Source organism: Primulina tabacum, chromosome 9 (assembly GCF_025594145.1).
Source record: "Primulina tabacum isolate GXHZ01 chromosome 9, ASM2559414v2, whole genome shotgun sequence".
Classification (NCBI taxonomy): domain Eukaryota; kingdom Viridiplantae; phylum Streptophyta; class Magnoliopsida; order Lamiales; family Gesneriaceae; genus Primulina; species Primulina tabacum.
Genome location: NC_134558.1, coordinates 27,248,344 through 27,392,522, shown reverse-complemented (window position 1 = coordinate 27,392,522; position 144,179 = coordinate 27,248,344). Strand labels below are relative to the sequence as shown.

At 35.5% G+C, this 144,179-nt stretch overlaps 6 protein-coding genes and 1 long non-coding RNA gene across 11 annotated transcripts; 3 read left to right on the top strand and 4 right to left on the bottom strand.

The window, feature by feature from the left end:
• Positions 1–26,085: 26,085 nt before the first annotated feature.
• Positions 26,086–29,559, bottom strand: LOC142504345 (uncharacterized). Its single transcript, XM_075617223.1, has 6 exons — positions 29,403–29,559; positions 28,410–28,869; positions 28,175–28,350; positions 27,450–27,656; positions 27,071–27,344; positions 26,086–26,515 (listed from the first exon to the last, which is right to left on the bottom strand). The coding sequence occupies exons 1-6, from the start codon at positions 29,557–29,559 to the stop codon at positions 26,086–26,088; spliced, it is 1,704 nt and encodes a 567-aa protein (XP_075473338.1).
• A 12,565-nt stretch (positions 29,560–42,124) lies between these two features.
• On the top strand, positions 42,125–57,003 carry LOC142555069 (putative 3-beta-hydroxysteroid-Delta(8),Delta(7)-isomerase). Of its 5 annotated transcripts, none has more exons than XM_075665728.1 (6): positions 42,140–42,281; positions 50,298–50,639; positions 51,992–52,147; positions 55,666–55,812; positions 55,899–56,007; positions 56,522–57,003. In XM_075665728.1, the coding sequence occupies exons 3-6, from the start codon at positions 52,003–52,005 to the stop codon at positions 56,784–56,786; spliced, it is 666 nt and encodes a 221-aa protein (XP_075521843.1). In that variant the 5' UTR covers positions 42,140–42,281; positions 50,298–50,639; positions 51,992–52,002; the 3' UTR covers positions 56,787–57,003. The 5 variants fall into 5 exon arrangements, with proteins under 5 accessions (XP_075521842.1, XP_075521843.1, XP_075521844.1 ...); XM_075665729.1 differs by having other exon boundaries at positions 42,160–42,281; positions 50,294–50,639; XM_075665727.1 differs by lacking the exon at positions 50,298–50,639 and having other exon boundaries at positions 42,125–42,281.
• LOC142555070 (uncharacterized) lies at positions 51,698–52,084 on the bottom strand. Its single transcript, XR_012822319.1, has 2 exons — positions 51,943–52,084; positions 51,698–51,911 (listed from the first exon to the last, which is right to left on the bottom strand). It is a non-coding gene; the product is annotated as an uncharacterized LOC142555070 (long non-coding RNA).
• A 15,853-nt stretch (positions 57,004–72,856) lies between the features above and the next one.
• Positions 72,857–89,765, top strand: LOC142555071 (uncharacterized). Its single transcript, XM_075665730.1, has 10 exons — positions 72,857–73,291; positions 86,831–86,916; positions 87,409–87,475; positions 87,941–88,083; positions 88,234–88,282; positions 88,369–88,506; positions 88,644–88,724; positions 88,815–88,991; positions 89,203–89,289; positions 89,370–89,765. The coding sequence occupies exons 1-10, from the start codon at positions 72,980–72,982 to the stop codon at positions 89,430–89,432; spliced, it is 1,203 nt and encodes a 400-aa protein (XP_075521845.1). The 5' UTR covers positions 72,857–72,979; the 3' UTR covers positions 89,433–89,765.
• LOC142555072 (uncharacterized) lies at positions 89,410–132,326 on the bottom strand. Its single transcript, XM_075665731.1, has 14 exons — positions 132,323–132,326; positions 94,464–94,604; positions 94,313–94,367; positions 94,167–94,222; positions 93,743–93,846; positions 93,543–93,612; positions 92,659–92,728; positions 92,260–92,316; positions 92,084–92,151; positions 91,907–91,987; positions 91,699–91,776; positions 91,418–91,573; positions 90,251–90,403; positions 89,410–90,016 (listed from the first exon to the last, which is right to left on the bottom strand). Exons 2-14 carry the CDS (start codon positions 94,593–94,595, stop codon positions 89,933–89,935), a joined length of 1,164 nt encoding a protein of 387 aa, XP_075521846.1. The 5' UTR covers positions 94,596–94,604; positions 132,323–132,326; the 3' UTR covers positions 89,410–89,932.
• On the top strand, positions 118,495–120,970 carry LOC142555068 (photosystem I reaction center subunit XI, chloroplastic-like). Its single transcript, XM_075665723.1, has 2 exons — positions 118,495–118,714; positions 120,298–120,970. The coding sequence occupies exons 1-2, from the start codon at positions 118,568–118,570 to the stop codon at positions 120,787–120,789; spliced, it is 639 nt and encodes a 212-aa protein (XP_075521838.1). The 5' UTR covers positions 118,495–118,567; the 3' UTR covers positions 120,790–120,970.
• A 5,144-nt stretch (positions 132,327–137,470) lies between the features above and the next one.
• Positions 137,471–141,095, bottom strand: LOC142504344 (uncharacterized). Its single transcript, XM_075617222.1, has 4 exons — positions 140,392–141,095; positions 140,032–140,275; positions 138,773–139,582; positions 137,471–137,803 (listed from the first exon to the last, which is right to left on the bottom strand). Exons 1-4 carry the CDS (start codon positions 141,093–141,095, stop codon positions 137,471–137,473), a joined length of 2,091 nt encoding a protein of 696 aa, XP_075473337.1.
• Between the last annotated feature and the right edge of the window lie 3,084 nt (positions 141,096–144,179).

The window sequence follows — 144,179 nt, the reverse complement described above, 5'->3', positions numbered from 1 at the left end:
GGATGTAGTTCAAAAACCCGCATAGGCATGAGACGCCGGTTGTTGTTTCACCATCGAATTGATTGTTTAGTACTCATATTTGGTGTCTTATTTTATGTCTTAGTTGAGGTGTGTGACCTATTTTGCTTTAGGACAAGAAAAAGGTCAGTATAAGGGGGTTGATAGGTGTTATTTTTACGTGTTTTATTGCATTAATTTTGTGTGTGTTTGCATTTTGTGTGTGTGCATTTCATATACATTTTGTTCGTTTTAGAATTAGCAATTACATATGATCGTGTCTAACTCGTACATGAGGAATTTGCAGGTGAAGTGACCGGAGAACTGAAATAGGGACAGAAATAGGCAAGCCACAATAACACTTGGCAAAAAGATTGGTGCAAGAGCGGTAGAATCTTACCGCTTGAGCGCAATGATGGATTTCCAGAAGCCTTGGACAGAAGATTTGGCGCCTCGGACGGTAGAATATTACCACTCGGGTGCGAGATGTGCATTTCAAAGAGTGAAGTACATAAAACTAGGCGCTCAGACGGTAGAATCTTACCGCTCGAGCGCGAGTGTCGCACCTCAAAGCAGAATTACAGAGGAGTTGGCGCTCGGGCGGTAGAATCTTACCGCCCGAGTGGTACTAAATTTGGAAAAAATATGGAAGATTATTTCTTGCCTTCCAGGAGAAGTTTCCAAGTGTGGCTGCACAAAAACAACCCTAGGCACGATTTTCAGATATTATTCAGCATCCAAGGAGCTTGGGAAAAAGAGAAAAAGATGGGATCAAGGCTTGGAGTGAAGAACTGAAGATTTCTGGGCACCGTTCTTCGCATTTTCTTCACGACTCCTATTTCTGTTTTAATTTCTTCTTGTTTAAACATTGTTTGCTTATAATCATGACATCGAGTAGCTAATTTTATTATTTGTTGAGATTTAAGGGGATCCTACCTCGAAACCGAGTTTAGTTGATTCATCTATCGACTTTTGAGTTATTCTTCATTGTGCTATTATTTTCATTGTGTTGTTGAAGCGTAGCTAACTTTAATAACGATATCATATTGCGAGTGAGTTCGAGAGAATAGCCCATGATAGGAACGAGTAGTATAATCCGTGGATTTAAAATTTATATAGAAATATGAAGTCGGATACACGTCGATAGTCATAGTCCGATAGGGCAATAGCTAGGGGATTTCATAGAACGACATGCAATTCACCTTTGAAAAATAATTAAATAGATTTAATTACTTCACATAGTAGAATTAGTTTGGCATAGCTCGAGAGAGCGTGTTCAATTGAATAAGAAATATCGTCGAAAGCATATATCATTGTCGAACGAATTAAGTAGATTAACGAGGGGTAGGTGAACCGAGATTCCCAACAAATTCATTTCTCATTGAACTTTAATCAGTCATTCTAGCTTATTTATTTAATCATTTAATCCTTGAACCATTTCAGTGAGTTTTTATTTAATCATTACAGTAGTAAACAATCATCCAAATTATCGTTGCTAAAATTTTAATAACTGAGAATAACTATTGCGAAATACGGTATCTAGAGGAACAATACTCGTACTCTCATACACTATATTATTAATTGACATAGTGCACTTGCGATTATTTCGAGCTTGAATTTTATAAATTTTTACTAGGGATTTTACAGTGCAAGTTTTGCTCGATCATACATCTTTGAAATGTTGTTGGGGCATTGCATAAACCAATAACATATTTCTAAATGCAAATGTACCAAAAGGACATGTGAAAGTGGTTTTTCTTGATCTTCAAGTGCAATGAGAATTTGATAATAGCTTGAATATTCATCTAGAAAACGGTATTAGGGATGACCTGCTACTCTTTCTAAAATTTGATCCAAAAATGGTAAAAGAAAATGATATTTTTTAGTGGCATCAATACACATACGCCAACTAGAAAGGACTTGACTTGTTAACAATTCTCCCTTGTCATTTTTTATCACTGTAACGCTAGATATTTTTGGAACTACTTGTGTTGGCCTTACCACTTACTATCATAAATATGGTAGATAATTCCAACATCAAGTAGTTTGAGAATTTCAGTTTTCACATCTTTCATATGTGAGTTTAGTCTTCTTTGTGATTGTTGGGATGTCTTAGCATTTTCTTCTAAATGAATTTTGTGAGTGTAAATAGTGGGTTAATGACCTTGATATCTTTTAGTGTCCAACCAATATCATTTTTATGCCTTGTAAGCATATCGACTAATTTACCTTCTTGATCACTTGCAAGTTTAGAAGAAATTATCACTGGATATGTTTCATCTTCTCCAAGAAATGCATACTTCAATTCTCTTGACAAGGGACTTAACTTCAATATGGGTTGTTCATCTTTTTCTCATCTCTTACCTCCACTTCTTTCTCTGATCCTAAAAATGAGTGATTCATGTTAAAATCATCAAAATTAATTTCAATATTTTGTTTAAGAGTATCAACTGAAAAAATATTCAATCGATCACGAGTACTCCCTTCCTTTAGTGTTTTCTTCTACAAGAGTTTCAATAAGATTTTCTCTTCACTTTCATCTTCTTTGTCACGTGGTTGCTTACAAAGATTAAAAACATTAAGCTCCAAAGTCATGTTTCCAAATGATAACTTCATTATTCTGTTACTGTAATTTATCAAAGAATCATAATTTGCTAAAAATAGACGACCCAAAATTACAGGAATTGTATTACAGGCTTCGATAGGTTGTCTATCCAAAACTATGAAATCAATAAGGTATACAAATTTATCAACTTGGATCTACACATTTTCTACCATACCTCGTGGCACTTTAATAGATCTATCAGCAAGTAAAAGTGTTATCGAAGTAGGTTTTAACTCGTCTAGATCGAGTTCTTGATAAACTAAACATCGAAGTAAATTCACGCTAGCTCCAAGATCAAATAAGGATTTTAATATTTCTTTCTCCAATAATACACGAAATAATAGGACAACCTGGGCCTTTATATTTCAAAATATTATTATTTTGAATGATTGCATTTATTTTTTTGCCTAAAAATTCTTTCTTCTTCACATTCAATTTTATTTTCACGGTGTCTTTCAAAAATTTGGCATAAGATGGTACCTATTTTAATTGCATCTAATAATGGAATATAACTTTTTACTTGTTTAAAAATCCCATATATATCAGAATTCAAATTTGATTTTTTTTGTATTTTTCAATGCATGAGGAAATGGTGGTGTCACTGTCTGTTGAACTTCCTCTTTGCAAGGTATGAGATGAGTTCCACTACCTTATATTTTGTATTAGATTTATCATCATCATATTCACAAATTTCAAGAATGGATTTTCAACAACCTTACGACTGCGAAAAATAATAACATATTTTACCTGATCCATCGATTGAGTTCCAGAATTTCCACTTTGTGAAATATCCCTTGGGATTAGGTTGTTGTTGTGAAGGAAATTTACCTTTTTCATGAACATTAAGTGCAGATGCAAATTTAGTAAGGGTATCTTTTAAATCTATCATGGTTTGAGCAAGTTTGAGTATTGATAGAATCTTGCTTTACAATGAAAGAATGCAATGTATCTTTAAAAAAAATTTAAACGGAGGAACAAAATGTGCATTACTTTGAAATTTTTGTTGATTTTGGAAATGTGGTTGTGAAAAGTGTGAAGCATTATCATTATTCGAACTAAAATTTGGGTGATTTCGCCAACTTGGATTATAATGTTGAGAGTATTGTTCAATTTTGACTTTTTGAAAGTGTTCAAAACATTTGCTTGATCATGAACACATTCTTTGAAAGAGGGCAAAGTCGGACATTTTTTTGTAGAATGATCACTTATATCACATATGTGACAAGAAAGTTATTGGACATATTTTAATTTATCACACTTTTTCATTTCAAGTGCCTCTACTTTCTTGCCAAATATGCAAATCTAGCTTGGAGATCATGTTCATCTTTCAGTGTGTACATACCCCCAGCAGATGTGGGAGATTGAATCTTGTTTGATGGTTCAATTGTTCCTATAATGTCCTAATTTTGAGCATTTTCACCTAATGAATCGCGATACTCAATTGCCTCAGTTGGCTCTTTTTTTTCAAATGTTTCATTACACATAAATTCAACGATTTGTCTATCTTTAGGTGTTAGACCTTCATAAAACTGAGAAATAACTCTCCAAGTTTCAAAACCATGATGTGGACAAAGATTAAGTAATTCTTTATATCTATCTCAACACTGTTAAAACGTTTCCCCTTGTTTTTGAGTGAAAGGTGATGATTTGACTTTTGAAAGAATTTGTTATATGAGATGGAAAAAAATTTAAAAAATTGTTGTTGCAAATCATCACAAGTTCGAATGGATCCCGAGATCATTTTGTAGCCAAGTTTTAGCTTTTTCATTTTTATTATCTTTTAAAGAAAAAAGAAAAAGTTTAAGTCAAATAATATTAATGTTACAATTAAGATCATTATATGTGTTGCACACTTCTTCAAACTCTCGTAAATGCATGTATGGATTTTCATAATCTAAACCATGAAAGTTGGGTAAAAGTTGAATAATGTCAGACTTAAAATTAAAATGAGATGCATCAGGGGGAATACTAAACATGAAGGTGCACTAGTTCGTGTAGGATTCATGTGATCTCTAAGTTTTCTTCGTCTGTCATGATCATGTTGATTCATCACTATTTACTTCATATTCCAATTGGTCGGTTGGCTTCTCCATGTTTTGTAAAAATAGAGGGTTGTCTCTAATCAGTCTACCACTAGGTGAACGTGACCAACTGCTCATGCAAATGCAAAAGAAGAAAGAAAAAACAATAAAATTCAAAGAAATAAAAATAAAAATTATAAACAAAATTAAATAGACTTGAAATTAAAATATAATTCCCTGGCAACGGAGCGAAAAACTTGTCATAACTTTGATTGTTGCACTCGCAAGAGCAGGTTGTCCACAAATAGTATAATTTAGTGAGTTTGAATGTTGTATACACATGGAAGCTAAGGTAATTACAAGTCAACTATAATACTTTTTGTTTTTATTTTTAATTATTTTAACCTTAGACGATGATTTTTATATGTTTAAATTAAATAGTCAATATAAGAGGATTCTCTCTTGTTATATAAATAAAGTTAAACTATGAACATAATTAGAATCCACTTAATGAAATAGTTCTAATATATTAAATAATCATTATTTATATTGTTGTTATATATTATTCTCTTATTCATTATTATATACACTAAAACTTATTAATGTTGTCAAGTATTTATTGAGTTATATGTTTGTAAACACCAAATCAAGATTATCACTTTAAATGATTGGTAATATCAAACTAACATTTAAATAGTACCAAGAATTCAATATTATGATAATATTCATATATAGTAAATCAATGTAACCACTTTAAAATGTTGGTAATAGTAAACTAATATTTAAGTGGTACCAAGAATTTGGTGTAACATATTGCATCAATAAATAAAAAACTATCAGTTATAATTAGGGAATAAAAATGCTTAAATAAAATAAACTAATTATAACATAAATAATAAATAATGATTAAATAATTAAATATTATTACTTTATTATCATACCAAGAGTATTACCTTTTCATCTCGACTTTGGAAGATTAGCTACTCATGAATGAAATGAAGAACTTGAAATATATAATTAGCATGATAATAATATTAAAAAGAGAAAAATTATGAACTCAAAGTTTTGTTCATAAAATATTAGATGATTTCTTTCATCACAATGCACTTCTATTTATAAGCCAATTGGGGAGACAAAATAAAATAAAATAAAGTATTATTTTCTACATATAATTGGTGCAATTTTTTCTTCATGAATGGTTCAAGTCTTTGTTGCATCTTGCATTCCATATTTGACAATCTTGCCGACAGATTTGATTCTCCCACGTAAAACAAATATTGTTCATAATTGAGGTTTCTGAATTTGGTAAATTTTCATATTTTTTTACCAAGTATTTTGACATATATGACAAAAATACTCAAGCTTGGTAAAACTGTAATTCCATTAATACCAATTTCACTTGTTGCTCAATTTGACCTCAATTGCGAGAAGAATTTTATCTCAACTTTTTCATCAATATTATGGAATTGAAATCAATTTTATACAAATTTAAGTATCATATCATTCTCATTTTTTTATCCAAAGTTGTTCTTGTTTTTCTGAACCTGGCAAAAATAACAAAAACAATACAATTATACAACACATTTATTTTTTTTATACAAGTTATTATAAAACTTAAATATTTAATACATTTTAAACTATAAACTATTATACAAAACATTAATAAATAAACAATTTTTATATTAATCAATATTCTTTCTCAGGTTTAGAGTTCTGTCGGGAAGCCACTTTTGTCATCATGTTCTTCTTTTAAAAGGAAATGCACTTCATTGGAAAACGTTGTCTCTGGAAAGTGCAGTGGCTCCTCTAGCCGCAGCCTCTGTTCAAAATGAAAGAAATTGAAACTAAAGAAGGTGATAAGGATTTCGACGACCGATATGAAAATATTTGAGGCTAGGGCTTTTGGTTTGTGAAGGATCTGTTTTAACACCTTTGAAGGTACTTTGAACAAAATATTCTCCATAAGCAGCAATACCTTGTGTTCTAAGAACAAATATACCGATTAATAAATCGAGTTTGGTTTTCAAACCAAGCGGAATATACTAAAAATAATACTTCATTAAGAAAACTGAATAATTTAAAACTTTTATCTGGTGTAAACTGAATTAATGAAACAAGATCAGTTCAGGCTTGTATCAGTCCAGTTATGGGAAGAACTGAATTTATGTCAGCTGAACTGATCAAGTCAATTGAAAACCAATAATTAAGCAGTTAAAGACACAAGATATGTTTATGGATGTTCGAGGACTTCAACAGCTCCTACGTCACCCCTTCTACCACCTCGGGTAGGTTCCACTAGAAGACTTTGATTTATACAATACTTTGTACAAACCCACTCCAGAAGGGCAGCACCTAACTAAAACTTATAGCAATCAAGATTGCAGGAAGCACCTTGCAATCTTTATAATGTTTAACATCTCTTATTCCAAGACTACAAACACAATGTTTAATGTCTTTGTGTGAAGACTCACTCAGCTAAAAAATAAGCTCAACTGTATATGTGAGTGATTGTGTGTGAATGTGTGAGAACAACTTGGCTGATTTATTCTAGTAAGCTGATATGAGATGAGCCTGCCCTCTGTTTTCTTCACACACTAGTATTTTGTTGTTATTCCGCTACTTCTTCAATGGTCTTGATCTGGTATTTATAGTCGCTTAGTTGTCATACATGAAGACTCAATAATCATGTTTGTTGTATTTGCATGTGCTTCTTTATGATATGTCTCTTCATTCTGACAACTGTTCTGGAAGCTTTCCTCTTTTAGCTCTGCTGCAACGTCCGTTATTGTACATTCGTCTGTGAAGTAGCTTGTATCTTGTATATTCGTGCTTAGCTGGATTCTATTTGATAGTCTTGTCGTGATATGCGAATTGATCAGTTACAATTGATGCTCTGAACTGGTCTGGTGAACTGGTTCTCTGAACTGGTCTGGTGAAATCAGTCTGTATCAGTTGTTTTGTTCAACTGGGTTCTATATCAGTTGGACTCTTCATCAGCTGGCTGGGTTTCTGAAAGTCTTTTGTTGAACCACCTATCAGCTGCACAACCAGTTGCACTGGTTCAGTTGGCAATCAGTTGACTCTTTTCAGTTGGCATCTCGACAGCTTCAGTTTTGGCTCGAATACTGATCTGATCGGGACCTGGTCAGTTTCTGCTTTCTACGCACTAGATAAGCTTGTTAGAAACAAAATAACAAGTTCTGTTAACATCAAAATCAAGATTGTGACATAAAAATGTTCCAATAGTTTGGGAATGGGATGTTTGGATGAGAAAGCAAGGATAAGCTTTGTGCAGGGGCTCCTTACAAAAGAATGAAAAGAAGATTATTGAAAACAGATGAGCGAGAATTGTCTTCTTTTGATTTAAAGTTCAATTGGGGATTTGATTTGGGCTACTCAGGCCAAAACAAATGATCCAGCTCCGAAATATTATTTGGGCCTCAAAGTAGCTAATGATAAAGCAATATATTACATTACCTATATAAAGGCATTTTGGCTCATGAGCAAATGCCTGCATAGGGTATTTGTTTGCACCAAAACAAAAATTAAGCCCAATATTTGAAGAGCTCATAACCTAGAAAATGTCTGTCAAAAAAATACACAAGGAGATCCTAATAGTTATTTCAGACTATTTTGAATTAACCTAGCAATTTTGTAGAGCAAAATGTGACACAAGATCGTGTATCAGATCGTTTGGAAGATGCAGATAGTGTGGATTTAGGCTTTGTAAACGACATATTCAGATAAAAGAAGAAGATAAGCATCAATAGAGAGAAAACAACTGAAACGTCCCTCACCTCACTCTTACTTTAATGAAATAATACTCGGAAAAAAAACTTCACTCACGAAAATAATTCTAACCGAAGCTCGACCATTTTCCCTCTTGTTCCACCCCTCTTTTAATTTACAAGGGACTCCCTTTCAGACTTCCAAACATCATCTCTCTTCCCTTTAATGGCAGCGAGTCCCTAGGAATCATAGCACGACTCAAACAAGCATTAAAACTTCAAAACTTTAAGATAGATCATTCAAAACGTAATAAAACTTGATCATCACGTTTTTCATTCAAAAGATCATAAACATGCATAATATAACTTGAATGGTGCAAAAGAAGGGCTTAAAGAAATGTCTTTGCGTTTATAACACTCGAAAATCAATTATTGGCGCGAGGAGGAGAGAAGGAACGATCGAGGGATGTCTTGGCCTTGCTTCTTGTTCTCAAGATTTTCAAAAATTCCTAGTCTCGGGGCAGCAAGGTGCACGACTGTTGTTACACTCGCAGCCATAATTTTTTTGTCTAGTGTTTTCGAAAAAGTGGCTTAGGAACTAGGGTTTTAGGTGTTTTATGGTTATGCAACAGTTAGGTCCATTAATCCTAGTTAAATAGGCCTAATTAGGCTCATTAAATCCTGCACAAAAAGTTTATTTAGGAAGGTTTTAAAAAAAATGAGTTTACGAGTCCTCAAAAGTACCTCGTTTAACGAAAATCGGTTTATAAAATAAAAATAAGACTCGACTCGTAAAATAATTTGAATCCTAGCATGTTTAGAAAATTTAAATCCTATTTATGAATATTTTCGAGTCCTTAAAATAATTATATAAAAAAAATTTATCTCAATCGTCCCTGGTCTCTTTTCATCTGCCTAACATCAAATATTCGCTTGAAAATCCTTATTTATGAAATCAAACAAACTACATCATTAAATATTTAGTCCATTCAAAATATATCATTTATACATTAAAAAGCATTCAATTAAAATAAATTAACAATTTCAAATTTTTCATGTTTGCGGTTTACGTATACGGATTTTTTAACTTTACAACAACTCAACTTAGCAAAAAACTGCAAATACTCTATACAAATCTTAAGTCTTCAAGCATATTAGGTTTTCAGTCATTCAAGTAGATTTTCTAGAATTCTAGGTCTTTTCATTCTAGATTTCAGCAACCTTATTTGTTATATTTTTATGTTATGTAAATTCCAGCAGTTTATTGAAAATATAAATCATGTCTAGAGTATATCTATTAATTTATAGTAGTTTTTCTTTATTTGTCTTTGTTTATGGAGTTATGTTCGCTTAGGAGATTAGAACAAACGATCAAGTTAGGAATCTATTCTCATTCAAATTTTAGAAGTTATATTTTTCATTAAATTGTGCATCTTCGCACCTGACAGGCTCGCATTCTCAAGTAATTGTGCAAACACAAACCCACCCAAGATTTGCGAGCACGAAGCAGACAAAATAACATCAGCGTCAAGTAAAGTGAAAACAAATAATTCAGGTTGGAAGGTGTGTCCCTAGATTGTCAAGGGTGATTGTTGTATGGTTCCTTCTGTGATCAAACGATCCCTAGTGCCTATTACTACCACAAAAGCAGATGTAAATATTATAGGTATTTGCAGATGTTTAGCTGCTCGGGTTGGAACAAAAGAATGAGTACTTCCCTGTCAATCAATACTTGAACTAGAAACCCCTCCAATATCCCAGAAACTCCAAATGTGGTATAAGAAGTGACAGGATCGGTTAAAGGTGGAAAAATATTTAGAAAGGAGGTTGAATAAACACTTACAGTTTTCAATACCTTTTCGATTGATGAGTCAGTTTAGTGATAAAATGATACTCGGGAATCTCGAAAGTCAATATCAATCAATTAACAAATAATGTGCGGAAATAAATTGACTGATAGAAAGAATAATAACTGAAATAAGAAGACACGAGATTTTATGGATGTTCGGAGATTTCAAACACTCCTACGTCACCCCTTCTATCTCAAGGATAGGAAATACACTAAAGACTTTGATCGATACAAATAGTTGTACATACACACTTCAGTTTTGGACTTAACAATGCCAAACTGAAACTCTTTTTTACAAAATTGTTTACTGTACTCAATAGAACTGAAGTAATCTAACACAACTGATCTCTTCAAGATCGAGTATTACAGTTTGTGTTGAAAGCTCGAAGTAAATCGATAGCTGTTCAGAGTTCAAAGATTCAAAGGTTCAAGAGTTGTTCTTCAGCTGCTCTTCTCTGCTATTTATAGTCTTCCCTCCAACGGTAATATTAAATACAATTTGAAACTTTATATCCGTTTCATGCCACGTCAACAATCTTCTGACGGTCAGTACACTGCAGCTTTTCTGAAATGCGGCGATCCCATTACTTCTTGCAGTCAGCTTTTGTCGGTTGAATGTCTTTATCCTTAAATGATTACGTGTATAGCTGAGGGATCAGCTGATTGAATGTAGTTGATAAGCTCACGAATGTTTATAGTAACTGATCAGTTCCAACTGATCATTCAGTTGTCTGCGTAGTTCAGTTGCTGGTTCAGTTGCCTTCGAAAATCTGCGTATTATCCTTCAATTATTGGTAATCGATAGTTTGCATATTTTAGATCAGTTAGTTTGTCAAACATCCGAAATTTAGTTTCCAAAAGGAAGGATGGCCAACGAGAACATAAATGAAATAGCTGAATGAATGGGCGTATATTGAGATATGAGTTCAGCTGGTGGAGAGGTGTCTCGAGTGGTGGGGCATCCTCCACATCAAAGAAGAAAAGATGGGGATTAGGCTTGAATTTGTGAGAATACAACCATTTTTCATCACAACTAAAAAAAGACCCTATTGGCATTAAATTTGGACTTCTAAAGGAAAATAAGCGACGAACATAATAAGAAGAATTTAGTGTAGTGGAAGAAATTACCAAAGGAGTATTAGAGGTTAAAACTGCAGAAGGAATTTTTTGGGGAAAGAAATTTGTTGTGACGGAAGTGGGCGCTGGGTAAGAGTTATTCACCCGATTGCTAGATCCGCCATCGAGAAGCTTTGCTTCTTGAAGACAAGCAAGGTTGATAGCTTGTGCCAAATATGTGGGTTGAAATGCTTTGACCTCGTGTCGAAGATCAGAACGAAGGCCATAAATGAAAAAACTAGTAGGAAATGAAGCATACACGACTTAAATACGATTGGCATATGAAACAAAACGTTGGCGATATTCTGCCACCGTGGAAGTTTGAGTCAGTTTGGCCAATGTTTTTTGATGATCTTCATATGCTGATGGGCCAAAATTTGTCACCATAATCTGGGTAAAATCTTCCATGATTGAAATTGGTAAGTTTCCTGTTGCCATTGAAACCAAGGCAAAGCCAAACCATCTATGTGAATTGATGCCAAAAGAAGATTCTAGTACGGTGGCACCTGTTAGAAGTCAAAATAACGTTCAGCTTTATAAATCCAATCCAAGGGCCATGTACCATCAAATCAGGGAAAATCTATATGTGCAGAACAAGAAGATTCGGTGAATGGTTAAAGCCATCCTCCACTGAATATAGCATCAGGTCCTTAGATTCATCATGTTATCTCCATTTTTGTAATTGCTCGTCTGTGGTCTGCGTGGGTCGAATTTTGTTTCGCAAAGTAGACTGTACCGTCAAAGTAGATAGATTAGGAGCCTTGCCTCTAGCATACATCTCGAGCTCGAACCTCTGAATATCTGTCTGAAGAGGTCTCCGTACTGATTATCGAGCCAAGGATGTCATTTTTCTGCTCAATGCATCAGCAACTACATTAGCTTTCTCGGGATGATAGCTAATATCACAGTCGTAATCCTTCACGAGCTCTAACCACCTTCTTTGCCTCATATTTAGCTCATTTTGGGTGAAGAAATACTTGAGACTCTTGTGATCCGTAAAAATTTTGCATTTCTCGTTGTTAAGTAATGTCTCCAAATCTTCAACGCAACTGAGTCAGTTAATTCTTCTCATTCACTTTCAACTGTCTAGATGCATATGGGATGACTCAATCGTGTTGCGTGAGAACTGTGCCCAAACCTAGTTTCAAAGCATCTGTATATAGCACATAACGTCCTTGCCTTGATGGCATGGCTAAAACTGGTGTCGTAGTAAGAGCTTGCTTCAATTGATCAAAGCTTTCCTGACAATCAGCTTCCATATGAACCTGGAATTCTTCTTTGTCAGAGCTGTCAAGGGCACTGCTATAGAAGAAAAGCCCTTGAAGAATTTTCTATAATAACCGGCTAAGCCTAAGAAACTGCATATCTCAGTTGCGTTTCTAGGCACGGACCATTCCTTGACTGCCTCGACTTTAGTTGGATTGACCTCCAATCCATCACTAGAGATAATGTGGTTTAAGAATGCCACATTCTCTAGCCAAATTCGCATTTGCTGAACTTTGCATATAATTTTCGGTCCTGCAGTATCTGTAATGCTATTTTCAGGTGCTGACTATGCTCTCTCTGCTCCTTGAATATATCAAAATATCTTCTGTTAATATGGTAATGAACTGATCAAGATACGGCTGAAAAATGCGAGTCATGATATCCATGAAGATCGCTGGATATTTGTCAACCCGAAAGGAATCACCAAGAATTCATAATGCCCATAATGTGTCCGGAAAGCCATCTTATACACATCTGCCACCTTGACTCTCAGCTGATGATATCCTGATCGAATATCTATCTTCGAGAATACTGAAGCTCCTTGCAATTGATCAAATAAATCCTCGATCCTGGGCAAGGGATATTTGTTCTTCACTGTCACCCCATTCAGCTCTCGATAATCGATGCAGAGTCTCATGCTCCCATCCTTTTTCTTCACGAATAACAATGATGCACCCCATGGAGAGAAACTAGGGCGAATAAATCCATTGTCTAACAACTCCTGAATATGATCTTTCAGCTCCATCATCATCGCAGGTGCTAAACGATATGGTTCCTTAAAGATCATCACTGTACCCGTCATCAACTCAGTAGAAAACTCAACCTCTCTCTCGGGTGGAATGCCAGAAACATCATCAGGGAATACGTCCGGAAAGTCCCTAAAAACCTCCACGTATTCAATCGATCGACTGACAGTGTCAGGCACGAAAATAATACAGCAAGAAAACCCTGGCAGTCTCTTCGTATAAGCTTCTTCACACGAATACAGGAAATGATATGCGACATCTTTCTGTTCTATACAGTACCAAAGATAAATGATTTTCCGTTGGGTGGTCTAATAGACACAGACCTCTATCGGAAATCAATAAAAGCTTCGTTCAGTGTTAAACAATCCATTCCCAAGATAATATCGAATTCAGACATCGGCAACACAATAAGATTTGCTCGAACGACATTCTTCTGGAATTTAAGCTCCACATCCTTCACCATGATGGTAGATATAATATATTCACTTGAAGGCATTGTAACTCTGAATCTCGATTCCGAATCCACCGGTAAGATTCCCAACCATTTCATGAAATATTCAGATATGAATGAATGTGTAGCTACAGAATCTAGCAAAGCGTAGGTGGCTACACTCGCTATAAATATCCTGATTGCGTGAACAACCGTACCATATGCAAATCAAGGCCATGAAATTCAAAAATTTCCTATATCCTTGGAATTTGGTTTCATCCATATCCTAGGATACTTTCCTGCTACATCAACTCGGATTTTGGCTGGATTGATACCTATTCTTGTTTTCAATTTCTCTCAATTCTGTTAATATACCTAAAATAGAGAAACTATAAGCTTATTAGTACCAACCTTATATTTTTCCTTGTCAGTTTTAGGTCTAAGTTTGACCTCTCCCTCTTCAATCCCCGAGGTGAAGGGCCTTGAAGGCACGAGATAAGGATCTGGAGCTTCAATTCTTGTTTTGGCCGACTTGTATAAAGATGATCCCGACTTAGCACTTGTTCTAAGTGTACTTGAATCCCTTGATCCAGGTATAGATCCATGTACTCGAAAACTCTTTATTTGGGAAACAAGCAGCTTCTCAATAGCATGGAGGATTAGCTCCTGCAATACAGACCATATCATAGTATAAGCCTGTAAACAACCTACTATTCGATCAAGACAGTACTCTTATCAACTTGTTGTAGTCTACCCACAAATTTTGCATTTCGGGCAAGCTTCTAGAACTCGGTTTGAAGCATTTCAATGTGTTCTCTCAAATGCCTCTGCATTTTTATGATGAAATCGCTATTAGCGATGTCTATCTCTTGTTAAGAAATCTGCAAGAATATTTTCATGAGATTTAATAATAACAATATAAAAATTATAATTTTGACACAAAGCATGTCATCTCAATAATCTAGACTTTTCGGGTTTATATTCAATTCTATTTTTCAAGAAAGCTTTTACTGGACATTATCAACCTTTGAGGTAAATTTCTTTGAAAGTAAAAACAATGGTCATTTTTCCAAAGCTCTTTTTACTTCATAAAATTTCTTTTCGTCGATATGCCATCTTACGACTTCTGCATCTGAGAATAGTCCAATGCAATATCTGCATGGTTGTTTTTCTTCAAGTGTGAGCTTTGTAAAAAACGCTATCCACCAATGATCACTGACATATGTATATAATACCATATCATCTTTATCTTGAGGATTAGCCATTTTCGAGAGATTTTTTCAAATCTCTTTTAATTAGCTTAATCCTTTTGTGTGTTCTTCAGTCCATAAGAATCTTGCATCCTTCTTTAGTAATGGGCTAAAAATCTTCCTTTGTTTTGCCCGAGTTTTTATGAACATTCCAATTAAGTTAAAAACTCCTAAAAATTTTGAAGTTGTTTATTTTCTTTGAGTTTTTTAGGAAAAATTTGCACCTTTTCCACAATGTGTTATTGCATAATTATTCCTGACTCGTCTATTTCTATTCTAAGATTTTCAATTTTCCGATAAGACTAGTCTTTTTTTTATATATCTTAGAGAAAATATCTAAATGTTTAATATGTTCATCCATATTTTTAGATGCTATTAAAACATCATCAATATAAACAAACATAAATCTAAAATAATCTCTAAATAGATCATTCATCTTTCTTTGAAATATCTGGGGTGAATTAGTAATTCCATTGGTAATACTTTCCAAATATAGAGAATTTATGGTGTGGAGAAAGCTGTGAATTTCTTGTTTTTTTTCTTCATTTGAATATGATAGAATCTGGACTTATAATCGAATTTAGAGAATATTTTTGCGTTTTGTATAAAATTGATTAAATGTTCTCTACTAGGTATAAAATACCCATCAAACTCCATATTATTTATTTCTTGATAAAAAATTACTAATCTGAGTTTATTCTTTTTAATTTTACCATGATTTTTTACTAGAAAACATGGACTCTTACATGGTTAAATTCATGATTTGATTCAACCATAGTTTAAATGTTCTTTGATAATAATCTACATATCCTTTTGATCTACGATGTTCATTGGGATAGGCTTACATCTGACGAACTCATATTCCTTTTCTTCCTTAATTTTAAGGATGACTTGGGTTTGGTTTTTGTCACACCATGACAATGGATATTCATTGTAGTTTTCTTTGATCATTTTTTTGACATCTTTTATAGATACTTTTGATTCGAACTCGACATCCTTCTGGTATAAAATTATTTTGAGGAATTCTAATTATTTTTGTTGGAGATTTTGATATGGTCTTAATTGAAACATTGTTTCTCCAAATCGTCTAGAATCCTTCATTTTTGGGTTCTGAATTTATTATTCATCACCACCTTACTGTGCAACAGATTGAAAATTTTCTCTAAAATGTCTCTCTTAGTCTCTGGACTATAACTTTATGACCACATGGTATTGTGTATACTAATCTTCTAGTCTCATTTTCTTGTTTATAGGATTTAAACATTTGCAAAAAAATATTTCCTGGCAGAATGCCTACTCATATATCATTAAAATAAATCGGTGGTGTTTTCACTTTGTACCACCAACAATCTGAGGTAATTCTTCTTTCAATTCTTTTTGGAGCACTTCTCTTTTTGATATATAGATTCCCGCTCTGGAATCAATATAAACAGCAAAATATTATGCATATGTTGTTCATATAACATCCCTATTGGGATGTATATCAAGAATGTACTCGTGATAATTGGATTTTACACATTATATCCTCTGCCATGAATTACATTTCATTCTCTAGACATTTCAAAGGTTTGTGTTCCTTGATAAACTCTAGCCCAAGAACCAATTGATCTGGTTCTTTTCCGAGATTCCTTTGATATGAACTTCCAATTCACCAATATTGATCATTCCTTGATGAGTTCCTCTCATGATATTCAAAATAGTATATCGTATCACAAGGAAATTGATTTCTTTGTATTGTATTATCAAATACTATTTCAGCTTCTCTCCATTGTTCTGGACATCTAAGCTTTTCCTACTGTCGAAAAGCTTTTTAGTACCGGTTGCGCTTCTTAGAAAAGTATTTTTTCCCACCCGTGACTTATTATTCCACTTAAAAGATATTATTCTTTATTCCAGTCTAAGACTTTGATTATTTGTAGAATTGGTTTGTCTTGGATATGAATATCTGTTTTCTGTATTAAAGAAAACTCGATTCTTGCTGGATAAATTTCTTGAGCAACTTTTCCAAATATTTTTTTATTTCAGTAAACTGATTTCTAATAAACAATTCTGAGTGATATGTATTAGATAGAGCATATGAAATTTGATAGGTAATAGATAATGGTCTATTACCATATTTCATCAGCCTCTTTTATTTGAAATTTTGATGTAATGTTAAGTTTGGCTGAAATTCGATCAAGCAGATTGTAAGCAATTCTTGGGTGAATTACTATGGCAATTTTCCTGCTACAGTATTGAATCTTGAAGATTATCCATTTATTTATAGCTTATAGTAATGTCAATAAGTGAATATAATCCTTCTTTAAAATTCGTTTTTATCATAATCTGGATTGCTCCGATATGAATCCGGGACATGGTTCGTGATATATCTATCTTGAATTTGTGCAGTTTCTCCTTAATTCTTTCAGAAGAAATTAATTTCATCTTCATCTGATTTCCCTGTAAGTTCCATTGGGTTTGTCAGGTCCATTCTGGAAACTTTATAGATTAAATGGTTCATTCTATTTCTTAGGCCAAAATTTCCTAAGAACCTTTTTACATATCCTGCAGAGAATCATTGATATCTTTGTAGGCTAGTATTTTCTCTCATGCTTTTTTGAACCATGTTATGAGATATTATTGTCAGACTAAAGTAACCAGATAAGTCTTCATGTTTTTCGTGTCGAAACACCTCGTCTTCAATTAGATTTTGATTTTGTTCTCTCAAATTCTTTATGACTCAAGATTTTTTCTTCTTCATGTATACTATCGTCTGAATGAATATCTTTAAACTGATATACTTGCACTAGATCTTGGTAATAAACTGCTTTTTCAATATCCAGAGTTGGTTCGAAGCATTTTATTCATTTTTTAGATATTTGATCAAAATATGATGTCGTCTCCACATGTACAACAACTACAATTTTTAAAACTTTCACTAGCTTGGGTTTGTGCTCTTCTGAAATTTTTCTTTGTTGGTGACGTATTTCGAAATGATTTTGATGTTTGGGATGGCATCTTACTTCTTGATGGTCTATTTCTTTGCCCAAATTCGTAAGATCTGACTTTTGTCTTGACCATATTGTTCTTGGTTTTCAAGAACTATTTCCACTTATTCCCTTTCTCTTATTCCCTTGAAAAGTGACGACTATTATGTTCTTGCTACGTAAGAGAGACCGACATGCAAGTTATTACAGCTAGCCTCCACCACTTTCAGTTGAGATGCAATATCAGTTTCAACCAGATATGGACCGAACTATCTCATGCACAGTGCCTAGTATCCATCGTTTACGGCTAGGACTACTATCTCCACTATAAAAGTAAAAAAAATACCGAATACAATCTAATCTAAATGGGCAAATTAAATTGAAATCTGATTTTACCTTTATTTTACTATCTGTAATAGCACCTTTTGATGAGAGATATGAAGAAGAAGCTTCGTCGCAGATTTTTGGTCCATCACGTCCATTTCGAAGTTCATAGCTGAGCTCATTGAACGTCGGTTGTAGCGATTGATGCTCCAATTAATCCAAAATTCCTTGTAGGAGCAGATGGGATTTTCTGTGGAGCAGTGAGAGGGATTCAACAGATCCCTATACCTAAGTCTGGCATAAGGATGAGATTTAAGCCCTTCTTTTTGTGTCTTTGTGGCTTACTTCCAATTATTGTTAGAATATTAATTTTTTTTACAACATAAAGGAGTATATTTATTAATATCCCTTAATAGTTTGTAATTGTTTTGTAACGTTGTCATCTGATATCATTATATCAATTTTCCTTTGAGAAAAGAAGTTCTTCGTGCCAAAGTATCTGGATTATCATATACATATTCCATAATAGCATTTTTCTCCAGGGATTTGATATTTTGGTGAAGAAAAGTTGCATTGCTATATTTTATTCGACCCTAACTTCCATCTGTACTAAGTGAATAACATAATGTATTCATCAAAAAATTGATGTCATGTAATTCAAGATTATACAAAGTCTGAGTATATTTTTTTTTCTTCTCTGTGTCTTGACTGTTAAAATATTCTACCTCTATAAATTGGGCTTTAAATATGGTCGCCATTCTCTAAGCTATCTCGCTAAGATATTATCCAGCTAGGACTGACTCTTTGGTTTCTGCCGAAGTTATGTCCCAAGAGATTTTAACTGATCTGATCAGACTCATTTCTTAAATTTTAATGAATCCTTCTTTGTTGAGATCAAGTGCATGCTGCCATTCTCATAGACGATGTACAATCATCTATGAGATATTCTCTGTTTTTGAAATCCAATACTTCAAGGTTAAGCATAACTCTATAAGCATGTAATCTAAAACAGGCTTCCCATAGGGTGTTTGGTGCTATGAAATTTGATTTCTCCTGGACCTTGTTTTCACTGAGTGTGATTTTCAACCTACATGCAAATCTGTTTGGGGTCCTCTAATATTTGTAGTATAAGATCTCACACTTTTCCTTGGTGGTTCATGGAAGATGAACAAGTTATCGAGCAAGGTTTGCCTTTATTGTATTCGTCTTCAGATCTACGACCTTGAGATTCACAAAAGACTCTGCAAGATTTTGAAGATCTTTCAGGCAATTTTATATAGTTGTCATCAGCTTAATTTATTTTCTGAGACATTTTTAATCAGATTGATCATTTTTTCTTCGTCGGTTAAGGTTTTGGCATTATCTTCGCCTTCCTTCTTTGGTGTAATAAAGGTTCAGTATCAAAAGATTATGCCGAGATCCTTTTACTAGAACTTGGTTGTTGTTCTAGAGTTTGGATTCTTGTTTTAATATCCTTTAATGTTCTAAGAATTTTTTATTGTTTTCAAGAATTTCCTCGATTTTGTGTGGTACATAATATAGCTGATTGTCATATTTGTGCACCTTCTTTTGGATCTTTCTAAGATCTCGGGAGAGTTAAGAGGAATCTGGAATTATTTCTAATAACATATTACTTTGAACCATAAGGTTACCATAGGACTCTGATATTTCCTCTTTTCACCTGATGTCTAACTTCGGCTAGCTCTTCTAGTAAATATTCCAAACTATAGGAATAAATCATGTAAATATTTAATCTCTAACCTATGTTATGATACATGATTTTTTAGAAAATCTATTCCTCAAACATTTAATTACACAGTAATAATAACATTGTATGTTTGAAATAATTTTACCTCGTCTCTAATACTATTTATGGTCCAGTTATAACATCAAGGATATTTTTTATTTACTTTGTCAAATGGGGGAGTTCAAACTAAATTTTTATCCAAGGGAGTAAATCCTAGTTGAAACTTGAATTGAGCATTTTTTCCTAATTTACCCATAATTTAAATTGAATTTAAACAAAATATACTTAAAACTTAATTTATTCAAAACAATACAAAATCTACAAATTTTACCCAACCGTTAGTTTCTTCTCCTTCTTCGACTCCATCGCGTTCTAGCACCATTTGCGGGTTGTCTTCAACTTCATCAGTTCCATCATCGTTCTCCCTCAAAGGTGTTTTTTTTTAACAGAAAAACCATCTCTACAAAGCACCAATTTCAAGTCCACGACAAACTCATTGCATCTCGAATAATGAAGAGGAAATTTTTCGAGATTGGATTGGAAGAGAAGACAACGAGGGATCAAATTTGTACAACCTCAAAGCTTTCAATTTGTTGTTATTATTATAGTAGATATTTTTTTAAAAAAATTGGATAGTGTTCTAAAACTCTACTGCAAATAAAAATGAAATAAACGCAAAGAAAAAGGAAATAAACGCAATCTAACAACATCATCAGAAACTCCATTAAATTTAATAGTATCGCAAATTTCTAAGAAGTAGGCGATAGGAGTGTTTGGGTCATCTAGCGCAATTTCCCCAAACTGGACCATGTTCTGAATCATTTGAATAATGGCTGGTTTGATCTCAAATTGGCTCGCCCTGATGGTTGGTCGCACTATGCTTGGACGTGCTCCATAAAGTGAAGGTTGTGCATACTCCAGCATGGGTATGCACATTGGCTCTTCGACTCTTAGATCTTCATGATGCTCTTCCTGACGTTCGTTCTTGTTCATCATGTCTCTAAGCCTCTGTTGTTGTCTTCATCTGCGTAGGTTTCTTTCAATATCGGGATCGAATATCTCTAGTTCAGACTCTAGAGATCTTGGCATGCACCAAAAGAGATATAAGCAAAGAAATTGAAGGTGTCAAATCAAATAAAAAAATAAAGAATGCTAAAGTAAATAACTTAAAATAAAATTGTGAATTAACAGTCCCCGGCAACGGCGCCAAAAACTTGATCGAGCAAAACTTTCACTGTAAAATTCTTAGTAAATATTAATAATATTCAAGCTTGAAATAATCGCAAGTGCATGATGTCAAGTAATAATATAGTGTACGAGAGCACGAATATCGTTCCTCTAGAGACTGTATTTCGCAATTGTTATTCTCAGCTATTAAACCTTTAGCAACAATAATTGGATGATTGTTTACTACTACGATAATTAAATAAAGCTCAACGAAAATGATTCACAAATTAAATGATGAAATAAATCAGTTAAAATGATTGATTTAAGATTCAATGAGAAATGAATTTGTTGGGAATCTCGGTTCACCTATCACTCGCTAATTTACTTAATTATTTTGACAATAATCTATGCTTTGGATGGGATTTCCTATCCAATTGAATACGCCCTCTCGAGCTATACCAAACTAATTCAGCGCAGTGAAGTAATTAAATCTCTTTAATTATTTATCAAAGGTGAATTGCATGTCGTTCTACGAAATCTCTTAGCTTTCGACCCACTGAACTATGACTATCGACGTGTATCCAATTTCATATTTGTAAATTGTAAATCCACGGATTATGCTACTTATTCCTATCATGGTTATTCTCTCGAACTCACTCGCAATATGAAATCGTTATTAAAGTTAGCTACACTTCAACAACGCACTGAAAATAATAGCACAATAAAGAATAAATCAAAAGTCGATAGGCGAATTAATTAAACTCGTTTTCGGGGTAGGATCCCCTTAAATCCCAACAAATAATGAAAATTAGCTACTTGAATTCATGATCAAACTAAGCAAAACAATATTTAAACAAGAACAATTTAATTAGAAACACTAGACGTGACGAAAACGTGAAGAGCATTGCCCGGAAATCTTGAAATCTTCAACTCCAAGCTTTCACCAAGCCTTTTCTCTCTTCCCAACTTTGTGGCTGCTGAAAAGTGTTTCAATTTTTCGTCCCTAGGGTTCCTTTTGCAGCCACCACTTGGAAACCTCCCTCGAAAGGCAAGAAATCATCTTCAATATATTTTCCAAATTGAGTACATCTCGGGCGGTAAGATTTTACTGCCCGAGCGCCGACTCTTCTGTAATTCTGCTTCTAAGGTGTGGCACTCGTGCTTGATCAATAAGATTCTACCGCCCGAGTGTCGAGTCTTCTGTAATTCAGTCTTTGAAAGGCACATCTCGCGCCCGAGAGGTATTCTACCGCCCAAGTGCTCTCCAGTTTCTTGTGGCTTGCAGATTTCTGTCCCGATTTCAGTTCTCCGGTCATTTCACTTGCTAATTCATCACGTACAAGTTAGACACGATCATATGCATATGCTAATTCTAAAATGAACAAAATGTATATGAAATGCATGCAAACACAATGCAATTACACACGAAACTAATGCAATAAAATACGTAAAAATGACACACATCAACCTCTTTATACTGACATTTCGCTTGCCCTCAAGCAAAATAGGTCATAGTAAGACATAAAATAAAAGTACCAAACAGCAAACTCGATGGCGGAACAGCAAATTGGTATCTCATGCCTCTGTGGGTTTTTGAAACACACCTCATAAGTCACGTCACAACATACATTAACACCCCTTTTCCAGCACCACATAACATTTTATTTTGAATCGAAAATGTGTTTGTGTGTGTGTTGTGGATTCTACTAGTTTGTGTTTCAAATAGTTTTACTCACAAATAATGTGTGTCACCAAATCAACATTTCAACTCAAGTTTTCACTCTTCTGAGTTCTGTTTCTATTCGTGACCTACCAGTAAACACAACGTAGTAGAATTTCATGGTTTCACAACGATATTTAGGGGGTAATGTCAACATTTGCTCAAGTGGTCCAAAAATATTGGGAGTACACCGATCATTTTCATTATGCACTTGTCAGAATCTTCATCTGACATTCCTCAACGACGTACATCTCCATCGTTTCAGCCTAGGGATAGGATTTCATCCATTTTTGGCTCCTCCACACCTTACATCCCCTTTTATTTTTCAAATTTTTATTTTATTTTATTTTTTTGAATAAGTGCATAATTTTCTCATGCGTACTTCCTAGGCTCTGAATATAACGCATGTTCATTTATTTGGTCTAGGGACAAATTTTCAAGTTCTATGCATGATTGGGAAGAAGGTTATTCCAGGTTTACTAAGTTTTTCTACTCGAGTTCATGCTACTAGTCAGTCACTCCTTTCAACAGACATTCATTCAAGTTCTAGTCGCATCTCATGTCTCTCCAGTTTTCCCCACAAATTTTTAAAGTAGACTATCATTCACACAACTACCAAAACCCGCTATATGTTCATATAAAAATTCACAGTTCATGCTGAAGTGGTATTAATAACGAGTGACAATACTTAGAAACATGTAAGTCATCAAGCCCAAATCATCATCGGCTACCAACACACTTGCTTCACCATCAATTAACAACGCATGCCTTACACAAATGACCGACCCCCTCACACTAAGTGTGTGCAATGTCCCCATTGCACAAAAGACTAAAACACATAAACGAAACACAAATGCAAAACCAAAAAAAAAAACAAATGCAATGTAAATGACAGAATGCAACAATGATGATAACAAACTACACAAATGCAGCATAAAATAAAAATGAAAATAAGGGGAAACAATGAACTCCCTTGATCAATGCTCGTCCTCGTCGTGTTCCGATGGTGGTATCCCATGTGCATCCCCTGCTGTTGATAGTCATAATGAAAGTGGAATGGGAAAATGAATGGCGGAGGTGGTGGTATGGCCACTGGGTCATCGCCCCCTTGGATGAGCATGGTGCGCATCATGAACTCAACGTAGGCAAAGTGATCATTAAATTTCGCATTGACTTGGTCCTGATGTGCCATGAAGGCGAGCAACTCATCCATCTTATCGTTCTGAGACCGCCTCCGAGGTTGTGGCTGTAGACGGCGTGGGGCAGCAATGCTCGATCCACCTTCACCTCCCTCGTGAATGGGGAAGTCAATTTGTCGCTTAGCACTCTTCCTCTGTAGGTTCTCCACACAAATAGCCTTCATCGGCTGCAGCCACTCCTCATCATCATGCAACACAACCCCCGCCCTCGCACACAACTCCGATATGATGGTGGGAAAGAACAGAACGATGTGGCTGTTATGAACACTCGCCATGATTTGCGAATTGATGAGCTTTCCCACATTGATGTCGTAATCCTCGGACAAAGCAAACAGTAGCACTGCCCGCTCCTTTTGCACTTCACTCTTATGCGAGACCAGCGTCATCCTTCTGGCCACAAATAGATACCACAGGGCAATTTTGGCTTTCAAATATTTCTCATCAAAAAAACTTGGCGGCCCTTCCAACAGTTTCCAAGTCACGCCTGGATGGCACAGTGTCTCGAGTATCATAGTATAATCGGGGTTTGGGACCAATGCCTCGAATTGAGAGTCGTCAACCTCGGTCGTTTCTAATAGTGAATTAATTGTGACAGAATCAAATGGCACAACACTACCTCTAACAAAAGCCTTGCCATCCGTCTGCTCCGCTGCATTTTCATAAAATTCTCGCACAACAGATATAACAGCGACAGTGGGTTGATTTCCTAACTTTTCCCATCCCGCCTACTCAAACTCGTAATAGGCCCAAGATGACTATCCTCAAATTGCATACAAAATCCCCTCTCGGCTATCGGGTTTCTATGAATTTTAGCATTATTGTACCGTGCCCTAGCCGCCTCATTCACAAATCGAGTCCTATCAATTGAAGAAGATGAGGAAGAGTCGTGATTACCTTTCAATTTCTTGGGTGCCATGATAAAAGGTGTTGTATAAGGTGATCGGAGAGAGATGAGGCCTCTTAATTCCTTCCGAGGGGCAAGAACCACGTTGATTGAAGCCAGAATGAAGTGATGCCTGCTGAAAAAACGAACAAAGGTGTGAGTTTCAGAAGAAATTTTTGGGTGTGGGGGAATAGGGTTCGCGCAAATGAGAAAGGGAAAGGGGCGGCTACTATTTACTATCAATCGCACCCGGGCGGTAAGATATTACAGCCCAAGCGCGAACTGTTCTGTAAATTCTATGTTAGTAGAGGTTTTCACCCTCGAATGGTAGAATCCTACCGCTCAGTCTCGAACAAAAAATATTTTCGCCGAAAAATTATTTTTTTATTTTTATTTTTACAAACAATAAAAACACCAACATCTAGATTAAAAACTCAACTAAATAAAAGAAAGAAAGAAAAAGTAAAATGATTAGGAAGGGAAAGAAATTATTTTTCAATTTATAGTCGAGAGCTAGACTATAGGTTCCTTTCAGTTCGGGTTGTTTTGGAATCGAGCGACTCCAATTTGTTGCTCCACTGTGCCACCCAAATAATGCTTCAATCGTTGAGCATTGACTGTGAACGGCTCGTTCCTCCCATCTCTCAAATTCATGGCTCCTGAGGGGAACACCTTGGTAATCATGCAGGGGCCAATCCACCTTGACTTGAGCTTCACAGGAAAAAAGCGCGACTTGGAGTTGTACAGGAGCACCGCTTTGCCTTCTTTGAATTCCCTAGGTGTAATGCGTTTGTCGTGTGCTTGATTTGTACGCTCCTTGTAGGTCAAGGCTAGGTCATAGGCTTGACCCCTTAATTCTTCCAATTGGTCCAGCTGCAGCAACCTGTGTTCACCTGCAAGAGCAAAATCAAGATTCGGTGTTTTTGTTGCCCAATAAACTCTATGTTCTAACTCAATCGGTAAACGACACACTTTTCCAAAAATTAGCCTATACGGTGTCGTGCCTATAGGTGTTTTAAAAACAGTCATATACGCCCAAAGCGCGTCATCTAACTTCAACCACCACTCCTTTCAATTTATCCCCACAACCTTCTCCAGAATCCTCTTTATCTCGTGATTCGACACCTCCACTTGGCCACTTGTTTGGAGGTGATAGGGAGTGAGGATTTTATGAGTGACCACATATTTGCCCAAAAGTTTTTCAAAACGTTTATTACAAAAATGAGTGCTCCCATCACTAATGATTGCTCGTGGTGTTCCAAATCTATTGAAAATGTTTTTCTTTAAAAATTTTAGCACCACTGGAGCATCATTCGTGGCATATGATTCCGCCTCCACCCATTTGGAAACATATTCAACCGCAACCAAAATGTATTTTTTCGTGAAAGAAGTTTGAAACGGTCCCATGAAATATATCCCCCAAACATCAAAGACTTCGTACTCGATAATATTATTTAAAAGCTTCTCATGGCGATTAGAAATGTTACATGTGCCCTGGCATCTATCACAAGAGAGGACAAATGAACGTACATCTTTAAATAGAATTGGCTAATAAAAGCCACATTCGAGTACCTTGGATGTCGTTCATGTGGGTCCAAAATTACCACCTACCTCGCGGTCATGACAGTGGCTAAGAATCGATCTCATCTCTTCCTCCACTACACATCTCCTCATCATGGCATCTGCACAGATTTTGAAAAAGAAAGGTTCCTCCCAAAAATAATATTTCACGTCCGAAAAGAATTTCTTCCTTTGGTGAAATGTTAAATTTGGGTGGGGTGAGACTGTAACAAGAAAATTAGCAAAATCCGAAAACCATGGACATTTTTTCACCTCTAACAGCTGTTCATCTAGAAACCAACCATCTATCTCATCATTTTTACAATTTTTGCTAACATGCTCAAGCCTAGAAAGATGATCAGCTACAACGTTCTCTACACTTTTTTTATATTTTATTTTGAGGTCAAACTCTTGGAGAAGTAAGATCCACCTAAGCAATCATGGTTTAGCCTCTTTCTTAGCAAGCTAATATTTAAGTGCGGAGTGGTCAGTAAACACAATGGCGTTTGACAAAACAAGGTATGAATGGAATTTATCAAGTGCAAATACTACTGCAAGCAATTCTTTTTCAGTTGTTGCATAGTTTAATTGTGATTCATCTAAAGTCTTACTCGAATAGTATATAGTGTGAAATACCATGTTCCTCCTTTGGCCTAGAACAGCACCAACCGTCGTATCACTGGCATTCCACATTACCTCGAAGGGCATATCCCAATATGGTGCCACCAACGTAGGAGTTATCACCAAGCGCTCCTTTAGGTTCTCGTATGCTTGCAAACAGTTAGAATTGAAATCAAATGGCACATCATTCATGAGTAGGGAATATAGGGGCTTAGAAATTTTAGAAAAATCTCTAATGAAATGCCGTTAAAAACCGGCATGTCCTAGGAAAATTCTAAGTCCCTTCACTGATGTTGGTGGTGGTAGGTTTTTGATGACTTCCACTTTAGCTTTGTCCACCTCAATCCCTTGTTTAGAAATCTTGTGCCCTAACACAATCTCCTCCTGTACCATGAAATGGGACTTCTCCCAATTTAGCACTAGGTTTGTCTTCTCGCACTTTTCAACACTGCGTTCAGATTCTGCAAACACTCATCAAACGTTGCACCAAAGATAGAAAATTCATCAATAAATATTTCAAGAAAAGTTTCAATCATATCATGGAATATAGCAGTCATATATCGCTGAAAAGTAGCAGGGGCATTACAAAGACCAAAGGCATACGTCGGAAAGCAAATGTGCCATAAGGACAAGTGAAAGTGGTTTTCTCTTGGTCCTCAGGTGCAATAGTGATTTGGTTGTATCCCGAATACCCATCTAGAAAACAATAAAACTCATGTCCCGCTAGCTTTTCTAACATCTGACCAATAAAGAGGATGGGAAAGTGGTCCTTAGGGGTGGCATCATTCAACTTCCTATAATCAATACACACTCTCCACCCCGTCACAGTCCTAGTGGGAATAAGTTCATTATTTTCATTATTGATTACAGTAATCCCACATTTCTTAGGCACACACTGAACAGGACTTACCCATGCGCTATCGGAGATAGGATAGATAATACCTGCATCGAGAAGCTTGATAATTTCATCCTTCACTACCTCTTACATCTTTGGATTGAGTCGTCTCTGAGGTTCCATGAGGGGTGAATACTTCTCTTCCATCGGGATTTTGTGCATGCAGATTGATGGACTTAATTCTGTGATGTCTGCCACTTTCAGGGCAAACGCCTATTTGTGCTCTTTCAAAACTCGCATCAATTTTCCCTCCATAGCATCTGTCAAAGCATTCGAAATAATGACAAGTAGATTATTATTCTCACCTAAGTATACGTACTTTAGGTGCGGAGGAAGTGGCTTGAGCTCAAGCATTGGTGGTTCCTCCATGCTTGATTTCGGAGGGGTCAAGTCTCTTTGATCTCCCAAATCCTCCAATCTCATCCTTATTGGCTTCCTTAATAGATGGTTGGCATTAAAGTATGTCACTATTTTCTCTTTTTCTTTGTCCAAGTCACCCTCCTTTAATTCAGTTGTGAGGGTGGCTTCCAATGGGTCCTTCACAACGTCCTGCACAAAATTGCTCACAAGTGAATCCAAAGCATCGATTCTAAAACAGTTATCAGTGCGCAGTGTGTGCTTAAGAGCATTAAAAACATCAAAAGTAATTTCTTCCTCCTCCACTCTTAATCTCAACTTCCCTTCTTGCACATCAAGCAGGGCCTTGCCAGTTGCAATGAAGGGTCTCTCCAGAATTAAGGGCATTTCCATATCTTTCTCTATGTCTAGCACCACAAAATCTGCAGGGAATATAAATTTGTCCACCTTTACCAACATGTTTTCTATGACTCCTCGCGGATATTTGACAGATATGTCTGCTGGTTGCAAGGATATCTTTGTTGACTTAGGCTATCCTAATCCAAGTTTTTTGAATACAGATAAAGGCATAAGATTTACACTCGCGCCAAGATCACATAAAGTTTTATTAAAAACAACATCACCAATTCACGCAAGGAATAGAAAAACTCCATGGATCTTTTAGTTTTAGTGAGATCTTGTTTTGTACCAATGCAGAGCAATTTTCAGTTAATCTTACAGTCATGTGATTTTCTAACTTCCTCTTATTCGCTAATATGTCTTTTATAAATTTAGTATAGCTAGACATTTGAATCAAAGTATCAGCAAAGGGAATATTAATGTGCAATTTCTTGAATACTTCTAGGAGCTTACCGAATTGCGCATCCATTTTCTCCTTTTAATGATGTAGGAAAAGGTGGAGGGATAACAAATCTAGATTGTGTAGTGAGTGCGGGTGTAGAGTTAGAAGACTTACATGTGGACGTGTCAGCCGCTCCCTCTCTTGGCTCTCTTTTTTCCTTCCCTTCTTGTTCAAGTACTTTTCCATTCCTCAATGCTATGGCCTTCACTTGCTCTTTCGGATTAGTCTCAGTGTTGCTTGGCAAGGTGCCCGGATATCTACTAGCAATCATCTTAGCTAACTATCATATCTGATTTTCTAACCCATTTATCGGTGCATCCTGGTTCTGTAGTCTAGTTTCGGTGGATGAGCTAAATTTAGACATCATTTTATCCAAACTAGACTTCTCCTCTCTAGGCTCAGGTCTACACATCGGTTGCATACCATATTGTTGTCATCCCTGTGGCCGATTCTGGCTGTTTTGACCACCCCATGAGAAGTTGGGATGTTGTCTCCATCTAGGATTGTATGTGTTCGAATATGGATCATTCCTAGGACGATTTTGATTCCCACTTGATTTACTGGTTCCTCCTCTTGCACATAGAAAGGACCATTGTCTTGAAAATACTTAACATAATGTTCTCCTCCGCATTTATCAAAGATTATCTCTTGCAGGAGCATCACTGTCTCGTTTAATTCAAGCTGTCTATTTTCTTGTTAAGTGCTTTTAATTGTGCAGTGACAGCAGAAAATTTAGTTACCTGGTGAACTCCTGCACTCCTCCTCTGATTGTTCCTTTCAGATTGAGGGTGATAACTGCTAGCAGCCATCTCCTCCAGTAACTCATACCCTTCTTCGGCCGTTCTCCTCAGCAGATTCCCACAGGCCGCAGCATCTATCATGGTACAGTTAGACGAAATTAAATTTTAGTAAAAAGTTTGGACAACTAACCCAAGAGGCAACTCATGATGTGGGCATCTCCGCAGTAAGTCCTTGTAGCGCTCCCAAGCATCGTAGAGTGACTCCTGCTCAAATTGAGAGAAGATGGTTATGTCCGCTCATAGCTTCATGGTTTTTGATGGAGGAAAGTATTTCAAAAGGAACATTAAACAACCTCGAAATTTTTTTTTTCCTCTAATCTTAAATCGTAAATTCTAAATTACTAAATAAAGTAATTTAACATAATCATGAATCATAATAATTTAACAATTTAAATCTCAATTGCATAAAATAAAATCCTAAATCATCGACTAACCAAAATTCCTAAATCGACCTTTAAAAAGATCGACTAACAATAAAATTAAGCATAAAAATATCTCTAATAAAATTCATTAACATAATCTTTAAATCCTTAATCTATCTAGCTAGTGCGAAAACATAAAGGCCCTCGGGTGTGTACTGCTGCACTCGATCCACTCAATCATCACCGTCTCCCATAAAATCATCAAATCCTGCATCATACAAATCTAATGAGTCTAAAGACTCAGTACGTTCTAAACATGGATATCAAATAATACATATACATTCAAATGCATTAAAATCATATTTTTATTTAAAATATCCTTTGAACATAAATAAACAATTAAAATCATTTTAAAAATAGCTTTAATCATCATCATAAATCATATATCATAAAAATCATTTTAATCATAAGCTTTCAATCATATATCCTTTTGGGTGAAGTTTGATCCTTGAAAGTGACTAGCTTTTATCATTTGGTCGACTGCAGTCTTAGCTCCACATGGTCCATGGGGGTGTGCACTAGGCTCCACCGTGGAAATATGATCGTCGAGGTCCCTCTGGGATCCTTTTCCCATACACGGGGTCCCTCTGGGGCCTTGGCCCGTAAACGGGGTCCTCTGGGGCCTTGGCCCGTATATAGGCTCCCTCTAGGCCTTGGCCCTCACGTCATCCCCACAAAATCATATATCATATCTTTTGTCACAGTAAATTCACATCCCTCAAAAATATTTTTTCTTTTTCTTTAAAAATCATAAAATAAGACAACTTTCCAAAAATAGCATTTTATACAGTATAAATTGCACAGTTTTACCATAAATCATAAAAATACATATTATCATCAAAATCATCATTTTAAATCATATAATATCATTTAACATGTGTTATGATCCTTCGGGACACTGCCAAGATTTTTCGTATTTTCCTATGTGTAAAAAGATTGTTTTGCCCCTAAACGTAAAAATTCCCGAATTTATCTTTTTCTCACTTTTAATGACATGGGCTTACCTTAAATAATTATTTAAGCTTAAATATAATTTTTCATGATTTTATAAAACTTAAAACTAGGCTTTTCAATTAATTCTTTAATTAGCGTTCTGTGAGGCGATTAAATCTCGGATAATTCCAAAACTCATTATTTTGATCCCAAATTTTAAACATAACATTTTTATTATTTATTCTACCCTTCCAAATCATGAGTCACACCCGTGGACCCATGGTTCTAATTTTCATTTTTATTTTCGAAATAATGACCCTCACACGAACCACCCGAGCCATCTCCCAATTTACTCGACCACGCCCGAGCCACCTCGAGCCACGTCCGAACCACCTCAATCCAAACCCTAGACAACCCATATAGGCACCCTCCTGACCAAACCTGACCCATAGAACCTAGCCCTAGCTCGCTCAAACCCTGCTGGAACCGAACCCAAAATCTGTATGTGTGTGTGTGAGACTCCATGTACTTCTAGGATCCTAGCCAACCTAAGACACCTCTAGCCGAGCCACCACCGAGCCCACCTGACCTTGACCATCCTTGGACCACGCCCAGCCCCTACCAAGCCCAGCCCAGCCACTTGAACTCATGCACGAACCACCTGAAGTACACAGTAGCTACACGTATGGTTGCCACTCACGCTACAAGACTCCTAACCACCCTAGGACTCCTCTATCCACTTAACCAGCAATCACCTCCGACCCTCACCAACCCTGGACCATGCCCAAACCCAGCTTAAGCCTAGCCCAGCCCCTGAACCCAAGCAGTGAGCCCCTTGAAACTAGAACACGCTGCGCGCCTTCCTCCCGTGAGTTGCTGCTGTCAACTTTGCGTGGAGGCTTCTACCCAGGCCACCACCAAGCCCAGCCCTTCCTAGCCTCCCTGTACCATCCTTGGCCACCGTTCCGACCACCTATCACAACCCTCTCTCAAGCTTCCCTTTGAAAGCTCTCGGCCAAGCAGGAACAAGCTACGGGATGAGTCCTATCAACCGAGGACTCTCTTCCAGCCCTGCTGCGCAAGTTCTAGCCCTGCTAGGGATCCTCCTAGGACCTAACCATGCCCCATACGCACCCTAATCAAGACCTGGACGAGCCCCAAGTGATCATGCATAGCAACCAAGCCCCTTGAATTTGTACAACCTACCCAAACCCATGTTCCTTTCTTTATTAATTTCCATGGTTCCAGCTTGATATCCCCTTCAATTTTATCATGTTTTGTTCAGGTTTCAATCATATTTTATCATGTATTGGCAGCGTGTTCATTGGATTCAAAAATCATTTTCAAAACAAGCGTAAAATCGTTAAAATTTTGAAAATACGTAACGTACCGTAAAATAATCGAACACCGATATGTTTCATGCATAATTAATTAAAAGATGTTTGAAAGGGTTTAGAAAAACGTGCCTTTGCGTTTATAACACTCGAATTTTCAATCGTCGGCGAGGAAGGACGAACAGACGACGAAGAACACAAGCTTTTCTTTTCCTCCAAATTTTCGAAATTGTGGTGTGTGCTTTGAGGTGTGTTTCACGGCTGATTGGTGTGGAATAATGGTGATAAAAGACCTAAGAAACTTATTTATAATTTAATTAATAAGTTAAATGGGCTTTGATTTTGGGCTTGCATATAAGGGTAATTGGGCCTAATTAAATTAATTAAATTAGGCCCAATAATACTTAATTAATTAAATATAAAAGTTTATAAATTTAGTTTCCGTAAAATAATATTTTTGATCATTTAAAACTCCTTGTTTGCCCAAAATCGACTTCCTGAGAAAAATCGAGCTCGACTCATAAAATAATTCGAACTCCAATATTTTTAGGAAAATTAAATCATCATTTTTAATCATATTAGGAAGCTCTGCCATTATTTAAATAAAAATACATATTCTTGTCTTGGTCGTCCCTGGTCTCTTTTCCCCTGCCTATTATCGAATATTCGGGTAAAATCTTTAATTTCATGAAATCATGTCATATTATCATTTAATCATGCGATCATATCATATAATCATATAATAAATATCATGCTAGCATTAAAATCAATTAAAATAATTTTTCATGCATGTAGTTTACGTAGGTTGATTTTTCGGACGTTACAAAACGCCTTGGCCATATATTCCAAAGTTGTGATTGAACCTACAGGTAAGCAATTCAACCAGGCTTTAGCTTTGTCACGCAAATAAAAAGGAAATAAACGCAATCTAGCAGCATTATCAGAAACTCCATTAAATTTAAAAGTATCGCAAATTTCTAAGAAGTCGGCGATGTGAGTGTTTGGGTCATCTAGCGCATTTCCCCCAAATTGGACCGTGTTCTGAATCATTTGAATAATGGCTGGTTCGCCCTGATGGTTCGTCGCACTATGCTTGGACTTGCTCCATCAAGTAAAGGTTTTGTGTACTCCAGCATTGGTATGCGCCTTGGCTCTTCGACTCTTAGATCTTCATGTTGCTCTTCCTGACGTTTGTTCATGTTCATCACGTCTCTAATCTCTGTTGTTGTCTTCGTCTGCGTAGGGTTATTTCAATCTCGGGATCAAATATCTCTAGTTCAGACTCTAGAGATCTTGGCATGCACCAAAAGAGATATAAGCAAAGAAATTGAAGGTGTCAACTCAAATAAAACAAAATAAAGAACGCTAAAGTAAATAACTGGAAAAAAAATTATGGATTAACAGTCCCCGACAACGGACCCAAAAACTTGATCGAGCAAATATTGCACTGTAAAATCCCATGGTAAAAATTAATAATATTCAAGCTCGAAATAATCGCAAGTGCACGATGTCAAGTAATAATATAGTGTACGAGAGTACGAGTATCGCTCATCTAGAGACTGTAATTTGCAATTGTTATTCTCAGTTATTAAACATTTAGCAACGAAAATTGGATGATTGTTTACTACTACGGTGATTAAATTAAAGCTCAACGAAAATGATTCACAAATTAAATGATGAAATAAATAAGCTAAAATGATTTATTTAAGATTCAATGAGAAATGAATTTGTTGGGAATCTCGGTTGACCTAACCCTCGCTAATTTACTTAATTCGTTTGACAATAATCTACGCTTTGACAGAATTTCCTATCCAATTAAACACGCCCTCTCGAGCTATGCCAAACTAATGAAATCCTCTAGCTTTCGACCTACTGGACTATGACTATCGACGTGTATCCAATTTCATATTTCTATGTAAATTGTAAATCCACGGATTATGATACTCGTTTCTATCAGGGTTATTCTCTCGAACTCACTCACAATATGAAATTGTTATTAAAGTTAGCTACGCTTTAACAATACACTGAAAATAATAGCACTATCAAGATTAAATCAAAAGTCGATAGACAAATTAACTAAACTCGGTTTCGGGGTAGGATCCCCTTAAATCCCAACAAATAATGAAAATTAGCTACTTGAAGTAATGATCAAACTAAACAAAACAATATTTAAACAATAAAAATTTAATTAGAAATACTAGACATGACGAAAAAGCGAAGAACGTTGCCCGGAAATCTTGAAATCTTCAACTCCAAGCCTTTTCTCTTTTCCCAAATTTGTGGCTGCTGAAAAGTGTCTCAATTTTTCGTCCCTAGGGTTCTTTTTGCAGCCACCACTTGGCAACCTCCCCCGAAAAGCAAGAAATCATCTATATATTTTCCAAATTGAGTACCGCTCGGGAGGTAAGATTCTACCGCCCGAGCGCCGACTCTTCTGTAATTCTGCATCTAAGGTGCGGCACTCGTGCTCAAGCGGTAAGATTCTACAGTCCGAGCACCGAGTCTTCTGTAATTCAGTATTTGAAAGGCACATCTCGCAACCGAGCGGTAAGATTCTATCGCTCGGGCGCCAACTCCTTTGTCTGGAAATCCCTCCTCGCGCTCGAGCGGTAAGATTCTACTGCTCGAGCGCCGATCTTTCTGCCAAGTGCTCTCCAATTTCTTGTGGCTTGCATATTCTGTCCCGATTTCAGTTCTCCGGTCATTTCACCTGCAAAGTCATCACGTACGAGTTAGACATGATCATATGCATATGCTAATTCTAAAACGAACAAAATGTATATGAAATTCAAGCACACACAATGCAATTACACACGAAACTAATGCAATAAAATACGTAAAAATGACACACATCACAATATTTGGACGAACTTTGCACACTTCTTCAGATTATTGAATATTGAATTACCTTGCTCTTGAGTTTTCTCTCAAACAACGAAAAAGCTTCTTGCTTTGTATCAAAAATCAAACTTATCAAAGTTTATATTTTGTGGATCTTGTCGATCGTTTCTCACGCGGATTGTCAAAGGTGAGTTTTTTGAAGGTTCTTTCAAGCGTTGATTTTTTTCTTGTGATTATTTGTTACTAAGATTTTCATAGTTTAGAGTTTAATATCATGCAATACTTGATTCAAAAGATCGGGACATCATAACACGGATCCTTATTCGTTATTGAATTGAGGACGCGATTCCAAATAATCGTGTTTGCCTTTCTTTCGTAGGACGATTCATATCATTTGGTATCAGATTCTTGGCTCATTGAATTCAAGTAAGTATCTTGTTCTTAAATTTTTAGATCTGTTTTAGTCCTTCATTTTTTTCAGATCTGCTTTATTATATCGTCTCCTTCATCTTTTCATGAATCTGTGATTCTTGAAAAAAATTTGATTTTTTTTCTTGGGATTTTTTAGCACAGACATCCTTGTTCAAAGTCCAAAAAAAAAGTACGAAAATTCCGAAAATTTGCTACAAATTTGTTTTGGTATTTTGTTATATTAGCTTTTGTGAGTTATATTCAAGTGTCTCTCACAGTAAAAAAAATCAAATTTCTTGTTTACGCAATCCAAGTGAGTCGATTACAATTGTTCACGAGTTGAACTTGATTGTTTGATATATACAAATACAAAGAATAAGCACCTCTGAGGGGAACTCTCGAATTCGGGTGAAAATACTTGAGTACGAACGAATTTTCTTTGGAGCGACCGGTGAGTATTTGTAGTGAGAAAAAAAGAGGCGAGAAAATTTTCTTTGAAGTGACCGTGAGCATTCGAGTGGGTGAATATATTTTATTTCTACTAACGTTTTCTTGCAGGTACAATGTTCGAAAGAAAAATTGAGAAGGAGGTAGGAGATAGTTCGAACCAAGGGTTGTTTAAGGTTCAAATGGAGGCGTTGTTCGGATATTTCACTAGAATGATGAGGGTCGAGTTGGAGCCATTACATGACAGGATGATTAGGTTTGAAGTTAGTACTAGTGGAAATAAATCTAAGCCTAAAGATTTGGGTAGAGGAGAAGAAGAAGAGGAATATGATTTGGGAGGAGACGAGGATAGCCAAAAAAAATTGGGGTAGGAACGGACGAGGTAGAGGGTTTGGTAGAGGAAGAAAAGAAGACGTACCAGGTAGATATGATGATGGAAATAGGGAAGATGGTAACATGAGTAGTATTAAGATGAAGATTCTATCATTCCATGGGAAATCTGACCCGGAGGCATATTTAGAGTTGGAAAAGAGGCTAGAGTTTGTGTTTAAATGTCACCACTACTACGAACCAAAAAAGGTTAGGCTGGCGGTGGTTGAATTTCTAGACTACGCTCTCATTTGATGGGATCAACTAGTGACCACTAGGAGGAGATCTAATGAGAGGCCCGTTGAAACTTGGGATGAGATTAAGAGAGTCATGAGAAAGAGGTTTGTGCCCAACCACTACTATAGAGAGCTGTTTAAGAATTCTCAAAACTTGAAACAGGGTAGGAGGAGTGTCAAAGACTACTATAAGGAGTTGGAAGTAGTCATGATTAGGAAAAATATATAGGAAGATAGTGAGGTGACGATGGCATGTTTTTTTGTGGTTCGAACAGGGAAATACAATATCAAGTGGAGCTTAGGCGCTATTTGAATCTAGACAAGATGGTGCAAATAGTCATAAAGGTAGAGCAACAACTCAAGAGGCGAGGAGTTGGCCGCACCACCCAAGTGGGGAGTTCATCAATGTCTTGGCATTCCAATGTTTCTACACCTGAAAAAGGCAAGGGGATGGCCAATTCCAAAGCAGAAATTAAGCAAGAGGTGCCTAAACAAGGAGTTCAAGGTAAATCTGAAACTTTTATTAATCGTTCTAGAGATATCAAGTGTTTTAGGTGTCAAGGAGTTGGCCATGTCGCTAGCCAATGTCCTAACAAGAAGGTAATGATAATGAATTTTTATGGGGATTATGAATCTCAAAGTGATGGAGATAACGATGGTGATGATGATAATATGCCTGAGTTGGAAGATCCTGTTGAGGGATATGAGGCGGTTGTAGGTGAACCATTGGTGACTAGGTGTATCATGAGTGCCCAAGTCGAGGAGGAAGGAGAACAATAAGAGGGGAACTTGTTCCATACTAGGTACTTTGTAAACGAAAAGGTTTGCAATCTTATTATAGATGGAGGGAGTTGTACAAATGTAGCTAGTTGTGAGATGGTGGATAATTTGAATTTACCTACTTTAAAATATCCTCAACCATATAGACTACAATAGTTGAATGACTGTGCCGAGGTGAAAGTAAATAGGCAAGTTTTAGTTGCGTTTTCGATTGAGAAGTACGTGGATGAGGTGTTATGCGATGTTGTGCCAATGCATGCTTGTCATATCTTGTTGGGTAGACCTTGGCAATACGATAGGAAGGTAACACATGATGGTTTCAAGAATAGGTACTCATTTGTCCTAAACACAGAATCGATTGTATTGCTTCCCTTGCTCCCAAAGCAAGTGTTGGAGGGCCAATTGAAAAAGAAGAAAAGAGATGAGCCCGGAAGAAAAAGTGTTAAAAAAGTGAGATGGCATTATAAAAAGAAAAAGATATGGTCGAAAGAATGAATGAACAAAAGAGTGAGATGACCATAGAAATAAAAATAGAAGAAAAGGATGAGAGGAAAGAAAAAGAGAAATAAAAAGAGGCCAAAGAAAAAAAAAGGGAAAAATAATTTGATGACCCAAAAAAGTGAGTGAGTGAGTTGTTTATTTTTTCATAAGCCCTTTCATGTACTTTTGTACGAAGTGGTTTATTTTCATTGTGATGATATAGCCGGTTCAATCCCGAGCATTAATATTTCTCCTTTGTAGGATTTTGATGAAGTTGTGATGAGGAAGCGAGCAAATGTTTATGGTATAAAAATGCAATGGGTTGATCCATATGATGTTGAGAGAAATCATCGTGAGGTAAGAATAGTTGCCACCGCAACGACTATGAAATATGACCTTCTTCGTTAACTTAGTTCCTTGTGTTGTCGTTTTTCGAGGGTTTGGAGAACGTGTCGAACATGTGATATTTAGGAGGTATGATTGTGATTTATCATTTTTGCCTAAGTGTCATAGAATGAGGATGGTGATATATTGCCTGAATCAAATTCAATTGTTATTCATTTTGAGTTTTAAAAAATTGTCAAATTGATGTGACTTTGTCATGGAAATGAATTGAATGCGTTGGAATTAAACTCATGTGATGTGATAAATGATAGCTTGGATAGTACATTTAGTGTGTCATATTGCATGATTTATACTTGGTTGGCGATGGTTTTGAAAGGTGCATGATAGAATATGATAATTTCTTCATTCATGATGAATATATGTTTAAAGAAAATAAATTTTTCATTCTATATTCATTGCATGAGATAATTCTTATTCCTAGTGAACTACGATCGTACAAGTGTATGGATTTTATTTTTGTATTAACTAGGTCTAAGAAGGTGAGGAATCTGATATTTGTGATAGTTAATTATATTTTATCATTTGATTTCGTTTTTATTTGGTGTATGTTGAAGTTGGTGAGTTGATAGTGAAGACAACCATGAAGTTAGGGTTCAAAGCATTGATGGAGCACGGTGGCGATAGCACCTACAAACATGAGCTTATAGATAACCATGTTGATCATATAATCCTTGTTGTTACTAACTTGCTTCATTTTTGTTTAGGTAGGCAAAGATTTGAGTGCTTCATTTTTGTTTAGGTAGCAAAGATTTGAGGACAAATCATTTTCAAGAAGGGGAGGATGATGCGATCATGGTAGGTCAAGCTCTGAGGGAAGCGTGGGATACTTTAGAGTTGCCGGAAGGACCAATCACGAGGGGGTGGATGAATAGATCAAAGGAAGCATTGTGTGGATTCATTAGCAATCGAGAGGAGATTGAAAACAAAGTTCCAAGTCTCAAAGGAGTCGTGATGCATAGAAGTGATCTTGAAGCCAAATGAATGTTATTAAGTGCGGAGTAATGTGGGTGGACCAGCGCCACAGCGCCCGGGAAGAAGCGCCGCAAGCACTATGCAAAGATGCAGCTCTGGCTAGCGCCTAGGCGCTACATGGTGGGAAACTGTAGCGCCTAGGTGCTACAGAGAGGCGCCTAGGCGCTGCCTTCGCCGTGGGTTCAACGCCTAGGTGCTACTGGATCAGCGCCGCAACGCTCGACCTGCTGAAAAATAGAGATTTTTCTTATTTTGAGCATTAGATAATTTGGAAACTTGTCTTTTGATATATTTTGATTTTTTAAGAAATATTTGGACGAATTTTGCACATTTTCTCAGATTATTGAATATTGAATTACATTGTTCTTGAGTTTCAATCATATTTTTGTGAGTTTTTCTCTCAAATTCAAATCTTATATTTGTATACACTTTTGTATGTTTCTCAAACAAACTTATCAAAGTTTAACACTGTAGTGTTTGTCGATTGTTCTTCACTCAGATTGTCAAAGGCGAGTTCTTTGAAGGTTCATTCGAGTGTCGATTGTTTTCTTGTGATTATTGTTGCTAAGCTTTTCATAGTTTAGAGGTAAATATCACGCAATACTTGATTCAAAAGATCGAGACATCACAACACGGATCTTTATTCATTATTGAATTGAGGGCGCGATTCCAAATAATCGTATTTGCCTTTCTTTCGTACGAGGATTCATATCAACTTACATTTTAAGTTTGTTATAGCAAAAAGTGCTGCCAAATTCGTATGGTTGTGTGTGGGGTGGTCGAGTTGTCATGAATCTGGGTTGAGATTTCATGAATTTGGGTCGTGTTTTAGATTCATTAATACTTGACCTAGAGATTATAAATAAGTTGTTGGAAACGATTTTTGACTTTATACATTTTAATATCGGTTTTAGTGAAAGGCATCAACCAGAACGTACACACGACCCAGATTGAAAAACTCGACCCAAATTTTAAAAAAATTTCCCTTTTCATGCCAAATAAAAATTTATTTCTCCACCAAACTTGAAAGAAATCAGTTTTATGCATGCAAGCTGACATCAGGGTCTCACTACACTCAGTTGTTTGATAACACGTTAATTTTTTAATGAAATTGAGTTGAATCAGTTGGTCCTAACAAAATCAATTCGGTAATTTAATTTGATTTGCAAAATATTATATGAATTCGAATCACATTTTGTGGTTTTTAATGAGTATACATGCCTATAATAGCGAGAATGATGAATTTTGGATAGAGTATCGCAAGAGGTCTGTACGCTTTTTGTTGTTGGAGTATTGTTTGCTCACTGACCTCAATTGCTCTAAAATTTATCCCATAATACCCGAAGAATATGGATTTAGGGTTAGACCTTTTAGTAGGAGGTCGAAACTATGTCTTGGTGATTCGAAGGCTAAGATTCATGAATATGGAAATGGGAGAGGTGAAGAAGTGAATGTTTAAAAATTGAAACTGACCAGCCTTTATTTTATGACAGATGTATTTGGTCCTCATCGTAAAAGAAAGCATGATGCATTGGACCCGGAGTGGATAAGATTAGTTGATGATTTGGAGAGTTTTAATTACTGTCCATGGGGTATATTAGTTTTCAAGGAAGCAATTTATGAGTTGCAAAAAGACCTCGAAACAAAGTTTAGATGTAATAAAAATTTGGCCGAAAGACATAAGAATGCTCTGGCTTCAATGGGTTTGGTAGCTTTCATATTACTAGTTTTATTCATCTTTTGCAGGTAAATTAATATTGTATGTTTTTTTAATATTATTTATAATTTATCTCATGCTAATATACTCGTGTAACATGTTTTTGCTAGATTTTTACGTTTGAATGTTTTCCATTTGTTGGTGAAACATTTGTTGCTCTTAGAGAGGGTTCAAATGTCCCAATACCTTAGATGTGTCATTGGGTGACAAAAAATAGAATAAAGATCATTCACATTCGATGAATGATGTCACCAAATCATTCAGTAGTGTTCCAGACGAGGTAAATACGAAGAATAAAATTTATTTACTTATGAATTAGCTAATATATTATTTGTTAGCTAATGTTATAATGTAGGTTTTCGTCAGCATGCTTACTCTGATGTATTCCACTTTTTACCCGATGTCTAACTTGTAAATATTCCAAAATATTAGAATAAATTCTATAAATATTTAATCTCGTGTTAGGATTTTGATCACTTACAATATGTTTGGAAGCATGGATTTGATGGGATATGATGGGATTTGGATTTGTGAATCCAGTTTTTACCATTTGGTTTCATGGAATTTAAAAAAAGAATCGAATTTTGAAGAATTCCATGGGATTTGCTATGATTTTATTCTGTTGGCTCAAATCTCTTCAGATTTGAGAAGATTTGGTAGGAATTGGATTTCAAGCAAATACAACTCATTCAAATATTTATTTTCTCAACTTTATCCTTTCTATTTCTCTTTATGTCATTCATCATTTTTCTTCCATTCACATTCCTTCTTCAGCAACCACAACATTCATCTCACATCGTCAGCCACCAACAGCATTCAGGAGTCATTCTCTTACCTTAAACCAAGGTTCCTCTCTCTCTTTTATTTGAGTAAATGTTCAATATTTGTTTTGACAATAAATGTTTAACTGCATATACCTGTCATCAATGGGCTTTTTCTGTGCTCCGACTACTTTGTAGTCTGTGTTTGTTGGTTTATGTGACCGAACACTTATGATTGGTCTGTATTGTGCTTTTTCATGGGGGTTTTTAATGAAGAACATGTTTAAAAAGTTCTCTTTTTATTCTCGGAATGTGACTGTTCCAAATTGTCAGTTTGAAGTAATTCGTTGGATTCTTTATTGCAATCGCCAATCAAGTTTATTTTACATTCTAGCTTTAAATGTTTTTACCTGAGAGTCTGTATGTGTTGGTCCCACGTGCGGAAATTTGAGATAATAAAACCCGAAAATAAAGAATAAACTGGACACCGAGATTTACGTGGAAAACCCCTAAAAATTATTAGGGTAAAAACCACGGGCAATATGAAAAGAATTCCACTATAATATTTTGTGGTGTACAACTCACTCACTGTGTTTCCAAATAGAACACACACTCTCTTAATACAGGAGAACAAAACACCTCACAAATATTATAGAACTAAGCACTCAAATGCTTATAAGATAAGAAAAAACTCGAAGAAGGGATGATTTCAGAATGAAAGGGGGAGCTCTATTTATAGAGCCCCTTGACCGTGTGAAGACGCGTATAAAACGCGTCTTCCATCTTTCCACGAAATTTCCGCCATTGGAAATTTCCGCCTGCCCACATTTATTACATGTTTTGACTGGCCCCATTTAGAAAACTCTTGTTCCTGCCGACATTTCTCCCACTTGGAGATTTGATTGAGAATCAAACACATCTCCACACATCCTTTCAATCTTGTCATTTCCTGCTGCTTACGTTTTCGCTAGACCACTTGAGGATCTACACCACTCAAACTTATCAGTGTTCACTGGCTTGGTCAGAAAATCAGCTATGTTATCCTTCGTATGGATCTTCTGCTTATCCACGCTTCCTTCTTCTACTACTTCCCGCACAAAGTGAAATTGTACTCCAATGTATTTCGTACTGGAATGAAAAGCTGGATTCCTTGCGATGTGCAAGGCACTCTGACTGTCACAAAACAAAAAAACATTTTCTTGTTTGTGCCCGATCTCCTCCAATAACCTTTTAAGCCATATTGCTTCCTTGCAAGCTTGAGTAGCTGCCATGTATTCTGCCTCTGTTGTAGATAACGCCACAACTGTCTGCAGTTTTGAAACCCAGCTTACTGCTCCCCCTGCAAGTGTAAACACATAACCAGTAGTAGATTTCCTCTTATCATGATCACCTGCATAATCTGAATCGACAAAGCTCCTGAGTGTAAAATCCGATCCTCCATAACATAATGCAGCATTCGAGGTACCCTTAATGTATCTAAGGATCCTCTTAACAGTGCTCCAATGCTCTCTTCCAGGATTCGCCATATACCAACTAACTGCTCCCACTGCTTGAGCAATGTCCGGTCTTGTACAGATCATAGCGAACATCAAACTTCCCACTGCTGATGCATACGGTACTCGAGACATCTCCATCCTCTCTGCTTCACTGCTAGGACACATCTCGGAGGATAACTTGAAGTTAACAGGAAGAGGGGTCGAGATTGGCTTACTATCTTGCATGTTGAAGCGTTGCAAGACTTTCTTTAAATAATTTCTCTGTGAAAGCCAAATCTTTCTGTTACTTCTATCTCGGTGAACTTGCATCCCTAGAATCTTGTTTGCTAGTCCCAAGTCCTTCATATCAAACTCCCTAGCCAACTGTGCCTTCAATCTTTGGACCTGATCTTTGTTGGGGCCTGCTACCAACATGTCGTCCACATACAACAGCAAAATAATATAATCATCACCAGACCTCTTGAAATACGTACAAGGGTCTGCACTCAGTCTGTTGTATCCAAGGCTCATGATATAGGAATCAAATCTCTTGTACCAACACCTCGGCGCCTGTTTGAGACCGTACAGAGAATTTTTTCAACCTGCAAACCAAGTTCTCTTTGCCTATTTCCGCAAAACCTTCTGGCTGGAGCATATAGATTTCTTCTTCAAGATCTCCATGAAGAAATGTCGTTTTCACATCTAGATGTTCTAGATGTAGGTCAAACTACCGCACACAATGTCAACACTATTCTGACTGTTGTCAGTCGAACCACAGGAGAAAATATCTCATTGAAGTCAATGTCTTCTTTCTGAGCATACCCTTTTACCATCAATCTAGCACGATACCGCTCCACTTGATTATTGCCATCACGCTTGATCTTATAGATCCATCTGTTTCCAATGGCTTTCCTCCCTCGTGGTAGTGTAACAAGATCCCAAGTTTTATTTCTGTCTAATGTCTCCAACTCTTCTTGCATTGCTATCATCCATAAGGATACATCCGAGCTTTGAGTAGCCTCGTGGAAACTCGATGGCTCACCATCCTCTGATAATAGACAATATGCAATATTGCTTTCAGTGACATAATCTGAAAGTCCACCTGGTGGTCTTCTATCTCGAGTTGACTGCCTCACATTGGAAACTTCAGACTCAACATGTTCTTTTTCTTCGTGCTCTGGTACTGCTTCACAAGAAACTTGACCTTCGTCCGTATTATTTTCCACCTGAAAAATAGTAGTTTCTGAATTCGGTGTGCCTTTGTCTCCCTTTACTTTATCTTCCTCGAAGATAACATCCCTGCTGATGACAAGCTTGTGAACAGTAGGATCCCACAAGCGAAACCCCTTTACTCCATCAGCATAACCCAAGAAGATACATTTTCTGGATTTCGAATCCAACTTCGATCTTTCTTGCTCATTGTACAGAACGTACACAGGACTTCCAAATGTATGCAAATGAGAATAATATGTCGGCTTCCCGGTCCACATCTCCATCGGAGTCTTCAGATCTATCGCCACTGAAGGAGAACGATTGATAATATAACAAGCGGTTTTGACTGCTTCCGCCCAAAATGACTTTTCTAGACCTGCGGTCCTCAACATAGCTCTTGTTCTGTCCAACAAGGTTCTGTTCATCCGCTCCGCCACTCCATTCTGTTGAGGTGTGTAAGCCGTCGTGAATTGTCTCTTGATGCCCTCATGTTGACAATATGCATCAAATTCATCATTGGTATATTCTCCTCCATTGTCAGTCCTTAGACACTTGATTTTCTTTTCTGAATCAAGTTCAACCCGCGCTTTGAAATCTTTGAAGACTTGGAAAACATCTGATTTCTTCTTGATTGGATACACTCAACATCTCCTAGAGAAATCATCAATAAACGAGACAAAGTATCTCGCTCCTCCTAGGGATACAACCGGTGCTTGACAAACATCCGAATGAATCAGCTCCAATATGCTTTTGCTCCTGGCAGTAGAAGTGCCAAACTTTACTCTGTGTTGTTTACTGGTAACACAATGCTCACAAAAGGGTAATGAAACTTTTGTAAGTCCCGGCAGCAGCTTCCGTTCTGAGAGAATTTTCAACCCCCAGTTCTGACATATGCCCGAGCTTTCTATGCCATAACACTGTTAATTCTTCTCCTGAACCATTTGATGCAATAGCTAGTTTTGCCTTTTTGTGTGTTTCTCCCAAAAGTACATACAGATTTGCAGCAACATTTTCCGCCTTCATAACCACAAGCGCGCCCTTCACAATTTTCATGATCCCGTTCTCGATACGAGTTTTGCACCCGATGTCATCCAATTGCCCCAAGGACAAAAGATTTTTCGTCAGTCCTTTCACATGTCGTACCTCCTGTATGGTGCGAATGGTGCCATCAAACATTTTAATTTTGATAGTATCGACCCCAGCGATTTCCAAGGCATGATCATTTCCCATGAATACAGATCCTCCTGAGACTGGTTCATAATGATCAAACCATTCTCTCTGAGACGTCAGTGTGCCACGTCGCTCCTGAATCCATAATCCATGTGTCACAAAATTTGTGTTTGCCTTCTGCAACAGTTGCTGCTTCGCTGAATAATATTTCACCACTGCCTGAAGTACTGGCCACATTTCCTTGAGAGCTTTTATCGATACTCGTACACTCTTTCTTGAAGTGCCATTTACCGCCACATTTAAAGCAGTAAATATTTTTCTTCTTACTTCTCGACTTTGATCTACCTCGTCTTTGGCTCCCACTGGAGTCACGTTCCATAAACCTTCCTCTTATCATCGGCAAAGCCTCTGCCTGCTTCGATGTTACCAATCTATCTTCCTTATTCTTGCGCCGGCTTTCTTCTCTGAGAACCGCAGTCAAGACATCGTCGAATCTTAGAAAGCCCATAAGAATATTGTTGGTAATGTTGATGATAAGTTGATCATATGAATCTGGTAGACTTTGAAGTAGAAGCTCAGCACGTTCATTTTCCCCTATTTTATGCCCCATGGAAGTTAGTTGGGCAAATAGGGTATTTAGTGTGTTGATATGGTCGGTCATCGATGAGGATTCCGCCATCCGAAGAGTATAAAGCCTTCTCTTTAGGAAAATCATGTTGTGTAGGGACTTGACCTCGTACATCTTTGTCAGAGTATCCCAGATAAATTTGGCTGTTTTTATCTCAGAGATACTTGACAAAACTTCGTCAGCTATAGCCAAGTGTAAATTGGCAACAAGCATTATCATTCATCTCGTTCCACTTTCCATCATCCGCAATCTCCACCGGTCTATCTCCAATAGCCGCCAAGCAATTCTCCTTTTTTAAAACTGCTTGTATCTTTATTTTCCACAGTATAAAATTGCTTCCATTGAACTTTGCTATCTCGTACCTTCCCGCCATTATGTCTACAACAATTTTAGTAGACTGGACAAAATAATCCCGCCTTAAATAAAAAAACTCAAAAAAATCTTTTCTGATGTGGAAGATCAGTCTAGGCTGCAACCACAGAGCATACTCAGAATTTTAAGAAATTTTAAACCATGGCTCTGATACCACTTGTTGGTCCCACGTGCGGAATTTGAGATAATAAAACCCGAAATTAAAGAATAAACTGGACACCGAGATTTACGTGGAAAACCCCTAAAAATTATTAGGGTAAAAACCACGGGCAAGATGAAAAGAATTACACTATAATATTTTGTGGTGTACAACTCACTCACTGTGTTTCCAAAGAGAACACACACTCTCTTAATATAGGAGAACAAAACACCTCACAAATATTATAGAACTAAGCACTCAAATGCTTATAAGATGAGAGAAAACTCGAAGAAGGGATGATTTCAAAATGAAAGGGGGAGCTCTATTTATAGAGCCCCTTGACCGTGTGAAGACGCGTATAATCTTTCCACGAAATTTTTGCCATTGGAAATTTCCGCCAGCCCATATTTATTACATGTTTTGACTGGCCCCATTTGAAAACTCTTGTTCCTGCCGACGGTATGTTCATTTAAAAAGTTCAAATTAACTGAACTATTTGACTTTTCTGCCCCATAATTGGCTCTCGGAGATGAGGGTTCAACACAGTATATCACTTTGATGCATCTCATCTTCACCGTGGAAAGACTTGGTTCGGCTCAAAGATAGTTCCTTTATTTCTGTGTTGGTGGACAAGCTCCTCTTTTTTCCTTTCTTACAATAGTGTTGAATTGCAGCCTTGCCACATTCTAGTTTATCCACTGATATGGGAGTTTTAGAAATGTTCAAAGCTTTTTTCGGTGACAATGAAGCCTTTTCTCTCAGATAGTGTGCATCAGTTATGGGAGAAACTGGACCTACCAACGCTTTTCCCATTGAATCCTTAACTGAAAAGAAAACGTTTGTTTCTTAGTTTCCCATAAAAAATGGACTTTTTTCAAAAAAATTCCTTGAAAGTTCTATAGTTAGTAATATTTACATGTCATTGAATAATTATTTGTTTATCCAAGAAATTATGATGTATTATTGACATTTTGGCTTTCTACGATAGCTTTCGTATTTTATATAAGTATTTTCTTATTTAATAGATGGATAACATCAGCGGATCAGCTCAAAAACACAAATGGTTGTAGCAATAGAATCTTGCATTACTTACTTGAATTTGTTATTTCATAAAAATAAGATGTATATAATTAGCAATATATCAGAAAAAGATCCCAACAGAGATGAAGTTAGGAAAGAGTTGATGTATCAAGAAAGAATTTGTGGTGTGCTTCATATGGAACCGACTGCATTTAAAAAATTCGTTAAAATATTACGAGAAAAAACACACCTAATAGATACTATACATAGCACCATAGAAGAACAGTTTGCAAAATTTTGTATATTGTAGAACAAAATGAAAGTAATCGTTCGATGTGATTTATATTTGTACATTCGGGAGAAACAATCAGTTCGACATTTCAACAATATATTAAAAGCAATCATATCTCTTGAAGATCAATTAATGATTCAACCTGATGGAGAGGAAACCTCGCCTGAAATCCTTCATAATCCTAGATTTTACCTATATTTAAAGGTACAAAAATATAAAGCTTTTTGTCATTTAATTAAATTATTTGGCCCATATCTATATAAAAAATGTATATATTAATTTAATACATATGGTAGGATTGTATTGGTGCAATTGATAGAACACATTTCCGTGTCAAAGTTTGTAAAGAACATGTTGGAAAGTACAGAGGAAGAAAAGATTTCCCCACACAAAATGTGTTGGCTACCTATTACTTCGATTTGATATTTATGTATGTGTTACCTGGATGGGAAGGTTCCACGGCTGATGGGCGTATCTTGGATGATGCGCTTAATAGAGAAGATAAGTTGAAAGTTCCAAATGGTATTTCATCAAAATTATATTAGTCGTTGAAAATAAACAATAACAATATATTTTTATCTACAAATATTTTTGTAGGTAAATTTTATCTTGTTGATGCTGGATTTATGCTAAGAGATGGCTTTATCGCTCATGTTCCTCTATCATCTAACAGAATATAGTAGTCGTGATCCGAATCACAAAAAGAAATATTTAATCATAGACATATATCTTTGAGGAATGCAATTGAAAGAGCCTTTGGTGTCTTCAAGAAAAGATTTTCAATTAGCTAGTGGTGTTGAGCCTAAGTATAATATAGGAGACCAATTCAGAGATTATAGTAGCATGTTGTATATTGCATAAATTTTTAATGGGAGTAGATCCCGATGAACAATTGATTGCTGCAATTGATGATCAACTTATAAATGAAGGAGTGAGAAATGAAGATTTTACTTCTTCCCGTGGTACACATGAATGGTAGTAGGCCTGAAACATCTAATAAGGAAAAGGATATCGCAACACATATGGGAAGATTATACATATGGTGGTGATTAGAATATATTTTTTTATGTCATATTATTTTAATAATAATGTTAAGTTGGTTTTATTTGTATCTAATATGTTTTATTTTATTTTATTTGTTTGTTTTGTGATTTTATGTTCGATTATTTTTTCTTATGAAGTCATTGACTATTTTACTATTTTAAATAGTTTATTTATTTGTAATTCAGTTTTGTATTTATTACATGTTAGGAAATGAATAGCGAGGCTCAAGATGTTGAAACTGTCAATTACAAAGCCTGGACACAACAAATGGATGGCTTTTTACTTGATTTTTTACTAGATCAAAAAAATCAAGGTAAAAAACCGGACAAGAGTTTTAATCATGCAGCATATAATGCTTTACTTGAAGCTATTAATTCAAAATTTCTTATGAAAGTGAACAAAGATAAAATTCAGAACCGATTTAAAACATTGAAAAGAAAAATAACTATTGTTCTAGAAGTTTTTTAAAGAGGCAGTGGATTTGGTTGGAACAACATAACAAAAAATTTTGATGCACAGGAGGAGGTTTGGGATGCATTAATCAATGTATGCATTATTGTTTTGTTTATTTTGTATTTTTTTAACTTATTAACGTCTTAACCTATTAATGAAAATTGAGTAAGTATATCCTGATTTTAAACTTGTCCGAAATATTGTGGTATTGAATAAATATATTTTGATGCTAAACTTGTCCGAAATACTGCTATTCCTTCTTTTCTTGTGCTTCGAGAATTATTTGAAAAAGATAGAGCTGCTGGAAAAGGAGCGAAAACTAGGAAAGAGAAGACACGTCGCTGGACGAGAGAATGAAGAGAATTAAGTGGTGGTGAATTTTCAAGAATAGAAGAGACCGACCAATTAACAGTTGAGCAAGAGATACGTTTGGAAAGTTTGGATGATTTCAGGGAGGAGAACTTTCAACAAACTTTCATTCTTCGTTCATCATCTACAATTGTTATATCTAAGTGTGGCAAAAAAAAATATCAAAATCTGATGACCTGAACGTGAGACTTGATAGTTTGAATGCTACACTCTCGCAAATTATTAAAGTGATGGATCTCGCTGAACAGAACAAACCTCGCTTCCAAGAGGTATACATTGAATTGAAAAAACGGAATGGAGTTGATAAAAATTTCGTTTTTGCAGCAAATGATTTTCTGATGTCAAATCCAATTACAACTGATTTTTTCTTAGGACTTCCACATGATGACCGCCAATTGTTGGCTATCATGGAAAATGGACAATTCATCTTAAGATTTAATAATGACTTGATTTGGTAGAATAAAAATTAGGATGTGATCCCTAATTATATTCAATGTTGAATTTATTAGTTTTATATTTTGCATACTTGATCCTTAATATCTATTCTCAAAGTTGTCAGGAAGATGAATAATTTTTTATTTACTAATAATAATTTGTTTTTCTATTTATAAAATTAAGATATGATTGAATATTTAATTTTAAAATAATTTATTTCGTTGACTTTAAATTTGAATATTTAGATTTTATGTTCGATTATTTTATTTTAATAATTTATTGTGTTTTCATTAATAATAGTTAATTATTTATATAAAAGTTTATGTAATTTATATAACATAAATATATAGCTGAAAATATAAATGAAAATATATGATAATATTAATTTTAAATTTTTGGTTTTTTAATAATATGAATAATATGAGTTAGAAAATTATTATGTAAAAAACTTTGGTAAAATTTTAATTTTCAAATTCAATTCAAATCTTTTTTCACCAAACAATAAAAAATTTCTAAATACTATTTTTAAATTTCAAATCAAACCCCAGATAAAATTTTAAATCCTTCCAATCCAATTCTTATTTTGAATCCAAATCTCTTTCAAGCATTCAAACACGGTTTAATCAAATCGAACGCCGGAAGTCTCTCTACTTATTCATACATCCAATAATTACTCACACATTTGACGTTGACTCGATTTATCTTCAAGATTTAATCTGTGAGTATTCATTCTACTTCCAATGTTGCTTCCCTTTCCTCTTCCTCAGATTGGTGTCGAATCTGGAGCTCGAAACACAATTTTGCTAAGGCATTTGCTGATTCTTTACTTCAGCATGCGTTTTCTTGTGTGAAAAAGCAAATCTAGTGTAGTGGGAATGTTTAACAATTGGAAGTTAGGTTTTGGTGTATTGATTTGGTAGCAGTTCTGTTTATTCACTTGGTTTCGTTTAATTTGGCTGAAATTTTGTTTTCTACACCAACGTTGTCATTCTGAATTCACAAGTTGAGATAGTTCCTGATTAGATCTTATTGCTAAAAGTGATAGCTATGTGTTGATTATGATGTTTTAGCCTTTTTTAGAGCCAAAAAGGCCAAAAAACTTGAGACTAGATATGCTTACGTGTGCAATTTCTGAACAACTATTCTTTCTTATTGTTTTTGTGTGATGAACACGCTGCGTAACCAGGAAATACGGGAATGGCAGATGTGGTGAACCACCCCTATATTCCAACAGATCTGAATTTGCCCGGATTCGTGCCTGGGTTCCTTTCACAATCGACCATTCTTGCCGTATATGGCATCTCTTCTGTGCTTGTTGTTTTCTTCATGTGGATTTTGTCTGGTAAGTGCTCCTTCAAATTGTTTCACACTTTCATTTATTGTTACATCTTTGTTTTAGTCAACGGATATATGATTTCTTCGGGAAAAAAAACTTGTCTTTAGCAATCTATATGAAATGAAATCCCAGCGCAGGTGCTCCTGGCTCCTATGCTGTCAATACTAAATTATTATTGAGAAGTAGCGAAGTCTTGCCTGTATGGTTGACTATTGGGTAATCGTCTTTCTCGTGTCCAAATCACAACGAAAGTTTTAAAATTTTATTTTGACATTCAAAATATTTGGACATTCGTATGATTTAAATTAAACTTAAACATGATAATATATCTTTAGTGAATTAATTCACTCGTCTCCAACTATTCTGTTGTTAGTGGATATAGCTCTTGTTGAAAATCTCTACAAACTTTCTTCAAATCTCCTTATTTAAATTTTCGAATCAAGTCCACGACCGGATTTCTTGTTCCTCTTCTAACTTGCACTAGAAAATTAGAAGATATTTTGCGTAGAGATGGAACACGAATAATAAATCGACTCAATACTATAATCCGAATTTTTCTTGCAAAATTGGGATTCCGAGAGCTGAAAGTTTTTCTTGCGAAATTCCAAAAAGTTTCGAATGATGCTTGTGCAATAAGAATAACCAATTCTTATTATTTCTTTAATCTATCATTTACTTAATTAATCTAATTAATTAAGTTAACTAAAGATTCTAAAATCCATGCCCAAATCATAGCCAGTCTCGACTTTTAATTCATATATCTTTTCAAGGATATCATGCATTAATTTATTTTGCTTTGTGTGCAAGTTACTAAAATTATGGTATCATGAATATTTGCATATTACATAAATCAATACCATATTTTATAAAAACTTAATGGGCTTTATTTTAACTCGATTAAAATATAATTTAATTATAAAGTCCATTTGAACTTTAATAAATTAGCATGATGGACTTGTAATCATACAAGCCCATGATCCATGCTCTCATTACATTAATCTTATCATAATCCCGATCGGTGATCAAATATCATCAGTGTGACAATTTCAACTTGTTCGTTATTATGATGCACGCTTTAATTTTGAGATCACCAATGTCTAAATAAGGCAAGTGCACTCACTTTGACTGTTTTAGCAGTCATGCTCTCAAAATTTTTATATGCTTTTATAAAATTTATTTATAAGTTTATCGATTGATCATATCAAACTTATTTCTTATAAATTCAACTCATTGAATTTATTATCTCAACGAGAACAAGTAAACCAGTGCTTGTGTGACCCTTAATGGTTCAAAGATTCAGCTAGCCGTGGACTCACACTCTTTGTGATTCAGGAAATTTTCCTTTATTTGGGCGTACCCTAAGTTTGCTCCATTCCATGCATCAACATTTGATCACGAGAATGTCAGAAATTATTTTTCTGATTAAACTCATCGAATCATGGTAAGAGCGTCTAGTAGCATCACCCCATGATTCCCTAGGTATTACTGATAGTGCCTGCAAAAACCAGTCGGTTATGATTGACGTACAGTACGGTCCCTTCATCTCATATATCCCGATCGAATCTGCAACCATTGGTTCATCAAGGGTTGCATGTTAATTCAATAGCTATGTGATACAATCATGAAACATTAATAGTGTCATCGCATGTACAACTAGAGAACTTTTTACCTAATGTACATCCCACACTCTGGCCAGATATTTCATGCTCTATTATTTCGTTAGATCACATAGGATATCCACACTCATAGGTGAGCGGTGAATTCCCGACTACAATGCACTGGCTCCTACACATTTCGCAATTGCACCCAACCTCACCACCTTGTGACCCCCGCGGAGTCGGTAAACAAGTCAAAGCACAATCCTAGTATGTAGAGCCTCAGTGTTGTCCCGGATCGTAAAGACTAATCATGTACAATCACAACCACGGACTTTTCCTCTCGATGAATGATAACCACTTAAAAAGTACAAAGGAGGGGGTTGTTCGGTACAATCATCGTATGATTACCCATCTGCATGATTTGACATCTCTATGCCCTTACTATGAAACAAAGTACACAATATCACAGATGATAGTCACAAGATCAAACGGTCCTTTATCCTTATTTTAGGCTGCTGAATCGACTAGGAACGAATTTAGAATATACAGTGTTTACAAATGAGTTTGAAGATCGAATTACGATTCATTTGTATTAAAGTATAATCAAATACTTTATATATGCAGATTGCATGAGTATACAGATAAAGTAAAATAAAACTATAAAAAGTTAAATTAAAATAAAAATTGTTTATTACTCTTGAGTCAATAAATCCCCTAGCCAACCTTTGGCTTGCAGGGCATATACTCTAACATTGGGAAACTAAAGTTACTGAGATTGTTGTCTTCTATCATGTAGTACATTAATTTTTTTAGGTTCATCTATAATTATTTGATTCAACTAGGGAGGATCCAGAGTTATCCCTCTCCTCCATTCAAATTTGAGGTTGGGTGGCCTCGCCTCACAAGCACCCAACCTTCATTTTGCTCTCCCTTTGGTTTGTCTCCACCACCTAGATGCCCTACTCATATTCCAAAAATGGTCAGCTCTCAATGTTAGTTCTGACCTTGCACTAGTGTTCTACTCGGGAGAGCCCTTCAGGTGAATTGCTTTGAGTAGATAAAGCGATCAAAATGCAATTATCACCAAGGGCTAAAAAAATATTTATATGTGGTTAATATAATTACTTTAATCTGGATTTATATTATAATTTTGCGCTTTCTTCAGGTAGTTTTTTCTTAATAGATTGACCGAACTCTTTTCTTTTAAATCCAATTGTAAATGCTATGCATGTATACCTCTTGTTTTAAATAGAACTTTAAGCTTTTGTTTGACAAGCTGATGTAAGTTTTTGATGAAATCCTTAATAATATCCTAGAAAATGCATAAAGTATTTCTTGGGAAAAAAAATTGTAACCATTGATAAATCTAGAGAAAGTTTTACAGTATGAACCCTCAATTAGCTTATCAACCTTCTTGTTTTGTCCCTGGCTTGCCACCAAATTCTTCATCTTTTGGCCCTTTTTCCAGCAAAAGACCCTAACCATATTTAGGATCTACTACATTATCTAATTTAGATACGAAAGACCTCACGTCTCAAGGATGCATACATCCCTTCTCAGTGTGTGAATATCGATTCTCGAGCATTGAATCCACCTCAACGCAAATGAAACTTTACCTTAGATTTTGATTTGAAGAAAAAGTTAATCAGCTGAGGATGAGCCCTTTTTATCAGGTTGGAAGGAATGACCAGTAAGAGTATATGGATTTCTCACATCCTTTGTGAACGCCAAATATAAATTTGATTTTGAAATGATGAAATTCGTGCCAGTAATCCAGGCAACATTTCCAGCTTCGCAATCTGGCGTGTATGCTATGGTTTTCGGCTATTTTCTTAAATCAGATTTGGTGATCTCTTTTATTCTTGTCATGATATCTGACTTGTGGGATGACAACTTTAAAGGATTTATATTGTTCTTTATGTTTAGGGCTGTTTCATAAGAAGTCAAAAGTTAATAGAGTGCTTATGTGCTGGTGGATATTCACGGGCCTTACCCACATTATTCTGGAGGGATATTTTGTCTTCTCTCCAGAATTTTACAAAAAAACGACTCCACATTACCTTGCTGAAGTTTGTAAGTTCTAGTTCTACTATTTCATCATGGGTATTTTTTTTAAATTTTACGTTTATTTCCATAAGCATGCAATTTACGTCTGGCAGGGAAAGAATACAGCAAAGGTGATTCAAGGTATGCAGGACGGGATTCTGGAGTTATCGCTGTTGAAGGAATCACAGCTGTTTTAGAGGGTCCAGCTTGTCTCCTTGCAGTGTATGCATCAAATTAACAATGTATCTGTGTTTTTTTTCCCTTTCTTTGGAATTTAATCTTATTTGTTGTTTGACTGGAAAGAGACCTTTTTACATCTGGGCCATTGCATCCCTTCAAGTTATGATAGATTTACAGCTGTCTACCATGATAATATTCGTGTATTTCCTTAATAGTTACCACGTGATATGTAGACATAAGCTTCGATGTATAGAATTTCCTGGGACGCTGCTCCCGCTATCCCATGTGGCTGCCTATGGCACGATTGAAAGTCGACAGAATGAGTGTTATACAGTTTAAAACTGAAAGCGATTTCATGATGAATATGAACATGCCTTTCCACTGTGTTCAACCATTTAACCAACTTGATATTTTTTGTGAGGGCCCTTTTATATATTTCCTTTCGACTCTCTTAAACCGAGTGCCGCATTTCTATTCCCAGCTCTGTAATGGCTCGAAAAAATCTGCGCAAAAATATTGTGGCTCTTACATTACCATCCCTCTTGGATTTTGGCAGGTATGCTATAGCTACAAAGAAAACATATAACTACATACTCCAAGTGGCCATTTGTCTGGGGCAGCTTTACGGAACTGCAGTGTATTTTGTTACATCTATATTAGAAGGAGATAACTTTGCTGCAAGTCCATTTTATTATTTTGCTTATTACATTATGGCTAACATATGGTGGGTTATTATACCTACCATCATTGTCATCCATTGCTGGAAGAAGATTTGTGCTGCAGTCAAGTTTCAAGAACAGAGAAAGGCGAAAACCGATTAAGTTCTGACTGCTAAATTTGGTGTGTGCTCCTTCTGTCCAGAACTCAATAACCTTATTGATGCTAATTTTATAGCACTGTTTATTTCCAAAAAGATTTCATATATTTGGAATTGCTTGAACATGTTTGCTCGAAAGATTTTTTCTTTTGTACTTGCTATATGTCTATATTCCATGTTTAGTCAGCCAACTATCTCAATAAATCTCGTCTTTCAGTTTATACTGATGAGCAATAGAGTCGAGCTCGAGTAAGCGGCTCCTTAGTTGTGCCTCGACCAAAAACAAAAACACGAATCTCACCACGCAAGCTTGCACTGGAGCCCATCTAATGGTAGCTTTTGAACTCAGTACAAAAGGCTCAATTTTATCAAATACCAATCGAGTTAAAGGTATTGTTATAGTGCATCAATAAAAAAAAGTTTCTCTGTTTGTTTTCCCCTAAAATCAATTGTTAGGCCATGAAATCTCTAAGATAATAAAATGAAATTTACTAAAAAAAAACAAAACCATTGATATTATTTTCATATCCAATTAATCCGATGTCTTTATTACCTTAAACCCTTGGTTCTATAGTTTTCTATTTTATGATTTGTGTTATCAAAATATTATTTATATTAAAATTTTACTAGTTATATTTACTTTCTACTTATTAATGAGTAGATCTTCAGGTCGACTCGTTCATATATCCAATAAAAAATAGTGTTTGAGTAGGACAGGAGTTTGCAAATGAGTTAATCTATACTATTTTATTAAGTTTGAGACACTTAGAGTAATTAATTTTAGTGTTATGGTCTATTTTAAAAATTATATATATTAATAAAATGTTTAAAATTTTATGTAAGTTATATATAGCTCAGTGGATAGAGTCATTGTTTTTTTAAGTTTAGATTCTATGTTCAATTCTTACTGAAGTAACTTTTTTATTCTTTTATTTTTCAATTTATTTTTTAATTTATATATCAAAAATACAGTGTAGTCCTTCGCTATTTCTTATAATTATATTTTGATTCTCATTTAAATATAAATCAAATGAATTATAAAAAAATATTATACAAGCACGCAACGCGCATGCGTCGGTTGACTATTTGTAATAAATACTCCCATTTGAATAAATACCACAGGCATGGGGATCACGAATTTGACGGTAGTATTTATCCCACTTAAAAAGAAGAAATTCTTTGGTGATTGATTGATTCTTCGTTGGAGGTACTGCAGGGCAGTTGGGCTAATCTTTCGGTTTTGGATCCTGAAAATAATAAATTGATTTCAAATTTAAATTATTTTTAGTATGCCTTTTAAATATATATTTACTATACTACTTAATTTACATATGTTAAATTTAACACTTATTTTTTAATATTGATATTATTTTGTAATTTAATCACTAAATCAATATTATTAAGTTTGAAACACTTTTTTTGTGTAATTGTCTGTTTAAATAATTATATTTATTAATATAGTCTTAAAACTTTAATGCAAGTCATATATAATTCAGCTGATATAGTTTTTATTTTCTAAGCATTTGCTAGGTTCAATTTCTATTTGAATCTTTTTTCTTTTTTTTCTATTTATTTTTTAAATTCATATATCAAAATTCTCACTATTTTTATAATTATATTTTGATTATTATTTAAATATAAATCAAATAAATTATAAGAAAAATATTATACAAATACGCGATATATATCATTAATTAGTTTGATTAGCTTACGAGTTGTAAAATTATTATCAAAAAAATAATGTTTTTTTAGGACAAGTTCAAACCATAAAGACATCAAAACTATGGCAGCCCGCCAAGAACGTGGTTCTCTTCCGGTTTCACATTTCATTGACATGAAAATCGGTGATCGAAGCTTCCTCTGTCGCTTTGATATCATCATCTTCGATACATTTCTTCCTCAGCCGATGGCTCTGCCGGCGATGATACTGTTGGTGAACTGTTAAACCAGTGGACCTCTTTCAATCCTCACACCAGAGGAGGACTCCTCCCAGCTTATCTCCAATGATGAAGTGGTGCAGAAAGGTAGGCGTCAGGTTCCGATTGGATTTGTAGGAAAGCTTCTACGTCGCGACTTGTAAACAAGACATCGATTCTGGACACCATCAACCAACTTTGGGGGGTTGCTGGTTTGAAAATAAAAGTGCTAGCAATTAACCAGTTTCAATTTACATTTCCTGAAGCCGGAGATAGATGGTATTATAGCTATAGAATTAACCTTGGAGTTTTAATCTATCCCTGTTACTTCTTAAAAAGTTTGAAGGATTTTATATGGGTGAAAGTTGGGACAGGCGGGAGATTTTCTTAAATAGACTTCACACAATTACTATAATCAATTTTAGTCTTCAGTTAAATTAATTTACCAAAATAGTTTTTTTATCATATCAAATTACATAGATATCCCTTATCATTTAAACTATATTCACCATCAATTTCTTTTATCTCAAACTCTTTATTTGATTTTAGCAATTTCTCGAATAATCTTATGAATTCCATGCATTTAGACACAGAGTGGTGATAATTTTGAGATAATTCTTTTGTCGAGTATAATTTTTTGCATTTTATTTTTTTGAAGGTTTGTTGTGCATACTCATAAACTGTTAGCATGGAATAAAGTAGAGATTTAATTGAGATCATCATATTTTTTGATTATATTTGTATAAACTCACATTGATGTAATTATTACGTTTCATAACCATGGTGATTGGTGATTTTGTTTATATTATTTTAGATGAGTAACAATCGTAATTAAAATATTATAACCTTGGTGGTTTCGTATGCACTAATTCAAACTAACAATTCATAATTTTATTAAACTATGTTTATTGATATAAGTAAGTAGTATTAAAAAAATTAATATATTATAAATTAAATAAAACAGAACAAATGTTAAATCAACTCTTAAAGAGAAATAATAGATAATTAAACAAATGAATCACGAAAATGGAACATGTGTATTCATAGGAAAATGGTATTTTAGGATTTTTTTAATTAAATAAGACATAATGCAAAATGTGTAATAAAGAAGGTCATTTTTGAAATTATGACTTTGAAATAGATTAGAATAATCAATTTCTCACAGTCAGTTAGTTGTTCAATTCTGGGTAAGGGCCTCTAATATATATTATTAAGTCTAGTTTTATTGTCCAATAAGATTTTATTAGAAAATTTATAATATTTATATCATAATAATTTTATTGTAAAATTTAATAATAAATTAATACTTTTATTATTATTATAAAAGTTCGATTTGTTTGATTAAACGTAGTTTTATATTATAACCTGAAATCGAACCAAACTAATCAATATTTTAAAAAACTAAAATCGAACTTCCAAATAAACCGAACAGATTTTTATAATTAATTCACTCTGATAAGTTATTTTTGTTGAAAACGGTATTTTGCTCAACTCTAGATCGATTTAATTGTATTTGCCATTATCTTGAATCCAAAATGGAATTTTCAAATTTTATTTTTTTTACCGTTATGAATCATTTAGTCAAAGACCAAAACAAGTTCATATCATTGTGAGGCCCAATAAGCAAGGCCCAGCCCATTTCCATTTTTATTTAATTCATTTGATAGAAGAAGGAATCAGATCGCTCAAAATCCAGAAAGCTTTTTCCCCAGCCTTGCAACCCGTCGCTTTTCTCCTCCTCCCGCTTCAGTCGCGTCGCGTCGTCAGCGGCCGGATTTTAGTGCAACAGGTTAGGAATCTTCTTCCTCCAGTTTTTTAGAGTATTTCCTGCCATGAATCAAAATTTATTGAGTTCGATCGGCTTGATTTCCAGCTCGTTTTTCAGATCGTGAACAGTGTTTCCGGCGACATTTTCGGCGAGCTACTTCTCCGAGATCACTATTGTGCGTTTTAGTCTTGATTCTTGAGGTATTAAGCTTGAAATTTCAGACTTCTAAACAGGCTTTGTAGGCTGTCCGGAATTCGAATTTTAACCACTTCGAATTAAATTGTTTTAGTCAGTTGGAATGCATTATATTGAAGTGTATAGCGAATTTATATTGTAGGTTATATCGTTGGACGAGTTCATCCGATATTCCTTAAGATTTTCTGTGGTATTGTAAGTTGTAGTTGAGGTACGCTCAAACCTATATCATTATGACACTTATATTGGCATGTAAGAATATTCGGTGAATGTTGTTTGCTACTATGTGCATTGAATGTTTATTCTGTTGCATTCATGCATAAATTGTATTGACATAACATATTGAGCCTTGACTCCTTTAACGGCTATTTATGTTGATTCTGTTGAGATATATTGAGTCATCAGAGGGACGAGTGGGTTAGGATTAGCCACATTCCCAGATGACAAGCTAGGGACGAGCGACTTAGCTACTCGCATTCCCGATGCTACGTGCATAGACGAGCGGCGATTTGATGCTGCATTCCTGGCACGGGTGGCCACTGTTACTGTTGATGATGTCATTCATTTGGACTCCATTTGGTATCCGTTATTCCATTGTTACCATTCATGCATCGCATGTCATTGCATTACTTGGTATTATTACATGTCTTTTATATACGTCGCAATTTTACTGGCTTATCGTACTGGGGTCCGACCCATGTTTTTTTTTATGTTGTAGTTGTTTTTGATGCCATAATAGGTCATTCCAGGGGATTTGATGTGTCTGGTGGAGCGTCAGCGAGTGGTACCCAGTAGTCAGTCAGGTTTGTGTCAGAGTTCCCAGATATTTATATATATTATGTTGGTTTGATACATTTGCCAGGGAGATGCCCTGTGTAGCTGTATGGTTATGTTTTAATGTTGTTTGGATTTTATTTGTGGTATGTTGTGTCTAATCCTGGCCAGTGCGGCTGTAGGATATTTGTTTGGTTGATTGTGAACTTGATGTTATTTTCGAGCGTATATTGTTGTTGTGTTTTGAAATTTTTGGGATGTCCTACTTACAGGGAGGTCATGCCGAATTCTGTAAGCCCAAATGAACGTTTTAAACTCTTTTTCGCTGGTTACACCAATTAATACTTGTTATTTGGTAATTAAATATTAATTAAGTACATGGGCCCTGACAGTTTGGTATCAGAGCGTAACTGGGATACGCTCTAATTAGTGTCTAGGACACTCGAGTTTAGACACAAATAAAATGATTGTGCATGTGTTTGATTATTTGCTCTTAATTGTTTCTATGTTTTGAATTAATTGTATCAGAATGACTAGAGCATATAGTTGATTAAGTTTTGACCTTTAGTGTAGAAATTGCCTGTTAGTTTAAGTTTATGCTTTTATACTCAACCGATTATTTTGTTTCTGCCTGTGGATTAAATCCTTGTGTCTTGTAGATGGCACCGGGACGTAAGGGTAGAAAAGGAAAGGAAGTTGTTCAGGAATCTGAAGCTCCTAATGTGAGAGGACTTAACGAGACTGAATGGGGAAGACGAGGTCGTCGTCTTCGTGGTGAAGCATGAAATGTTAACGTTGAGCATGAAGTGGATCAGTTGACTAGCGGAATGGGTGAAATGAAACTTGTGATATCTCGATTTCAGAACATGCTTCCTCCTCGATTCTTTGAGAATGAAGATGGTGAGAAAGCTTGTAGCATGGTTAAAAAGTATGAAGCGTTTGTTCAATATATTGGAGTACACTTTGATTTGCAGCTTAAGTTGGCTATTTGTCAATTAAAAGACCGAGCTCAGTTATGGTGGGAAACTACTAAGGAATCTTTGAAAGAATCAGGTGAAAGAGTTACTTGGGATGTATTTTGCGCTCAGTTTGCTCGAGAATATTCACCACCTTCATATTATTCGGCCAAAGAAGCTGAATTCAATAGATTGACTCAAGGTAACATGACTGTAGTGGAGTATGCCTCTCAATTTTCAGCGCTTCTTACCTATGTTCCTCATGTTGCTAGCAGTGATCGGAACAAGCTATCGCATTTTATGCAAGGATTGAATCGAACCATTTGCACTTTAGTAGTAGCTGGAGCGCCTGTTAATTATGCCGATGATGTAGAGAAAGCCAAGAATGTGGAGGCAAGTCTACTTTTGGCAGAACCACAGTCAGTTCAACCATGTTTTCCTCAGAGTTTCGGAGGTAATGTGCCGATGCCAGTGGGTGCACCACTATACCGTCCTTTACTGTCATATCAGCCTTCGCAGTCTTATCAACAACCAAAGCAGCAAAACTTTAAGGCCAAAGGAAAACTAGTTCAAGAAACAGACTCGTAGTAGTTCTTCTAGTTCTGGCAGTCAGCGTGGAAGTTCAGTTGGGTCACCAGGTGGAATATTTTGTGATCGTTGTGGTGGTAAGCATTTCAGTACTCAGTGTATGGGAGTTCATGGATCTTGTAATATCTGTGGACAAGTTGGACATTATGCTAGAGTATGTCCGAATGCAGTAATAGAACAATTTCAGCAACCTCGGTTTGGTCAGGGTTTTAGAGGACAAGCAACTAGACCTTTTGTTCCGACTCAGTCTTTTCAGCAGTCTAGCTATCCTCAGCCAAGAGGTTCTGTTCAGCAACGTTTTTCAAGGCCACAGCAGGCTCGAGTTCATGCTTTAACTCAGGATCAAGTTCAAGACGCACCAGGGTGGAGTTATGGCAGGTATCTGCCTTATTTTTAATCATCATGCTCGTATACTGATAGACACAGGAGCATCTCATTCATTTGTATCTGCTATATTTGTTGATGAGCATGAGATTGCTATTACTCCGTTGATAGATACTGTGTCAGTCTCTACACCTGCCGGTGTATGTTTGAAGTCTCATGAGATAATTCTGAATTGTGTGATTAGATTCCATGATAATATTATGATAACTAATCTCATCAAGCTAGATATGTCTGACTTCGACTGTATTTTGGGAATGGATACTCTGTCTAATTATCGAGCTACCGTTGATTGTTTCCATGGAGTTGTCAGATTCAGACCGTATTATGGCAGTAAATGGAATTTTTACGGTACTGATTCACAATCACGTATTCCCTTAGTGTCAGCAATGGAAATGTTTAGAAACTTGTCGACAGGAAATGAAGGATTCATGATCTATGCGGTTGATGCGATACCGGGAAAAATATTTGAAGTTTCAGATATTCCTGTTGTCAAGGAATTTCCTGATGTATTTCCCGATGAGATTCCTAGATTTTCACTCCAGAGGGAAATCGATTTTAGCATTGAGTTGGTGTCCGGGAAAAATCCTATTTCTAGAGCACCATATCGTTTGGTTCCAGCGGAATTGAAAGAACTCAAAGAGCAATTATAGGACTTACTGGAAAAAGGCAATATTAGACCAAGTATGTCACCTTGGGGAGCTCCGGTATTGTTCGTAAAGAAGAAAGACGGAACGATGAGAATGTGCATTGATTATAGGCAGTTGAACAAAGCTACTGTGAAGAATAAGTATCATTTGCCGCGTATCGATGACTTGTTTGATCAGTTGCTGGGTACATCAGTGTATTCAAAGATCGATCTTCGTTCTGGATATCATCAGCTTAGAGTTCAAGAGGAAGATATTCCGATGACAGAATTTCGAACACGTTATGGACATTATGAATTTCTAGTTATGCCTTTTGGATTGACTAACGCTCCGGCAGTTTTTATTGATTTAATGAATCGTGTTTTTCGAGAATTTATAGACAGATTTGTTATTGTCTTCATAGATTACATTCTGATTTATTGAAGAACAAAGAAGGAGCATCGAGAACATTTAAGGTTGGTCCTCCAGACACTCAGAGCAGCGCAATTGTATGCAAAATTTTCTAAATGTGAATTCTGGCTGGACAGAGTAGTATTTGTGGGTCATGTTATGTCAACTCAAGGAGTATCAGTGGATCCTAGTAAAGTGGAAGTTGTTATCAATTGGCCAACACCGACGAATATTTCCGATATTCGGAGCTTCTTGGGATTGGCAGGATATTATAGGCGTTTCATTGAAGGATTTTCTATTATAGCAAGGCCTATGACTCAATTAACACAAAAAGATCCACGTTTTGTGTGGACTGATGAATGTGAGTCAAGTTTTCAAATTTTGAAGGAAAAGTTGACAACAGCTCCAGTGCTGGCTTTGCCATCAGGCTCAGGTGGATATGTTGTTTGTTCAGATGCATCTCTAAATGGACTTGGTTGTGTTCTAATGTAAAATGGGCGAGTGATTGCATATACTTCTCGTCAGTTGAAGCCGCATGAGACCCGATATCCAGTTCATGACTTAGAGTTGGCTGCCATTGTGTTTGCATTGAAGTTATGATGTCATTATCTGTACGGTGAGCTGTTTGTGATTTATTCGGATCACAAGAGTCTTAAATATCTTTTCTCACAGCCTGACTTGAACATGAGACAACGTCGATGGATGGAGTTACTTAAAGACTTTGATTGTGAGATTCAGTATCAATCAGGTCGAATGAATCTTGTTGCAGATGCTCTCAGCAGGAAAGTTCAGAATGCTATGCTGACATCTTTGACTAACTCTAAAGTTCACGAGCACTTGGGAACTTCAGGATGGACTTATCAGATCAGTGGAGACTACTTTATATTGTCATCTATTCAAGTTGAGTCACAGATTTTATCCAGCATCAAAGCAGCACAAAAGACCGATCCGCACATTCGTAGATTAAAGAAATTGTCTCAAACAGGTCAGACAGAAAAGTTTAGTGTTGATTCAGATGGTAGTCTGCGCTTTAATGGTAGACTTGTGGTTCCTAATTTGATAGATTTGAAAGAAGCTATACTACGAGAAGCACATTGTAGTCGACACAGTATTCATCCAGGAATTCGAACGATGTATCATACCTTGATAGCTCATTATTGGTAGGAAGGTATGAAGAAAGATATTTCTCATTTTGTGGCTAAATGCTTAACGTGTCAACAAGTTAAAGCCGAGAGAATGAGACCTGGTGGAATGTTACATAGTCTTGAAGTACCGCAGTGGAACTGGGAGCACATTGCTATGGATTTTGTGACTCATTTACCTCGTTCTAATCGTGGTTGTGATGCGATTTGGGTGATTGTTGATCGATTTTCTAAATCAGCTCATTATATTCCGCATGATCGTACTTGTACTTATATGAAAATGGCAAAACTGTACATTGATCATATAGTGAGATTGCATGGTGTGCCAGTGACCATAGTATCCGATCGTGATCCAAGGTTTGCTTCAAAGTTTTGGGGAAGTTTGCAATCAGCTTTGAGTTCAAAGTTGGCTATGAGCACTGCCTATCACCCACAGACAGATGGTCAGTCAGAAAGAACCATTCAAACTCTTGAAGATGGGTTACGGGCAATAGTGATGGATTTCAAAGGTGGTTGGCAAGAATCATTGTCTTTGGTTGAATTTTCTTACAATAATAGTTTTCAGGCAATATGGCACCATTTGAAACTTTGTGTGGAAGAAAGTGCAGATCGCCGATATGTTGGGAAGATGTAGGAGAAAGAAAGATGACAAGACCAGAATTTATTAAAGAAATGAAAGATAAAGTTGAATTGATCAGGAAAAGGATGAAAGCAGCCCAGGATCGCTAAGCCAGTTATGCTAATAAAAGGTGTAGACCTTTAGAGTTCCAAGTGGGCGATTATGTTTTCTAGAAAGTATAACCATTTCGGGGTACTATGAGATTTGTACATAAAGAGAAGTTAGCTCCGCGTTATATTGGTTCATATGTGATTGTTGAGAGGATTGGCACATTGTCTTATCGTTTGGATTTGCCGCAGAGTTTGTCTTTGATACATAATGTGTTTCATGTATCTATGTTGCGGAAGTATGAGCCAGATCCGTATCATATCTTGAATGTCGAGGATGTAGAGTTGGACAGTTCTCTTAGCTATGTTGAACATCCAATACAAATTTTGGACCGCAAGGAAAAACAACTCAGGAGCAAGACGATTCCATTGGTTTTGGTACAATGGAGTAGACATGGAAGAGAAGAATCTACGTGGGAATTAGAGGCAAAGATGCTACAAGAATGGCCTCATTTGTTTGAGAATGTAATGAATTATGCAGTGTATTCTGAATTTCCTATGTATTATCAGACGTAAGGTTGTGGATATCAGTGTTGTGTTTGTTAGATTTCGAGGACGAAATCTTTTATTAGTGGGGGAAAATGTGAGGTCCAATAAGTAAGGCCCAACCCATTTCCATTTTTATTTAATCCATTTGATAGAAGAAGGAATCAGATCGCTCAAAATCCAGAAAGCTTTTTCCCTAGCCTTGCAACCCGTCGCTTTTCTCCTCCTCCCGCTTCAGTCGCGTCACGCCACCAGCGGCCGGATTTTAGTGCAACAGGTTAGGAATCTTCTTCCTCCAGTTTTTTAGAGTATTTTCTGCCATGAATCGAAAGTTATTGAGTTCGATCGGCTTGATTTCCAGCTCGTTTTTCAGATCGTGAACAGTGTTTTCGGCGAGATACTTCTCCGAGATCAATATTGTGCATTTTAGTCTTGATTCTTGAGGTATTAAACTTGAAATTTCAGATTCTAAACAGGCTTTGTAGGCTGTCCGGAATTCGAATTTTAACCGCTTCGAATTAAATTGTTTTAGTCAGTTGGAATGCATTATATTGACGTGTATAGCGAATTTATATTGTAGGTTATATCGTTGGACGAGTTCATCCAATATTCTTTAAGATTTTCTGTGGTATTGTAAGTTGTAGTTGAGGTACGCTCAAACCTATATCATTATGACGCTTATATTGGAGTGTAAGAATATTCGGTGAATGTTGTTTGCTACTATGTGCATTGAATGTTTATTCTGTTGCATTCATGCATAAATTGTATTGACATAACATATTGAGCCTTGACTCCTTTGACGACTATTTATGTTGATTCTGTTGAGATATATTGAGTCATCAGAGGGACGAGTGGGTTAGGATTAGCCACATTCCCAGATGACAAGCTAGGGATGAGAGACTTAGCTACTCGCATTCCCGATGCTACGTGCATAAACGAGGGGCGATTTGATGCTGCATTTCTGGCACGGGTGGCCACTGTTACTGTTGATGATGCTATTCGTTTGGACTCCATTTGGTATCCGTTATTCCATTGTTATCATTCATGCATCGCATGTCATTGCATTACTTGGTATTATTACATGTCTTTTATATACGTCGTAATTTTACTGGTTTGTCGTACTGGTGTTCGACCCATGTTTTCTTTTTATGTTGTGGTTGTTTTTGATACCATAGCTGGTCTTTCCAGGGGATTTGACGCGTCTGGTGGAGAGTCAGCGAGTGGTACCCAGTAGTTAGTCGGTTTGTGTCAGAGTTCCCAGATATTTATATATATTATGTTGGTTTGATACAATTGCCAGGGAGATGCCCTGTGTAGCTGTATGGTTATATTTTAATGTTGTTTGGATTTTATTTGTGGTATGTTGTGTCTAGTCCTGACCAGTGCGGCTATATGATATTTGTTTGGTTGATTATGAACTTGATGTTATTTTCGAGCGTATATTGTTGTTGTTGTGTTTTGAAATTTTTGGGATGTCCTACTTATGGAGAGGTCATGCCGAAATTTCTGTAGGCCCAAATGAACGTTTTAAACTCGTTTTCGCTGTTTACACCAATTAGTACTTGTTGTTTAGTAATTAAATATTAATTAAGTACACGGGCCCTAACAATCAGTTTTTAAAGCCAACGGTTTAAAAAAAAGAGTAGATCTCTTGTGAGACGGTCTCACGAATATTTATCTGTGAGACGGGTCAACCCTACCGATGTTCACAATAAAAAAGCAATATTTTAGCATAAAAAGTAACATTTTTTCATTTATGACTCAAATAAGAGATCCGTCTCACAAAAAACGACCCGTGAGACCGTCTCACACAAGTTTTTGTCTTAAAAAAAATTAATGCATAGATTTGAACATTGACAAATGTCAAATAATAAAAATCATAATAGGAAGAAAAAAGCTTAGTGTAACGCCCCGAAAATTTAAAGGTCCACGCGAACCACATGTATATGATTTATTAAATTCCCTTGTATTTGATTAAATGTTTTAATTGCATTAATTAAATATGTTGTGCATATTTACATGTTTAAAAATATATTTTCTACATGGTTACATTAAAATGTATTTTTAAAGGTTATTCGAGTTGCGATCGAGGAACGGAGACCGAGGGCTGAAAAATAGAAAATGTTTTTATTGGTTAATTGTTTTTAATTATTTAAAATAAGGTGATGCTTTTTCTTATTTTGAAAATAAGGGGTTTTGAGGTGATTTTATACGTCGGGACGTAAATTTTATCGGTGTTGGTTTTTCAACTAAAACTCGAACTTTTTGGTAACCCGGCTATTAAATTCACAAATTTATTTAAACAAAAACTTTGATAATATTTTATTAAATTCTAATTAAAACTAATGGGCCCTTAATTGTTGACTTATTAGGCCTAAGCCTTATTTAGTGAATTAATTAGTATTTAAAATGTATTTCTCCCAAACCCTTCACACAACCTCACGGTCACACAATTTTAAATTCTGAAAACTCTCTCCACCTTGACACACCGCACACACGACACTTCACACAAAATTTTGAAGAGCAATTCGAAGGGTTCAAGAGACTTCAAGCCAAGGTTTCGATCCGTTCTTCGTCGTCAACGGTTTTTCGTGCGTTTAAAACGCAAAGGCACGCCATATTCTCTTTTTACTCATCATCACATCATAATATGTTTTATGCATGAAAAATATGGAAAACAAGTGACACTTTTGTGTATTTTCGTTTTTGTATATCACATGAAATTTCAAGCAAGGTTTTTGATTCCCAATTCATGTTATTATGTGTTTAAGAGGGCTGCCATGACTAGGACACAATTAAGCATTGTTTTTCATGAATTTAGAGTCCTAGCACATCACCTAAACACCACACACGATCATGAAGCAACCGGAAAAGCAACTTGCTGTCACATGTGATCATGGGTTCGGTTCTATGGGATTGTTGGCTGGGCTTGGGTTCGCTTGGGACCAGAGCTTGGCCAGGGTCTGTGAGGGGTCAAGGGAAGAGTCCTAGCCACGCTAGGATGCGAGTCAAGAGGCTGGGAAGGAGTCCTAGCAAGCTAGGACTCCAACCCGTGAAGCCCATGAAAGCTGCGCAGGTACAGCAGCTGGTGCAGAGAAGGGATGGCTCGGCCTGGGGGCTCTGGGGGGATAGGTCAAGTCATTAGGGTCCTAAGAGGGTACACAAGGGTTAGGGTCAGGGGCTAGCTCGATTGGTTGGAATCCTAGCAAGTTCGAAGAGTCCTTTGTCAAGTGAAACTCTCGGCCATGGCATGCTACTGGTGTGTGGCTGCGGTTTTCAAGCTTGGGTTTGAGTGTGTTGGTTTTAAGGGTCCAGGAGGGTGCCTAGAGGGTCAGGTTTGGGGTTGGATCATGATGGTTCGAGCATGGCTCAATGAAAATTCAAGTTGGCTCAAGGGTAGTCTAGGTGGGTTTGTTGGCTGTTTCTGCAGCTCATGTTTTGCTTCGTTTTTGGAGCTTAAGATCATTCCCAATGGGTTCTAATGGTTCAGTAGGGTTCCTAGATGGGTTGGCTAGGTTTTGGTTCAAGGCGGCTCGGGCGTGGCTCGAGTGAATTGGGATATGGCTCGGTGTGTTCGAATAGGGGTCAAAAACGAGATGTTAAGAACTAAAAATGAATCCATGGGTCCACGGGTGTGGCTCATGACTTGGAATGATAGAATAAATCATAAAAAGGTTATGTTAAAAATTTGGGACCAAAATAACGAGTTTTAGATTTATTCGGGATTTAATCGCCGCACTAAACACTAATTAACGAGTTAAATGAAACGCCTAGTTTTATGCTTTATAAAATTATGAAAAATTAGGGTTAAGCTTAAATAATTATTAGAAGTCTAAGTTTTCAATTTGAGAATTTTATATTAATGTTTGGTTTAATTCGGGATTAAAATGCATTAATACGTTATATTTAAAGATTAATTTAAAAGTCGTCGAATTAAGCTAAATAAAAATATGAAAAAATTCATGTAAGCTTAAATAATTATTTGGGACATGTTAGAGAAGAAATTTAGAAAATTTCAAAAACGGAAAATTTTATGTCCAGGGGTAAAACGGTCATTTTACACCTAGAAATTAGTAAACGTCATGACAGTGCCCTATTTGCTGTTGAATATGCTAATATGATCATTTCACATGTTTATGAATTTTTATACGTTGATATATGATTTTTAAAATGTTCATGAATGTTTATGATTTTTAATATGTTAAGTTATGATTTTTAAATGTCTATGATTTTTTTTATGATTTAAATTGGACATTTAAAAGATATGTTGCATGCTTGGTTTCAAAATAAAAATGATATTATATGCATATTTTTATAAGTGATGGAAATACGACATGTTGAAGGATGTGAAGGGATTGTGACTACTGAATATGTTGGAAATATCGTGAGGGTTATGGTCTCAGTGGGAACCCGACGATCGTGTTTTCTTGGATACGGATACGAATACGTGATACGAATACTAATACGTGATACGAATACGAATATGTTAATACGTTGGCCAAGGCCCAGTTGACGGGTGAGAGTGTCGCTGGTGTCCCTGCCGCCCAGTACTGTGGTTACATGTAGATGGATCCATCGCCTAATACGTTTAAGAATACGAGTCACAATCACGATCTGAATTCAACAAACACGAACATGAATATGAATACGAATATGAATATGGATACGAATGTGGATATGCATACGAATATGAATATGAATATGTCTATGTTTTTATGAAACTGTTTTTATGCATCATGAAAATGTTTACGAAAATGTTTAAGTTTATGCATCTTCATGAAAACGATATTTTAAGTACAAGTATTTTTCACTGTTATATGTTAACTGTATTACGTATTACTCGTTATCAAGAATATGACGTGTTGAGTCTTTAGACTCACTAGGTGTGTATGATGCAGGTGATTATGATAATATGTTAATGGAGGTCTTGATGGTTGATCTGACTGGACTGAAGGTACACATAACCCGAGGACCGACGCTACTTTTCGCACTAGTTATTATTTATGATTTTAAGTAATGTTAAAGATATTTTTACGTCTTTTATTTATGTTATGAGATATTTTTGAGAGGTTATAGTATGGGCTATACTTTTCAAATAATGTTTTTAGGTTGGTAAAATGTTTGACGATTTTATGCTTTAAAATATTTTCCTTTGGATTTTTAAATGGCAGTTGGATGTTTATTTTTAAAATGATGTCAAAAATATTTTATGGTTCGGCCGATGCTAAGTGAGGTTAAAAAAAAAAAATTCTAGTACTTTTTAAGCAAAACGAATAAGCAGACGTTTCACTTAGTACATCTTTCAAACAATTATATTCAAAATTCAAATCATAGAATAACACACATACTATGATTTACATCGAAATTTTGAAAATTTTGAAAGGTTATTTACCTTATTTTTCTCAAAATCAATCCTTACAAATATGCATTAATTTATACTAAAAATTTAAAATTCTATAAACTTTTATTATCAATATAAATTAAATAAAGATATAATAAAATAGGTAATAACTTTGTATTATCTCAATTTAAAATATATGTATGTTAATGTAAAAATGATCTAAAAAATATATTTGAAACTTAAAGTTAATTTTAAAACTTAATTTATATAAGTCCTTAAACTCTTTGATTGAAATGCGACAAAATTCATATTTGATTATAGGTATTTGTCAAAGATCATTTTTAAAAATTCCTCATAGTTAAAAAAATCATCATATTTGCATTAGGGCTAAAAAAAACATACTCAAAAATTAAAATTGATTTTTTTAAAAAAAATTTAGGTGAATTTGGGTAGTCCCCCGTGTTACTGGGAGCGAGGAGCTATATAACACACTCACAAACTTTCTTTAATTTTTCACCTTTCATCTTATATGTAAGGAAACAATAATTGTTCACGTGAGGAGATAAATCAAAATATGATATTTAAACTGTTGTACATTGGAAAAAATTAAATTACACAATTATCTTCGTTGCTAACTTTTTGGTAAAATATGAAACGTTTTATAATCTCTATATTTCACTCTTAACACTTTAAAATAATAAATAGATATATTCACACTCACGTAAAACTTATATATATACAGTCGCTATAAGTTGAAATAGTTGCCTTGGAGAAAATAAAGTTGAAAATAAATCAGAAGAGGAGGATATGTAATCTGACGAGAAATTTGAAGCCATTTCCTTGTAAATTCCGCCATGCTCTAAAATAAATGCAAACTCTGCTTGCTAATGCATGCATTTGTCCACCACAGCCATCGATTCCCACTCGATCTCATTCGTTTCGGTCAGTCATCTCTATCCCCAATGACTTCCTCCATGGTTCTCCCTTCGATTTCTCTCAAGAAATGCGCTTTTGGAGCTCCCGAATCTTGCAGAAGCTACAGGCATCTGGGTTTCAAGAATGAGATTCGGAGGATTTCTCGGTTGAATTTGGGAAAATCAAGGGTTTTCATGAGCGTGGCAGTCGGATCTCAGACTGCTGTTGATGATGCGCTCTTCAGAGACTACAAGCCTTCTACTGCTTTCCTCTTTCCTGGTCAGGTATGTAAAGAAGTCGCATTTTATTAACGGTTAAGCGTAGGGCTGTAATTGAATCGAATCGAGCTGAACTTTAATAAAATTTTAGTATTTGATCGAACTTTCATTATTTTTTATTCGAATCCAATTTGAACAAAGCTCTAATTCGAGCTTTTTCGAACCGCTACTCTCCTAAGTGTTGGTCCCACGTGCGGAATTTGAGATAATAAAATCCGAAAATAAAGAATAAACTGGACACCGAGATTTACGTGGAAAACCCCTAAAAATTATCAGGGAAAAAACCACGGGCAAGATGAAAAGAATTCTACTATAATATTTTGTGGTGTACAACTCACTCACTGTGTTTTCAAAGAGAACACACACTCTCTTAATACAGGAGAACAAAACACCTCACAAATATTATAGAAATAAGCACTCAAATGCTTATAAGATGAGAGAAAACTTGAAGAAGTGATGATTTGAAATGAAGGAATGATGCACCTATTTATAGTAGAATTGCAAGATGTGAAACCGCGTATAAAACTGCGTTCCGTCTGAACGCATCCTTTCATTTCAAATCTTTGACATTTATTTAAAATGTGCACGGACAAATGGTTGACTTGCAGACATTTCTTCCACTTGAAGATTTGATTGAGAATCAAACACATCTTCACACATCTTTTCAATCTTGCCATTACCTGCTGCTTACGTTTCTGCTAGACCACTTGAGGATCTACACCACTCAAACTTATCAGTGTTCACTGGCTTGGTCAGAAAATCAGCTATGTTATCCTTTGTATGGATTTTCTGCATATCCACGCTTCCTTCCTCTACTACTTCTCGTACAAAGTGAAATTGTACTCCAATGTGTTTAGTCCTGGAATGAAAGGCTGGATTCCTTGCGATGTGCAAGGCACTCTGACAGTCACAAAACGAAGGAACATTCTCTTGTTTGTGTCTGATCTCCTCCAATAACCTTTTAATCCATATTGCCTCCTTGCAAGCTTGAGTAGCTGCCATATATTCTGCCTCTGTTGTAGATAACGCCACAACTGTCTGCAGTTTTGAAACCCAGCTTACTGCTCCCCCTGCAAGTGTAAACTACATAACCAATAGTAGATTTTCTCTTATCAGGATCACCTGCATAATCTGAATCGACATAGCCCCTGAGTGTAAAATCCGATCCTCCATAACATAATGCAGCATTCGAGGTACCCTTAATATATCTAAGGATCTTCTTAACAGTGCTCCAATGTTCTCGTCCAGGATTCGCCATATACCGACTAACTGCTCCCACTGTTTGAGCAATGTCCGGTCTTGTACAGATCATGGCGAACATCAAACTTCCCACTGCTGATGCATATGGTACTCGAGACATCTCCATCCTCTCTGCTTCACTGCTAGGACACATCTCGGAGGATAACTTTAAGTTAACAGGAAGAGGGGTCGAAATTGGCTTACTATCTTGCATGTTGAAGCGTTGCAAGACTTTCTTCAAATAATTTTTCTGGGAAAGCCAAATCTTTCTATTACTTCTGTCTCGATGAACTTGTATCCCTAGAATCTTGTTTGCTGGTCCCAAGTCCTTCATATCAAATTCCCTAGCCAACTGTGCCTTCAATCCTTGGACCTAATCTTTGTTGGGGCCTGCTACCAACATGTCGTCCACAAACAACAGCAAAATAATATAATCATCACCAGACCTCTTGAAATATGTACAAGGGTCTGCACTCAGTCTGTTGTATCCAAGGCTCATGATATAGGAATCAAATCTCTTGTACCAATACATCGGCGCCTGTTTAAGACCGTACAGAGATTTGTTCAACCTGCAAACCAAGTTCTCTTTGCCTTTTTTCCGCAAAACCTTCTGGCTGGAGCATATAGATTTCTTCTTCAAGATCTCCATGAAGAAATGCCGTTTTCACATCTAGCTGTTCTAGATGTAGGTCAAACACCGCACATAATACCAACACTACTCTGACTGTTGTAAGCCGAACCACAAGAGAAAATATCTCATTGAAGTCAATGCCTTCTTTCTGAGCATACCCTTTTACCACCAATCTAGCACGATACCGCTCCACTTGGTTATTGTCATCACGCTTGATCTTATAGACCCATCTGTTACCAATGGCTTTCCTTCCTTGTGGTAGTGTAACAAGATCCCAAGTTTTATTCCTGTCTAATGCCTCCAACTCTTCTTGCTTTGCTATCATCCACAAGGATACATCCGAGCTTTGAGTAGCCTCGTGGAAACTCGATGGCTCACCATCCTCTAATAATAGACAATATGCAATATTGCTTTCAGTGACATAATCTGAAAGCCAACCTGGTGGTCTTCTGTCTCGAGTTGACTGCCTCACATTGGAAACCTTAGACTCAATATGCTCTTGTTCTTCGTGCTCTGGTAGTGCTTCACAAGAAACCTGACCTTCGTCCGTCTTATTTTCCACCTGAAATATAGTAGTTTCTGAATTCAATGTGTCTTTGTATCCCTTTACTTTATCTTCCTCGAAGATAACATCCCTACTGATGACAAGCTTGTGAACAGTAGGATCCCACAAGCGAAACCCCTTTACTCCATCAGCATAACCCAAGAAGATACATTTTCTGGATTTCGAATCCAACTTCGATCTTTCTTGCTCATTGTACAGAACGTACACAGGACTTCCAAATGTATGCAAATGAGAATAATCTGTCGGCTTCCAGTCCACATCTCCATCGGAGTCTTCAGATCAATCGCCACTGAAGGAGAACGATTGATAATATAACAAGCGGTTTTGACTGTTTCTGCCCAAAATGACTTTTCTAAATCTGCAGTCCTCAACATAGCTCTTGTTCTGTCCAACAAGGTCCTGTTCATCCGCTACGCCACTCCATTCTGTTGAGGTGTGTAAGCCATCGTGAACTGTCTCTTGATGCCCTCATGTTGACAATATGCATCAAATTCGTCACTGGTATATTCTCCTCCATTGTCAGTCCTCAGACACTTGATTTTGTTTTCTGAATCAAGTTCAATCCGCGCTTTGAAATCTTTGAAGACTTGGAAAACATCTGATTTCTTCTTTGATTGGATACACCCAACATCTCCTAGAGAAATCATCAATGAACGAGACAAAGTATCTCGCTCCTCCTAGGGATATAATCGGTGCTTGCCAAACATCCGAATGAATCAGCTCCAATATGCTTTTGCTTTTGGCAGTAGAAGTGCCAAACTTTAATCTGTGTTGTTTACTGGTAACACAGTGCTCACAAAAGGGTAGTGACACTTTTGTAAGTCCCGGCAGCAGCTTCCGTTCTGAGAGAATTTTCAACCCTCGTTCTGACATATGCCCGAGCTTTCTATGTCATAACACTTTTAATTCTTCTCCTGAACCAATTGATGCAACAACTAGTTCTGCCTCTTTGTGTGTTTCTCCCAAAAGTACATACAGATTTGCAGCAACTTTTTTTCGCATTCATAACCACAAGCGCACCCTCACAATTTTCATGATCCCGTTCTCGATCCGAGTTTTGCACCCGATGTCATCTTATTGCCCCAATGACAAAAAATTCTTCGTCAGTCCTTTCACATGTCGTACCTCCTGTATGGTGCGAATGGTGCCATCAAACATTTTAATTTTGAAAGTACCGATCCCAGCGATTTTCAAGGCATGATCATTTCACATGAATACAGATCCTCCTGAGACTGGTTCATAATGATCAAACCATTCTCTCCGAGACGTCATATGCCACGTCGCTCCTGAATCCATAATCCATGTGTCACAAAATTTGTGCCTGCCTTCTGCAACAGTTGCTGCTTCGCTGAATAATATTTCACCACTGCCTGAAGTACTGGCCACATTTCCTTGAGAACTTTTATCGATACTCGTACACTCTTTCTTGAAGTGCCCTTTACCGCCACATTTAAAGCAGTAAATATTTGTCTTCTTACTTCTTGACTTTGATCTACCTCGCCTTTGGCTCCCACTGGAGTCACGGTCCATAAATCTTCCTCTTATCATCGGTAACGCCTCTGCCTGCTTTGATGTTACCAACCTATCTTCCTTATTCTTGCGCCGGCTTTCTTCTCCGAGAACCGCAGTTAAGACATCGTCGAATCTTAGAAAGCCCATAAGAATATTGTTGGTAATGTTGATGATAAGTTGATCATATGAATCTGGTAGACTTTGAAGTAGAAGCTCCGCACGTTCATTTTTCCCTATTTTATGCCCCATGGAAGTGAGTTGGGCAAATAGAGTATTTAGTGTGTTGATATGGTCGGTTATCGATGAGGATTCCGCCATCCGAAGAGTATAAAAAGCCTTCTCTTTAGGAAAATCATGTTGTGTAGTGACTTGACCTCGTACATCTTTGTCAGAGTATCCCAGATAACTTTGGCTGTTTTTATCTCAGAGATACTTGACATCACTTCGTCTGCAATAGCCAAGTGTAAATTGGCAACATCATTATCATTCATCTCATTCCACTTTCCATCGTACGTAATTTCCACTGGTCTATCTCCAATAGTTGCCAAGCAATTCTCCTTTCTTAAAACTGCTTGTATATTTATTTTCCACAGCATAAAATTGCTTCCATTGAACTTTGCTATCTCGTACCTGTCCGTCATTATGTCTACAACAATTTAGTAGACTGGACAAAATAATCCCGCCTTAATAAAAAAATCTTTTCTGATGTGTAAGATCAGTCTAGGCTGCAACCACAGAGCATACTCAGAATTTTAAGAAATTTTAAACCAATGCTCTGATACCACTTTTTGGTCCCACGTGCGGAATTTGAGATAGTAAAATCCGAAAATAAAGAATAAACTGGACACCGAGATTTACGTGGAAAACCCCTAAAAATTATTAGGATAAAACCACGGGCAAAATGAAAAGAATTCCACTATAATATTTTGTGGTGTACAACTAACTCACTGTGTTTTCAAAGAGAACACACACTCTCTTAATACAGGAGAACAAAACACCTCACAAATATTATAGAAATAAGCACTCAAATGCTTATAAGATGAGAGAAAACTCGAAGAAGGGATGATTTGAAATGAAGGAATGATGCACCTATTTATAGTAGAATTTCAAGGTGTGAAACCGCGTATAAAACGCGTTTCGTCTGAACGCATCCTTTCATTTCAAATCTTTGACATTTCAAATATTATAGAAATAAGCACCCAAATGCTTATAAGATGAGAGAAAACTCGAAGAAGGGATGATTTGAAATGAAGGAATGATGCACCTATTTATAGTAGAATTTCAAGGTGTGAAACCGCGTATAAAACGCGTTTCGTCTGAACGCATCCTTTCATTTCAAATCTTTGACATTTATTTAAAGTGCACCGGCCAAATGGTTGACTTGCCGACACTAGGCGCCACTGCCTCCTCAACAGCCTCACGGGCCACGGCCTAAATATTCCCAATCCTCTTCTTTCAACGCTTCACAAAGCCATATCCGATAATTCACAAGCAAATCTCAAACCCAAATCTGAGCCATGCCCAAGAAAGGATATGTTTGTTTTACCACCCGTTTGAATGCCAGCTTGGAGTAACTGTTTCACGTTGTGAAGGCCGGTGCAGATCTCGGCTAGAGAATGTCCGTGTTTCGCCTATTCAGTTGCCGGAAGAACCTCACGTCGAAGTGCCGTATTCTCGCACCCAATGCTCAACGAAAATTTTAAACTTTTAGTTTCGATGCTCCAAACTTTCTTTGAGTGTAGTATGAATTTAAATATCCATAGTGTGTTTAGAATTATTACTTTTGCGTATTTAACGCTGGACACTCAACCAGTCCGAGATTAACGCAGTTGGTCGTTCTTGTGCATCTCTTCGAATGGATCTCCTGCTTTTGATCGTTAAATTAAGTCCACGATCGGAGACTTTGTTCCTTGTTTAGATTGCAGTAGAAATCACGAACAATTTCTGCGTTGAGAATAGGACACTCGAATTTCAGAAATCCGGAGTCGTTGTGGCGACAGCGCTGTGGAAGACTTATGACACGAATTTTTCTTTCAAAATTTCAAGTGGCTGAGAGATTGATTTTTGTGAGGAGAGGATTTTGTGTGTTTTATGTTGTTTGTAAAACTCATGTGTTCTCAACCTTTGATAACATATTTATTTAAAATATACAAGTCCTATATCACTAGAATTCCTAATCCTAATGTTCTTAGACTCTTAATTTTCATTAATTAAAATTCTCATATTATTGTTATATCATACATTAATCAACTTTTAATAATGCATGATATATTTATTTTACATACACATCGTTATATCTCCATATAAAATATATGTGTACATATATTAATACATCTACATATGTACAAATACTATATGCATAGACACATTAATTAAAATTAAATAATCATTATTTAATTTCTTTAATTAACTTATTAGTTAATTAATTATAGACTTCTTTAGAATATTTCATGAGAATTTTGTACATATTAGTAGTCACTACTATTAATATCATCATTTAATTAATAAATTCCAAATTCACTAAATAAATAACTTTGAACTCATTATAACCACGATCGACGATCTGACAACGATCATGTATCAATGATACAAATCTTGTTCATATAATGAAATTGAAAATTTTGAAGACTTTCACTGTCCATATTTGGCAGCTGCCAGTTTTGTGAACTCTTTTACAAAAACAGGTATTTCCACTCTCCTTCCTCAATTAGCAGTTAAGCTAACTTCTATTCTTCTACTTTATGGAATCAACTTATAAACTCATTTATAAGCATTCCATTTGATATTCATCAAACTACAGTCATCAAATTCAACTCCTTGAGTTTTGACTTTCTCAATGAGAACACAAATCCAATTCTTATGTCACCCTCAATGATTCAAGGATACAACTAGCTGTGGGTTTACATCTCAATGTGATTCAGAACAACATTTATTCTTATTTAGGTTTAACCTAATGAGCCATATTCTTTTCATCAACATTTTTATCAAGAATGTTAGAACTCATTTCTGTTTGCACTCATCGGATCATGGTAAAAGCGTCTAGTAGCATCATCCCTTGATCCCCTTAGGTATCACTGATAGTGCCTGCAAGAATCTTAAGTCATGATTAGTGTACAATACGGTCCCTTTAACCCATATATATCCCGATCGAATCTGCAACCATTGGTATATCGAGAGTTACATATGAATTCGATAACGATGTGATGTATTTTTGAGTAATAATAGTAACATCGTATGTGCAATTAGAAAAATACCTTTGCCTAAAACACATTTCTTGCTCTAGCCAGAGACTCCTTGAACCGTTAACTCATCAGATCACACATGATATCTTCACCCTTAGGCAAACGGTGAATCCCTGACTACAATGAATTTGCTCCTACATATTTCGAAACTACACTCAATCTCGTTACCTGATAACCCTCAATGAGGTCGGTAAATGGATCAAATTGTAATGCTACTACTTAGAACCTCTACATTGTCCCGGGTCAAAAGACTAATGGTGTACAACCATAACCGCGAACTATTCCACTCCACAAGTAATAACCACTTGGATAGTGCGAGGGAAGGTTGTTTAGTGAATCGTCAAATGATCACCCATCTGTGTGAATGACATCTCCACGTCCTTACCAAAGAAACATGACGCTTATATCACAGATGTTAACCTCAAGATCAAGCGACATTTATCCTTATTTTAGAAGGCTGATTCGACTAAAAACCTGTTTAGAATATATTGTACACTTCCTAATTAGTTTTATGGTTTTACTTTGAGAGGCATACCTCGTTGTACCTATTATATATTCAAGTGCTTTATCTATGTAGCTTGTATTGGTATACAGATAAAGTAAATGTCATAATTAGATAAAATCATAAAATATTATCAAAATAATGATCGTTTTTACATAAAAATCAATAAAGCCTAAACAACAAGTTGGCTAGCTGTGCACCTACTCTAACACCTTCGTCCTAGACCCAAGCGATGCGGTAGGAGGCGGTGATTCTCTGATGGGTTGGTGAGTAGGATACCTTATACTTAGATTCGTAAATATACACTTATTCTTCGATTTTAGCTTCAATCTACGATAATCAAAATCAAGGAGTAGAAGAAGATGGTGATAATTTAGGAAGAGGAGACGAGCTAAAGTTTTTGCAAAATTTGAAAAGTAAGGCAAGATGGTCTAGAGTGAGTTAGGTGAAGTTTAGTTTTGATCAAAAGTTGACGTAGATTTTTGTTAATTGACGATTTAGGAATTTTATGCACTTGAGATTTTAAATATTAAATTAAGTTTTTGGTTATGGAAATGTTGAGTTAATTTAAATGGGAAGTTCGAAATTTTATGTTTCAAAAAGGAAAAAAAAATTCAGCAGGATTTTAAAGTTAAAAAGTAATGGACGTTTCAACTTTTAAATAACATATTTAAATATTTTAAAAAAATCAAATTTTAATCAGCTTTCAAATTACTTCTTAGAACAACTAGTTCTGATACCAATTGAAGGATCAGTTTTGACACTCTTGAAAGTGCTTCAAACACAATATTCTCCATAAGCTGCAGTAGCTTGTGTTCTGAGAATGAATATACTGATGAATTAAATCGAGTTTAGTTTTAAAACCAGGCTGAAGACACTCGAAATAATCCTTCGTTAAGAAAACTGAACAGTTTAAACCTTTTAGCTTGTGTAAACTGAATAACTGAAATAAGGGGATGAGTTCGGGCTTGTATCAGTTCAGTTATGGGAAGAGCTGAACTGATATCAGCCGAACTGATCAAATCAGTTTAAAAACAATAGTTAAACAGTTAAAGACACAAGATATGTTTATGGATGTTCGGAGACTTCAACTGCTCCTATGTTACCCCATCTACCACCTCGGACAGGATCCACTAGAAGACTTTGATTTATATAACACCTTCTACAAACCCACTCTAGAAGGGCAGTACCCAACTAGAACTCATAGCACTCAAGATTGCAGGCAGCACCTGACAATCGGCATAATGTTTCACGTCTCTTATGCCAAGAATACAAACACAATGTTTAATGTCTTTGTGTGAAGACTCGCTAAGCTAAACAATAAGGTCAACTCTCTGTATATGTGAGTGATTGTGTGTGAATGTGTGAGAACTGATCTAATCAATACAACACGAAGGTGTTCTCACACAACTGGGCTAAGTGGCTAACTGCTTATAGTAAGCTGATATGAAATATGCGTGCCCTCTGTTTTCTTCACACACTAGTATTTTGTTGTAGTTCCTCTCATTTCTTCGATGGTCTTGATCTGGTATTTATAGTCGCTTAGCTGACCGTGCATGAAGACTCAATAATAATGTGCGTTGTATTTGCATGTGCTTCCCTATGATATGTTTCTTCATTTTGACAACAGTTTTGGAAGCTTTCCTCATTTTAGTTCCACTGCAACGTCCATTATTGTACCTTCGTCTGTGAAGTAGCTTGTAGCTTGTAGTTTGTACCTTGTATATTCATGCTTAGCTAGATTCCATTTGATAGTCTTGTCATGATATGCGAATTGATCAGTTACAAATGATGTTCTGAATTGGTATGGTGAACTCGGTTTGGACTGATTTAGTTTTGACAATTAGTTGACGTCTCGATAGTTTCAGTTTTGGCGTGGGAACTGATCATTTCGGGACCTGATCAGTTTCAGCTTTTCTGCGCACTAGATAAACTTGTTAGAAACAAAATAACAAGTTTTGTTAACATCAAAATCAAGATTACGAACATAAAATGTTCCAACAAAGTGTAACAATTTTAGGCTCAGTTGATGTTACTGATAAACTTGCTTTGCACGATGTTCTTCATACTCCTATCTTTGATTCAAGCTTCCTTTCGATCTCCAAATTTACTATAGAACACCACTGAACAATTACATTTTCCCCTCATTTTTGCCTTTTTCAGGACCAATCGTGTGGGAGGATAATAGGGATTTGTAAGGAGTGAAATGGTTTGTATCATCTCGAGTCTCTCAATTTTCGTTCAAATGGTACTGTTTGTTCTTCTTCCTTAAGCAATTGTAACACCACTTCTTGTAATGCTTTGTCTTCTGCTGCAAATGAAACTGATTGTAATGTTTGGCACAAAAGGCTTGGACATATTTCTTTTTCTCGAATGCAAATGTTACCTTTTTTCTCAAAAAACTTTAAGTTGTCTCTTTGCCATATCTGTCCACAATCTAAACATACTAGGTTGCCATGCCCTTCTAAGAGTGTTTCAACTTCTACTATCCCTTTTCAATTACTTCTCATGGACATTTGGGGTCCATTCCATACTCCTACACCATGGTGAGAAGTATTTTCTCACTGTCGTCAATGATTACACTCGCATGACTTGGGTGTATCATATGCAGTCCAAACTTGATGTTCTGCCAACGATCAAGAACTTTGTGATCCTTGTTAAAAATCAATTTTCAGTCCACATTAAAATCATTTGCACTGACAATGTGCTTGATTTTTTCAAATCAGAATGTACAGTGTTCTTCTCAACCTTGGGCATTCTTCATCAAAGTTCTTGTGCTTATACTCCACAACAAAATGGGGTTGAGGAATGTAAGCATCTTCATATCTTGAATGTAGCCAGGTCCCTTGTGTTTCAAGCTCAGTTCCCAAAAGTATATTGGGGCGATTGCGTTCTCACAGCTAGCTACTTAATCAACCGAACTCCTACTCCTCTATTATCAAATAAAACTCCTTTTGCAATGCTTTTTGGCAAACCTCCTTACAATCACCTTCTCATTATAGGCTGTCTTTGTTATGCTTCATTGTTGCCCAAGGTTGATCAATTCTCCCCTCAGGCTACTGCTTGTGTCCTACTTGGTTATTCTCCTTCTCAAAAAGGATATCATCTTCTCGATCTCACCCACAAGCACAGATTTGTCTCTCGAGATGTCACATTTCATGAAATCATCTTCCCTTTTTCCCATACACCTTCCCAATCTTCCGTATTTCTCCCTCCACCTTCTCAAGATATTTTTGATCCTCTACCAGCAAATATTCCTCCACAGGTTCATCTCCTCTAATTCCTGTGATCCCTCCGACTCAAATCCCCAGAAGGTCTCTTCCTAATCACTTGCCTCCCTCTTGGTCTCGAGATGATATTTGTCCAACCATTTCTTTTCCCTTGGCCAATACTTCTCATCCTTTATCAAATTTTATCACCTATTCCCATATGTCGACCCCCTACCAGGCCTTCTTAACCTTTATTTCAGCCATCAAGGAGCCTACAACTTACCAAGAGGCAGTAACTGATCCTAGTTGGAAATTAGCTATGGATCAAGAATTTGAGGCTTTAGAGGCCAACAAAACTTGGCAAATGGTTGACTTACCAGCTGGAAAGAAGGCTACAGGTAATAAGTGTGTTTACAAAGTGAAATACCGTGCTGATGGCAGTCTAGATCGATTCAAGGCTAGGATAGTCGCTAAAGGTTATACACAGGCAGAAGATCTCGAGTATCATGACACATTTTCTTCTGTTGCTAAGATTGTTACCGTGGTCAGCCTTCTTGGTGTTGCAGCTCTCAAAAATTGGCCTTTCTTTCAAGTGGACGTCAATAATGCATTTTTGCAGGGGGAGTTGGATGAGGAAATTTATATGGTTTCTAAGGCATGTCGATTTTTCAAATCCTTGTATGGGCTAAAGCAAGCTTCACGCTAATGGAACAAAAAATTTGCTCACGTTATGATGCTAGGTGGTTTTGAGCAATCTAAGCATGACCACTCCTTGTTTGTAAAAAGGGATGGTACATAAATCACATTGTTACTGGTTTATGTGGATGATAAGTAATCACAGGGAATCACATGGACTCCATAATAGCGTTGAAAGATCATTTACATTCTGTTATACGAGTTAAAGACTTGGGAACTTTGAAATTCTTTCTTGTCATTGAAGTGGTTCGATCCAAGTTAGGAATTTATCTAAACCAGGAGTTGTTGTTAGAGGCAGGTGTATCAGGAGCAAGGCCGTGTGACATTCCAATGGAACAAAACATGAGACTAACTTCTAAAGAATATGATGTGAGTCTGGGAGAAGAAACTGTAAATGATGCCCTGCTTCCAGATGCTGGAGTGTATAGAAGATTAATTGGGAAGACTTATATTCCTAACTATAACAAAACCAGATTTTTGCTATGCTGTGCAGAATCTGAGCCAGTTTATGCATGCACCAAAACTCCCTCACATGGAAGCTGATTTTGAGATATTTGAAAGCTACTCCAGGGATGGGAATTTTACTGTCTTCTAAAGGTGCATTCAGTTTGGAAGCTTTTTGTGATTCAGGTTGGGGAACTTGTCCCATGTCCCGAAGATCTATCACAGGGTGTTGTGTAAAGCTTGGTGATTCTCTGATTTCATGGAGAACAAAGAAGCAAAGTACAGTGTCACGATCATCTGCGGAGGCGGAGTATAGAGCAATGGCCACCACAGTATGTGAGATAGTTTGGATTGTTGGAATCTTACAGGAAATGGGAATAGAGCTACTGGAGTCAGTAACATTTGCTGTGATAATAGAGCTGCACTTCACATAACCACAAATCCAATCTATCACGAGCGTACCCAGCATATAGAGATAGATTGTCACTTGATAAGAGAAAAAAATTCAACAAAAACTGGTGAAAACTTCGTACTCTCACAGGAGAGCAGCAGGCGGATATATTCACAAAAGCTTTGGGGAAGAGCCAACATGGATATTTATTGAGAAAGCTTGGTGCGATAAATCTATACCAAGCTTGAGGGGGAGTGTAAAGAAGTCGCATTTTATTTTTTATAAGCGGTGTTTTTAGTTTGTAGTGGTTAGGAGGATAGAGATGTATATATGTGCTTCCTTTTCACTTTGTACGGACATTGCAGAATTGAATGAAAATTTCCCAGTCTTTATTTCTTGCTCACTTTCAACAAGGTATATTTTGATTACATTTTTGAACAATTTATATTTTTGGTGGATCGAGGTTGCCTATGGCATTGCACATTATTGCGTTTTTGCTTGGTTAAGCCTCGAAAACTTTATATTGCTAATTGAATTGTCTTATTACATATTTTTGTACAATTGATGTTTGATTATGTGCTGATCACGGATTAATGTGGAAGCTTTATATACTTGTTCAATGATTCTGATTGAATTGCCACTTTTATAGTGCATAAGGCAGAACAAGTTACCATTTTTGTTTTACGTATCTTATATTTCCCAAATTTGGATTTTGTTTCCTTGTAGAATGACTGGATAATAATGTTTAGCTTAGAAATCTCTTTTTTCGGTCTGTGTTGTGAATAACATGTTTTTATCCAAGTCGACATAGGAAATGAAGTTCAGCTTAGTTGCTGACAATAAGGAAATTGGCGCACTTTTATGATTTCTGATCATTTACTCGTAATTTATGAAAGAATTTGATTCAAATGGCGCAAAAAGATTCAAAATGTTTCTTCTCTTGGAAGAGTGGATTTTATGATTGTCAGGTTTTTAAATTTGAAAATGTGAAAGTATGATATTATTTTCTTGAATATTGAACTCGGAGTCGACACCTAGTAAGATATAATAATTGATCGCATTGGCTGTAAGACTGTATGAGATGATTAATTGTATCTATATTTCATCTGTGAAGGGTGCACAAGCAGTTGGAATGGGTGTGGAGGCTCAAAAAGTGCCTGCTGCTGCTGAACTGTACAAAAGAGCAAATGATATTTTGGGGTATATCATACTTCTTGTTATGAACTCTTTTTAAAATTCAAATCCTGATGCTTTAAGAAAATTTTGAAATGTGGAGTATAAGAGCTCATAACTTCTGATAGTCCTGCATATCTTTAGGAAATCAAAGAACAAGACAGCTGTTTAATCTTTCATTGTTTAACATCTTGAGCTCAATCTATTCTCTTTCCAACAAATCTGCACTCATCATGAATTTCCATTTGTAGGAGATGTATAGGTGGTAATAATAGTGTGCCTTAAGACAGCATTGATAGAACTCCCTTAATCAGCTCGTGGAATAAATCTACACTCCCAGGCTGTTTAACTGTGGATTAATCCTTTCATTTATTTACATATAGGCTATAGTATTTCTTTTTAAAGCAAATATATATATTATTTTGATACATTTTAAAGCAAAATTTAATTGAATTGTAGTGAGGTGTTTTATATGTAGTTTTAATATGCTTTTGTAATTAACTGTTATATCATGTCAAGGTTCGACATTTTGGATATTTGCATCAATGGACCAAAGGAAAAGCTTGACAGCACTGTTCTAAGCCAGGTATGCCTCCATTATGGGAATTGTCATGCTTTTCGTAAAACCCTATCATGCATTTTCAAAAAGTGCATCAAACAATAGAAAAGCTCTGTTAGTATGAAGTAACTGAGGAAATACACTATAGTTTCCTACATATAAAATTGTAAATTTTAATCCAATCAAGTTGATTACTTATTGATCAGAAAATTACTGGAAAATGATGTCGCGAAACATTTGGTTTTAGTTATAAAAGTAAAATGGCATTTAATTAACACTTTTTGAAGAAATATTCTTATGCAGTATGATTTTTTCAAATTAGTTGCATGATATAGTCCTATCTGATGTGATTCTTGAACCCCCTTCATTTAAACACAAACACCAGTGCACTCTTGTATGATCATAGACATTTTGCTTTGGAAATGCACCCTCATAATTATACCTGTCAACCTGCGGACATAATTCTGGTTCTTTTTTTTTCCATTTGCTCAGCCAGCTATTTATGTCACAAGTTTAGCTGCAGTTGAGGTGCTCCGAGCTCGTGATGGTGGGCAGGAAATAATTGACTCTGTGGATGTGACATGCGGATTGAGTTTGGGAGAATACACTGCTCTTGCATTTGCTGGAGCTTTCAGGTGAAATTTCTGAGGAATGTTATGTTAAAGCTCGGATTTGTGATGATTGCATTGTGGATACAGCCTTGGATTGGTTTTCATATACTTTATGGCAACATCGCAATAACTTATGATGAAGTTTGTTTCTGATGGTTTGTTTTCATGATGCAGCTTCGAGGATGGGCTGAAACTGGTTAAATTAAGGGGTGAAGCCATGCAGGTACTTCTAAAACTATCCCATTCATCTATATGTGAACAAATGTATTGAAGAACTCTCTGAAATGCCACTTCTTTTGCCATCTTCAGGATGCTTCTGATGCTGTTAAAAGTTCAATGGTTAGTATTGTTGGTCTAGACTCTGCGAAGGTGCAAGAGCTTTGTGATGCTGCCAATGAGGAAGTAGATGAAGCAAACAAAGTTCAAATCGCAAATTTCTTGTGTACTGTAAGTTGGTATCCACTTTTGGATCTCTCATCAGACTGCATGTATTTGGCTGTGCAATAATTTTAGACTGATACTTTTCTTAATTTGATCCTGTGGAAATGTATTACATGATTATTTAAGATGCATTGTTCTCATAGGGAAATTATGCTGTATCTGGAGGACTTAAAGGAATTGAAGCTGTGGAAGCAAAAGCAAAATCATTCAAGGCTAGAATGGCGGTAAATTCTTTCTTAATTACCTCTTGACATATTTTTCTTTAGATAATTTTAGTCTCTTAATGTCTGACCACACAAGTTTTCCTTTAACAGGTCCGATTAGCTGTAGCTGGTGCTTTCCACACTGGATTTATGGAACCAGCTGTATCAAGACTAGAAGCTGCTTTGGCATCTACAGAAATTCGCATCCCCAGAATACCAGTTATATCTAACGTTGATGCAGAACCACATGCAGATCCTGAAACAATAAAGAAAATACTCGCTCGTCAGGTAAACCGGCAACTTCAGAGATGGACCCAGCCCTACTCAGTAAAAACAATCTTGTTTATTTTATTGATGAGTAGTGCAGTTTGTCCCTCGCCTCCCCACTCCTCACTGGTGCAAAAAATCTCAAATTGGTTTTTGCACCTATGAATATTGTTCTGTTGAGCCTAAGAGCTGGATTCTATCCGAATCATTCCTTTTTATTCTGCAACTTCAGGTGACTTCTCCTGTTCAATGGGAGACGACAATGAAGACTCTATTAAGCAGTGGATTGGCAAAGAGCTACGAATTAGGACCTGGAAAGGTACGAGTCATTACCATGAAGAATTTTGCTTAGTGCTAAAAAGCTTTGTTTCTTCTGAGACATTTGTTGATAATGATCAGGTTATAGCTGGTATCGTAAAAAGGATGGATAAAGGTGCTCCCATTGAGAATATCAATGCCTAATCGTGTACTGATGACCGATTTTATATATTTTGGGCGTCTACGAACAATTTCTCGGCTGAAATGTTTTGGTCGAGCCTCATTTCTGCTTCTTTTTGCTGTGTACAAGGTTGCTTCAATGTAGTTGTTTTAAGTTAATTTTGAGCCTGAGTTTTGTCAAGCCACAAAAAAGATTAGTTTGTAGTGACTTCGTTGCGGTCTTGGTTATCAGTGGATGAGCACTTGTTTGATACCATCGTTTTACTTTGATTGAACTATCAAGTTCACTGACAGTCGATGTATGGGAGAAATCTATATTCTATTGCAGAAATTTCGATGAAGCAAGAAATTTGACAATTCATCGTAAAAGGTTACAAATTGTAGTTACTTTCATTATCTGTGAAAATCGGTCTTTATCAAGATGGTAAAAATGGTAATATGACAAAAAAAAAAATTACTACATTCAATCAGCAAGAACCACATCATGGCACTTGATTGAATGGTGAACCATTCTGGAAATAATATCATGTACGCCCTCGTGTGCTAACGATTCCAGCAATGAGATTTCCTACTTCTTCGCTGCAATCCTCCTGCACATGATGCCCTGCCTGAAAAAACATCAGCAATGCAGCCTGGCTTTAATACGTGCATATTAAAATATATTCCAATGCAATAAATTCCTTGATGATATGTTGGATATATGATTCCATATCTCAGTTAAAACTATTCCTTGTGAGATAATTTGCACGACTTAGTACTCAGCAGCAATGGATGATGAGTTTGTATGATGATAATTATTTCTTTTTTGAACGCAAATGAGTTGTTAGATAAGCTAAGATCACCGTAGGAAGTGTGATCAATCGATGTTTAGATTCATTGCAGAAATCTTCGACACCGTCATAACTTAACCAGCGGTCTCTTTGACCCCAACAAATAGTAGTCTCAACTTTCCAATTTGCTCCCATGAGTATTTCTCTCATCTCTTCCACACAGCCCTGCCGAATAAATGAAAATAATGAAATTTCAGAAACTTACAGTAAGAGGTTTAGGATAGGAAATGATATTCGAGCTAAAAAGATGCATGGTTTTGTAACTCAACATGTACAATTTATCATATAATATATGCATTTCTTGTGAATTTACTTTAACCAACTATGAAAAACTACTGTTCATTTAAAACTATTTGTAACGCCCCAGATTCGACGACTGTCTTAACTTTGGAGTTCTTATGTGATGAGCTACCGAAAAGAAGATGCACCTTCTTGATATGAGTAGTATATATCAAATCTTTTTAAGCCCTCTTCAACTGTACAGTCCATTACATTGAACAGTCTCGGAATCCCTCTCATTCCGGTGTGGGATCGGTTCATTCATGTTCCCTCCACCTAGAAGCCTGCCAGGAGCCGCTCATTGTCCGTGCAACCTCATGGCACCGGCGATCACCCCCGGGCCTCACATGCCCACTAGCTTCCGCTTGGTTCGTCCCCGAACCATACCGTACTAAGAGAGGTCGGCTCTGATACCAACTATAAGGCCCCAGATTCGATGACTGTCCTCACTGTACCAAAACGAGTCTTTCCAGAGTGCTTATGTCCTCACTCACACGCACCCTGGGAAGCTTCCCAGGGGGTCACCTATCCCAAAATTGCCCCAAGTCAAGCACACTTAACTTTGGAGTTCTTATGTGATGAGCTACCGAAAAGAAGATGCACCTTCTTGATATGAGTAGTACATATCTAATCTTTTTAGGCCCTCTTTTACTGTACAGCCCATTACATTGAACAGTCTCGGAATCCCTCTCATTCCGGTGTGGGATCGGTTCATTCATGTTCCCTCTACCTAGAAGCCTGCCGCCAGGAGCCGCTCATTGTCCGTGCAACCTCATGGCACCGGCGATCACCTCCCACCCTCTTCGGCCCCGGGCCTCACACTATTAGTAGGCACTTAAAACAGATAATGTTTAGATGTGATGCAACTATTAATTCCTCATCTTTAACAGAAAGTAGTACCTTTAGTTCCTTTTTCATTGATCTACTAATTGCATTAAGAGCAAAACCGGCAGAACCAGAAGTGAGGTATGGTCTTCTGTAAACCATTGCGACTTCTTCCTTGATCTTGTAAGGACCACAGCTAGTCAAGGCTTTATCACTGGCTCTTAAAGGATCCTGATGTAGGTGAAATTCAAATCAATGGGGAGAAAACCAACAAGTTAAGTGCTTAGAAGTGATGTGAAGTAACGAAAGATAGTTGAGATCTACAAATTTGGTAGTGTAAAAGACAAAATTTCCACCTGAGAAAAAATTTCCCCCAACAAAAAGTTGCTGAATATAGCCAACGTCGATGGAAGTTCGGCATGTTTTGCTGTCAGCTGTAGCAACAAGATTTAAACAAAATTTAGGCACATTTAATGCTCCACAGAAAGGTAAATGCGGATCTGAGATAAAATCAAAAAGAGAGTGGAAAAAATATATGCATAATTGTGAAGTTCGCGAGCATACCGGAGGATTCAGGAGAATGACATTATCTAACTTATCTTGATGATTGCTTGCATATCTGACCACAACCGGAGAGAAATATCCCTTTAGAGAATATCATAAACCGAAATTATTTTTCACCATCTCATGCCACAAAGCAGAAAAACTTTGATTTGTTGAAAATAATTGAAACGCATATACCTGGACAACAAGGGTAACCTTATCTTTCGAGAATTCATTGATAACAGACTCTAATGATGCCACATATTCTGAAAATCAGACGACAATTTCGGGTATTGAAAATATTCTTCTTTTTCCACAAAATTGGCATAACAACTTCATATACTATTATGCAGTTAAGTGCTTTTCGATCATACCATCCAAAGTGTAGTCAAAGCCATATTTTGGTTGAGGTTTATCTGAAAATCCAAACCCTTAGGAAACAGAACTTCACAATGTTAGTTTAATCCACAAAATGACAGAGAATGCAACATAGGGATTATGAGTACATCAAACCACGAGCAAGATGTCATTATAGAAATTAGAAGAAAAATTCAAAGCCAGTCAAAAGTCCTAATCTTTTATCATAATACCAGCAATTTACTCAGGCACTGATAATTTTTCTCCGGATAACTTTATTTCGATGAAACGTTTATATGTTTCATTTATGGAACAATGGAACAAAAAATAACTTCAAATATATAACAAGATCCTTCGGTGTGACCACAACTGTGAGGTAACTATAAGTGTTATCAACGATAGTGGATAAATCTTACCTAGCCAATCAAAAGCAATAGCACGGTTAGTCTTTGAGAGTATAGGTAGAACATTGCGATAGGAATATGCCTAATAAAGAAAATGGAACAGCATTATTGCTCTATTCTCGTTACAGCATCGAAAAAACATAATGAAAAATATTTCCCTACTGCTCATGTTAGATAGTGGACAGAAGTTAATTGTCTGATAAACCATTGAAATTTATACTGGAAAAAAATGCAAGAAATTTTTTCGATAATTAACATCTTTCAAAGTGATATATGTGTCTTGAATTGTTATTTAGTCCTTGGACTAATCATGAACTCACATCGAGCACGGAAGTACGCTATTCATATTTTACTACTTTTCATTAACCTTGACTGGACTGGCGAACCATCTAACCATTTCAAGGTCATTGCGAAGTACCAATCAAACTTGTCTATATGTTTAGCAAATCTCATTTAGATCTGAATGAAATCAATAGCCCTGTTTTTCAGCGTAAAAAAAACCAAGTTTAACAAGTCCCACTTGGATATTAAGACAGCACTCGCTTAAGTTTCTATGCATATGAGGTACTTAGCTTGTAAGTTACTGATGAGGTAGATTACAAGTCAATGTAGGGTGCTTGAAAAAATATCAAAGGAATGAACTTGAAATCTTCAATAGTATTATTTCAGTAGCTTATAAATTATTTTGGAGAAGAATCAAAGACCCACCAAACGTCATTCAAAAGATCAAACAAAGTCCCGTATTTTGACAGAGTCGATGATTTATCCTGAGCTTTATTATCTTACAGCACAGCCATACTTCCCTAAAACTCCAAGAAAATATTCACATTTTTCAAAATATACTTTTAAAACCATAAAAGAATAGTCGTTGCTACTGAAAGATATTACATTCTGACCTGTGATGGGAAACCGTGAATTAAAACAATTGGAGGATTGCTAGGGCTTCCGCTTTCGACATAAAACCATCTATTAACCAAAATGAGCATGTTTCAATTGGTAATCCCTGCAAATAATGTATCCTCAATATCTGAAATCACAACAACTGGTAACTCTGTCGCCACCTCGAAAATCTGTAACAATCCTTTACACTAATTACCTGAACAAATCAGATGAGGTCTGTGAAGAACTAGCCAAAGCAAGTCCGAAAATCGGTTCTTTGGCTTTCTCCCCACTGCCACCAGCAACTGAATGCGCTTTTACCTTCACGAATTAAAAATTGCAATTACCGTAAGAGAATAAGCTCAAATTCATCAAAATACTCGGATTTCAAATTTAAGAAAAGATATTTTTAGTACTTTTTGATCCGGGATTTCTGGTGAAGGAACAAAAAAAAAAGGAATCATTTTAAAGAAATATTGACCTCATTTCACTTCAAGCAAAACAATCATGGACCGATCAAAAAATGCAAAACAATCTTGGCTCACAAGAGACTTACAATCAGATGTTTAAACTTAAATAACACAGAACATAGCATTCCTTCATATACACTGAAGGAACAAAGAGAAGATCAAGAAACGTACAATCTTCCCTTGCTCAAACCATTGGTCAGCAGGACTTGGTTCATCTGAATATTTACCTGTCCCAAACAAAGTAAACTTCATTTTACAGATTAACCCATAAATAAATGTCAAAACAAAGAAAATCTCCATGGATAAGAACTGGTAACCTCCACTAAAGGAAAACCCATCTCCCACTGAAGCTGGAGCATCCAACAAATAACCCTACAACCAGTCAATTTTAGCAATGCGAAAAATAAAAACCACCAACGTTTTTAGATGAAATTTGGCGATTGTCTTAACATAAGGTATACCAAATACCTCGTCGGGATCACTCCCAGACTGGCAGCTTATGAGAAGCTGTTTCTTCGTTGGGAGGATTCGTGGAGTTGATTTGGTGAAGCTGCGCTTTTTGAGGATTGGAAGTGAAGCATAGGAGAAGCAGATGGCCATGGAAACGGTCGGAATTTTGTTGGTGGTGGTTGAATATCCTTAACTATCTATATATAAATATAACCAACAAATACATTATATTATTTTTTATTTGCGTTTTTTATAAAAAAAATTTATTTTATTGGCAAACAATGAATTTTTTAGTCGGAAAAACTAGCACTTAAATAATAACTAATATATCGATGCATGCGTTGCGTGCTTGTACTATAATTCATTCGTTTTATATTTAAATGAATATCAAAATATAATTGCAAGAAATTGTCGGGACTACATTGTAATTTTTATATATAAATTAAAAAAATAAATATGAAAAAAGGAAAAAAAAAGACCAAGTAGAAAATGGACTAACAAATTAATGATTAGAAAAAAAAAACTCTATCCACTGAACTACGTAATTTATATTAAAATTTAAACACTTTATTAATATATATAATTATTAAAACATATAATGACACTAAAAATTAGTTACTTAATATTTGTTAAGCTTAATAATATAATATATATAATATTATTATTATTATGGATAACCCAAAACATTTCCCAAAATAAAAAAATAACAATAGAAACAATAATATACAAATACTTATTCTCAAATATTTTTTTCATGATGTTCCTCTTTTTATGAAAATAAAAAAAAAATTGAATATCACATTTTGTTGGGTGAATCTATTGTCTTTTTTAGAAGAGCAATCGAGGTGTGTTGTATGTTTTAAGATATTTGAGCAGTATCATTATCACTAGCTTTATTTTTTTATAAAGTGACAAATGTTTGGTGTTTTAATTATTATCATAGTCAATGTCATATTTTCTATTCGCATAGATTACAAGTAGTATAATTATTGATATATAAATTGTTGAGATACAATAGTTATCCAGTTGGCCCAGCTAGAGAAGAAATTTGGAGCGTGGTTTAGATTATTGTATAATTTAAAATATTTGAGTTACATCATTACTATCAACTATAAATTTTGGTAAAACGACAAGTGTTCAGTCTTACATATTTTATTGAAAAACAGTTATTTATCATAATTACAGGTTATACAAAAACTTAGTGAACTTAAAATTACACTTTATATAAAAATCACACATAAAAGATAACCATAAACTAATATGTACATTACACTAAAAAAATCACATAAAAAAGTACATAAATATAATACTCCATAGACCATATATGTATTTTTTAAAAATGGTTCTAAAAAATGGATGGATTTTCATATTAAAATGGAATAAGGTTTTTCTGGTTCTCATTTTTCTCACCTCGGAGAAAGGAATTTTTGATTCCTCCATTTTAGTTTTGAAATCATTAGTCATTCATAATTACTTTCATTTAGTTTTAAAAAAAGTGATATGAATGGAAAACAAATAAATAATACTTGTATTAAAACGTTCTAATTTTTTTCATAAAATTACATAGTTTTTTTTAAATAAAGATACAGAAAATTTAATCTCAAAAGAAAATAAAAATCGAATAATAAATTTTAGCAACATAACTTTTGAAATTTTCATCTCCTTTATTATAAATAAAATACATCATCATTTACAATAAAAAATAATAATATTATTCTTCAACCTAACCTCGAGTTTAACCAACAATATCTAATAATATTTCTGCATAGAAATTTATAATCTCAACCCAAAAAATCAATAAAAATCAACTCATCATGAAAATCCATAAACTCAATTATTTTGCGAAGAATTAAAAAGCTCAGATAAGTGCTCTCGACTATGAACACTCATCCTAGTCAGACAAAACCATATCAGTCATTCTTACCTGCATCGATGAAATTTGGTGAGACGGCAAACCCAACAAGTAGTTCCAGATATACCAAATAATACATAATAAAACACGACATGTATTAACTGAGATAGTCTTACAGAAAGATAGAAATAACAGAAAGATTTGGCTTCCTTAAAAAATTATTTTAAGAAAGTCTTACAACACTTCGACATGCAAGATATTAATCCAATCTTGACCCCTCTTCATGTTAACTTCAAGTTAACCCCTGATATGTGTCCTAGCAGTGAAGCATAAATGATGCAAATGTCTTGAGTACCAAATGAATCAGCAGTGAGAATTTTTATGTTCGTCATGATCTGTACAAGTTCAGACATTGCACAAGCAGTGAGAGCAATTAGTCGATATATGAAAAATCCTGGACCAAACCATTGGAGTACGGTTAAAAGGATCCTTAGATATATTAAGGGTACATTGAATGGTGAATTATGTTTTAGAGGATCGGATTTTACACTCAGGGGCTGTGTCGATTCCGATTATGTACGTGATCCTGATAAGAGAAAATCTACTAATGGTTATATGTTTACACTTGCAGGGGAGCAGTAAGTTAGGTTTCAATTATGCAAACAGTTGTGACATTCTTTACAACATATGTAAAATACATGACAGCTACTCAAACTTGCAAGGAGGCAATATGCATTAAAATGTTATTAGAGGAGATCAGACACAAACAAGAAAATGTTTATTTGTTTTGTGACAGTCAAAGTTCCTTTCACATTGCAATGAATCCAGCTTTTCATTCCATGACTAAACACATTGGAGTTCAATTTCAATTTTTACGAGAAGTAGTAGAGAAATGTGGATATGCAGAAAATTTATACAAAGGACAATGTATCTGATATGATCGGTTAATACAGTTGGAGTGTTTAGAAGGGGGTTGAATAGACACTCTGGGTTTTTGAAATCTTTTGAGTATGAATCTGTTTTTTATTGGACTGATCTTGAAATCTTGTTTGTCGATATAAATCAGTCAACTAATGATAGTGCGGAATTAGACTGAAATATAGATTGAATACTAAGTGTAAGTTACTGTAAAAACTGAATAGATAGTAAAATGGAACACACGATTTTTATGGATGTTTGGAGTCTTCAAATGCTCCTACGTCACACATTCTATCTCAAAGATAGGTTTTTCACTAAAAAACTTTGATGTATTACAATATATTGTAATAATTCACTTTAGTTGGATTTATACTGTCAAACTGAAACTCTTAATTTTCAAATACCTTACAACAAATAACTGAATCGCTCTTAACAAGTAACCTGAATTCTACGAATGAATACAATGAAAATAAGAGCTTAAGTGTGCGATTTGTAAACTGAGAAATGCTTGAGAAATGTATCGCAACTTATTGATGATTGTAGATAGTTTGTTTAGTATGTTTTCACCAACCTTCTTCAATTGAATAGATCAGTTGTATGTAGTCTTGGATTTCAACAGTCACATTGAATGCATTTAATGACTAATATATGATGATTAGTTGTTTAGTTCAAGTTGATGACTTTATCTACATTGGTACAAAGTATCAAACTGTTCTGCTCTAGGTTGGGAACATTAAACTACTTGGATTGGCCACTTAATATAGGAACCAATGCCTCGTAATCAAAGCGCGCGTATTGAAAGGCTGGAAAGCGAATTTCGAAGCAGATATGTCAAAAAGCAAGAGCAATTCTACGTTTCCCCAGCTAACAAATTTACTGCCAATAAAAGAAAAATTATCAACGTTCGCCCTTACGAGGTTACATCTGTTTTGCTTTGTTACGAACTGTCACTCTGTCAGCTGATACTACAACCGATGTTATGACTAATTGATAAGGAGTCAACTGATCGACAGATCAGTTCAGTTGGACATCATTAGTTCAAATTGACGTCATTTTAGTTTAGCATACTTTAGTTGATAAATATTTTTCCAGTTCAGTTAAGCGAAGTCTTCAGTTCTAATTACCACTTTGTTAATTGAAATTTATGTCATCGTTTTTAAATCTTCTTTCGGTTATGATCTCTTGCTTCAGTTCTCTTGCGGATTTAATTTAATTGTCAAACTCTGAAACTTATAATATTCCAACAGTATTTGATGTTGGAAACTTAATTTCGGAGTTTGACAAATTGAGTGTGAAGAGATTGAACAATTGATCAAGAAGACTGAAAGTAACTGAACTAAAATTTCGTAAACTGATAGTTTCCCGAACTAAAGATTAATGCGTATATAATCAAAGGCAACTGAGCTAAGCTAACTGAGCTGTGCAGTCAACTGGATGATCAGTTGAGACTGGTCAGTTACACAGCAATCAGTTAATCATATCGGCTATGTCAACTGATAAATCATTTTGACACATCATCAGTTAAGGAATGTAGCTATCTATCGACAATTGTACAAAAGCAGAATGCAACGTATAGTGGGAACTCCGAATTTCAGAAAAGCTACAATGTACGATTGTCAGAAGAATGTTGACATGGCTATACAACGAATATAAAGATTCAAAATGCTTTCATTGTTACCGTTGGAAGAAAAGCCTATAAATAGCCGAGAAGATCAGCTGAAGCAGAGTAATCAAGTTATGAAGTTTCCCAAGTTATCAAGCAATACAGTTAAAAACTCTGAGCATATTCTTTCCAGTTTAAAAAAGCTCACGTTTAGTATACATAGCTTTCAGGCTATACTTTGAGCTTAAAGCACAAACACTCATTGTTGTATTATTCGATCTTGTAGAGATCAGTTGTGCCAAGAAGTTACACATCAGTTGAGTACTGATAAAATTGTATTGATACTAAGATTTTCAGTTTTTGGCAGTTTTAAGTCCAAACTGAAGTGGGTTTGTACAAATCTTTGTATAGATCAAAGTCTTTTAGGCACCGTTTGATAACCTGTATAAGTGGCTATTTTGTGTTAAATTCTGATTTAGTACCGTGAATGGTACGCTGACAATGTATGTGTGCTTGTGTATGGCCCGTTACAATTAACTATATGGCAGATATTAGTAATACTAAATGCAGCCCAAGACAATTGTATGCAATACCTACACTGACAAGTAGTACACATACACATTTTACCGAAATAACCTCAAACCCCTAGCATTTATTGAAACATTCAACGAGAAATCTCATTTATCTTCTTTCCGCAGCCGTAAATGGGAATGCAACATCCATGAAATTCCTGTAAGAATAACACTGGAAGCCATCTACTATCTTCTTAAAAGGGTTAGATATTTTCGTATCTATCATTTTTCCAGAAGATCCGATTATTTTGTTTGTGTTTTTTCCGAGGCGAAGGAGGAAGAAAATAGAATAATACAAAAAATCTGTTCAAAATAAATGTGTTCACTCACCGTTTTCACCCAACAAAATGCTTGCGTTTGTACAGAAAAGCGTTCTGCGTGAAGATGAAGCAGTATGTACAATTATATGGTGTGGAGAGAAATAAGATTTAAGGTGAACAAAAACATCGAATATAATAAATTTAATAAAGAGCAAAGGGTTTTTTGGGTATTGACCATTTTATTTACCATTCTATTATCCAACTGGAAAAAAATACCAAACATAATATATTATCCAATATACAATTATTATCCGCAACTTTAACTTTGCTTATCATTCTTACTAAATTTCCTTAATTATACCATCAAATAAACCAAACGGTGCCTTAGTGTATATCCCATCTTTGAGATAGAAGAGGTGAGGTATGAATGTTTGAAATCTCCGAACATACACAAATATTGTGTTTTTCCTTATCAGTTTTATTCTATATGTCCTTCAGTTATTTCCACACTTTTATTAAGTTAACTGATTGATATCGAGAACAAGATTCTTGAATTCAGTTTATCACTAAACTGATTCATTATTCGAATAAGTTGTGAAAATTGTTAAGTGTTTATTCAACCCCCCTCCCCCCTTCTAAATATTTTCACTCCCAACCGATCCTAACATCTGATTTTCTGACCAAGCCAGTGAACATTGAAAAGTTTGAATGGTGTAGATCCTCAAGTAGCCTAACAGAAATGCAAGCAGTAGGAAATGACAAGAACGAAAGAATGTGTAGAGATATATTGATACTCAATCAAATCTCCAATTAGGAGGAACAAAGACAAGTTGAATGTGAATAAAGAATAATCTTTCGGCACATTTAATGAGATTGAAAGAATTTTCATCATCATGCTTCACATTTGTCAAATGTAAAGGTAAATTCAATTGAGAATTTGTTTCTCGTGCTTACAAGCTAGATGAGCTCTATAAATAGAACTCTATAAATAAAACTCTCCTTTATTAGTTGAGTACATCCAGTTTTCAATTCTTCTTCAATCTCATAACATTCTTATTTTAGTGTTTTATTCTATAATATTTGTAAGATATTTTTTATCTTATATTAAGAGTGTGTGTTCTCTTTGAAAATATAGTGAGAAGTTGTAACATACAAAATATTATAATGAAATTCTTTTCATCTTACTAGTGGTTTTTACCTTAATAATTTTTAAGAGTTTTTCACGTAAATCTCGGTATCCAATTTTATTCTTTATTTTTATATTTATATACCAAGATGTCGCACCTGAGTATAACAGAACCCATCCTCTGAAAAATCATGATTAACGAAAATACAATTTAAAAATATTTTTTAAAAAATATTTATTTTATTAATATCTAGCATTTAAATAGTTTCATTCGTTCTATGTGATCATTTAAATTTTAGGGTGATAAAATCCTTGCAATGTTCCAAAAATTTAAATGTCCACCAATACCACGTGAATTTATTTTAAGGGCTAAACATTGTTTTTTTAACCAAAGTAAGTATTTAAGTAAAAAAAATTAATAATATTTCGATTTAGTTATGATTTTTCAGGTGTGGTGGTTTCTAGATGGACTTCCGGAGGAAGACACTCGAGCACGATAGAAGTTTGATTTCTAGAATTTTACAGTAAATTTTTTAGGTAAATCGGCATTTTGATATTTTTTTTTGACAAGAAAGCTCGCAATTTTTATTACTATAGATCATCCATTACAAGCCTACTCAACCAAGAAGGAAATTCGCACTTTAAATTTTTTTAGAACACATTTTTCATAATATTATAAAACTTTTAATTTGAAAGAAAACACCCTAAAGTATGATTAGAAAATCCTTTCTCCCCTCCCCATCTCCAACCGCACGTAAAACCATCCAGATTTTTGAAAAAAAAAAATTGAGTTTTCGACGGATCTTGATTCTGTTGTTCTAGAAAGACATCTCTTTGGGTCCATACCAATGCTGTGTTGCGAAAGCCTGGGGAGCGAACATGATTTTTGTGGTTCTTTCTTGTCCAAATCAAAAAATGTAGTGTTCAAGCAAGATTTATCCGTCCTTGTGTTATCTTTTCGTCACCAACATCATCTTAGAACCATCCACACCACAAAACAAGGCAAGTCGATTCCGTTTCTTTGATGTACCAGTGAATTCCTATTAAGTTTTCAATTGAGTTTTTTTTATATTGATAGTTAATAGGATGTGTGAAACTCTAACGAGCTTATGTCACAGTTTTACAAAGATTTCCGGTCACGTTGATAGTTCTCGATAGATGATTTCTTGCGCGTGAACACATACACACATTTAGTTTTGATATGCTGCCCATTAATCGTGCAAGCCTTTGTGCCCACAAATGTGTGACACTCACCTACTGGATATACAATTTTAATATACTTTATCACGATCCAATAGGCAAGTGTCACCTTATTGGTTGACCCTTAAGTTGGCATGGTTGGTGGACAAAATAGTAAAATTAATATCAATTTTGCTATGCTTCCCATCAACCTTTGCAACCTCTGTGCCCATCGATGATGTGATACTCATCTATTGGATATACAATTTTGATATGCTTCTTCACATCCAATAAGTGAGTGTTACATCATTGATGGGCACATAGGTTGGCACAATTGTTGGTGTTAGAATATATTCCCATCAAGCAAACTTGTGACTTGAGATTTATTGACTCTTATATAAAAACAATCTTTATTTCAATAGTATTTTACGGTTTTATGAAATTATGGAAATTACTTAATCTGTATACCAATACAAACTGCATAGACAAAACTCTTGAATATACAATTGGTACCATGAGGTCTGTCTCGCAATGTAAGATCATTAAACTCGCTAGAAAGTATATTGTATATTCTAAACAAGTTTCTATTCGAATAAGTCGCCTAAAATAAGGATAAATTTCGATTGAGATTGAGACTAACATCTATGATGTAAATATCATGTTTCATTAGTAAGGGCATGAAAATTTCTATTCATACAGATGACTGATCATTTGATAAAGCATTGAACAACTCTCCATCGGATTGTCCAAGTGGTTATCACTTATCGAGTGGAATAGTCAATGGTTATGGTTGCATACCATTAGTCCTTTGGCCCTGGACAACATAGAGGCTCTATATTCTAGCATGCACTTTAATCTGTTTACCGACTCCAATGAGGGTCAACAGGTGGTGAGGTTGGGCGTAGTTTCAAAATACGTAGGGGCCAATGCATTACAGTCAGAAATTCATCGTTTTCCTACGTGTGAAGATATTTTATGCGATCTGATGAAATAATAGTGCAACGAGTCTCTGAACATAGGAAGACACGTGCTTTAGAAAAATGTGTTTTCCTAACTGCACATATGATGTCACTATTATTACTCAAAAATATATCACATCGTTAATGAATTCATTTGTAATTCTCGATATACCGAAGGTTGCAGATTCGATCGAGATATAAATATTGAAGGGACCGTATTGTATGCTAACCATAACTTAAAGTTCTTGTAGTAACTATTTGTGATTCCTATGAAATAATGGGGCGATGCTACTAGATTCTCTTATCATGATCCAATGAGTGCGATCACACTTGAGTTCTAAAATTAATGATCAAGGGGTTGATGAAAAAGAATGTGGCTAATTAGGGTAAGTCCAAATAAGAATAAATGTTATTCTGAATCACAATGTGGCTGTGAACGCATGACTAGTTGTATCCCTAAACTATTGATGATCACACAAGTAGTGGATGGTGTGTTCCCATTGAGATAGTCAAGTTCAAGGAGTTGAATTTTGCGACTATGGTTTGATAGTTATCAAACAAATTGCTTATAAAAAAATTTATAAGTTGATTCCATGTAATAGAAGATATGAAAGTTTGCTTAACAGCTAACTAAGTGAGGAGAGTGGAAATGCTTGTTTTGATGAAGGAGATAACAAAACTGACAGCTGCAAAAAAAAAAAAAAAAAGATCAATGGAAAATTTTGTTCAAAATTTTCATTATATGAATGAGATTCGTAATCTCAACACATCGGCAATATCTGATCGTTGATCGGAGTTATAATTAGTCCATAATTATTTATTTAGTAAATTTAGATTCTATTAATTAAATAATAATATTAGCATTGATGATTACTATGACAAAATTCTCACTGAATATTCTTGAGGAGTTTAAAATTGTTCATTTAATTAATATTTAATCAAGAAATTAAATAACAATTATTTGATTCTTAATATGTCTATATATATGTGTGTGTATATATATGTACATATAGAAATATTAAGATATATCATGCATATAATGATATAGATATATCATGCATTATCAAGGGTTGAATTTGCATGGAATTTTCAAGAAAATAGAATACTGAATGAGAATTTTAAATAACAGAATTATAGTGTCCTGATTCAAGTAGGATTCCTCATTTGATCAGGAATGAAAACTTATAAATATTTTATTAAATGTTATATGAAATAACATAACTTTTGCACAAAATTTTGTCCAATTTTTTTTCCTCTCTCCCTCAGAATTTCGCCCACCCCATATTTTGGAGAACAAAATTTCGGCTCTGACGCCACCGCAACACCACCGGACTTCTGAAATTCTGACGATCCAATCTCGACACAAACTTCGTTTTGATCTCTAGTGTGATCTGTACGAGAAACAAATTCTCTAATCATTGTATTAATTTGACGAACGAAGACGGAGGAAAATCTGTTCGTAGGGATTTACAAGAAGAGCTATATCCAGTTAAAACTCAGAATAGTTGGAGCCGACGTTATATACGTAAAATCAAATCAGATCTAAATACCTTACAAATATTTTAAATCATACGATGTCCAAGGAACATATTAAATGTAAAAAAAAAATTTAAACTTTAGTTTCACTTTGGGTGCGAGAAAACGGTACTCCTATGGTGGTATCAGAGCCAATGTTTCTCTATCGTATGATTTGTTGTTTAAATTGTGTTGAAAAAGTTGCTTCTAACTGCATAAGAATTTAAAATCGTAGGTCCTGAAATTTTTTTTTAAAAAAAAATTCTGCGCATTCGGCCAAGAACAATTAAGGGTAGAACATGTGCGTGCGCACACACGCAAACACCAAGATGCTGCCCGCGGGTGGCCGTCGCAGATCTGGGCAGTGGCGACTGCCAGATTCATTTTTAAATGGTTGTTTTGCGAATGCCAGTACGCTGCCCGAAAATTTTGGGCAGCGGGTAAGGAAAAAAAGATTCTCGAGATCAGTCCCTGGTCAATGTGCTAAAATTTTTTTGCCCGAATATGGTTTTATGATTTTTTAAAATTATGGGTGCAAATTGATATTTTATGAAAATTGTGTAAGTTTATCCTTGAAAATAATTTTAATTAAATCATATGATTTTATTATAAAATAAATAAATTAAAATTATGATTTTTATTATTTATGGTAAAAGGAGTTTGACAAGAAATTGAATTACTAATAAATTGGATAATTAAATAAATATGTTTACTTAATTTTTAATTATGACAGTTAGTAACATATTTGTAATATACACAATTTGTTGATAATATTTGATATTATGATTTTAATATAATATTTGATATTATATCGAAAAGGATGATCGAGATCCATGACCAATTTGACAGGTGTATGTTATAATATTTTTCATGTTGTGTTTTTAATTATTTGATAATTATTTAAAAGTGAGTCTGGTTTATGACTCGTTCTAACCCTTTAAATTTATATCCCAATGTGTCATGTAAGTTTAATGTAAATATTAGATTTAGTGGGAGATCAAGATATGAATATGGTGTGAACAAATCCTCAAGAGTTTTGAAGATCAAAGATATGTCAAATATTAGAAGCTTATGTAATATTGCATTTGCATCCCTACATTTACCTAGATTTTGGACATGGATCCATATATGACTCATATGAATCAATTAGCTCTCGATTATCGATCATTCTTTATTATTTATAATGCACGTGATATATTATAAATAATTAGTATGTGTGTTATTATTAATATAATAACAAGAGTTGCATGAATCCGTCAAACATACAAATAAACATGGCACGAGATTTTAAAACAAATGATGAGAAAAATTTTCAAAATTAAAAATCTCTCATTTTGGATAAGATTAAAAATTTAAATCAAGCCCATTAAAAGAAAATTTAAAAAAAAAGTTTAATATTTCATTGTCTTCCATCAACGGTGGTTGCATAATGAATGCTACCCGCAATCAGACTTTGTCATAGATAATTGGGGAGGTTTAACGCTGGAAAGCTGTGACTTCCACTGACTTGCTTGATGTGAATTACGTGAAACTCCCATGGATTTGCCTAGATAATTGGGAATCTCATGGTGACCGTCCACTAAATTCAACATTGATGGGTCATGATCGACATGTGATAGGATTGGCTAAAACAATTGAGTATTTAGAAGGAGGGCTGAATAAACACTCGAACTTTTTGAAATCTTTTTAAGTATGAATCAGTCTTTTATTTGACTGATCCTGAATTCTTGTTTGTCGATATAAATCAATCAATTAATAATAGTACTGAAATAGACTGAAATATAGATTGAATACTGAGTGTATGATATAGCAAAAACTGAATAGGCAATCAACTAGAACATGCGAATTTTATGGATGTTCGGAGTCATAAAATGCTCCTACATCACCTTTTCTTTCTCAATGATAGGTTTTTCGCTAAAAAAAACTTTGATGTATTACAACACATTGTAATAATATACTTCAATTGGACTTATAAACTGCCAAACTGGAACTCTCAATTTTCAAATTCCTTACAACAAATAATGGATTCGCTCTTAACAAGTAGCCTGAATGCTACTAATTAATACAAAAATAAGAGCGTAAGTATGCGATTTTTAGATTTAGAAAATTCTTGAAGAGAGTATCGCAGCTGATCTACGATCGTCAATAGTGTATTCAGTATGTTCACTAACTTTCTTCAACTGAGTTGATCAGCTATATATAGTCTTCGATCCCAACTGTCATATTAAATGCATTTAATGACAAATATCTGTTGAATCGTCGTTTAGTTCAAGCTGTTGACTTTATCTAACAGTGGTATGAAATATCAGACTGTTCTGCTCTGTTACATCTATTCTGCTTTTGTACGAATTGTTGGTTTGTCGGCTGATATTTCAACTAATGTCGTGGCTAACTTATCAGGAGCCAACTAATCGACGGATCAGTTCAGCTGGACATTTTCAGTTCAAACTGATGTCATTTCAGTTTGGGATACTTTAGTAGATAAAAATTCTTCCAATTCAGTTAACCGAAGTCTTCAGTTCTAAATATCAATTCATTTACTGAACTTTGTGTAATCGGTTTTTAAATTTTCTTTCAGTTACGATTTATCTGATCTATTCGTTCTTCAGTTCTCTTGCGGATATATTGTCAAACTCTGAAACTTATAATATTCTAACAATTTTCCATTTTTTGGTGTTTGACAAAACTTAGATATCTTGGACTAATGAACTGATTAATATGATAGACTGAAATAGAAAGGTTGATTGTAGATAAAATAATGTACAGATTCGTACATAATCAGGAAAGATTTTTCATTGAGTTTGAAAGAGATAAGTACAGATTCATACATACATTTCAAAATGAAAATAATACATATGTCCAATAGACTAAAAACTGACTTAGGACACTTGATCACTTCTTGGACTTCTTCTCAGCTGGTCCTTTGTCAGTTGGTTTGACTGGTTCTCTCCTTCTCTTGCTGCTAGTCCTCACTGCTGTTGTCAGCTGTTCTTCTCCCTTTTTTTCAACACTTTGCTGATTTAGTGAGGAGAAGGACTGCTAAACTGACTTGAGCTATACTTCAGCCAGCTAATCTTGTACCAAGTCAATTTTCTTTGAGAGGCTTTTGTGTGCAAAATCAATCAATCATATTCCTGAGTATTTCCTGGGAGGAAAGTAGAGTAGGGATCGTAGCTATTTCTCTTCTCATTTTCTCAACTGTTTGAAAGAGAGCAGCTACATTCTTCGTCAGTTTCTTCAAGTCTTTCATCATGTGATCTTTTAGGGCAGCTAGACTCAAAGAATGCAGCAACTGAGTAGATTTGAATTGAGAGATACTGGAACCAAGAATTTTCAGTTCAGATAAAATACTATCCAGCATCACATCAGTTGCTAGTGGAAGTCCAGGGGAGAATTCTTCAATTTGAATTGTTCCTTTCCCTTTTTCCTTTGGTGTAAATTCCATTACTGCAAGCTGATTTGGAGCAGCATCTTGGTCTATATCCTCTGCCATTCCGCTACCATATCTTCTTGAACTGATAGACTGCGAGGCTGATCATGATGATCATTTTTAGAAGAGATAATTGAGATCATAATTTACTATTTTGGCCTTGCTCCCCAATAAGGGAATTGAATTTTCCGTTTTCACCATAGGATTGTGAAAATGTCAAAATAGTGGGAGAAATTCATAAAACCAAAAGTTCATATTTCATGTCTTATAAAATATTTAAAGTAGTTAGTGACATTTATTCTGTTTAATTTCAGTATATTTACGATGTTTTCATGAAATCCTCTATCTGTTATACTCGATCAAAACAAGCTAACTAGACCAAATTACCTAGACTGACTATGGAATTAAATTTTTTTTTTAAATTATGATAAAATAACATATGTGCTAAATAAGGAGTCTCCGAAAACAACTACTGCCAATGTTCCTGACGAGGAATTGGCTAGGCTTGAGAAATGGTGGGACCATGATTTGCAGGCTAAGAACTATATGTTGACTTCTATGTCAAACGAGTTGCCAAAGACGGTTTGAGGAAGCTGTAAATGCTGCCAAAATTTACGGTCAGCTGCAAGAGTTGTATAGTGAACAAATACATCCACGAGGCATGCTATTGTCAAGGAGCTCATAACATCACACCTACGAGAAGAGGCCTCGGTGCATGAGCATTTTGTGACAATTATTGGGCCCTTCGAGAATCTAGTGGGCCTGGACATTGCTATTTCAAATAAATTGTCCACGAACATTCTACTGTTGTCACTACCGCGTTGGTTTGATGGGTTTGTGGTGAACTTTAATATGAACACGCTGGATGCCAGCCTTGAAGATTTGGTCAACATGCTTACTGCCGATGAAGCCACCTTCAAAAGAAAAAAACATATTTTCCTAGTAGGTTCCTCATCTGGGATGAAGAAAGGCCCAAAAGAAAAGGGAAACCGCTCCTTCCAAGAAAAACAAACCAAGTGAGAAAAATGCCTCATACATTTCTAAAGGGCCCATAAAGCCCGATAAGGTAGAAGATGTTTGGTTCCACTGAAAGAAGCGTGGTTATTGGAAGCGCAATTGTAAGAAATATCTAGCGTAGAAGAGTTCTGCCAAGGGTATGTTTTATATTGAAGTAAATGTCTCAATTAATTTAATTTCTTGGGTATTAGATATTGGGTGTGAAGCGACTCGTGCTACTAAAATACTACTAGAATTTTTATTTTTTTTTGCAAGCTAATTTCGAAAATGCTCATACACATGCATGCGAAAGAAAACAGTCCACCATGCGTACTAAAAGTTACTCAATCACTGAAAAAAAATACTGCAGTTAAATAAAAATCTAAATAACATCAAAATCCCTAGACTACTGATTTAAAAGAACTCAAACGCAACAATCAAAGCCTGTCGTATCATCAACGTATATAAAAATATAAAACAATGTTCGTCCATGACCCATAAACATGTAGTGCGGAAAAATGCAAGGTCCTCAGGTCATCGTGTGCATCCCCAGCTCCACCTACTCAGTCTTCGGCGCCTTCAGTCTCAAACTCATCATGCTCTCCTACATCATTCACACCTAGTGAGTCTAAAGAATCAACACATCTGAATCATTATAACAAGTACATATACATAACATGCAATAGTGAAAAGTACTGTAATTAAAATAAACTTCATGATCTTGAAAGCATGAGCGTAAACATAACGTAACATAAACATATTCTAAACATATCTCATCATATAATTATATACATGTTCATTTTCCTTATTTGAATTCAAATCATTAGTTGTGACTTGTGTATCAGCTCTAGTCGATGGATCCATCTACGTATAACCATGGTACCCGGCGTCGGGGACATCAGCGACAGTATTACCCATCCACTGAGCATTGTCCTTACATGTTCGTGTTCGTGTTTGTAGTAGTCACAACCAACTCTCATCCTTCAAAACATATCATCATATTGATCACTTTTAGAAATCATGCATGTACGTAATTTCTTCAAAATCAAGCATGCAACGTATATTCGTATTTCCATAAAAAGTCATTTTCTTGATTAAATATGCATTTAAAATATGTCAATTTGTTATCAGGGCGCTGCCAAGACTACTAACTCGACCCTGGTGCAAAATGACAATTTTGCCCCTGGAAACCCTAATTGACCATTTTACCCCTGGATCTCAAAATTCTGATCCGAAGCCAACCAAACTCCTTAAAACACCTCAAAACATATTTATAATCTTTTCTTAGATGTAACCTCGAGCCCGTTCAGTAAATTTTACGATTCGTTTTAAAATTTAGACCTGGGTCCCGATTTTAACCCGAATAAACCCGAAACTTAACCAAACTTTCCCAAATTTTAACCACAAATTAATCACACCCTACCAGCCCCTAAAAAACATAATTCCAGCCATTTTGAACCCCTTAAAACCAGCTGCCCCTTGCTGGAAAATTTCTGCACTTGCATCTAACAAACCCTAATGCACCTAGCCCTCAAAAACTCAATCCTAGCCCAAACTAGACCAGACTAGCCTCAAACCAACCACTCCTAGCCCACCTCTAGACCCTCATGGACCAACCTAACCACTTCCCTCAGCCTCATGTACGCGCACCCCTCAGTTTACCATGAAACACCCAAAATCACCTAAAGCCGAAACTTAATCGCCACTAGCTTCCTCAATCTCCCCATAGCCTGAGACCAGCCGTGTACGAGCTGCTCTAGGCCATGTCTCAGACCCACCAGGGTATAATCCACATCCATGGAGCATCCCTTACACTGCTGTCCTGCCCGAAACATTCGATCGAGCCACAACCTATCCTGAACTCAAAGGCCCGATCGGTCATCTACAAGAGCGTGACCTAGCCTCCAGAACATCACCTAAAACTCCTAAACACTTGATGTAGAACCTCCTTCGAACCCCTGACGGGGCAGAATCCCATCAACCGAGCCAGGATTTGATGTACAACAAGGCAAGAAAATCATATTCATGGAGAAACGCATGTAAAATCAATTTAAAACGTTAGAACCGACATATATCATGCATAATCCATCCAAAACACGTATTATGGTGTGAAAGACGAGAAAATGAAGGTAATTGGCGTGCCTTTGCGTAATAACGCTAGAAAACGCAACTAAAATTGCGTAGAACAGATACCGGAGGGACGGGGAAGAGCTCCTATGAATTCTTTTGAGAAAATCCAAGAAAAAGGCTGCTGGTGGTCACGAGAAGTTGTTGGAGTAGGGGGGTGGGGCAGCCGAAAGGGAGAACGGAGGGTTAGGGTTTTTGGGAGGTAGGGTTTGTTATAATATAGATGTATATTGGGCCTATTAATTAAAATAATAAGGATGTGAAGGAGTTTAGGCCCAATATATATTAAATTAGGCCCAATAAGCCCAAAACCATTCTTGAAAGATATTTCGTTTAGGTACGTTTTTGAAAATATTGCCTGAACCCTCAAAAACTCACCGACTCGCTAAATTTTGCATACTGGTTTAAAATATTATCCGACGAGTAAAAATACCCAACCAATGCCCATTTTTGAAAATCACCTTTAATTACACCATATATTAGTTAATTAAAAATAATTATTTAATAAAATATTTTTCCTTAAATGTCTCCAGTCTCCGTTCCACGTTCGAGCGTGAAATACTACTAAAAAGCCCTAATACATGGAACCTTAGTAAACCATGAAATAAAACACATATTCATGCAATAGTAATGCATTTAATGATTTAAAATAATTAAACGCATATTTTAGTAACACCGAAAATTGCATGCAGTAAGGTTACGTCGTTCGAATTTTCTAGACCTTACATAATGTGGATTTCATCTATGCAATAATTTGCAGGTGATGAAAAGAAGTAGAAATTTAAGGAATGGTGAGATCTTCTTAAGGATGAGCAATGGAGCAAGAGTTGATGCAAATGCCATAGGAGACATTTACTTAGTATTAAAAAATAATTTTATGTTACTTCTAAGAGATGTTTTATATGTTCCCTACTTAATTAAAATATTGTTTCCATTTTTATGTTGATAAAAATGGACTTTCTTGTTTATTTGGTACATGCGTTTGCAATATTTACAAGAATGAATATTTAATTTGAACGAGTGAATTACAAAACGATCTCTATAACTTAAAAATAAAATATATTCCAACTAAAGATATACAAGTAAACATGATATCAAACAACAAACAAAAGAAAAAAAGATAGTCTAAATCAAGCATACTGGTGGCATATTAGGCTAGGACATATTTTCAAAAAAAAAAGATGCACAAAATAGTGAGAGAAGACGTGTTTGACATGTCAAAGGTAAACTCTCTTGAAATGTATGATTCATGTCTGAAAGAATATATTACCAATGCCCCTTTCAACGGGAAAACGAAATGTGCTCATGATCAATTGAATTTGATCTATATATATGTGTGTGTCCCGCTAAGTGTTAACATGAAATATGATCAATCATACTTCATTACCTTTAGTGATGACTTCTCGAGGTATGGGTATATATATTTAATGAAATACAAATTTGAAACTTTTGAAAAATTCAAAGAATTTAGAGTTGAAGTAGAAAAAGAATTATGAAAAAATATTAAAATTTTTTATCTGAACGAGGTGGAGAATATTTAAGTACTGAATTTTAAGACTACCTTAAAGATAATTTGATTCTCTCATAGTAGACCCCATCAACCACACCGCAATTGAATGGTGTATCGAAACATTGTAATCGAACATGGTTGGATCTATTATGTGATTCACTGAATAATCGCCATCTCTTCGGGGATTTGAGCTTGAATCTAAGGCAATATTTTGAACAAAGTACATACAAAGACAGTGAATAAAACTCCATATGAGATATGATGGAAAAACTCCCAAATATTCTTTCTTAAGAATATGAGATGTCATGCTTATGTGAAGCAGGCAGTAGGAGACAAATTGGGTACTAGAGCCAATTTGTGCTACTTTGTGGGATATCCAAAGATTTCTGCTGGATATTATTTTAATGATCCCAAAGAAACAAAAAATTTGTTTCAAGGAATGCCATATTCTTGAAGAAGTAATTTCTATTAAATAGAAAAGGCGGAAACGGAACTCGAAGAGATTCGGGAATCACCCACTTATGAAATAGTAGAACCCACACTTCAACGGCCAGCTGAAGAAACACAAGCTCCTAGAAAATCCGAAAGGGTCTCAAGGCCACATAAGACGATGAGCCTACATCTTGAACAAGGACAATAAGAGCACATTCATGGATGTGATCCAAGAAACTTCAAAGAAGCCTTATCAGATGTCGATTTTTCCAAATGGCTTGAAGCCATGAAGTCCAGGATGTACCCCATGTTTATGAACCAAGTATGGTCCCTAGTAGAACCTCCCGAGAGAATTGTTCTCATAGGATGCGAATGAATTTACAAAATTCAACTTGTGGTGGATGAGAAGGTAATGACCATCAAAGAAAGATTGGTAGCAAAAGAGTATACTCAAAGGCAAGATATTAACTATCATGAAACCTTTTCTCCAGTCGCAATGCTCAAGTTCATTAGGATATTGCTAGTCATAGCAGCATTCTAGCCATAACAGTCCCCGTCTACTGCGACAACACCAGTGTCGTTGCTCAAGCAAAGGAACTGAGGTTTAATCGACGATCGAAACATATACCGAAGAAGTTCCACGTAATCCTCGGGATGATGGGAAGAGGAGACATATCAATGGAGAGAGTCACCTCTGTAGATAACATTGCTGATCCGCTGACGAAGCCCTTACCAAGTCCATTGTCTGAGAAGCATCATGAAGCAACGAGTCTGAAATCTATGGGTAGTTGGCTATAGGACAAGTAAGAGATTGTTAGAGTAGGTGCACAGCGAGACAACTTGTGTCTTGTGTTTTATCGACTCTTATGTAAAAACAATCTTTATTTAATAATATTTTATGATTTTATCTAATTATGACAATTACTTTATTTATAAACCAATGCAAACTGCATATATAAAGTCATTGAATACAATAGGTACCATGAGGTCAGCCTCATAACGAAAGATCATGAAACTCATTAGGAAGTGTGATATATATTATAAACAATTTCTTAGTCGAATCAACCTCTTAAAATAAGGATAAATGTCGTTTGAGTTTGAGACTAGCTTCTATGATGTAAACGTCATATTTCATTGGTAAGGACATGATTATTTCTGTTCTTACAATTGAGTGATCATTTGATAATGTATTGAAAAACCCTCCATCAGACTGTCTAAGTGGTTATCACTTACCGAGTGAAATAGTCAATGGTTATGATTGCACACAATTATTCCTTTGACCCAGGACAACATTGAGGCTCTATGTTCTATCATGCACTTTGATTCGTTTATTGATTCCATTGAGGGTCAACATGTAGCGAGATTCGGTGTAGTTTCAAAATATATAGGAGTCAATGCATTATAGTCAGGGATTCATCGTTTTCCTACATGTGAAGATATCATATTGATCTGATGAAATAATAATGCAAGAAATCTCTTGCCAGAGGAAGACACGTGCTTTAGAGAAATGTGTTTTCCTAGCTGCACATACGATGTCACTATTATTACTCAAAGATACGTCACATCGTTATCGAATTCATTTACAACTCTCGATATACTAATGGTTGCATATTCGATCAGGATATATGATTTCAAGGGACCATACACTAGTAGAATTTCCTTGATTTACTTCGCATATTCAATGAATTAATAGGTAGATAATTGCCGAAGTAGACGCACGTGAAGTAATAGGGTACCATTTTACTTCACATTATCACCGAAGTCGTATCCAAGAAATTAGCGAAGTCGTTGGCCGGTTCAATGAGGGAAAATAGGTCCGGAATTAGACCGATGCCGAAGTAATAGCTTATATATAACTACATAGTTTACATTGAATGACGAAGTAAATGTGTTGTATAACTTCACATGTTTTGTATTTTTGTGAAGTAATAGAGGATGTGGGAATAAATTAGCGACGGACTGAGAAACTGTCGCTAATTCCAGTCCATCGCTATTAGCGACGGACTTGTAATTAGATCGTCACTAGGTTGCTACGGTCTTGTAATTAGACAGTCGCTACTTAGCGACGGTAGATAACAAGACCGTCGCTAAGTAATTACGATGAAATTAATTAAAATCGTCGCTAGTTTTATTTTATTTTAGCGACGGTAGATAACAAGACCGTCGCTAAGTAGTTACGACGAAATTAATTAAAATCGTCGCTAGTTTTATTTTATTGTTTTAAAAAAAAATTTATTTTATAATTTAATAAAAATGTTTAGTTTGTAAATATTTTTAAATAATTCCCTTCAATCGTCTAAATATCACATTTTTTAATTTATAAATAATCTATAAAATTATTTAACTTTGTGATAAAATAAGCGAAAAAAATAAAATTCATAATCATAAATTAAAAATAGAAGTTAAAATTTTACCGTAAAGCGTAACTAAAATCGCGCGAAAGAGAAAAATGAACCGAAGATGTGAAGTGTTGGGGAGGGAAATGGTAGAAGAGCCGTCATTTTATAGTCAATTTGCGACGGTTTATGATAAAACTATTGCTGTTAGCGAGTAAAATTTGTCGCTAGTAGCGACGGTTAATAAAACCGTCGCCGATTTAGTTAGCAACGGTTTTAATGTAATAGCGACGGTTTTCAACAAACAGTCGCTAATTTACGAAAGCTTTTTAAAACTGTGGTTCTTAGCGACGGTTATTAAAACTGTCGCCGATTTATTAGCGACGGGTTTAAATAGCGACGGTTTTTAAAAACCGTCGCCGATATATTTAAAACCGTCGCCAATTTGTTTAAAACCGACCGTCACTAATCATCGCAAATCGATTTTTTTAAAAACCGTCATAGAGATCTTTTGTTACTTTACAATTTATTTTTAATGACGAAGTAGTAAATTTAAAAAACTTCATTTGTTTGTATTATAGTAAAGTAATTAATAGAAAACGACTTTACAATTATTGAGTTGTGATGAAGTAAATTCTTTTTTTAACTTCGACACAATTTTAATATGAAGATTTATTTTGTATTTTATTACTTCATCATTTAATTTAGTGTTGAAGTAAATAATTATATTTTATTGCTACACAATTTTAATTTAACGAAGTAATTCTTGATCACTATCACACTAATTTAATAAAGTAGTGAAGTAAAAACATAATTTTCATTTTATCAAAATAATTTAATTAATATACAATAATACCACTATGTACATACACACACATATATAACTTAAAATACATTCATTTGATTCATAAATTATCAATCTAAACTACTCTGTCGAAGTAAAATGTTACAGAAAATTAGAAGTGAAGCCCGTGTTTTTTAAATTGTGAAGTAAAAAATAAATTTTTACTTCGCCGATGTTATTACCGAAGTTGATTGGTATATACTACTTCATTATTAACAATCGCCGAAGTAACTAGTGGCTTTATACCGAAGTTGATTGGTATATACTACTTCATTATTAACAATTCGCCGATGTTATTACCGAAGTTGATTGATACTATACGCTTTATTACAGGCAAAATCAATGATACATAGGAAATTATGGGTGATGCTATTAGAAGCTCTTACCATGATCTAATGGGTGCGATTAGATTTGAATTCTGACATTCTTGATCAAGGAGTTGATGAAAAGAATGAAGATAATTAGGATAAGCCCAGATAAGAATAAATGTTATTCTGAATCACAATGTAATTGTGAACCCAATTTTAGTTCTAGCTCTGAACCATTGAGGGTCATACAAGTACTGAATTGTTTGTTCCCATTGAGATAGTCAAGTTCAAGGAGTTGAAATTGACTACTGTAGTTTGATAAAGATCAAACAGATTTCTTATAAAGGATTTTTTAAGTTGACTTCACGTAATGGAAAATATGGAAGCTAGCTTAACAGATAATTAAGTGAGAAGAGTAAAACCGCCTATTTTAGTGAAAAAGTTCACAAAGCTGGCAGCTACAAAAAATAGATTAGTGGAAAATTTTGTCTTTCTTAATATTCATTTTTTATTATATGAACGAGATTTGTACCCTCGACATATCGGAGTTGTCTGCTCGTCAAGTACATAATGATTTATTTAGTAAAATTTAACTCACTAATTAAATAATAATATTAGTAGTAATAACTACTATGTACAAAATTCTCGTGCAATATTCTAAAAGAGAATACTACGTAAGAATTTTAAATAATGAAATTACAATGTCCAGATTCAAGTTGAATTCCTGATTTGATTAAAAATCAAAATTTATATATATTTCAGTGAAAAGGTTATATGAAATAACATAACTTTTGTACAAAATTTTTTCCACAAAATTTTTTCTCTCCCTCACAATTTTCGGCCAACCCATATTTTGGAGAACAAAATTTCGGCCACCCTTCCACCGACATCGCCGCAACACTACAGGACTTCTGAAATTCCGGCCATTAAATTCCAATGCAAACTTCGTTTTGATCTTTAGTGCGATCTATAGGACGAACAAAGTTCCTGATCATGGATTTGATTTGGCGATGCAAGAAGGAGGAAGATTCATTCATAGAGATTTACAAAAAAAGGCTATATCCACTTAAAATCCGGAATAGTTGGAACCGACGTTATATACGCAAAGGTAAATCATATCTAAAAACTCTAAAAATATTTTAAATCATACAATGCCCAATGAATGCTTTGAACGTCAAAACAAAAATATTTTAAATGCTAATGTTGATGCATCGTTTTGCAGTGGTGGTGAAGCGTCGACGAACGAGATATTGGCCGGCTAGGGTTTTCTCGAAAGGGATCGAGAGACTTGATGATGATGAAATGAAAGAGAGGAGAATAAAATTTTAATATATAATGTTAATGTTAAAAACTATTTGGTTCACGATTTTTACTTCAAAACTATGAGATTAAAAAAGTTTGGTAATATATTACTTCATTAAATATAGTTTACGAAGTAAAACATCACTTAAAATTTCAAGTGAAGTCCCATTTTTTAACATGCGAAGTCTAAAACAGTATCTTACTTCGCCAGTTCTATAACCGAAGTCGATTACTATCTATTACTTCATAATTGAAAATTGCCGAAGTGAAAAGTAGTTAAATATATTATCAAAATTCTACTATTAATCAACTACAACTTTAAAAATCATAAAAAAATATAAGAAAATAAAATACATATTTTTTGCATCAATGAAAAATAACGTAATGTAGATTGGTAGCGAAATTATGTTTTTGTTGGGGTATTATAGCTGATAGTAACAATTTAACCTAAATATTTTAAATCGCACATCAGTCCAAGCGTTAGGATTCGATCTCTCAACATAATAAACACAATTATTATATCCTTGCAATTTTGATTCAAATATACCTTAAATGTATCAATTCATAATTTTTTTTTCTTCATATACCAAATTAATAATTGATCTATATGTAAATAAATAAATAAAAAAGTGAGGGAAAAGACTAAGAAAAAGGAAGGACAATAAGGGAATCCCACGTATAATTCGAACGACAACAAACGTGGATAAGGGATAAGATTGCAAAAGGACAGTAGCCAATGAAAACGTAGCGATGTCCAAATGTTTACCACAAATTTTTATGCAAAAGATATAACACCTCCCGACTATATAGTTTTCCTGTCACATTAATAAAAATAAAATTTTTTGAGCAAAAAATGGCCTCGACAATGGCTGTCCAGCTGAAGACCCCCTATGGCTCGAGGGGATTACTAGCTCCTCCCAAGGGTGTTCCGGGATCTGCCTTCAGAGCTTTACCTTCTACCAAGAGATCCTTCGCCGTAAAGGCCATCCAGGCCGAAAAGGTTCGGGTTCTCGAATTCGAGTCTTTTTAGAGGATTCATATGTTACTACGACATTTTATTTTCGATGGAAAATAACTTCAGATTTGAAATATACCTCCAATTAACATTTCACTACAACAAAAATATCTTTCGCAACATGCAAATCGGCTTTCCGCAGCGAGCATTGCACGCAATGTTGAAAATATCATATTTCTTGTAACGTGTACTTTGGATTGACTGGAATGAGTTATTCATATCGTTGGTGAATATGTTGCATGCCTCTTAATGGAAACTTTGGCTGAATTTTCGTTTCTAATTATGTAGTCGGTTTTAATTTTTCTACTATTAATATTCATTGATTGGTTTTTGGTTCTTAAAGTTGCGGTTTTGTTATTTTGAGAGATATATTTATGTTTACAAGATATTTTGTAGAATTATATTATAAAAAAATTAATAATTATATTAAACTATATCGATAATATAACCTTCAATTTTTTTAATATTCTAGAATTGATAATTGCATGATCGCAATTGAAATTTGTTCATAATTTACAAAACTTCATCCATAATTTGCTCTCGAGTTTCTCATGATCCTTTACCATAAGAAACGCACGTGATTACTGTTATTAATGAACTAAGGCATCGTTTGATTCGTGCAATAAGATAAGTAAATGATATATAATAAGAGTGATTATAAAATAAAAAAGTAAGGATAAATAACACATTATGATGAATTATATGATTTTTGACATGATTTTAACATGTTTGATTATTTTTGTTAATTATATTATGATTACTAAAATGCCCTCATCATATATTAATTAGTAATATATTCTTAAAATGATTGAATACATAAATAAAATTTCTATAATTAATTTATTTAAAAAATTATTAATAAAATTAAAATACTATTTTAATTATTAAATTTTCATTAATTTTAATTTCTGAAAACAACTAAAAAAATCGATCAATATTATAAAAAATAATTAAAATTTGATAATAACATAAATATTCATTTATTGTGATAATTAAAATAGTAATACAAATTTGAATATTAAATAATGGTTAATAACAATTATAATATTATGGCTAAAAATAATTTAATAATAATTAAAATATGATCAATAATAATTAAATTATTTATAATATTAGTCAAATTAAAAATATGTTTAAATATTATTAAATTTGTTGAATTTATAATTATTTTAAACTTTAGGATATTAAAGAAAAATTTAAATTAATCAAACATCATCCTTTCTCTCCATATGATTATATAACCACCAACAAGAGGATAATAATGCATACAGTTCGGGCCGGGTGCGTGCTTAACGGACCTATCAAAATCTTAATCATGCACACCAAACACATGATAAGTAAATGATTACAAATCAATCACCCCTTATTGTGCACACCAAATAATGCCCAAGAGGATGATACTAATGAGTATGTATTAGTCCTCGTTAAAATTCGTTAAGTCGATAGATTTTTACCAAATATTTAGGAGAAAAAATCGAAATTTTCAAAAGAACACTTATTACCCATAGGTTCATAAAAATGACTCCTATGAATTTCATATTGATTCACTTTGATTAATCCACTTGCAGCCGACATACCAAGTGATCCAACCCATCAACGGCGACCCATTTATCGGAAGCCTGGAGACCCCGATCACGTCGAGCCCATTGATAGCCTGGTACCTGTCCAACCTCCCTGGCTACCGGACAGCCGTAAGCCCGCTTCTCCGCGGGATCGAAGTTGGCCTGGCCCACGGATATCTCTTGGTCGGCCCATTCGCGGTCACGGGCCCGCTGCGCAACACGCCCTACCATGGTGCAGCAGGCTCGCTCGCAGCAGGTGGCCTAGTGATCATCCTCAGCATTTGCCTGACAATGTATGGGATTGCTTCATTCAAAGAAGGTGAGCCCTCAATTGCACCAACTTTGACTCTAACTGGGAGAAAGAAGGAGGCTGACAAGTTGCAGACTGCGGAGGGATGGGCTCAGTTTAGTGGTGGATTCTTCTTTGGTGGGATTTCTGGTGTCCTTTGGGCTTATTTTCTACTCTATGTTCTTGATCTTCCTTACTTTGTGAAGTGAAAAAATTATCTTGGATTGGACTATGTTGTATACTAGAGGATTCAGCATCAAGATCACTTTGGTTCGATGTCATATGTTGTTAATTGTCCATCATATGTTTGTGTTATGTGATTGTGGTGAATGACTCAAGAAATGTTTTGTTTATATTTTTGGTGTCTGAATGGAAAAGTAGTTGGAAATATATGTGTAGGAGTGAGGTTTGGGAAATATAATCATGTATTGCATTTGGTTGCGGTTTTATCAGATCCACGCATACATATAGAACTCGATCCTCGTGTGTATGCCTTTAATGGGCCGAGGCTCGGTCGGATCTTCCCGCAGATCCATGCCTAAGTCCCTGCGATGGGCAGAGACCTTAGGGGCACGGACCCTGGCACGACATGAGTTCATGTGTTGCATGGATAGATAAACGGTTTGGTTTGGTTTGGTTTGGTTTGGTTTTTGTGTTTGAGACTTGAGTGACTAATTTGGGTTAAATCAGAAATTTTCTACTATAAATTAATCCTTTTATTTGAGGTCTAAATGGTTTATGGATTTGTTAATGACATATTATTGATTGATCCGAGTCTTAAATGTTTTTTTTTTTTTTCAGAATTTGAATGTTTTCTTTTTATAGAAGTTGAAATATGTTTTAAAAAAACTATATATTGAAAATATATTTGGTTAGAATTGAGAGATTGATTAGGAGGTGAATAAACAAGCTCACTAAAATCTCAAAATTAATTTGGTTGGATTAACAATGTTGAAGTGTAATTTTCATCGGTTTGTGTAGCGTACCGTACTTTTAAACATACTTAAAATTTGCGAAAAAATAAAAATTTCTTGAATAAATAATAACCTTTCAAATAATGATAAAATAAACTACTCGTCTAAAATATTTAGAATAAAAACATTTACAACCAAAGTTTGCAAAAAAGGATATTCGTTTAAACATCGTAAAATAAACTCATTAAAATTAGAGCATTTGAATCAACATGCATAAATCCTTAAAACTAAGGCGGTCCTCGGGTTAGTCCACTGCGCAGTCCGAACCAGCTCACTGACCACCACCTCTTGTCTCCTCATACTCGTCCTCACCTGCATCGATCAAGTCTAGTGAGTCTAAAGACTCAACATATATAAACTGAGAATAACGAGTAATACATAATAAAACCACGTGTATTTTAAAGTAGAGCGTACATACTTAAACTTGAACGTACATACATAAACATAGACGTGTTGTAAGGCCCGAAGATTTTGATTACCGTAATCTGAAATGATTTGATAATAATTGATATGATTATAGACAGAAAGGATTAGACTGGGTGAGCATTCCCAAGAAAATGAACATAAATCGCTCGTTTCTTATCCAAAAATTACGAATTTACTGTCAAATCGAAGGTATCAAAAAGTGATACATTTTATATGTTGAATGTTCTTCCAGAAAATCGACCGAAAATTTACAGTATTTGAAAAGATAGCAGACTCGGTTTTTGAGACCCAAAATTTTGATCCAAAATCGTTTCAAACATTTTTGCTCAAACTTTTGCATAACCTGCACATATTTTTCATACAATATACATCAAAATAATTACTATGACAAGATCGATGCGAAAACGAAAGAATATACATGCCTTTATGTCTAAACGCTCGAAGATAACGAATATCGACGCGGTAGAACACGGGGATGACCGGAACCCGAAAAGGATCGTGAATCTTCATAAATTTAGAAATGAAAAGGTGGATGCTGAAAGAACTTAGACCCCTAGCCTTTTCCAAGAGAAATGAAATGGAATGCAATGAAATGTGTGTGTGTGCATAGGCCAAGTGTATGTATATGTGTATGTGTGTGTGAGAGTAACGTGTGTGTGTGTTAGTGGGTTAGTGGGGAGATCATTAAATAGTTTAATTAGGATATTTAAATATTAATAATCAATTAGTATACTAAATAAAATACTAATTCCCCACTAAAATAATAGCATCCCTAAATTTGAATTAAAATACACATGTATTAAACCTTAAGGGTGTGCTTGGTTCGTGTGATAGGATAATTGAATGATTATTAATTAGATTCATAAATGTATGATAGAGGAGGATATGTATGTTGTGTGATATATAATATGATATTTGGTGTGATTTTTAAATGCAGGATTACATTATTGTCAGTTTTTTTATTCCCAAAATACCCTTCCAGTTACGTTTTTCTTATTTTTCTTTCTCCTTCCCCCTCGCCTACCCCAAGATCTGAACTTGTTCCTCACCTCAGAAACTTAGATCCTCCCGGAAATTACATGTTTTTGATCCTTGAAAAGAAATGGTTCGCTCGAGAAGGTTCAGTTGCCCATGCAGAGAGATTATGAATGTAACCCAAGTGAAAAGGCTTTATCCAAAACACAGTCAAAACCGAACATAAGAGAAGGAAAATAAACAGCTGTCATTAGAATCTGGTGGATTTGTAATGCAATTCACAAAAGGGACGTGCAACTAGACAAAAAATTGTTGAGAAACAATTATCTTACACAAATCCTTAAAGAGAGCACTGACCCATTCTTGCCAAGTTGAAAACAAAACATAAATATATAATATATTCGACAAGCTATAAAAATAAGACCAATTCCCTCCACAACAAAACACTGTCAACGGAATATAAACAGATTTGCAGAAACTACAAAAATCATGTCCAAATTTATGACCAAAAACCAGCATCATATAGTTCATTTAACAATCGCAATAAGTACCCACACAGTAGCCACACACTAACGGTCTGTTCAAATTGCCAAAGATACAACAGAAGCTGCATACTAACACCTATTGGCTTCAACAGCAGGTCTCAGAAAAGGAATGAGCGAGGTAGACCCAAAACAATGCAGTGCCATTGCCAAAAAATGTTTACTTCAAACCGCATCACAACAGAATCTATGGATTCAGTAGCCGTTTGCTTAAACTGAGCTTCCCGTCTTCATCAAGCCGCAAGAACAGACTTAATTTGTTGGGGTTCTCCACTAATATCTCAGCAACACGCACCTTCTCATCGGAAGTTAGCTCTGACAGTGTTTGGTTTGCATCGTGTAATTGCGAGCACATTTCTTCAATCGCCCGCTGCCTCCATCGTGTCTGTAGTGAGGAGTGAATTAGGTTAGGCAAATGTTTAATTTTCAATTTCTTACTACGTGTCTTCAAAGGGGTAATTTGGTCATGTAAAGGTAGCAAAGCAGATTACTGTAGTAGGACTAAATTATTCCTTCCAAAAACACATTGATTTATTCTCCTACACCTACAGTAGATAGAGTCAACCATTTAGTCAAACCATCTTGGAAAAAACATACCAAACAATGTACAACTAAACAATCCAACTTTAATCATACCTACCAAACTAGCCCTAAAAGTTTAAAATCTTAAAATCACTTAAAAATTAAATTAAGATTTAAGAATGCTAAAAACTTAATAAATCATTTTAAAATGTCACTTTCTTGACTTGAAATAAAATACCACATTTTAAAATCGCCTAAATCGTCGTCGGTCTTCTTTCTTCGATCCCGCATCGAATATTCGTCTGAAACACAAAACTCAAGAAAAAATTTTAAAGTGCATCAAATAAACATGTAATAATTTAAAATAATGCAAATCATAAGTCATGCATCGTTAAAATTGTTTTTTTAAAAAAATTAAATAAATAATTTAACCAATATTTAAGACACATAACCATGCAATAAACATGCTTTTAATGCATTAAAACAATTTAATAAAATACAAAAAAATTTAATAAATTGCATGCATGTGGTTTACGTGGACCTTCATATTTTCGGGACGTTACAGTTTGGCTCCATGAAACCAACAATTAGACAAATGTGTGGAAGAAGCTTACTGAATCGGTTTGAACAATAAATAATAAGGCAGAACAGTTGGACAAGCAAAACTGAAGTAAATGCACAAAACAATTGTGATGCGAATTCGGTTACCCAAGAAAAGCAAACGCGAACTAAACCCAGTCGCACTCTCGATCCTATGAAAAATATGATTTCTTTCACCCTCGATCTTTAATATTTGAAAACAAGTAATGTGTATTAGTCCTTGAATCACATGGTTTAGTAATAAATAAGCAGCTAAACAATCGTACTCAAAAGAACCTTCAAAGAACTCGTTTTTGACAATCCGAGTGAAGAACAATCGACAAACACCACAAAATATTAAACTTTGATAAGTTTGATTTGATAAAACATACAAAAGCGTGCACAAAACTGAAGCTTTCTTGTTGAGAGAAAAACTCACAAATTGATTCAATTATCATCAATAATTCTTCAATATTGTTTATAAGATATACTTAACCAAAAACATGGTAAAATCATACAAAAATGCCAAAATATTGTTTCCATAATTAATTTGTGTCACAATCCATGTTTGTGAAATTCTGTCTGAGGGGAACGCACTGGAGCGGGTGCAAATGCCCCCGAGGGCGAGCTAGGGCGGTTGAAAATGCCCACAGTGGCACCCCTGTATCGGCATGGATGCTCTTCCCTTGCTCATTTAACACGTGAATAACATTTATGATTACCCTAAACTTGATCGGTACGCTATTGGTACCATGCCATGAATCCTTGAGGAGCTTTCTTGAACTTCTTTCCAATATTTAGCTCGTAACCCCTGGTTAGATTCATATCATAATCTCCTTCTTCAAAAATATTTGTCCTCAAATCTTTGCTACCTACACAAAAAGGAATCAAGTTAGTAATAAAAAAGTTTATATTATCAACATGCTTACCTTTCAAATCCAGCTTATAGGCGCTATCATCTGCTCCCTCCTTCCGCCCGAGAAATCCCAACTCAACAGCTACCCTTGCTATGTACTCATCTATTACTCTAGATGATAAATAACAGATGACATCAAATTATAACAATAAAATACCATTAAGTATCACAAAAATCATATTACTCTCATTCTTATATTTAGTTAACATCAAAACAAATTTCATACAAATGGACCATTTCTTACTAGGAATAAGATATAACGCATGCACGACATGAGAATATAGACGAAAGGTTATTATCCTATATGCAATACATGTATCACAATCCCACTCAATATGTCGATTCATAAGCAACCAACACATATAATCTTGCGTTTTGTTAATGATAAAACCACAACAATACGCCTTACTAGTACGTAACTCATGCAATAAATATAGAATAGCGCAGGAAGAGCGCCCTAACGCGTCTGTGCGGGCTTGATCGACGCGCCCTAGCATGCCCGTGCCAGAGAAGCATGCCCCAACTCTCCAAAATACGCATCCAGCGTACCACAATGCATATTTTATGATGAAAACCCTAATTTGCGAGTTTTACATGAATTGTTGCCTTTTTTAAACAAGTTGTATAAACATTTTTGGTTGTGGGCATGGACTCTAACAAATCTATTGTAGCATTAAATGCATTTAGTTTTTCTTTATGACAAATATAAAGTGAAAAGAAAAAGTTAAACAAAAAACACGTGTCATTAATTTAGGGAGGATCCGGAGCAGTAATACTCGAGGAAGAGCATAGAGTCTCCAGTTATTTTAAAGAAAAATTTTAAAATAAACATGACATTTCCCTTTTAGAATCCATAATTTCAATTTGAATGTTTTAAGAACGTATCTAATTATTAACATAATATTTAACATTCTATTTTTTTAAAAAAAATTAGAAACTATATATATATGAGTTTTGATATCGTGCGTTTCCTCTATGGGCACCTATATGAGTAACGGTTGAGGTGGCGTACACCTCTTGGACGGTGTTTGTGGGAGCTCGAGCTCCTGATTAACGTTTAATGATCAAACAACCATGATTAATTAAAATAAACAGCGAAAGCGATTAAAAAAAATTTTTTTGGCTTAAAAAAATTTCGACATAACATCCCAAAAAATCCATGGCAACACGAACAACATTTACATATCTGAAATAAAGTTATGTCATTAATCCACAAACCTGCAACCGCACTGGTCAGGACTAAACACATTCAGAACCGACATGGCCCAATCACACAACAATCGATCCAAAACATCGTAAAAATATCAATACTGCTATTCGGGGAATCTCCCCAGTAAATATATGACCCGATAATATTATATATATTATATAAATATATATATAAACTACTAAGCACCACTACATGATGTTGGACTAGACGTGTCAAATCCTCCTGGATTGCTTGCTATGACATTAAAAACAACCACATCATAAAAGAAAATATGGTTTGGTCCCCAATACGACGAACCAATAAAAATACGACAAATATAAATGACATGAAATAAAATGAAGTGAAATGAAATGAAATGCAATGCAATGCGTGTAAGGTAACAAAGAAATAATGGATACCAAATGTAGTCCAAACAAATTACATCAAAAAAAGAAATCAGAATACATGTATTAATTCATCATATTTTTAAACAAGTGATGCCATTTCTGACATACTCTGGCCTCCAACTCCCATGTAGCCTCTTCGCTCTCATGTGTGATCCACTGCATAACCAAAGGGATCATCTTTTTCCTGAGTTGCTTTTTTTATGATCAATAATTTGTACTGGATGTTCAATATAGCGAAGAGAACTATTCAACTCCACATTCACGGTCCTCAAAATATAAGGATCTGGCTCATACTTCCATAGTATAGGTACGTGAAACACATCATGTATATCACACAAACTCTGCGGAAACTCCAAACGATAAGCCAAATTGACAATCCTCTCAACAATCTCATATGCATCAATATAACGCGAAGCTAGCTTCTTTTCATGCCCAAATCTCACAGTACCACGATACAGTGCCTACGCCTCTTATTATCATAGCTAGCTTGAAGAATATGGGCTTCTTTCATCCTTTTTCCCCATCATTTCAACTTTTCTTTCATTTCATAAATAAATTATGGCACTGAATTTTTTCATTGTCCTACATTTTCCCAGCATATCGGAGACCTACACTTTCTGCCATATAAAGTCTCAAATGGCGCCATCCCGATCGTTTCTTGCAAACTGTTATTGTAAGATAATTCAACCGGAGACAATGATTACTGCCAACCACCACTAAAATCCATCACGACTGCTCGTATCATGTCCTTGAGTGTGCAAATGGTCCTCTGTGACTGACCACTTGTCTGTGGGTGATATTTAATACTCATTTCCAACTTTGAACCCAAATCTGATTGCAAACTACCCCAAAACTTGGAAGAAAACATATGATAACAGTTTGATACTATGGTTACAGGCACACCATGCAATCTCACTACATGATCAACGTACATTTTTGCCATTTTCTTGTAAGTACAAGTATGATAATAAGGAATAAAATGGCAAGATTTAGACAATCTATCCATAATCAACCAAATTGCATCACAGCCACGAGTGGAACAAGGTAGGCGTGTCTCAAAATCTATAACAATGTGCTCTCAATTCCAATGTGGCACTTCAAGACTATGTAACATACCACAAGGTCTCATTCTCACATGTTTGCACTTCAAACACTTAGCTACAAAGTCAGGAATCTCTTTCTTCATAACTTCCCACTGGTATCAAGATTCAAGATATGATACCTGGATGAACATTGTGTCGACTACAATGAGTTTCTCAAAGTATAGTTTTTTTCAAGTCTGTCAAATTCCAAACCACAAGTCTACCATGATACCGCAGTCATCCATCTAAAGCAACATTGAACTTGTCTGACTAATCTCTAAGTAAATTCTTTCAATTTAGAATTTGTGGATCAGTCCTCTGTTCTGCTTTGATGTTAGAAACCATATGTGTTCAGTCTTAATATATGAAAATATGTAGTAGTTGCTACTTGGCTGATAAGTCCTTCCTAAATTTCCCAAGTGCTTATGAACTTTTGAAATAGTCAAAGACACCAACACTCTAGTTTGAAATTTCTGTTAAGGGCATCTGCAATTTGATTCATTCACCCTGGTTGGTACTATATATCACAATCAAAATCCTTAAGAAACTCCAACTATCGACATTGTCTCATATTCAAGTCATACTATGTGAAAAGATATTTCAGAATCTTGTGGTCAAAATAAATCACAAACTGTTCTCTATACAGATAATGATGCCATATATTCAATGCAAACACAATGGCATCCAACTCCAAATCATGAACTAGATATCAAGCTTCAACTGACAAGATTCATACGCAATCACTTGTCTATTCTGCATCAAAACACAACTCAGTCCATTTAGAGAAGCATCTGTACAAAAAACAAATCCACCTGAGCCTTAAGGTAAAGCTAGTACTGGAACTGTGGTCAACTTTTCTTTACCAGGAAACTAGAGTCACATTCCCTAGTCCACACGAAAATATCGATCTTTCTCCGTCAATTAAGTTGTATGAATATAATTAAATTAAAAATTTAACCCAAAAACAGTTTTATATCACTGATTCATATTTATGGCATGATTTGCAAGGGTTAACATGACATATGGTTTATTGCTTCATTTGGTAGTATTAGCAAGTATTTTATTTAATTATTTTACATCATATTTTCTAGGTAATTACTCTGATATTAATTGGAAAATTTATTGAGATTTAAGGTTATAATTATAAGGTACAGAAGAGGAAGATTACTTTGTGAAAGTGGAAGATATATAATTGTCCCTCGAATAGTTTCATACAAATAAATATTTCTGTTGGGATACGAGTTCAATTAAAAATGTTAAGATCGGTTAGAAGGGTTGAGTTGAATAAACACTTTGAGATATTGATTCTTTTCGAAATAATAAATCAGTTTAGTGACAAAACTGATTCCAATGATCTTGTTGTCGATATCATTTAGTTAACTAGTATAAGTACGGAAATAAACCAACTGATAGATTGAATACTTAACAAATAGCTTAAATTATGAACACATAGATTTTATGGATGTTCAGAGGCTTCAAATGCTCCTACGTCACCCTTCTATCACAAGGATATGTTGTTTACTAAAAGACTTTGATAAATTACAAAACCTGTTATAACCCACTTCAGTTTGGACTTAAACACTGTCAAACTGAAACTCTTAGTTCTCTTTACAATTTATCATTATACAACTGATTTTCTTTCTTAGCACAACTGATCTTAAAAGATCAAATACAACAATCTAAGGTGCTAGTATTTTAGCTCAGATGATAAACTGAAAGCTATGAATTTTTCTGTGAAGTGTGAGCTTTTCTGTATAAATATCTTAACAGATCATGTATAACTTAATCCGAAAATTAATCATAGTGATGATTTGAAAGTTCTTGTCGCTGCTGAGCTCTCCTCGGCTATTTATAGGCTTAGCTTCCAATGGTAACATTGAATGTATTAATTGACTCATATCCGTTGATTTGTCCTTTCTGAATATGTCAACATTCTTCTGACAATAGTACATTGTGGCGGTCTGCTATGCGGCACTTCTTTTGATAGTTGCAGTCTGCTGCATACGATTTGTCGATTGGTAGCTGCACTTTAACTGATGATGTGTCAAACTAGTTATCAGTTGACTATATAGCCGATCAGTTCCAACTAATAGTTCAGTTATCTTTACAGATTCAGCTAGCTTTGATCAGTTCGATTGTCTCCGATTATTTAAGTTACTAATTATCAGTTCGGACTACTTCAATTTAGGTAGTTTCAATTCGAATTAATTCAGTAGAACATATCAGTTCTGCAACCTTCAAAAACTTTATTTGTCTAACTCCAAAAATTTGATTCTAACAAAAAAGTATGATAAAGTTCAAACAATCACAAGCACATTGATTATATATTTTTCATTTTGTGAATCTTGCCAATACGAGAGCGCACATTAGTGTCATACATATGAGAAGATAAACGACTCAGTTTAAAAATATTGAGGTTGAGACAATTGTAGTTCACAATATTTTGAACATTCTCGCCCAAAATAATGACCCATTTAAGATCTTCTAAAACACACATAAGGTTATATGTGGTCAATAAATTAGTTTTTACCATATATGTTTAACAGAGAGTGGATTACCATAGAGGAGAGATGATGTGTGAACATGACTCGTTAACTCTCATTAGTTATAATATAATATGGTCCCTATTTATCGTAGTTTCAAGAATAGTATCAAATAGATATTCCTGAATTTTTCAAATTTATCATTTATTTTATTGTATAAATATGATATTTTTGTAATTGATACTGTCTGATGATCTTTTCTCATTAATTTACAAAAGTATATCTACTATTTTATGTTCAAGAAAATGTTGGTATTAAAAAAATATGTTATGAATTAGTATTCCTCTATAATGTGACATCTCAATATATATTTATTTTTCCACTTGTTAGGACTATATTAAGGATGTGTAGTCCAATGTGTCAAATAAATGTATAAAGAAATATTCAAACATATTGGAGATCATATTTACGGATATTTTTTGTTTAGGAATAAACTTTGATAGGTTCGTTTGGAAGACAAACATTGAGCTAAATAGCTCGGTTCTTGAAATATTGAACACCAAGAAATTAAATTGAGTTTGATTTTCAAACTAAGTGGAAGACACTCAAAATGATCTATCGCAAAAATCGATTTAACGTTTTGAAAATCATTTAAAGATATGCAAGTTGAATATGTAAAAAAAAAAATTGGTTGATATGCAATATTTTGGTATTTGAATAATAGATAAAATACTTAAATAATGTATATTAAAAACAATAGCAATTATTAAATGCAATAAATAAATATATATGAATTTTTTTTTGAATGTTTGGATATTAACAACTCCTACGTCACCTCTTCTTCCACCTAGAAAGGATTCACTAGAAGACCTGTATTTATACAACTTCTTGTACAAACTCATTTCGACTTAAGAGTTATTATTGTCTAATTGAAACTCTTAGCACACTCGATTTTAGGTCGCAATCTCACAATCCGCATAATATTTAATGTCTCTTATGCCAAGAATACAAACACAATATTTAATATCTTTGTGTGAAGACTCACTCATCTGTACTTTGAAGCTCAACCTTCATGTATATGTGTGAGCGTTTGTGTGTGAGGAATTTTACAGTGTATGCATATATCAAATGTATCTAACACTTGGGCTTGCTCTCACTCTAGCTAATTTCTTTAAGTGGAATGCACATACTTTGAATCCACTTCCAAAGATTATATTTGATCTTCAATATGTATTTATGGCTTTCAAGAGTGATATATACAATCAAACACAATAATATGACCGTTTTAGAAGGTTGTGTACGAATTCTGATATTGCAATGGCCAATTTTTCATTTCTGTCCATTTGTTGAAACTGAGCTATTATCAGATCAGTCTGATCAAACTGTGCTAATCTGATGGTCTGATCTGGTCTGCTACGAGCTTGAGCTGTTGGCTTGATCTGAGATGTTCCAAGTGAGCTGTTGTCAAGCTAGTACAAGTTGAGTTGTTGGATTTGCCTTGTTATAGCTCTTGATTCGTCGATTTTTGGGCAAAGTGATGAACATGAAAGTTATAGCTCTTTCTCTTATATTCGCATATAATCAAGAATCAGTCAATTCTAAGTTTGTATGAGAATGATTTCTTGACAGATCAGGTTGTTAGCAATTTGGAACTTTTTCTCCATTCTGTGCACAACCAGCAATTTCATCATGGTTTATCATCACATTTTATTCTGATTTTTACTTATGCAGATGATTGGTAGATCATTATATTATCTTTATAATGCATATTAAATCGTTCCATTTGAATAAACGAGCTGAGAGATAAAGCAAAAATAATATAACTGCTCTATTCAAGCTGATTGTTGTTTCCGTTTCTATCAACTCAAATTTGCGACTAATACGCTTAAATAAATTTCTATCCAACTGTGCTGTTGTGAAATATGACTAGTCTAAAATTGAGTTTTATATTCAGTCATTTTGATGGCTTGTCATTTATATCATCGAGCTGTGAAATATCATCAAAACACTGCAGCTCGCCATATTTTCAGCTTGGTTGATTTCATGTTTCAGCTTCCAAATTGAGCTAGCAAATTCACACTTGAGTAAATATATTAGAAATACATTATCAAGTTTTGTAAACATCAAAATCAAAATTTCTTGTGTTTCTCAACCCAACAGACTTGTATGGTTATAAATACTTTATTATATTTATTCACAAAACTCACGACATGTATTTCTCTATTTGCTTCATAATAAGTATGAAGTGTTGATGTTTGATAAAAACATATAATGTTGAAGTAGAAAAGGAATGTCATGAGATAAGATATGCGTAAAAATTACTATGGTAGATACACTAAGGATGGACATGGTGCTGAGCTTGATTAGTACCTCCAAATTTCTTGTGATCTGAAACTCTCAGGACAATTTGTATATATGTTAAATCGGATTTCAATTAAGGTATCCAATAGATGTCATTTTAATTATGAAAAGATTGAAAACCGAATTTGGGACATTGATCGAGCAAAACTTGCACTGTGGAATCCTTAGTAAAAATATGATTTTGTATGCTCGAAAATTAATCGCAACTGCACGATGTCAAGTAATAGTATAATGTACGCGAGTACGAGTATCGTTCCACTGGAGACTGTATTTTGCAATTGTTATTTTCAGTTATCAAATCTTTAGCAACAAAATTTGGATGGTTGTTTATGCCTACTAAAATTAAATAAAACTCAAAGATAAAACTCAAGATTTAAATAATGAGATATAGAATCTAGATTAATTAATTAAATTTCAATGAGAAATGAATTTGTTGGGAATTTCAGTTCACCTACCTCTCGTTAATTAATTAATTCATTCGAAAGTGATTTATGCTTTCGGCAGGATTTCCTATTCAATTGAACACGCCTTCTCAAGCTATGACAAACTAATTCTACTCAGTGAAGTAATTAAATGTTTTTAATTATTTATCAAGAGTGAATCGCATATCGATATATGAAATCCCTTAGTTTTCGACCCTTAGGACTATAACTATCGACATCTATCCAATTTAATATTTCTATGTAAACTGTAGATCCACGGACTATACTACTCAATCCTAGCACAAGCTATTCTCTTGAACTCACTCACGATATGAGACTATTATTAAAGTTAGCTATGCTTTAATAATCGTAATAAAAATAGTAGTATACTCAAGAACAAATCAACAATTGAAATACGAATTAACTAAATCAGTTTCGGAGTAGGATCCCCTTAAATCCCAACAAATATTGTAGTTTAGCTACACGAATTCATAGTGAAAATAAACAACACAATGTTTAAACGATAAATACTAAATAAGAAATACTAGACGAGACGAGATCTGCGAAGAATTGTGCCCGGAAATCTTCGAATCTTCAACTCCAAGCAATTTCTCCAAGCTTTTCTCCTTCTCTAGACTCCTTGGCTGCTGAACGAATCCAATTTTTTGTGTCTCCTCCCCTTCCATATCCTTCCCCATTCTTAAATAAGGGAAGAAATCGGCCAAGAATCTTTTCAAAATTACAAACGCGCCCAAGCGGACATAAGTTTCCGCCCAGGCGGATGGCTTTCGCAAATCTTGTTTCAAATTTTCAATCGACGCGCCCAGGCGGACATAAGTTTCCGTCCGGGCGGATGACTTTCGCAAAAATTATTCTTTCTCACACCTTGCAGGCGCCCGGTTTGATGTAAATGTGCGCCCGGGCGGATAGCTCTCGAAAGTTTCCCATTATTTTCAGTTTATTCACGAATTGCCTGCATTTTCAACCAAGAGCCTTATGAGCAACAAGAAAACATAAATCATGCCAAAATAACACAAAATGCATGCAATATAAACGATAAATTCGACATACTGGGATATCACATGACATGAAAAACAAGTAAAACCCACCTATATCAACCCCCCAATACTAACTTTTTGCTCGCCCTCGAGCAAAACAGGTGGCACGACAAAACGAAACATGACACAAAGTAGTTCGACAGGAATTCATGGTCATCAATTTGCCTCAGCAAAACTCAACATATATTCCCTTGTCGATCAATGTAGAAGCACAACTCTTCGCACTTTCCTTGGTCTAGACATTGTTTCAAATAAAAACCTGAACGTGTATGTGTGTGTCGTTAGTCCTAGCATCGTAAATGATAGAGGGATCCATTCATAACCATTGTCAGGGATTTAAATCAGCCTGTTAGTGTAAATCTTACTCTCCTCTATTCCTCTGCACTCAGTAATCACCAGCAGCGCCCTTTTTTTTTTTTACTGAATTGGAATACATTAATAAAAGGACTATGTTAGAACCTTTCACTTCAGATTCAAATCCATATGTTTTACATTTTTAGCCAGGAATAGGATTTCATTCCTTTATTCGGCTCCCCAACAACTTACATCTCCAACTTTAGCCAGGAATATGATTTCATTCCTTTATTCGGCTCCCTCACACCTTACATCTCCAACTTTCTCTTTTTTTTTTCTTTTTTTTAAAACGCTGTTAATAGATACCTTGATTCAAGAGAATAAAGTCAAGCTCAATCCACACCTTCAAACATCTCTGTTCCCCACTTTAGTTTTAAATTTTCACCATCTTATCATGCATGCTTCTAGTTCTAACATTCGTGCAAAGAGAATTCAATGTTTTTAATAAAACTTCATGTCTTTACTACAGTATGTGCTAAAGAAATGCGAGTACGCGACAGACAGGGCATGTCTCATCACCTCTTAATCATCCTTGGCTAACAAGTACTACTTCGAACACTGTCGGCTGGCACACACACCAATGCAAAACGACTAAAACTAAATGCCAACAAATAAGACCAACACAGCAACAAAAATGAACACAGAAAATAACACCCATCCACCCCCCAATACTAAAGTCGAGCAGTGTCCCCAATGCAACAGATGATAGAAAAAGAGACAGATAGTGCAAAACAAAATAGATGCAATATAACCTAAGCTTGCAACAAAAACAAAATAAATAAAATGATCTAAACGAAATGTAAGAAATAAAAGAAGGGACAGAGGTGACTCCCCTCTCAATGATCATCCTCCTCGTACTCCTCCGGGGGAATGACGCCAGCATCCAGCTCTGGTGCATCGACATAGTGAAATTGAAACGATGGCGGGAAAGCTGGCATAGGTGGTGGCATAAGGGCCGAGTCAATACCACTGTGGCTCAGGGACAGACGCAACATGGCATCAGTAGCGGTCTGACATGTCTGACTCACAGCCTGCCACTGTAACTGATGGTCAGTGAACGCAGCAAATTTTTCCATCCGTTCCTGAAGAAAGCGACGTCGAGGTCGCGGGGCCGGTGGTGGGGGCTGCTGTGGCAGTGGATCGAAAGTCAATCCATCCCATATAGGGCCAAACTGAGGAAAAGCCTTCCATCATACCGTGGTTTTCTGTAGCCAGCTAGCGTCATCAAAGGCCTTGGTCGGTGGCAATCATTCATCATCATATTGAAAAACGACCCCAGCGCCCCCACACAGCTCGGTGATAATGTGGGTAAAGAATAGTGCCACATTCGGATTGTGGATACTCAGCTGGATCTGTGAATGAATAATTTTCCCCACATTGATTGGCATATGGGTTATCAGTGCGTAAAGCAACACTTCCCTCTCCCTCTGTACTTCGCTAGTGTGCCCGACTGACATCAATCGTGTGGCCAAAAATGCATACCACATCGCAGCCGGGACTAACAAATATTTCTCGGCGAAACAAGTGTACGATCCAGGTATCTTCCACGGAGACCCCGGATAGCAGATTTTGCGCATAATCAAGTCTAATTCGGGGTTTGCTGCCCAAGCCATATACACCAAATCATCCACAGCCGGTGTTTCAAGCACCCTATTAATCTCCACAGAACTAAAATCCACCAGCTTTCCTCTCACATATGCTTTATTATCGTTCCGCTCAGCCGCATTGGCATAAAATTACCTCACCACTGGTGCCACCGCGGCTTGCGGTTGGGCACAAAATTTTATCCATCCTCGATTAGTAATCTGATTAATAATACCAATTTGGACCACAAGTTGGAAACCACAGTCTCGAAGAGGAGCTCGATGTACTTTTGCATGTTCATAGCGTTCCCTAACGGCAGTATTCACAAACGAATGGGAATTACGAGAAGATGACGAAGAGGCATCGTGACTTACCCGAGATTTCTTAGGCGCAATTGTGGATAATTTGTGAAGAAAAAGAAGCCCGGAGCGGAAGGTGGGTTTTCGGAAGAATGCCTCGTCGGAAATTCTTCAGTGGCGGCCGAAATTCTTCAGTGGTGGCCGGAAAAATTCAGTGGTGGCCGGAAAAATTTCTTGATGCTTGGTGAAGGTGGTGACACAAGATTTTACCTGAAATTGGCACAAAATAAGTGATTTGAGCGATATTGAGAGAGGAGGGGCGAAAATCGAAAGGGAAGAGGCTAGGTTTCAAATGGGGAAAGAGAAAAAAAAGTCTGTAGTTTTAAAACTTCTGCGACCTGCCCAGGCGGACAAAAGTTTCCGCCCGGGCGAATGACTTGCGGCTTTTTGAAAAAAAATTTGAAAAGGGTTCCGCCGGGGCAAATGTAAATGTCCGCCTGGGCGGAAGCTCTATGGCTTTTTTTAAAAAAAAATTGTAAAAGTTGCGCGCCCGGGTGGACATAAGTTTCCGCCCGGGCGGACCTTCTGCGCAGCCCCAAAATTTTTATTTTTATTTTTTTAAAAACTTAATAAATAAACTAAAGCAGTAAAATCGAATTAAGTAGGGAAGAGAGGTAGTTCTCAATTTATAGTCGAGAGTTGCACTGTCGGTCAGTTTCAGTTCAGATTGTCCTGTAACCGAGTGACTCCAAGTTGTGGCTCAATTATGCCACTCATGTAGTGCTTCAGTTGCTGGGCATTGACCGTAAATGTCTCATCCTTTCCATCTTGCAATTCTACAGCTCCCGATGGGTAAACTTTAGAAATCACGAATGGACCAGACCATCGGGACTTCAATTTTTCGGGAAACAGTCGCAACCGGGAGTTGTAGAGTAGGACATTTTCGCCTTCTTTGAATTTTCTTTCGATGATTTGCCTGTCATGAGCCTTCTTTGTCTTTTCCTTGTATGACAGTGCGAGATCATATGCCAGATTCCGGAATTCCTCCAACTGATCCAATTGAAGCAGACATCATTCACCTACATCAGTAAAGTTAAAGTTTAGTGCTTTTGTTGCCCAATATGCCCGATGCTCTAACTCTACAGGTAGATGACATGCTTTACCAAATAATAACATATATGGTGTAGTGCCTATAGGTGTTTTGAAAGCAGTCCTATATGCCCAAAGAGCATCATCTAACCTCACTAACCAGTCTTTTCGACTGACACCTACCACTTTTTCCAAAATCCGTTTGATCTCTCGGTTCGACACTTCCACTTGACCACTTGTCTGGGGGTGATAGGGGGTATAAATCTTATGTGTGCCACCGTATTTGCTCAAAAGTTTTTCAAAGAGTTTGTTGCAAAAAATGGGTGCCACCTTCACTAATGATTGCTCGTGGTGTCCCAAACCTGTTAAAAATATTTTTCTTTAGAAATTTCAGGACCACTTGAGCATCATTAGTGGCATATGCTTCTGCCTCTACCCACTTAGACACATAGTCAACCGCCACCAAAATATTTTTTTCGTGAACGAACTGGGAAACGGTCCCATGAAGTCTATCCCCTACACATCAAAAACCTCACACTCAAGAATATTATTTAATGGCATTTCATGATGGTTAGAGATGTTACCTGTCCGCTGGCATTTATCACAAGTAAGCACATAAGAATGAGCATCTTTAAATAGAGTTGGCCAATAGAAGTCACATTCAAGTACCTTAGATGCCGTCCTTGTTGGTCCAAAATGACCACCTACCTCACGGTCATGGCAATGGTCGAGAATTTGACCAAACTCCTCCTATGCAACACACATTCTTATCATGGAATCTGCACAAATCTTAAACAAAAATGGTTCCTCCCAAAAATAATATTTCACGTCAGAGAAGAATTTCTTTTGTTGATGAAACGATAGATTTGATGGTGGTGTGCATGTGACAAGGAAGTTAGCGAAATTTTCATACCAAGGGCAGTATTTCACCTCAAATAGCTGCTCATCAGGAAACCAATCTTTAATAGCATGATCTACACAGTCAGTACTAATCAATTCTAATCTAGACAAGTTATCTGCTACTACATTCTCAATACCCTTCTTATCTTTTATTTGTAGATCAAATTCTAGTAACAATAAAATCCACCTAAGTATGCGTGGCTTTGCATCTTTCTTCGCAAGTAAATATTTCAGTCCAGAGTGGTCTGTGTAAACAATGACTTTGGACAAAACAAGATATGAATGAAATTTATCAAGCGCGAATACTACGGCAAGTAATTCCTTTTCAGTGGTTGCATAATCCAATTGAGCCTCATCTAAGGTTTTACTTGCGTAGTATATTGTATGAAATACCTTGTTTTTCCGTTGGCCAATAACAGCACCAACCGCAGTATCGCTGGCATCGCACATGACCTCGAAGGATAGATCCCAATCCGGTGCCACCAAAACAAGAGCCGTCACCAAGCGCTCCTTTAAATCCTCGTATGCCTGCAGACAGTAAGAGTTAAAATCAAACGGCACATCTTTCATGAGTAAAAAAGATAGAGGTTTGGCAATTTTTGAAAAATCTTTAATAAAACGTCGATAAAAATCGGCGTGGCCTAGAAAAATTCTAACTCCCTTTCTGGATGTCGGAGGTGGTAAGTACTTGATAACTTCTACTTTTGCCTTATCCACCTCTATTCCATGCTCTGATATTTTGTGCCCCAATACTATTCCTTCTTGTACCATAAAATGACAATTTTCCCAATTCAGCACCAAGTTTGTCTCCTCGCATCTCGTCAATACCACCTTAAAATTCTGCAAACAGTCATCAAAAGAAGAGCCAAATATCGAGAAGTCAACCATAAATATTTCAAGGAAAGTTTCTATCATGTCATGAAATATAGCAGTCATGCATCGCTGAAAAGTGGCAGGTGTATTACACAAACCAAAGGGCATCCGTCTAAAAACAAAAGTGCCATAAGGACAAGTGAAAGTGGTTTTCTCTTGGTCCTCGGGCGCAATCATGATTTGGTTATACCCTGAATACCCATCCAAAAAACAATAAACCTCATGACCCGCTAACCTCTCAAACATTTGATCAATGAAGGGCAGTGGAAAGTGATCTTTACGGATATCATCATTTAATTTCCTATAATCAATGCACACACGCCATCCGTAATTGTCCTAGTGGGTATTAATTCATTTTGTTCATATGTGATAACAGTAATCCCACCCTTTTTCGGCACACATTGAATAGGACTTACCCATGCACTATCAGATATAGGATAGATAATAACTGCATCAAGGAGTTTGATAGTTTCTGCTCTTACTACCTCTTGCATCTTTGGACTCAATCTTCTTTGAGGTTGCACACGGGGTGAGTACTTTTCTTCCATCAATATCTTGTGCATACAGACTGATGGATTGATCCCTTTGATATCCGCCACTTTCCATGCAAAGCACTCTTGTGTGCTTTCAAGACTTTCAGCAGTTTGTCCTCCATCACATCTATCAAAGAAAAAGAAATAATCACAGGAAGTTTATTATTCTCACCTAGATAGACGTATTTCAGATGTGGAGGTAATGGCTTGGGCTCCAGAATTGGTGGCTCCTCTAGGCTTGACTTCTGAGAGATCAAGTCTCTTCGATCCCCCAAGTCCTCTAATCTCATCCTTATTGGCCTATTCCATGGCTGGTTGGCATTGAGGTATGCCACTATTTCGGCTTTCTCTGTATCCAATTCGTCTTCCCTTAATTCAGTATTGAGAGTGGCTTCCAAAGGGTCCCTAAGAGCATCCTGCACATAGTTAGACACAAGAGAATCAAAAGCATCAATTCTATAACAACTATCAGAATGCAGTGTGTGCTTAAGTTCATTAAGAACGTCAAAAGTAATCTCCTCTTCTCCCACTCTCAATCTCAACTTCCCTTCCTGCACATCAATTAGAGCCTTGCCAGTTGCAAGGAATGGTCTCCCCAAAATCAAATGCATCTCCATATCCTCCTCCATGTTGAGCACCACGAAATCTGTAGGAAAAATGAATTTGTCGACTTTCATTAGCACATCCTCAATAACTCCCCGTGGATACTTGACAGATCTGTCCGCTAGCGGTAAAGACATCCTCGTTGGCTTAGGTTCTCCCAATCCAAGTTTCTTAAACACAGACAAAGGCATAATATTAATACTTGCACCCAGATCACACAAAGCTTTATGAAAAACCACATCACCAATTATGCAAGGAATAGAAAAACTCCCTGGGTCTTTAAGTTTCGGTGGGATTTTGTTTTGCACCAAAGCGGAGCAATTTTCAGTTAGATTAACCGTCATGTGACCCTCGAATTTTCTCTTGTTTGTTAAGATATCCTTCAAAAATTTATCATAACTAGGCATTTGCATCAAAGCATCAGCAAAAGGAATATTGATATGCAATTTTTTAAACACCTCAAGAAACTTACCGAATTGCACATCAAGTTTTACTTTTTTCAATGCTGCAGGAAAGGAGGAGGTATAACAATTTTTGATTGTGTAGTGGGTGCTGGTGTAGTGGTCGAAGAATTATCTTTGGATGTCTCAGTCTGTTCATCCGGTACTTGACTCTTTTCCTTTTCTCTAGACTCTAAAATTTTCCCACTCTTCAACTTGATGGCTTTCATGTAACGTACCATATTTTTGAACTACTTGAAATTTGCGGAAAGATAAAAAATTTCTTAAATAAGAAATAAACTCTCACACTTTGATTTAAAATAAACTGTTCATCTAAAAATAATTGAAATAAAAAGATCGCGAATACAATTTGCTAAAAATACTTGTTTAATCATCGTAAACCATAACATGAGATCAGAGTAATAAAAATTGTCGTGCGTAAAATCTTAAAAACATGGGCGGTCCTCAGGTTTAGCCTCCCGCTCAGTCCAAGCCGGCTCACTAGTCCTCACCCCTCGTCTCCTCAAATTCATCCTCACCTGCATCGATCAAGTCTAGTGAGTCTAAAGACTCAACATGCATAAACTGAAAATAACAAGTAATACGTAATAAAACCACATGCATCATTAAAATAGGGCGTACATACTTGAAACTTGAACTTGCATACATAACATAGACGTACCATAACGTGAAACTTTTCTGAAACATGCTTGCAACATACATACTTGAACATACATGAACTTCATCATTTCGAGTAGAGATATGTTTCAAAGCAAGTGACTCATACATAAATACGCCTGATCAGACTAAACCACAGTACTGGGCTGGTAAGGAAAATCCACTACCACATACATGAGATCCCCGTTCATGCTTTAACGGGTGGATTGGTCCCTGGTCATGCTTTACCGCTTTCCAATCCTGATCTAAACCCAGTCATGCTTTACCGAGGTGGAGAGGTCCTCGGCCACGTTCACCGACTTCCAAACCCATTCATAATTTGGTCACAAGACATTTAGCATACCTCAAAAACTTAAAAATATTTTCTTTTGCACGTCGAACATACTTACTTGGCGTTGAGGGATTCGTTGGATCTCTCTTGGGGCCACTGCTGCACATACTAACATGAGTTCAAATCCTTAACTTTCATAGCTTAGACGTAGGTACTCGTGCTCACCACCGAAGTAATTAAATAACTTATGACATTCTAGATCACTCGGGACTTGACCTCGTTTAATCATCGTACTAAACCAAGACACGGAACCCCAAAGCAATCAACATATTTTTCCCAAAAAGAAGTATACGGACCTCGTGCCTAGGTCCGGCTATGGATCCGTGTAGGCTCTGTAAAACTATACCCGAAAAGAAGTAAGGACATGGACCCCGTATACACCTCCGGGTCAGGGTCCGTGTAGGCTCTATATTATGACACCTCGAAAGAAACAAGGGCACGGACCCCGTGTAAGGGTCTGGCCCCGAGTCCGTGTACCTGCGGGAGAAGAAAACCAACGAGAATTCCTATGCTTGTGATTTAGTCTCCCTAACTCGATCATTCCGACCTTGAATCGACACCTCGAGACCCATCCTAGGATACTATAGCACTGACTCAAGCCTATACAAATGCCCCAAAACAACTACGCATCACAAGCACGCAACAAATCCGTTAGCACGACACTTGACGCTGAAACCATTCCTACGACATCTAATTCAACCAAGTGCCTAACGACACTAATCGAAACACCAAAAATCACCCCAACATCAGTCTCTATATACCTAAACGCAGCAGCGATCACCCGTCGATCTCCAACGAAGCCTGCAACAATAAAACTTCAAGAACACATCAAGAACGTATTTTTCAGAAAAACGCAGTTTGAGCAGTCCCACGAAAACGATCATAACTCACTCATTTCTTATCCAATTATTTTAAATTTACTGTTAAATCGAAGGTATCAAAAAGTTCTACGTTTTATATGTTAATATTTTTTCCAGAAAAGCAACAGAAAAACCGCAGTATTTAAAATGACAGCAAATTTCGAGTTTTGAGATCCAAAAACGTTTCAAAATCGATCCAACATTTTTCTGCTCAAACTTTGTGCAACATACATGATTTTTCACGCATAATAAACAACAAAACGTATAATATGACAAGATCGATGCAAGAATGAAATAATATACATGCCTTTGATCTTTGAAATTACTGAACCGACGATACCGAAGCGGGAAAGATGCGAGGGACGATCCGGGACGGAAGTGACACGATTTTCTTGAAGAAAAGTGGCGAGAATTGCTGAAATCTTTTAAGGGAGGGGTCGTGTGCTAAGTTTTCTTAGAACCCTAGGTTTTATTTGCTCTCAAAAATCTGAAATGAGATGGAATGAAATGTGTGTGCTGATGGTGTGTGTAAAAACACGTAAGTGTGTGTGAGTGTGTGTAACGTGTGTGTGTGATTAATTAGGGGTAATTAGGGGATAATTAGCTCAATCAAATAAATAATTAGCAATTTACATGATAATTAAAATACCAATTCTCCACTAAATTACTAGCATCCCTAAATTTGAAATGAAATGCATATGCCTTAAACTTTAAAAGTTTAAAAATCTGAAAATCACCTAATACATTAAATTAGGCTTTAAAAATGTTAAAACATAATAAATCATTTAAAATGTCCCATTCTTAACTTAAAATAAAACACCACATTTTAAATTGCCAACATCGTCGCCGGTCTCTGTTCCTCGATCCCGCGTCGGGTAATCGCCTGAACATGAAACTCAAGAAAACGTTTAACGTGCAATTTAAAATAATGCAAATTAAATAGATCATGCATCGCTATAAATCATTTTAAACTTAAATAAATAATTTAACAATTAAATAAATGCATAAGTTTTACGTGTACTGAATTTGGGCTCTACACTTCACTTGCTCTTTAGGATTGGTCTCTGTGTTACTTGGCAAGGTGCCCAGCTCTCTACTTGCTATCATCTTTGCTAACTG

Bases quoted from the DNA above. Each gene is read 5' to 3' on its own strand.
- LOC142504345 (XM_075617223.1), bottom strand. From the start codon at position 29,559: ATGATTGCTAGTAGATATCCGGGCACCTTGCCAAGCAACACTGAGACT. The intron at 28,870-29,402 runs GTAAGTCTTCTA...TATTCCCTGCAG, and splicing joins AGCGGCTGACACGTCCACAT to ATTTTGTGGTGCTAGACATA. The intron at 27,657-28,174 runs GTAGTGAAGGAT...GAGTGTTTGCAG, and splicing joins TCAATCCAAAGATGTAAGAG to AATCTGAACGCAGTGTTGAA.
- LOC142555069 (XM_075665727.1), top strand. From the start codon at position 52,003: ATGGCAGATGTGGTGAACCACCCCTATATTCCAACAGATCTGAATTTG. The intron at 52,148-55,665 runs GTAAGTGCTCCT...CTTTATGTTTAG, and splicing joins CTTCATGTGGATTTTGTCTG to GGCTGTTTCATAAGAAGTCA. The intron at 55,813-55,898 runs GTAAGTTCTAGT...TACGTCTGGCAG, and splicing joins ACATTACCTTGCTGAAGTTT to GGAAAGAATACAGCAAAGGT.
- LOC142555071 (XM_075665730.1), top strand. From the start codon at position 72,980: ATGCATGCATTTGTCCACCACAGCCATCGATTCCCACTCGATCTCATT. The intron at 88,084-88,233 runs GTGAAATTTCTG...TTCATGATGCAG, and splicing joins GCATTTGCTGGAGCTTTCAG to CTTCGAGGATGGGCTGAAAC. The intron at 88,725-88,814 runs GTAAATTCTTTC...TTCCTTTAACAG, and splicing joins CATTCAAGGCTAGAATGGCG to GTCCGATTAGCTGTAGCTGG.
- LOC142555072 (XM_075665731.1), bottom strand. From the start codon at position 94,595: ATGGCCATCTGCTTCTCCTATGCTTCACTTCCAATCCTCAAAAAGCGC. The intron at 92,152-92,259 runs GTATGATCGAAA...TCTGATTTTCAG, and splicing joins CTTTGACTACACTTTGGATG to AATATGTGGCATCATTAGAG. The intron at 90,404-91,417 runs GTACTACTTTCT...TTTATTCGGCAG, and splicing joins CAATGAAAAAGGAACTAAAG to GGCTGTGTGGAAGAGATGAG.
- LOC142555068 (XM_075665723.1), top strand. From the start codon at position 118,568: ATGGCCTCGACAATGGCTGTCCAGCTGAAGACCCCCTATGGCTCGAGG. The intron at 118,715-120,297 runs GTTCGGGTTCTC...ATCCACTTGCAG, and splicing joins AGGCCATCCAGGCCGAAAAG to CCGACATACCAAGTGATCCA.
- LOC142504344 (XM_075617222.1), bottom strand. From the start codon at position 141,095: ATGACGGTTAATCTAACTGAAAATTGCTCCGCTTTGGTGCAAAACAAA. The intron at 140,276-140,391 runs GTCAAGCCTAGA...TTTCTTTGATAG, and splicing joins AGAGACTTGATCTCTCAGAA to ATGTGATGGAGGACAAACTG. The intron at 139,583-140,031 runs GTAAGTCCTATT...GACTGTTTGCAG, and splicing joins CTATATCTGATAGTGCATGG to AATTTTAAGGTGGTATTGAC.